This window comes from Diplotaxodon limnothrissa, linkage group LG7 (assembly GCF_057381915.1).
Source record: "Diplotaxodon limnothrissa isolate DT_005_m linkage group LG7, D_limnothrissa_male_GT1.1, whole genome shotgun sequence".
NCBI classification, from domain to species: domain Eukaryota; kingdom Metazoa; phylum Chordata; class Actinopteri; order Cichliformes; family Cichlidae; genus Diplotaxodon; species Diplotaxodon limnothrissa.
Window position 1 is genome coordinate 26798148 of NC_140602.1, and position 121896 is coordinate 26920043.

The 121896-nt window shown below is 43.3% G+C and overlaps 4 protein-coding genes across 12 annotated transcripts; all 4 read left to right on the forward strand.

The window, feature by feature from the left end:
- Window positions 1-5032: 5032 nt before the first annotated feature.
- On the forward strand, window positions 5033-8596 carry ska1 (spindle and kinetochore associated complex subunit 1). The gene is made up of 6 exons (XM_085357802.1): window positions 5033-5114; window positions 5211-5326; window positions 5790-5884; window positions 6540-6665; window positions 7635-7804; window positions 8448-8596. The coding sequence occupies exons 1-6, from the start codon at window positions 5033-5035 to the stop codon at window positions 8594-8596; spliced, it is 738 nt and encodes a 245-aa protein (XP_085213928.1).
- Window positions 8597-11664: 3068 nt separating this feature from the next.
- Window positions 11665-72105, forward strand: LOC146628390 (uncharacterized). Of its 6 annotated transcripts, none has more exons than XM_085359491.1 (47): window positions 11665-11895; window positions 27004-27047; window positions 27465-27606; window positions 28157-28254; window positions 29747-29924; window positions 32106-32298; window positions 34112-34331; window positions 35417-35951; window positions 36808-39519; window positions 40753-40802; window positions 50085-50157; window positions 50985-51097; window positions 52152-52338; window positions 52693-52885; window positions 53475-53555; window positions 54278-54337; window positions 55068-55254; window positions 55347-55440; window positions 55552-55677; window positions 56413-56455; window positions 56721-56832; window positions 58790-58922; window positions 60337-60404; window positions 60568-60622; window positions 61466-61631; window positions 61905-62011; window positions 62151-62294; window positions 62377-62486; window positions 62566-62709; window positions 63044-63169; window positions 63261-63378; window positions 63530-63650; window positions 64050-64180; window positions 64269-64345; window positions 64419-64485; window positions 64606-64720; window positions 65776-65858; window positions 65948-66139; window positions 66217-66369; window positions 66503-66573; window positions 67031-67075; window positions 67638-67688; window positions 67768-67977; window positions 68105-68383; window positions 68776-68895; window positions 68993-69200; window positions 69296-72105. In XM_085359491.1, exons 2-47 carry the CDS (start codon window positions 27015-27017, stop codon window positions 69349-69351), a joined length of 8580 nt encoding a protein of 2859 aa, XP_085215617.1. In that variant the 5' UTR covers window positions 11665-11895; window positions 27004-27014; the 3' UTR covers window positions 69352-72105. The 6 variants fall into 6 exon arrangements, with proteins under 6 accessions (XP_085215617.1, XP_085215620.1, XP_085215619.1 ...); XM_085359494.1 differs by having other exon boundaries at window positions 67641-67688; XM_085359493.1 differs by having other exon boundaries at window positions 52696-52885.
- Window positions 72106-74815: 2710 nt separating this feature from the next.
- klhl25 (kelch like family member 25) lies at window positions 74816-90825 on the forward strand. 4 transcript variants are annotated; one of them, XM_085359498.1, is made up of 13 exons: window positions 74816-74993; window positions 77690-77753; window positions 81627-81846; window positions 81948-82053; window positions 83335-83580; window positions 84332-84421; window positions 84585-84748; window positions 85864-86011; window positions 86567-86763; window positions 87377-87482; window positions 88029-88172; window positions 88390-88806; window positions 90809-90825. In XM_085359498.1, exons 3-12 carry the CDS (start codon window positions 81665-81667, stop codon window positions 88774-88776), a joined length of 1770 nt encoding a protein of 589 aa, XP_085215624.1. In that variant the 5' UTR covers window positions 74816-74993; window positions 77690-77753; window positions 81627-81664; the 3' UTR covers window positions 88777-88806; window positions 90809-90825. The 4 variants fall into 4 exon arrangements, with proteins under 4 accessions (XP_085215624.1, XP_085215625.1, XP_085215623.1 ...); XM_085359499.1 differs by lacking the exon at window positions 90809-90825 and adding an exon at window positions 76263-76346 and having other exon boundaries at window positions 88390-89288; XM_085359497.1 differs by lacking the exon at window positions 90809-90825 and having other exon boundaries at window positions 88390-89288.
- A 4502-nt stretch (window positions 90826-95327) lies between these two features.
- On the forward strand, window positions 95328-120612 carry LOC146628392 (sodium- and chloride-dependent GABA transporter 3-like). Its single transcript, XM_085359501.1, has 14 exons — window positions 95328-95463; window positions 96873-97007; window positions 97505-97642; window positions 99689-99800; window positions 99918-100050; window positions 102276-102410; window positions 102601-102704; window positions 104481-104605; window positions 104731-104843; window positions 106716-106853; window positions 106953-107055; window positions 115628-115728; window positions 118603-118773; window positions 120511-120612. Exons 1-14 carry the CDS (start codon window positions 95328-95330, stop codon window positions 120610-120612), a joined length of 1746 nt encoding a protein of 581 aa, XP_085215627.1.
- Window positions 120613-121896: the final 1284 nt, after the last annotated feature.

Sequence of the window (121896 nt, forward strand, 5' to 3'; positions counted from 1 at the left end):
GGATATTGTAGGGCCTGTTGAGAGGAGCAAAGCAGGAAATCGTTACATGCTTGTTGTAACAGATTATGCCACAAAATATCCTGAGGTGTTCCCTTTAAAATCTATAAAGGCCAAGCCCATTGCATTTTGTTTAGTGCAGTTCTTTGCAAGAGTTGGGTTTCCACGAGAAATACTAACTGATCAAGGCACTAACTTCATGTCTACTCTGTTAAAGCAAGTTTATCAGTTGTTGGGCATCCGGAGTCTGAGAACTTCACCATACCACCCTCAAACTGATGGGCTGACAGAACGGTTTAACCAGACATTGAAACAGATGCTCAGGAAGTTTGTCAACGACAGTTGTAACGATTGGGATCAATGGCTGCCATATCTACTCTTTGCTTATAGAGAAGTCCCCCAAGCCTCCACAGGTTTTTCACCTTTTGAGCTGTTGTATGGTTATGAGGTTCGTGGCCCTCTAACTCTGTTAAAGGAGATTTGGGAGGGAGACAAGGTGGAGGGGGGATCCAAGAACATTTTGTCTTATGTCATTCAGATGAGAGAACGGTTGGAGAAAATGGGTGAACTTGCTCAATCACATATGGTGGAGGCCCAGCAGCAGCAGAAGTCTTGGTATGATAAATCTGCTCGTCAGCGTGCGTTTGAGCCAGGACAAAAGGTGCTCGTGCTCCTCCCCAGTGACAACAACAAATTGTTGGCAAAGTGGCAGGGGCCATTTGAAGTCATGAGGAAGCTGGGACCCACCACATATGAGGTGTCCACCCCAGGGCAGTTGCGCTCCAGCAAGGTCTTGCATATAAACCTTCTGAAGGAGTGGGTGGAGCGTATTGAACACAAGGCGGATGCAATGCTCATACGGCGAGTGCCTGAAGAAGATGAAGCAGATGAGCAATATCTACCACCTGCTGGCTCTCTAGATTATGATCTCAGCCATCTCCCAGAGGACAAGCAGCAGCAGGTGAGAGAAATGTGTAAATCAGCAGTCTTTCAAGAGAATCCAGGGAGAACTGACATTGTCGAACATGATATTGTGGTACGAGAAGGTGCCTCTGTGAGACGATTAAGTTACAGGATCCCAGAACGTCTGCTGCCTTCATTGAAGAAGGAAATCGATTTGATGCTATCTCTAGGGATCATTGAAAGATCTAAGAGTGAATGGTGCAACCCTGTGGTCTTGGTACCCAAAAAGGATGAGAGTATGAGGTTCTGCATTGATTTCAGGTACCTGAACTCCATATCCATGTTTGACTCCTACCCGACACCAAGAATTGATGATCTACTTGAACGTCTGGGAAAAGCAAGGTACCTGACCACAATAGATCTGTGTAAGGGTTACTGGCAGGTCCCACTCACTCAACGGTCCAGAGAGTTCACAGCATTCAGAACACCATGGGGGCTTTTCCAATTTACAGTCTTGCCATTTGGACTACATGGAGCTCCAGCAACTTTCCAACGGCTGATGGATCAGGTATTACATGACTGCTCTGACTTTGCTGCTGCTTACTTGGATGATATTGTTATCCACAGCAACACCTGGGAGGAGCATGTGGAACACCTGCAAACTGTTCTGGACCACCTGCACTCAGCTGGGTTGACGGTGAATCCGTCAAAGTGTGTTTTCGCCGCTGCTGAGACAGAATACCTGGGCCATGTCATCGGCAAGGGGGTTATCAGGCCACAAGTCAGCAAAATCGAGGCCATGGAATCATCCCCCCTGCCCCAAACAAGGAAGCAGCTGAGATCCTTTTTGGGCATGGCAGGTTTCTACCGTCGTTTCATCCCTCAGTTCTCCAACAGGGCAGCTCTGCTCACAGACCTGACGGGATCACGTTCCCCCAATTACATCCAGTGGACAGAGGAGGCAGTGGCAGCGTTTCATGACATACAACAGTCACTAAGTAAGCAACCGGTTTTGTACAGTCCCAACTTTGATGAACCATTCATATTACAGACTGATGCTTCAGATCGGGGCCTGGGAGCTGTCCTCCTTCAGGAAACCATGGAAGGCCGCCATCCAGTGGCTTACATCAGCCGGAAACTGTTTCCACGGGAAGTTCGGTATTCCACAGTAGAGAAGGAGACCTTAGCGATCAAGTGGGCCCTGGACTCCTTCCGCTACTATCTACTGGGAAGAGACTTCACCTTGGAAACTGATCACAAAGCACTACAGTGGCTTGAGCAGATGAAGGACACAAATGGGCGAATTACCCGCTGGTACCTGGCCTTACAGCCATTCCGATTCACTGTCCACCACGTACCAGGCAAGGAGAACCTTACTGCTGACTATCTCTCTCGCTGTTCCAGCGAGAGCTCTGAAGAGGGGAGGTGTGTGATGGCATGCCACACATGGTAAGCTCCACACCTCATCACCCGTTGATTCACTTTAGTTTAATTTACAGTCACTACTTTAAAATATTCTATTTATTGTTCAATATCGTTTCTTTACTAAATGTATTCATTTTTCCATCACACCTTCCAATGTTTATATGGCGTGCACACATATTAACCTTGCAAGGTCAAAGTTCTGTTTTGTTATATTAATACATCTTTCTTTGTTTGAGTTACCTGGGGGTTGGTGTCTCCTCCTGTCTGGCAAAAGGTGTGGCAAAGGGCTGGGAGACCTGAAGTACTGCTGACAGCCTAATTGGATTGCACCACATGCTTCATTGCCTGGGGGGTGTTTCATGTTTGTTTAAATGTTTTGTATTAGTTGGTTATATGGCAGCCATCTTGTTTTCCCCCATGTGTGTCATTTGGTTTAGCTAAACCAGTATTTAAGTCCCCCTGTGTGTCATTTCAGCAGGTCAGTTTGTCATATGTTTGTTTGAGGTTTTGTTAATTATTATCTTGAGTTTAGTCTATTGAGTTGACCTCTTTTATTGGTCTGCCTGTTTAAGTTTTGGCTTTGTTAAATATGTTTTCATATTTTTGGGTCAATAAAACCCATTTTTTGAATTAAAACCACCTGTGTCCTTTATGCTTTACTGCTTGGTCCCTGACACCAGCTAAAACATATGCATGTTTGTAACACTGACGTCAGGCAACAATAATTTTAATCCAATATTGGCAAGAAAAAGGTTCCTTTAAATGTAGCAGTGACAGGAAGTGCACTGATTTTAGCGTGGCAGGAACCAGTGAGGGTTTAAACTGTCTCTCACAGTCACTGGTCAGGACAGTTTAAAAAAAATATATATATATATTATTATTATTTCAAGTACATATACAAATACGGCAATCAGTGCTGCACAAATTCAAAGGATTACAATGAATTGCCAGAAAGAACAGCGATTACAGTAACAATGTAACCATATAAAACAGAAATAATGAATTTTTACATCGATATAGATGTGTACAAATGACCAAGATGCAAAATTGAGTGAAATGCTGCCTATTAGAGAAAACAAAACAGACAAACAAAAACAAAGGGGAAGCATATATTCAGTTATTGGATTCAGTGGGAAGATGCTTAAGAATATCATATAGTTTTTGTGGTTTATTTCCTTTAAGTAACTTAAGGATTTTATATATAGTTTCAATTTGTATAAGAAAGTAACAAACCTGGGGATGTTTTGGTAAATCTACATTTGTGTATGAAAAAATTTGCTATACATAAAATAACATGACATAGTCCATCCTTCTTATACTGTAGAAAAGGGCCAAAAGATTGGTCAGGACCAGTTGTCACAGTGACAAAACAGAATTGTACCACTCTGCTGCCATCTTCCAGACTCCGCTGTTTTAGAACAGCGCATGCGCTGGCCGTGACGTCTCGTGACGTGACATTTGAAATGAGCCGGGAAAGTAGCAACTGAGGAAGACTACGATGAAGTGAGAGCAGCTAAATGTGTGAGTGAGCTTAATAATACACTGTGTGTACAGGTGTGGGGACGGGATGGCGCTTATGGCAAAGGTTACGCTTCCACCTTCAGTCTGTTCCTACTTGTTACTAACGTCATGGGTTCATAAGATCCCTGTCATACGCTCGTACCTTAAACAGTGTACATGCTGTATATGCTCTCATATAGAAAGACTTGTTTGACAACCCGAGCGTACCGATCGCGCGCACGGTTAGGTTGCTGGCAGTAGAAGCAAACAGGTTTCCGTACATCAGTTAGCTGTAACTGCACTGCTTGTGGCTGGCTTTTATAGCTCTTGACCCTTACATTTCAGTGGTCTTCTTCTTCCCTGTCGTTGCTCTCGCTCTCGTTCACTCAGAGTAATGATGAATTAATAAGTTGTCCTTGTGTAGCGCTTTGTCTTAACACGTAATTTTATGTATGTTCCACAGACTTCCTGTAAATGTTTCAGAATAAGAGCCTGGTTAAGAAATGACTGTGCATTGACACGGTAACCCCCCTTTAATTTGAAACAGCTACCGGAAGTGCCGAGTTTGTATAAACAAACAAGACTGTAATATGGGTTTTGACAGCATATAAGCAGGAGCCAGACCTTTGGTTTTAGCTGTCCTTTCATTGACGCCTATTAAAGTTTATAAGCTGATCTTTTAATAAGTGTCTGACCTGTTTGTTAATCCGTGTGTGGACGTATTCCGGTAACTACGAACAGCACATGGAGTTCATAATTATGAAACCCGTCAAAATATAACGTACGTTAAGAAAACTCTGACCATTTGTGTATTATTCCACTGGTTTACTCTTCAGATCTCTCATAGTGCATTGTCATATTCATGCTACCTTGGTCCATCAAAATTGTCGAAGTGTTTGAATGGAGCCGTGAGGGTCATCAGTGTAAAAGTGATGTGTGTCTGACATAATGCGCTCGCTTTAGGAGATGGCTGGAGCAGCAGTCTCACATGTCCCATGTCTACAACTTAAATGTTTAAGGTTTTAGAGAGGCAATGTTTTTCGATCCAATTTTCATTGTCGTGCCTGTTGCTTTTTCTTCTCCTTAAGCAGTTTGATATCATCAAAGTTCTACTTTAGTTTTGTGCATGACCTTCACCTGCATGCTTGACAGGTTAGAATTTTAAATTCCAATGTTAATGGTTTTAATTTGACCCTGTTTCAGAAAAATGGGCGACCTTGAGGATATCAGCCACCACATTCATGACAGAATAACTTCTATAAAACACATGCTGGATCTGTCAGTTATTGGTATGACATGTCCACTTGTATGAGACTGATGATAGTGTTTGCATCCATGGGAACCACTGCTAAGTTTTGTGACATAAAATGTTCCTCTGCATACAGAATTGCCTCAAAACAAGACGAAGAAACTTGGACAAGAACTGTTTGCCCTGGAGAGACTTCTGGAGGAGTTTGAAAAAGGCGTTGACCAGCAGAAGGAGCACCTGAAGCATCTCAAGGTAAAGTAGAGGCGTTTGTTTATCTGTTGGAACAAACAAGTCTAACATTCACACCAATAAAGAAGAATAAGCTGTGACCGCCATAACTAATTTTAACTACTGCATAAACCAGTTAGTCACTGATACATGCCATCCAGTCAAGCCCCTGAAGTGATATTAATTTTTAGCATGAATGTCTTGCTTTTCCTTTGCTCAGAGTGGACCTTCAGGGGTGACTACATGCACAAAATAGAAATTCATTTTCTCCTGACAGTTTGATCAGCAAAATGGCTTTTTAATGCTTTCTAAATGAAAACCTAGATAAACAACATTTAGTTTCCTTAAAAAGCACCCTTTGAGGATGCCAGAATTTTGTGAATGCAGGAAAAATGGCAGAGATGAAAACAAATAATGAAATCATCCAGAGTAAAACATTAAGTGAGCGGAGGGTTTTAGGGTTTGACAGTCTCTTTTTCTCACTCAGGAACTTGATGAGGTTTTCCAGAAGCATCTACAGGATGTTCAGCACATTAAGAACAACATCCCTCCACACATGCCCCGGAAGAAGGGCCTGCTCAAGTGAGAATACCGGGATTGCTTACTTATGCTTTTTTTTTAATGGAAAATGGGGGATTTTATTTTGAATAAAGCAGTATTTCTCTAATGATCTATGAATCAAATATATTTGGCAACCCGCTTCAGCATTTTTACCTTTTTTGTTATGTTACCCTTTCAACAGAATGTTGTTTGTGCTCAATTTTTTACTTCTCTTTGTTTGAAAAATTGGCACTAACTATCCAGCCCGGTCCTTCCTGTCGTGGATTTCCATACTGCCTGCTTCTCTGCTCAGACTGCTGTTGTAGCAGTCTTTGATAACACTCAGATGCTGAACCACAACTCCCGGTGTTACCATCCAGCTCATGGGGGGCAGCAAGAAGCAGTTGTTCTTGTTGCTCTCTGGAGATCCATCGTGAGGTGGAGAGTCAGTGAGCAGGTGGAGAGTTCATGTGCTGCTAAGTGGAGCTTACCAGAACTGCAGATGGATTAAGACAGCTGACTTCATTACTCTGCTGTTAATCAAAAAGTGCTTGGTTGTTTTTTTTGTTTTCCCCCCGCTCTTCTCAGCATAAAAACAAACGCATTATGTTTGCTTTCAACTGTTGCTGTACCTTGCTTGTAGAGCCCACCACCTTACAAAATATGCAGTAAATGCTTATGATCTGTTATTTTCCAGAGGAAGCGAACCTGCAATAAATCAGAAAGAAGCTGTAGAGGTTCAGCCAGCAGAAAAAAAGAGCAGCAAGAGTTTTGTCAGAGAGATGGAGTTTGTCACTATGCCAGAGTTTGAGAGCATCCCTCAGTAAGTATAATCAATCACTGTAATTCAAAATGACCTTATGTATGAAACCTTTGTGAAACCCACTTAAACAATCTAGGGAGGCTATCTCATTTTGACCTTGAGCCTTCCAGGCCATTCTTGGCACAGATGTTTCTGTATACAATGCCAGCTACTTGATTATGGGGTACCATGTATGCCTTGCCTGCTAGGATCTGGCAACGTGTGTGTGTGTGTGTGTGTGTGTGTGCGTGCTAGCTTGTTAATATCATATAATATGCTGGACACCTGTCTGTTCATTATGAGGAGTTTTCATGTCTTCATATCAGTGGCATCCATTTCCTCTTTATTACAGCTGGGTGTCTGATATCTGCTAAAGAATATTTGATGGCTTGGATCTTTTCCTACTGTTCAGCTGGCTTCTCAGCACCTGTTTTACTTTCTGGAAGTATTTGACTATTTTGCTTTCTGTAGCTCCGCCCCTTTGCTTTGGATCACCTTCCGTTTCGTTGCAGTCATTCAGGTATACTTATCCAGTCCAAAGGACATCCCGATATCCTTGCCTTAGATCTTCGTGTGGTGGAGCAGTGAGTCGATATCTCGCTTATTCCTGGCCTGCAGGACTAAGCGTCTAAGCTCTGGCTGGATCTGCCCTTGTGCTTTTGTGCTTGTGCTACCCGCCAGAGCTCATTGAGAGACTTCTTGTACCTCTTATTCATGCAGGACCTGTGTGTCATGACACCCTTCTGCATTTCTGTTAGTGACTGACATCCTTCCTGAGTTCTCTGATTTTATGACTTCCAGCCGTCATCATAGGGCAGTCTGGCTACAGTCAGCTCAGCAGATGTCATTGGTGGCTGGGCCTCATCTAGTTCAGTTACACTGCTCTATTCTACCATGGTTGGCTCATTATGCCCATACCGCTCACTATTGCTCCCATAATAGCTGAAGACATAACATGAAACGGTGTTTTTCTGATGTGTGTTCATACAGGTACATGAAAGGACGTGTGACATATGAGCAGCTCAATGCAGCAGTGGAGAGCATCAATACTGCTGTAGCAGCCAAGTACAAGATTGTCCATCAGTCCTTGAAAACACTCAACAATCACTCACGAAAGCTGCACCAGCGCTTTAAGGACCAAGAGACCAAAGATACAAAAGGTATCCTGCAAGCCAAAATTGTGTGCTACTTGTGTACGTCTCAGGAAGACAGAATGGGCGTGTAGGTTTTCAGTCATAGAGGTCATGTTAGTCCAAAGAGCTTTCTTTCTTACCAAGCTCCTTAGTTTGCAACAGAAGTCTTTCTTGCTTTAAGATCACATTTTAGAATCATTGTGAAGGTTTTTCTGATCACTTTGAAAGCATCTCTGGGTTTTTCCCCTCAAGACAGTGAAAATGTTAGACTTCAATATTTGATATGTTGTCTTTTTAGTGTTTTCAGCTAAGCATAGGCTTTTAATGATCCACAGACCTTTCTTCTGCCATTTATTTTATTTGTGTGTATGTTTTTAAGTATTCATGAGTCATATAAAGCGATATAAAAATCATTTTGGACTAAACAGAGCAAACAAAACTGTCCTGAAAATTAAAAAACGAAGGATACCGGTGTTATACTTGCTTGTTTTTCTTTTGCTTTCAGCTTTGTGGGCGAATCATTAAATGCAAACCCACATCTCAGATATTTGAGATCACTTTTTTCAACTGGCTCTTTATAAGTACATTATCACATCCATATTGGTCAGTTTCTGAGAAAGGATTGTTTGTAAAACACAAAGTTTCACAGTTGTGCTTAAATGTTTTGCAGGTCAGTATTTTGTGGTGGAGGATGACATTCGTGAATTTACCCAGATGAAGGTGGACAAACGCTTTCAGGGGATTCTGAACATGCTGCGACACTGCCAGCGCCTGCGGGAGCTCCGAGGGGGAGGGCTCACCCGCTACATGCTGCTATGAAAAAGACTCTTTCAGTTAGTTTTTCCTTTTCTCTAGTACACTGCCATATTTGTAAATGGCTTACATAGGTAAATGTCATTTGTTGTGATAGGTAGACATACCAAACATTTAACACGCTTCTGGTATATATATATGTTTGCGTACTTAAACTTCTATATGTTGTATTGTCATATAGTGTAATAATAGATACTAGTAATAATAAATGGCACATTTTCTCTTCTGTATCATTATGTTGTAATAATGTAATAATATCTTTACATGTCTGAAAGCTTGGTTATGATTAAATTGCTTTTTGTGGTTTTTTTGAGACTTCATTCAGAGATTTATAGCCCTTTTCCACTAGCACCTCTGCTCAGCTCCGTTTCAGTCGTTTTCCATTACAATTAAGTACCACCTATTGTGCGTGAGGTCATTACAGCAACATTCCTGAAACTCCTGCAATATCATTTGTAAGCAACACAAACATCACAAGAATGGAAGATGTTGTAGCAATAGTCGCTCTCAAGACGCTATCAGAGCCAAAGACCACAAACCTGCCACAAGGTTAGACAAAGGGTAATACTGTCTGCTCTGGGACTACCCCAGGGTTACCTGGTAGTGGTTTATGAAATAAAAATTCTGTTCCACACTGAAAACTTTATATTCCAGAGGCCGCTGGATTAAAATGGAGGCTCTCTTTGTTGGTGCCATGGTGAATCCTGGTATCAGAGCTCCAATGGTCATTCATTATCTTACTTTAATGCGTGACTGGTAGAATAACTCGCATGCTTAACTCTGGAAGAACACACTCCGGGTTGATTAAAGTAAAGGTGATCAATCTCTTGATACTCAGAACAGAAGTTATGGTCAGGCTCAGTTTGTGCAACAGCTTCTCAGGCATTCACGTCATCAATGGGACGCTAACACACAGGCTGAAAGTAATAAGTAATTTTATATATGTATATGACTCAATGCCCCACACATGAATCCTGGAATACCTAGAACTATACAAGATCAGCAGGATGCTGAGAGCCTTCATCAGGAACTCAATGGGGATGTGGCAAACAACACTAGAGGCCAATTTCAAGCCTGTAGCACAAGTCACTATCGAGTGTGGGGTCTACAAAGGAGATGCGCTGTCCCCACTGCTTTTCTGCATAAGCCTGAACCCCCCTCAGTCCAATCCACACCACGAGGATCTACAGGAACGACATCTGAATGTCATTCGGACTGGAGAAGTGTAGTTGGACGGTAACAAAGAGAGGGAAGGTAGTCAGAACTGAGGGGATTGTAATACCGGACAGCTGCAAGTACCTGGAAATCCTAGGCAAATGGGAACCTTAAAGAGGCCGCTAGAAAAGCTGCAAATAGCTGCAGAGAGTGAGGCAAGTGCTGTGGAATCAGCTGAATGGGAAAAACAAGATCAGGGCTATCAACACCTACGCCCTGCCCGTGATCAGGTGCCCTGCCTGGATAATAAGCTGGCCAAAGGAGAAGACAGAAGCCACTGACATCAAGACGAGGAAGCTCATCACCATGCATGAAGGATTTCACCCCAAGTTCAGCATCCTGAGACTGTATGCTAAGCGGAAGGAAGGGGGCCTGGGACTGGTGAGTCCAGGATGAGGCAATGAACATCCACAAATACATCAGGAAAATGGCCACAACTGACTGTGTGCTTAGTGAATACCACAGGTGGTAGAACCCCGAGAAAGAAGAGGAGCAAGAGGGGGAGCCATCATAGAAGGACAGGCCCCTGCACAGTATGTACAAACGCAAGATACAGTACAAGATCCATAGAGGGTGGGTTCTACCACACCAGACAATACCCCAGGTGCAGGCTGTGCAAAGCTGGCCTTGAGATAATCCACACAAAACAGCAGGGTACAAGATACTAGCAGGCAGGTCATACATGGAATGCCGTAACCAAGTGGCCGGCATAGTGTACAGAAACATTTGTGTGAGTATGGCCTGGAAGTCCCGGCCATAGTCAATGTTTTTTTGTTTTTTTGGGTTTTTTTGCCTGTCCCGTTTGGCTTTTTTGCCATCAGAATTGTTGTCTAAAGGCAAAGAAAGATGCCCAACGGATTTACTTTACCAAATGGACCATCCCAGCCTTGCCGTAATGGTCTATTTGATTCACCTTTGCTTTTATTGTTTATTTTATTTTATTTTCACTTGCTACACACGGGACAGACTTGACTGGGGAAAAGAAAGGGGAGAAAGAAAGAGGGAAAGAATAACAGCGGAAAAGAGGGATGGGGATAAAGGGCAAAAAACAAAAACCAACAAAATAAGCAGACAAAAAATACATATATCAATCACCTGAATCACCTGTTGAGAGAGAAAAAAGAGAAAACAAGCAGAAGAAAAAGAGAGCAGTATAATAAACAACATCACAATGATCTATGGGAATATAACAGTAAATACTAAATATTAAACATTATTGAGCAGCACGTAAGATCGACAGCGCACAGTGTGCTTTGAGGTAGGAGCCAAAAAGGATGTAGTTTGTGTGTGTGAGCACTCGTGTGTACACCTGTGAGCGTGAGCGCGCTTGTATTTAAAAGGTTCCTTCATGTAATGATCTGCTAGAGGGTGTGGGGGGGCCACAGCCCCGTCCTCCAGGGCATGAAGCAGGTATGGAGGAGATCAAGGCTCCAGACATCCAGAGGCCCTCAGAACACAAGAGACCAAGGAAGACCAACAGAGGGGCAGGCGCGCCACTGTCCCAGAAAGAGCTGACGGCCATAGAGCAAATAATATCACATTGACGGCCATAGAGCAAATAATATCACATTGACGGCCATAGTCAATGCGATATTATTTGCTCTGCTGCTTATTTTCCATCCTTAAGTACAGCGTGTGTTGTGTGTGTGTTCACGTTACTGTGCTGGGTAAAGGCACACTGTGCGGTCAGTGTGCTCTGGTGTACTCTTGTTCGTGTACCACGAGGGGTCAGTCTGAGGAGCTCATCGCCACAAGTCCCTGCATGTGTGCCCCTGTGGGCAGTCTGCTTATTCTCAGTGTACAAGCCCACTGAACTGAGCTGGAACAACTTGTCACAGCTCATTGCTGATCCACGAATCTGCGCAGGGTCCCGGAGTACAGCAGGAAGAGGCTCCCCTTCAAAGTAAAGCAGTTCCGTGCGTCACAGCGCTGTTTGTCTCCGCGGTGATTTCACTCGAAGCTGAAGTTCAGGAAAACGCTACAGCACAGACTCCGTCCTCATGGACCTGGAAACCGCTCAGCACAGTGAGCCGTGTCTGCCTCTGTGAGGGAGCAACAGGCTGATTTCTGCCTCAAACCACCGCAGTGAGGTAAGCAGAGCCGCACAGCCGAGCAGCTGTCCGCAAACAAAGCGCTTGTCCTGGTGTGTGTGTGTGTGTGCGCGCTGTTTGGTTCTCGGTCAGCCTTCAGTTCAGCTTTCAGCTTCTCCAAAACTGGAGAAGCTGAAAGCAAATATCATAAAGCGTCTTAGTAAGGTATGAAAAAGCCCTCTGAAAATACAGAATACTTACTATAAAAACACAAATAATACGACAAAGTAAAACAGTACGGTAGAGCTCAGTAAACCCATTAGAGAATAATTAGGAAAATGTAAAAGGCTTAAAAATAAGGTGCAGTAAAAATATATGAGGAGTGAGGAGGGAACAGGAGTCTGCTGGGCAGATGTCACACGGGGTATGAAAGAGTTCATGCAGGTTTTGAAGAGCTGATTACTGACACACACAGCTATGCTCTGGGTGTATGAGGCCTGATGGGAGGGAGCTTTGCAATCTGGCCATTCTCTTTCCAGCTGTTAGCTTTTCTCTCTCAGTACAGTTGAGCTGCTTGCTCAGCACAGGCATGCTTCCATTCATGCCAGCCTTTCCTGCTCCAACCCCGGAGGTTGAAAGATCATCACCACCATCGCTCATACTCACTTTATTAAGCAGTTGTTCCTGCACTGCAGACAGTGCATTTCTGTGTATTCATTTGGCAGAAAATTAAAAAAATTTAATTACCACTTCTAACAGTGGTAGAAAACACCCTCTTCCTTTGAGGACTAACCCGAGAAGCATGCTGATGTACTGAAGGTGGGGCACTGCGTCAGTGCTCCAGGTAGAGGGTCGCCACAGCGCATCATCTGCCTGCATCTCACCCTGCTCCATGTAACATCCTCCATTTGTTAGCGCAACCTCTGCAAGTTCTCCTTCACTGCATCCATCAATCCACTCTGAGCTCTTGCTCGTTTCCTCCTGCCTGGCAGCTCTAGATTGAGCATCCTTTGTTCAAACCAGCTCAGCGTCGCTTTTCTTGTTGCAGTGTGTCTCTCACAAATCATGACACTCATTACCACTCACTCCACCCTGCCTTGACTCTCTTCTTCACCTCTCTTGTACACTTTGCTTTAGAAGGTGGATCTCAATGATTGTAGGGTCTGTCTTACAATATAAAGCATACCTCCACCTCTCCGGGCTCTCCTCCACCTGCTCTCTGTTCTCACTACAAATAGCTATGTCGTCTGCAAACATCACAGATCCACAGAGCCTCCTGCGTGAGCTCGTCTGTCACCTTATGTGTCACTTCTGACTTCTGAGATGACCAAAAGTTTACAAAGTGAATTTAATGTGTTATTTGTTTGGACCCAAAATGTGTGATTGAGCCTGTGATTTCATTAGAGAGCTGCTTTCACATAGAGTTGTGTAGGCTCAAAAGTCATGCTTTAGTTACAGGTTGTTCCCTGCTGACCAGCTTTAAGGCACTTTCATGTTGGCTTCACTTCTCAGATCAAGAAGCTGTCCATCTTTTATACCGTTTGAGCTTGTGTTTATGTAATTCACATTCGGCTCACGCTGCCTTTTGACTTTTCCTTCAACTCATCACCTTTTCCATCAAGACAAATTAAACATGATTAGGAAAAGGCAGATGAGGGAATCTGTTGATGAGCCAATAAGGGTTAAGAGGTTTACCACAGAAGAAGAACCAAGCAGTGACATCTCCTGTTGGACATTCTCTGTTCTTGCTTTAGAGCCTAACGGAGGGACCGTATTGATCATGGTCTTAGCTGCTCTTCCACACACAGTTAGTGAGCAGCTGGATCGTCTGTCTGTTTCAGATCAAGTGTGGAAACCGGGGAATCTGCAAAATGAGCAGGCCTCCTTCATGCTGACAGACAGGCGGAGTGCTGTGTGGATGTTTCAGAAATCTTTGAGAACATGTGGCTGTCAAGCACTCCTATTTCGAGCTTTATCTTACAGGCTCTTTAAAAGGCAGAAGCACACACTGTTGCGTTTCTCCGGTCTGTCTGTGGCTCTGTCACACAGCAGTCAGCCGTGCTATGTGGGGTTAACCAGTGCTGCATGCTTTACTGTTGAGTCATGCTCTCTCACTCTGCTAGCATGTCTTCTGAACGCTGTGTTTGTTGTTCTGAGTCGTACTTGTTCTGGGTGTTGTGATGCACAGCAGTGCAGTGTGTGCTTTCTTAAATAAATGATTGTGTGAGACATAATGCAGATGAACGCTGCTTGCTTTACTTTCTCGTTAGTGTGACCTTGAAGCTGACAGGAACTAGAGAACAGAGTACAGACTAATGTTCCAGCTGCAGTCCAAGACAGTGGAGTTTGAGTCCATCCAACCACAGGAGGACAGACCATGCGGAGAGGCAGCTAGGTGATACTGAGGTCAGCCGGTAAGAAAACATGAGATGGAAACAGCTGACTCCCTGATATGTTGGCTGTTCTTCATTTCTAACTTTTTATCTTGTTTCTCTCGGGCTCCTTAGCTGGTTAGCAGCAGCTAAAATTTCTTAAAAGCCAAGTTGATGGCCAGTGACGGTGTTCTCTCAGATGGATTAAAAAGTAGAAATTAAAATGCTTGTATGAGATGTCAGAAGGTGCCGGCGTACATGACTGTGTGCAGACAGTCCACACAGGCCCAGCTGTTACTGCAGTCTAACACAGCGTCGCCCATTTCTGTGCTTTTCTGATCCCACTGACTGATTCAGTTTGTTTCCAAAGAGAGTGTAACCCAGGTTTCATTTCTCTGTACACAGTCTACAGATGCCCCCTGAATGCAGCACAGGCTGGTGGTGACAGAAAACAAGTTCAGGATTGGGAATGAATTCGTGCCAGTGACCACAGGAAATGCACAGACACAAAAGTTATTAAAATGCTGTGACGTCACAGCGAGCAGACAGTTTCCTCTCAGGCGTCTTTAAAGTGAACTCGACACTGTCGGAGCACGGCTGATGTTTTTCAGGAGGTCCTGCGTAGCGCTTGTATGTTGTGCTGTGACTGCAGCAGTAATAGAGACAAACAGTCTGAAAAGAAGCTCCCTCACTCTACATCGTAACTGTTCCCATAGCGAAGCAGGACAGACAGAGGTTGGTGCTTTGAGCTGTAGGCACATACACGAACAGCTCTCATTAAAATCCTCTTTTTGGCTTTTTTGTCTCATGCTTCATTTTGCTGAAAAAGGCAAAGGTATCAGAAGCGTCTGCTCTGTGGTCTTATCAGAGTGCCGATGTCACTGAAAGCACGCTCTCCTGCCTGCCATGTCACCATACTAGTGCTGTTCACAACACTACCAAAGCTAACAAAGTTTCAGGAGAAAAGTCGGTCCATGTGCAGCCTTGTTGTTTCAGTGATGATTCTGCGGGCTGATCTGTGCTCCTAATGAAGCCACTGTGTCACCCCTGTGGAATTTGGCACATGTATAAATATCTTTGCAACAGTAATTGCCTGCAAGTGACAGCAGCCAGAGCTCAGCTGTGTGATTGCATCTGAGGTCAGGATAGTTTGACTTGAATTGCCCAGACACGTATACTTGCCAGTTTGTGCTAACATGAAAATAAAAAGTGAAGCAGAGACGTAATGGATGGTGTGTAAGCCTTCACAAAATCCAAACCCATGACTTATAAAGATTCATAACAACTGTACAAGGATGATTTTTTAAATCACTTGTATTTTCACATATTGTGAGATTTGCATAAACCTCAGCGTGTAAAGTTTGAGCTGTGAACATCTTACTGCTGCCATTCTTCCCCAGCAGCAAGAGCGCCTCCCAGAAGTCCACTTCCACAAAAGTAGGTCACAATAGTCCCAGAGATGCACCCAGCAGTCACTTTGTTAGTCACTGCCAGTTACCACAAACACTCGAGCACAGTCCTCTGTCAGTGATCAGGGTTAGGGAATTACTTTTTCACACATGGCCAGGATAGCTTTTAAATTGATGAATAATCATTTAATAAATGCATTTGGTGTTTACTCAGGTTATAGTTGACTAATATGGAAATTGGTTTGATGATTTGAAACATGGAAGTGTGACAAATATGCAAATAACTAAGAAATCGGGAAGGGGCCGATAGTTTTTCACAGCGCTGTCTGCAGTAGTAAAACTCTGCTGCCATTGGCTGCGTCTCTCTGTCGTTCTGTCATTGTTCCTGAGGGCGGAAGCAGCAGCAGTCCCAGGTTGATTTAAAGCTCCAGACACTGAAACAGTCAGTTAGAGCCCAAAACCACAGTCTGCACACATGTTCACAGCACGGTCTGTGTGCGATTCTTTCTATATATTCTCGGCACCTGTGACACTGACATTAGTAATTCCTGGAGTTATAGGGGCTTAAAATCTGCATGATTAAGTGGGCGTGGCCTCTTTGACAGGTGGATGGTGTCAAAGAGTTGGAGTCCCAGAGCCGGACCTCTCATCCATGTTTGTGCTCTTTGCTGACAGACAGTCATAAAGTCTGTGCTTTTTATTTTATGTCCTCATCTGCTAAACACGCTGTAACGTCCTTCTCTTTAAACTGAATTATTTGTCCAGTTCTCTGCCTAATGTGATGTTGTACGTCATTCTAAAATATTCTGGCATATACACACGGTTAAAAATAGCTGCTGAGTAGTTCCAATTTATAATTAGCAAAGAACAAGAGTAGTTAAGCTTAGACCTCTCCAGTGTCTTTTAACTGAGTATATATTATTAGTATTTAAAAGGAGCATCCATCCATGCCAAGATACTGAACCCTGATTTGCCCCTAATGCATCCACTACAGTGTGAGTGCGTGTGTGAATGTTAAACAAAAGTTCTTGTATGGATGTGTGTGACTGAGGGGATGAGGCTTCTAGTAAAGTGCTCAGAGTAGAAAAGCACTATGTCAGTTCATATATTAACCAGTTCTCCTGTGTCTGTCTGGACTTGTGTTCACAAGTATGAATGAATGATGAACAAAATATAAAGATTGCATAATATTCCCCTCTTCACCATCTATCAAATTTCCTATGCAGCAACCCACCCTGAGGTTGAGAGACGGGGTGGACTATACCTTAGACAGGTCAACAGCCCTGAGATGAGCTGTGGACATACTCACATATTGGCCTGTGGCCAGTAAAGAATCACCAGTTTGTCTTTGGAATGTGTGACGAGGCACCCGGAGGAAACCCCAGCAGGCACAGAACATGTCCACGCGGCTGCTTTGAAGCAGGCATGGTAAGCTTCATATATAGTATGCTGTTGAAAGCACAGTGACTCGTAGGACATGCACAATTGCAGTGAGTATAGCCTTGACATTTCCTATATTGTTGCCGTACGTGGTAAAATGATTAAATAAGGTTGGTTGTTGAGAGATCCACAGACAGACACTTTGACAAGTGATGAAACTGATATTTCTCCTTGTTGTAACATCACACTCAGAAACAATATCTTGACGTGTCCTGGCAGGCTGGCCACTAAATGAGTGTAACGATGGACTGGAACACTTGTAGACATGTGTTGCTGACATCAACTTTAACCTGTAATAAACAAGTACTGTTGCATTTTCAAAGTTTTGGTACCAAAAGCTTTGTAAGTTGTTCTGGTGACAGTTCACTTCATAATTAATCCTTCTGTCAGCAGTCACATCATCAGTAAACTCCAGTGACCCGCTTCCACTGGCAGGCATACATGATGACAACAGGGAAACATAAGGTTTCCTGCACCACGTTTGACAGATGATGACAGATAATGAGCTGGTCAATGCTTTTCTCTTACATCATTCTGGTACAAGTTAATCTGGCTGTCATCTGTCCACTGATTTTTTTTTCCTAGCACTGAGGTGGAAAAGTCTACTCTGGCCTTCCTGTTCGTGAGTCTAACCAGTGGCTTGTACCTTGTTGTAAACCGTCTCTTGTACACTTATTCACTCAGGAGTTCTCTTGTTAGATGTTGTAAGGGCTTTTCTTCCCCAGGAAATAATTCTGCAGTCGTGAACTTTAGTTGTTTTTGTTGACTTCCAGGCCTGTTGGTTTTCCTGAGCCACCCGGAGCGTTGCTTCTTTTTAAGAATGTAACAGATTGTTGGTCACTCGTAAGTTGTTTTTGGTCTTTCTGCACTGACATCAACCCTTTATGGACCTCGTGTTGTGAGTTCCAGTGAACAGATCTATTAGCTGCTTAATTTGTCATTGAATGATTCATTTTTAATAACTTTATGCATTTTTGTGGTTAGAAAAGTGGTGACACTCTTCTCTCAGATATTTCATTACTTAAACAAAATTACTTTTCCAGAGTTAGCTGTAACTGAGGAAGTGACATCTGTGCTGGGTTGTGACAGCGGTCACACTACAAGTGTACAACTGAAATATGCTAGGCCCACCTCTTCATGTGGGCCAAGGCTTAGTTTACTAAACTGTTTACTAAAATGTGCACCAGTGAGTCACTGGGGCGTGTGAGTAAGAGGATTCACCACCATTGCAGCTTAGTAGCTAGACCGGCTCATCTAACAGTGTACTGGAAACATTCCGATGGAGTTTTGGTCAATGTTGAAATGATTCCATCACACTGTTGCTCCAGATTTGTAACAGTTTCACCACATCCCAAAGGTGCTCTGTTGGATTGAGATCTGGTAAATGTGGAGGCTGTTTGAGCGCAGCAAATATCTCTTTGAGGTGATCTGAGCTTTGAGATGTAGCACATTATTCTGCTGGAACTATACATTGGGATGCACGTGATCAGCAGCAATACTCAGGTAGGCTGTGGGATTGAAACACATCTCAGTTGGTACTAAAGGGCCAAAGTCTGCCACCACCACAACACAACACAACCACAACACAACCACAACCACAACCACCCCACACTACCTGCAGCAGCTGCCTGAAATGAATAGACCTAGCGACTCATGTCTTCAGTCTGGCCTCACTGATTGCTCCAAACACACCAGGTTACTGAGAGATGTGTGATAAATCAAAACAGCACAAAAGTGCAGTGTGTCTCGCAGTTGTGATATCAGCAAATACAGTTTAATAATGAATTAATAGATTTTCATTAATCTTCTACACCAAATTCTCAAAGTGTTCTGTTCGTTTTCATTCTCTGCTGTTACCTCTGGTCCTTAGAATCTGGGCCTTGGTATTTTATTCAAGGTGAAAGCCTGTAAAATGTGGGTTAAAAGCTGGCTGAGCTTTGCCAGAAGCAGCAGCTGATTGGCTGTGGCTGAGCTGGTGTGTTGTGATAAGAGCCCAGCCTTTTGCAGCTCCACTGTGCAGTCAGAGGAAGTCTGTGACGGAGTGAAGCACAGCACCCCTCACTTCTTCCTTCCACTCTCTCTCTGCTACTCTGTCATTCCTGCCATACCAGACATAGCTTACCACCAGCTGAGGTAGGCTCTCACCATAAATTTTTGGAAAGAACAGCCGGAGTCAGCATTCAGTCTTAAAACACATAATTACAACAAGTTGTGGAAACATGTCCTTCTCTCTGTTTCTGTCGCAAGAGCCAAGTGTGTGTGTGTGTGCGTGCGTGTGCGCGTGCATGCTTTTTCAGTCTTTATATGTGTTTGACATACAATGGCAGTGTGTGTATGTTTTCTGCAGTTTACATAATGTACGTTGGAATGCTTAAAACTAGCAGTGAAACTAGCAGTAATAATTCCAGTAATTAAGAGGAATTTTGGCCCACCCATCTTTGCAGAATTGTTGTTATTCAGCCACCTTGGAGGGTTTTCGACCATGAACCGCCTTTTTAAGGTCATGCCATCCATCCATCCATCCATCCATTTTCTGCCCCTTAGCCTGGGCTGGGTCGCAGAGGCAGCAGGCTAAGCAGAGAAGCACAGACCTCCCCTGCCACCTCGTACAGCTTGTCCAAGGGGAACACCGAGGCATTCCCAGGCCAGGTGAGAGATATAATTTCTCCAGTGTGTCCCGGGTTTGCACCGGGGCCTCCTCCCGGTGGGACATGCCCGGAACACCTCACTCAGGAGGTGCCCAGGAGGCATCCTTATCAGATGCCCAAACCACCTCAACTGGCTCCTTTTGATGTGGAGGAGTAGCAGCTCTACTCTGAGCCCCTCCTGGAGGGCCCACCCAATCTCTAAGGGAGAAGCCAGCTACCCTTTGGAGAAAGCTAATTTCCGCCGCTTGTATCTGCGATCTTGTTCTTTTGACCACTACCCAAAGCTCGTGACCATAGGTGAGGGTAGGGACATAGATCAGCCGGTAAATCGACAGTTTTGCTTTTACGCTCAGCTCTTGCTTTAGCACGATGGTCAAATTGCGAACAGAATTGGTGACAAAGGGCTGCCCTGGTGGAGTCCAACACAAACAGGGAATGAGTCCGACTTATTGCCAGTTATGCAGACCAAGCTCTTGCAGTGGTTGTTTAAGGATCGAGTTCTCCAAGTCCACAAAACACATGTATACTGGTTGGGCAAACTCCCATGCACCCTCAAGTATCCTTGAGAGAGTAAAGAGCTGTTCAAGTGTTCTGCGACCGGGCGGAAAACCGCATTGTTCCTTCTGTATCCGAGTTTGACTAACGGAGCCCCAGCCTGCTGCCTCTCACCAAGGGCAACTCCAAACTGAACCAGAGTCCAGCTCTTCTCCGGGAGACTGGTTTCAGAGCCCAAACTGTGCACTGAGGTGAGCCTGACTATATCTACCCGGTACCTCTAAACCTAATGCACTAGCTGAGGCTCATTCCTACCCAGAGAGGTGACATGCCATGTTCCAGTCGCTAGTCTTGGTAGAAAAGAGGATCGTTACGTCAGGTTTTGCTCCGTCAAGTTTGTATGTCTTAGTCCTGGTCTTAGTGTTAGTTACTTCCTGTTTTATTTTAAAAGTGTGACAAAGGACCCGACGCACACAACTTTACAAGGTACGTGTATGTTTATTTACATTGGATTTTTGCTCAGTCTTCTCGTACAGCTTTCCAGCTGCCATACTTCCGTTCAATCCAACACCATACACACCTCTCCCATCAGCTCTCGGTATCCAACCTATATAGGGGAGGCATGATAAGATAATGGAAATCAGCTGTTCTGGTCAGCCTCCCTGACACCACACCCTGAACCCACTGCTTCATCTCTCCCCTGCAGCTGAACCACAAACCACACTTCACCACAGATAGTTGCTTGTGTCAAGTGTGTTGTGTTGAGATTTTCATCTCCTTATCTCATTAGTTAGATTTAGTTTAGCTCTGTGTTGTTCCTCTGGTGTCTCCACTCCTTCCTAATGTCCTCTTGTGTATTTAAACCCTCAGTTTGCATTGGAGTCCTATTTCTGCCTTGAACATAGCAGTCCATGACACTTCTAAGAAAGGATGCAATCAAGATAACTCTAGAGACGAGTTATCTGTTTTACCCTTATCCTTTTTTAGCTTCCTTTCTGTCCCTGCATTCTCACTCATACTTTCACACATTTAATGCTTCCAGGGGGTTTGGGATTTTCAGTAAAATAATTTTATTTCTTTGCTGGAGTTTTAGGGTTAACCCTGGGTTTTTTGTACTACAAAGGTGGTTGACTTCTTACTGGAGTAAATCACAATGGTGACTTAAGCTGCTCCGAAGCTTCATTCACTTCTCCGAAGTTGTGCATTTTACTGGTATATTTTTATAACCTTTTGATATTTTTTGTCGCCATTTGATAACATTGCTGTAGTAGGTAGTAGTTAACCCTGGGTTAGCTTAGCGATTTGATAACCAGCTTTGTATGACCGTTTAGCCTGATCGCCAGTGTTAAGATAAGTGAAAGATACTGTCACGGAGGAGCAGGGAGGACTCGGCGCAGACTGAAATCTTAGAAAAACAGGTTTATTTACACACTCCAGGTGCACTATATACAGGTGAAGGAGAAGGAGGCCAGGGTTCCCAGGGGTGCAGAGCGGGGTCGGGAAAAGCGTCCAGAGTCTCCAAACCAAACACGAGAAATCTGCATACAGAGAACAAGAGTTAGCACGGAACTTTCACGGACAGAGCTCAAAACTGGCTGAGGCTAAAGTAGTACTGACGAGCGTTACTCAATAGTCCAGCGGCGAGGTGCTCTCAGTCACTGCCTTAAGTAGCGGGAGCAAACAAGGTGAGGAGCCACAGGTGATTGCCTACAGGTGGTGGAGGCCGGGAGCTCACAATGAGCTCCGCCCAGGCAGCGAGCAGAGAGAGAGGAGAGAGAGAAAAGACAAAACATAACATGTAGCCACACAGGGCCAGCCGAGCAGGCACGGGGACCATGACAGATACCCTGGATATGTTGAACGAGCTTCGTACTGTAGGGCACTGCTCATCTACTAATTAGAAGGTTGGTGGTTCAATCCCTGCCTGCTCCAGTGTGCATGCCAAATAACCTTGGGCAAGATACTAACCTCAACTTGTGCTCCATTGGAGTTTGAGTATTAGAATGAAAGTACTTAAGCATAGGGGGAAAAGTGCTTGTTTGAATGGCTTTAAGTGTGTTTAAGAGGCTTGTTGTATAAAGAGCTTTGAATGCTCATCTAGAGTAGAAAACCACTATTTAAGAACCAGTTCGTTTACCATTTTACCTCTTGTATTCTAAGATCTGCTTTCTCTTCCAGCTGATTTAGCTTCCTCATGCTGAATCTTCCTTCATTTTGTCTATAGGCTATAAATCTAAACTGTTTTCCACTATTATATGATGGAGCAGTCAATACAGCGAGGACGACCAGGTCCTCGGTTACTTTCTCCTTTTGAAAGTCATTTAAAGTTGTTCTGCTGAGCTCCCTGGGTTTACTCGGCCCTGTAATGAACTCTACACCAGGTGTGAACACAGAGAAACAATCAATTTCCTAATTTTCTTTTTTCAAAATTATAACAATTTCTTCGGATCTCTCACCCTTGAAGACAATGTGGTCTTCTGATGAAAATCCCAGTGTTGTTGGTCTTAGCACTTTTCAGGGATAATCAGTTTATGTCCATCTCAGACCCCAGATGCCAATCAGTCATAGGATCCCGTAGGTGACACCAAGGTCGTCGTGGAAATATGAAATGAATTGAGGTGCACACAGCACAGAAACTGTTTTTTTTTTATTTTCTCTTGCAAAGGCGTCGAACAGCAGCACAGGGCAGCAGTCTGTATGCAGTCTGTAAGCCTAGAATATTTATAGAGTATAGTTAATCTGTCTGCCATGGTCACAGAACACTGTAACAACAGATAACTCGCTCATCAGCATGTGCTATAACTGAACGATTAGATGGGGACACAATTTGACCGTATGGAGCCTGCCATTTGTTAAGGTTGGGACTTATTAAGGCTTTTAACACTGAAGCAGAAGAATCCTAAAAAAATCCATGACAAATTACAACCATTTATATAAAACTGCAGCTGTGAGTTATTTTAGTAATCAAGTACACTGACAAGTATCCCATATCAGTGACATTCACATCCAAAAACTGACTGCTGTCTACAGTGGAGTAGACAGCAGTCAGTTTTTGGATGTGAATGTCACTGATATGGGATACTTGTCAGTGTAATGTCTACTCCACTGTAACCTATGTTGTCCGCGATCAAGACGAAAACCACATTGTAAAAGAAGAGAAGCACTAAAGTGCTGACTGTCATCATTTGTCCCACAGTGAGCAGTAAGATGCAGCGCTTTAGTGACAGACTTCGGCCTGCAGCGTCACTGAAAATGACTTCTTTGTATTTGAAGAGCAGGATACTGCTTCCTTTCACTCAGACACTGAAGTTATTGAATATTTGAGGATCCCGAACTTTTTCAGGATAGACTCTTTCCATGAAACACAGCAATACCCTCGAGTGTGCCTGTGGAGAGCTTCTTCAATCTGGGGAGTCTTGTGCTAACTCAAAGAAGTCAAAGGAGGAACATATTGGATTTAAAACTTCTCCCCATGAGGTTTAGTCCACTGGTAAGCTATTATTTGGCAAAGGAGCAGCTTTTCCCCTATTTTCAGTATTCCATTTTAACATGCTTTTTCCTTTTATTCATTTTTTTCTTGCACATATCTAACAAGCCTGTAAATTTCTTCATCTGTTGTTTGACTGATTTTGCTGTGACCTGTCCATAGTTGGATCCAATATACTAATAGGTGTAAAAAGGAAATCGAATGAACAACACTTAACTCTTAATTCTAAACCTGCACAGTGTATTTAACCTTCTACAGCCCACTGTTGCCCTCTGACCCTCACCCAACACAATCTCAAACCGAAAAAGTGTTAGACCTCCATATTTACCAAGAGATATGAACGCAGACATTATGACTTTTCTATTAAAGTTAATGTCCACACTTATTAATAGACACAGACAAAATAATAGTTACTAAAGCCCGAGCCACCAAAAGGGAAAAAGTTCTCTGTGTCATTCTACCCGACCAAAGAGACTTTATGAAATCCAGAAATGTGCAGATTTTTAAATGTGGTCAGCTTTACTAGAAACCAGAGAACACACAGATTACCTGATTTGTCTACCCTTTTTTTCTTTAAATGATATATTATAGTCTCTCTTGGGTTGCTTTTGCAGTTTGTTTTGGATCGTTATCATCTGTGGTGATAACTGTGAACCTCTTTCTGCTCAGTGTTGCAGCATTAGTCTAAATGTGAGCAGAGTGCTGCCCTGTACACTTCACAATTCATCCTGCTGCTTCTATCAGGAGTCGCATCATCAACAAACACCAGTGACCCGCTTCCACTGGCAGCCGTACATGCCCATACCATAATGCTCCCTCCACCATGCTGACAGATCATGTGGATGCTTTAGATCATAATCTTCTTTCTTCATACATTTCCTCTCCATCATTCTGCGAGTTTCAGTGAACAGATGGCAAATGCAAGTTCAACACTTAGAACTGACTCCAGATCTTTTATGGGTCATGAATCAGTTTGTCATCAACTGCTCAGTTACTTTTGAGCCTCTGGAAGTGGGAGACTGTAAAAATGGCCATAATTCCTAAAGAGTTGATTCGGTTCTTTGTTAAACCCTTTGAATTAAAGCTGATAGTCTGTACTTGGACAGCTGCAGAGCAGAATCAGTGAACAGATTGATGTCTAATGAGCCCCTGCTGTGGGATGGGGGGTGTGAGCAGGCACACACAGATTTATACACACATTCACACGATGCATACATCTATCCATGGGAGGGTGAGGATTATCTTTGCAGGCAGAAAGACAAGAAGATCCGGTTTAGCCACTTAGAAGTCTCTACTGAGCGAGCCTCTTTACCCACTAACCTAATTGACACACAAATTGTCATGCTAAAGAAATACTCGCTGCTTTTATATAGAAAGCACAGACAGCTGTCATTTATTTCTTGAGTAACAGTTTAAAAGTGACTTTAAAGATGTTCATGTTCAGCAAAGGAGAACTCTGCCACTAAGGTACCAAAGTCTAGTGGCATGAGTGGAAAGCATGAATCAGCCTCAGGGCAGAACTCTTCAGCTCAGGAATGTGAGAGCTCATTAATCGCTGCAAGCAAGACTGAATATTGAATGTAAAAATGCAGCAGAGCTGCGAGTGTGCGTTGCTGATGTCCTCCTTTATGTTACAGCTTCACTGCAACTCTCAGACGTTGGACAAAGACAGAGTTAAACAGAGCTTGGCGTTTGTGGCCAGCCAATGAGAAAAAGACTCCTTGCTAAACAGACAAAATGTCAGATTTCTGTCTTGGCTACAGAGCAGTCAGCAGGATTCTTTACAGCTTGGTTAAGTACCTGACGTAATGATAAAACCTCCCACCAGTTCATGAATGAGAGGCTCTAAAAAGCTCTGTTATACAAAGACTGTGTGTCTGTGAGTTTGTGTGTCTGAGAGAAATAGTCTTGTCCTTTGGGTGTGTAAGGATTCCCCTGTTTCGTTCTGACTTCCTGCTTCCTGTCTGTGAAAGGGCTGACCAAATCAGTGCATGTACGAGAGCTGAATGCAGCTTTGTGTCTCTGTCACTTGTCAGTAATAAGTGTGGTTTGAACAGTAAGTGAGTCATGCAGACTGCTACATTGTCAAGTTAAAGCTGCAACAAGTTCTTGCCATGTGCTGAGCGACACTCTGTCCACCTGCACTGCTGCACAGTGACAGACTGTGCCAGACTATGGTGCTGCCGTCACAGTGCCACTCCTGTAGTCTGACATTCAAACTGCTGCTCATTCTAGCAATTCAGCTACTGCTAATAGTGAAGCGTATGAAGCACTCTAAAATCTCATATTAAAAACCAAAGACAAAACATTCACAGCTAAGAAGTGTTTTTCTTTTCAAACAGATAAGATAATACGCTGAAGTAGAAAAATATTTTTTCCGCACACACAGAAAGAACATATCGCACATGCTCCACTTCCTAGGAATCCACTGCTTATTTAATGTTTGCGTCTGGAAAAACAAACATAACCCTCTTATCAGGTTAGGCTGAGCAAACATCTCACTATTACAGAACATACAGCATGGTTTACTTGAAGGAAAGGACGTGGAAGTGTGTCAGTGTGTGTTAAACTTTGTTTAGATTAGACTAAAATGTAAACCATCACCAGTTTGTCTGTTTGTAACTGGAAGTCTCACAGAATCTTAGTTCGGTCATTCCCAACCACCCATTTTGACTTCCAGGCCTTACTCGGCACGGATGTTTCTGTATACACTACCGGCCTTGGTTATGGCATTCCATGTATGCCCTGCCCTCCTGGCATCTTGCACCCTGCTGTTACGTGCTGGATTGTCTCAATGTCTGCGGTTTTGCCTTCTGGTAGTACAGTCTGATTACCTTCCCTCCCTTTGCTACCGATACATTTCCCCAGTCTGAATGACATTCCAATGTTATGATCCTCATGGTGTGGATCAGTGAGTAGATGTCTTGTTCACTGGCATGCAGCATATAGCAACTTTCCTCTGTGTTGCCTTGATCTTGGCCTCTGAATATAAAAAAACTAAATGCAAGTACCTTTATGTGCTGTGTTGGTTCAGAGTTTCAGTTGGCGCATCCCTGAAAAAACTGCAGCAGTGTGTAAGAGGGTGGCAAGATGTTACAGTCTTTGCACACAGCTTCATCAAGCATGTATGTAATGTGTGGACGATGATGAAAATACAGTTTGTCAGCGAACACATCCTAGCATGTCATTTTCATGAGAAGATAACTGTTTTTCACTTCAGCTGTTTCAGACCTTTCATGTTGCAGATCTGGTATACTTCCTGGTGTATTTCCTCTGGCACTGTGAATGTTACATCTCTGCTTTGCCTCTTCTTCTAGTGTCTGACACCATGAAACTGAATCCACGGGAAGCTCTGCTTTATGTAAGTATCTGTTGTTTTTATAAGGCATCATAATGAGCTGTAAAGGAGCTAGAATGTCTTATTAAACTTGCCTGGTGTGGCAAATGCACTTTAAACACCAGCTAGCCAGCCGATTAGCAAATATGCTAACACACTTCACTACCAAACAGTCAGCAGATGGCACAGACCCAGATCTGTCACATGCCATCATTTCTGTTTCGAGTGAGGTTCCTTTTGTGAAGCACAGGGGCCATACCATTTGAAAACATCATCTAGCTTCAGCCATACAGGCGTTTTCCAAACTTATAGGTCTGTTTTTCCATCTATCATCTGTGATAGAGTAGCTGATGTGAGGTAGTGTTTGCTGACTCTCAGCAATCTGTGAGCATTGCTGCAGTCAATCGCCGATGCCATGTTTGTGACACTGTTTTCTGTCAGGGAGACTGTGTGCTGACAGTGCAGCTTGATGAGGACGAAGAGAAGGAAGCAGACTTTTACCTGATTTTCTCTGGGTCTACACAAAGGCACGTGAGCAGTACACTGCGAGTGAGTCATGTCACACTGCAGGCCATGTGTCCAGGTATAACACACACACATGTACACATGCATGCACATGCACACACTCACACTCGCGCGGCTGGTTGAGTGGATTTTTGAAATACCAGAACAGAGAGTGCAGAAGTTTTGCAGGTGGATGAAAGTATGTGTGTTCACATGAGTGGAGCTGCTACAGAGCCCTCCTGCTTTCACCGTCCACTGAAGCAGTCCTGTGTTGGTTCCACTAATCCAGACTTGAGCTCCGTTAGGTTGGGATCTGGAGCCTGGGACCATCTGTACAGACTCACAGTGCAGACTCCTGTACTCAGTTCTTCATACTTCATGCTTTAGTGAATTTGTTTACTCTTTAATTGTCTTATGGATGAACTGAGGTAGATAACTTGTTGGTGAGTGAGTGATAATTTTGATGGTTTTGTTGATGTGCTGCTGACAACTCCACCCATAGATCACACATTAGCACACATCACGTATCAGGTTCTCTGCATGTAGATCACCTGCCAGAAACTGACTGTGTGTGTGTGTGTGTGTGTGTGTGTGTGTGTGTGTGTGTGTGTGTGTGTGTGTGTGTGTAGGCCATAATGTGTGTGAACAGGTCTTGGTGACACTGTGTTTGGCTCGCCCTGATGGATCAGTGGACACACACTCGCAGCAGACCTTCTCCTTTATACAGGTAACAGCATTAAAGAGCTCCTTTGGTTCAGCCCTGTCATGATGTCATGTGACTGGTGGGATGGATGGAAATGATGTGAGACTATTGCAGCAACTGATCACTTCCAATATGAGCACAAGAGTGTTAAAGTTTGGATTGTACGTGCCTGACAACAGAGAGCGGCAGATGTCTTCATATGTTGAAGAAAGCAGTCAGCACTGTGAGGCGGCAGGCCTGTTTACAATCCTGACGTACACATGAGCCAGTTTTATTTCTAATATGATTATTACTTATTAATGACTGCCACCCACAACTACAAGTATACCTGACTGAAACCTCCATCAAGGGACATTATTAACAACTCAGTTCTCAGACTGTGTGCACTGAGACTGAGACAGAGCAGAGTTTGCATCCATCCAGAAAGTTAACTTTAGCCATAATATAGATATATTACAAAATATATATTAGCAGTAATATAGATATATTACAAAATATATATTAGCAGTAATATAGATATATTACAGAAATGGGTCTGTTATAGGTATGAGGGTACAAAATATGGGTCTATTATGGGTATGTTACAATGTACACGATATGAAGGTACCGTATGTTATGAATATGCTATAACTATAAGTATGTACAGGCTGTAGTGGGTGTACAAGCTTTGTACAGGCTATGAACAGGATATAAATATGAAAACTATACAGAAATATGAACTATGCAAGTTATAAACAGTTGTAAACAGTTGTAGAATTATAATTATCGTATTGTACAGAATGTACAGAGGCTATATAAAGTGCAAGTGGTTGTGAGTGGTGGTTCAGTCCATGTTATTATTGTGTGTATGAGGGTACAGTTGGCCATTTGTTTGTTTTTGTCCATTGTGTGTGCGTAGGTGGTTGTGGGTGTGTGTTCAGTCCATGAGTTTAATGTGGGTCAGATGTCAGGAGGCTATGCTAGTAAACCTGTACCCTATTGGCTGGTGTAAAAACAAACATACTTTGTTTCTCAAGCAAGATAAAACCTAGTACAAATTCAGTTTCAGGGATCTTATGGTTAAGGATTTCTTAAAATATATATATATTATAAAATAATATAGGTACCACAGTTTGGGAGCATGGGGCACCTTTGTGACATGTGTGTGATGAGTGTGTGCTGCAGGTCATGTTTGCAGTTTCCACAATGGAGGGTGATGTTTTTTTGTTCATCCTGTTTAAGAATGATGATTAGGCAGCAGAAAGCTGTGTGACACACATCCCTGTGAGGAAACAGGCAGATGTGAGCAGATGTACTTGAGTTGACAATTGACAGGTTTGACAAAGAGCCTGTAGGAGTGTATCTGAATGATGACTGCAGTGTGTGGTGTGCAGCACACAGAAGCATTCCTACTGAACCGGGAGCAGGTGAGTGAGAAGAGACAGAGGGGTCCTGAAGCTGCTGGTATTTAGAAGGAAACTCAGAAATTGAGAGTTTTGAAGAAGTGCTCAGCAGTGTGCCTCTGTTTGTGTGGTAGAGTCCAGAGGAAGCTGAGAGCCTGGCCCTGAAGCATGTCAGCCAGCCTCACCGCAGGACTGCACCACAAGCACCCTGCAGCACACACACAGATGTGCAGAAGGGAACGGTCACAGTGACGGACACGAACAGACCCGACACACGGATGGATGTCGCTTCATTTTGGAGCAGCTGCCCTGGTGAGTGAGCATGATTTCTGTGCAAACTACTGCAGTGAGAGTCAGCCTCACCTGGAAGAGGTTGAGAACAGACAGGTACAGGCTGCCCCTGCAGGGTCAGTCTTCTTCCAGTTCTCAGATGGTGACGGATTTTTCCAGCTCAGATGGCATTTGCATATTGTGTAATTTTAAAGGTTTGCTATTTAATTTTTTTGTATTCACCAAGGTGCCGAGCCAGAACCCACAACACAGCGTCCCAGCTTCAGAATGTTTAGCAGAATATTATGAAGGTTTATCTGGTTCCACCTGCAGACATGCACTACACACGTTTGATTAGCAGCCACGGCGGTCTGAGGAAGCTGAACCTTGTGATCCTCATACATCTTTTAGCACAGGGGTTTTATCTCAGTATGCACCAACATAGCACTTAACCAAAGAAGACCAGGTGTCCCACCCACAAGCTACTTCCTCTCCATGGGGAGCCCATGTGCTTCCAGATTATAAGGGGTATGTAATCCCTGCAGCATAATCTTTGTCTGCCTGTGCTCTCCTCCCAGCTGGACAGAATGTCTCCCTGTGGTGGTGTGCAGGTGCCATTGTGGTTGGTGGCTCACACCCAGTGCTGTGCAACTTCACAGAAGTCCTGTGGCTGTAATCTGCACCCACAGCTCATTGGTAACCTATGAAGAAGATATGGACATAGAGTAGCCGCAGCCATGGGTTTGTGAAGTTAGCTTTTTAAAAACTTGAGCTGGTATCATCTTAATTTTGTGGCCAGAAGTCTCCATACTGCGATAAGAGGATGGAGATTTTAATGAGCTGCATTCATGGGCTGTATGAATGCATCACAGATAACTGCTAACATCCACCAAAACTGAAGCACAGCCTTTTCATATGGTCTGTTAGCACTTGAACTGCACTTGAAACTATATTATTTAATAGATAATTACATTAAAATAATCCAAATACCAGCAGCACACACACTGTCCAGAGGGACTCAGGGACTGCAGTGAAGGCCTAGTTGGAGGCCACTTGGATAATAAAGCTAAACTTTTAGACTTGTTTCTATAAAAGGTCACAAGAGCAGGCTGAGGAGAATGCAAACAGAGGTTTGAGTCGTGTTCAGTCAGTCTGCGTGTCACTCTGCCAGAAGGAAAAGTCTCTGTTTATAACAGTAAACACAAGCAGAGCTAGCAGGTTTTTCTGTGTTACAGCACCAGCAGTGGTCCTCAAACGTCACACACAGCTCACTAAGGACTCTTCAGAATCACCCAACTCACTTCATGACAGTCGTGCAGAGCGTGCACAATGAATTCCACCTGCGTGCTCCAAGCTTGTTACACATGATGAATGTGCGTGAATTATCTTGGATGCATGAATCAGGTTTTCCTACCGAAATACTTCAACTTTGCCATTAACAGTGAGATTTCTCTAACGTCAGATGGTTCGTTGGATGATTTTGTAGCTTTAATAATGAAAGTTTGAATGAATGGAGACAAAAGCACCGTTGTTCTCCTTGTTTACACTGAACGTCACTGTTGAGCGGAGCGCCGTGTCCTGCTGCGTGACTTCCAGTCAGCACCAAATTGCTGTTATAATCTTCACTACGGTCTAAGTCAGCATTGGTTTAGTGTTTGTACTTTTCTGCCCACTGAAGCTTTAAACATTTCATGAAGCCTTTTAGGTCCACTAAATATGAGGCAAGTCTGTTTCTGCTGCTGTTTGGCAGCCCCCCTGATGCTCTAAGCACTGCTACATGACCCACATACATTTCCTTTTCACTATTTCTGCTTGTTGTTTTCAGACATTTCATCACACACACGTCTCTTAAAGATACAGAGTTAGTGGTAAATGGGCCGGCTCTTATATGGTGCATTTCTATCAGAGCACTCAAAGCGTTTTATACAAAATGCCTCATTCACCCAAGCACATGTTTCTATAAGAGTGCTTTCTAACATTCACAGATGTTCATGGAACAACTTTAGGTTGTTAGTATGTTGCCCAACTTTGGCACGCAGGCTGATATTTGGGATGCAGATTGGAGCAGCCAGGAATCAAACCACCAACCTTCCAATTAGCAGATGACGTGCTCTAACTTCTGAGCTACAGCCACCCTTACTCTATTCTTCTCTGTCCACCAGGAGCTGTTCTGTTTTCAGTTGAATCCAACCATCACATTTTCTCTCGTTTCTTCTTCTCCAGCTGTGTGTGAGCACCAGCAGCCCTCCAGCCTGCTGCAGCTCGCAGCCAGTCATGGTCTGAAGACGGCACCAACATTCCTCCTGCAGCAGCCCGCAGGGAAGGAGGCATTGCGAAGGACGAACACTCAGGGTTCAGCTCCAGCATGTCTTGCAAAGAGCAGAGGGAAGCAGCCACTTCTGGAGCTCTTCACACAGTGAGTACTGCTCATTAACGGGTACTAACTGAGGTTAAAGCTCCGAGTTTATCAAGAAGCTTTTGAACTGAAACACAGTGACAACATTCTGCACTCTTCTGTACACACTCCGGCACACAACAGGGGTCCAGTTGGCTGCCCCTCCCTGAGGGTTCTTCCTGTTAAAAGTGAGTTTTTCCTTCCCACTGCTGCCGAATGCTTGCTCAAATGTGGTTTTTGATTGTTGGGGTTTCTCTGTGGGTCTTTACAATACAGAGTGTGTTGAGGTAACTGCTGCTGTGAATAAAACTGAATAGAAATAGAACTGTGTTCAGTAAATCTGGTTTGCATTCAGTGCCAGAGAAATATGGAGATTATTCTTATTTTTATTAGTATTTTTAAAGGCATGAAAACTTTGGTGGCCACCATTGGGAGCTGAAAGGCACCAGTGTGTGTGTTTTGTCCTGTGTTGTGATCGGTCAGTGTGTTCATCGCTGCTGCCCTCAGTCTTCAGTGTGGCCACTAATCCTATTGTCCTGTTGAGCTCCACTAACAAGCTCCTAATATATTTAAAAGGGATCCAGTGAATATGTGCAGCACCACAGATGCTAGCTAGAGATGATGTTAGTGTTTTTAGCTCATGCTTTGGATGAAGTGTTGGGTCCCTTTTCAAAGCCTCAGCAGCTTTACTGAATGGGTGGTGCAAAGACTGTAGCAGCTGAGGACACAGTTGGGTGCTGTGTGTTTGCTGCTGTGTGCCCAGGCCTCTCACAGCTCTGTCACCGATGAGGACGAGACGGTGCAGCTGGATGTCTGCAGGTGAACTGAAGCGTTGCATTAAATGACTGTTCGGAGGAAACAAACCCCACCTAAAACTGTGCCGTTGCCCCACCTTACTGTTTTTCATTTTCGAAACATCTGTTTTCCAGGCCACAGTTACCACAGTGTATGCACGAGTGCCATTGTGGCTGTGAGGCAGTAAGCCGTGGTGACAATGATGTGTTCATAGCTGTGTTCAAACACACACAGTACCCAGAACTTTTATCCCCCAGCACATTCATCAGAGAGCAGGGCGTCATTTTTGCACAGAACAGCAGAACTAAATACACATATACTAGCCCAGTAGGTGGCAGTATTGCAGATGACTGTACAACAACAATAGCAGCATATAAAACAGACAGACACCTGCAGCAGGCATCAGAGAGCAGGTGATTGTGATTTCCTGTTGATGGGGTCAGAAAGTCAGTGCTAGGAAAGAGACGAGCAGTAGATGCAAGACCCCGCTCTCCCAAACACAAAACATACATACATACATACATGACATCAACATGTTTGGGCCCCTGTTAGAGAGTTAGAGATCAGATCCTGTCCCAGCAGCAACGTTCCAAGTTCCTGGAAAATGTTTGTGTGTTTGAATCAGAGGGAGGGAGCTGGCAGAGTTCACAGAAACATGAGGCATTCATTTTGTCCCTGAGAAGAGCACAACACATCGAAGTGTGTGTGTCTGTGTGTGTGTGTGTATCAGTAGCTTTGAGCTCTGTGATGTGATCTGGCTGCATGGTTAGGGCTCCTCCTCTTTAGGGAGGGCATGGATGAGTTGTGTGTCTCAGAGACAGGAGGTGAAGTGTGTCTTTATTTGAGCTCTTGCACAGTTTCCTGATTCAGCTCCTCCCTCGTTGTGACTTTACTTTCTGTTCTAATCATTCCTGTGAACAGGTAGGAGCCCTGGGGTTGTATTTCTCTGTGTTTCCTGTTATCCTGGTATCTGGATCTGTGCACGTGCGCTACAGAGGAAACCAAGAAAACTCATTTTTTGTTGTTGTTGTCATTGCAGCTATGCAACGCTCCCAGATGTTCAAGCGGAAGCTGAGGAGACACTGCAGGTTTACCCCAAAGGTCAAGTGTTTCAGTACCATGCCAGTGTAGGTACCTACACCCTAACCTTCCTCCTCCAGAGGGAGGGGGACACAGGGACAGACAGCAGGGGGCGCTGCTGTTTACCAGAGGAAGTGATGGAGCTGAGGAGGCTGATGGAGGGTCACAAATCCACCGTGGTGAGTAGATAACATCAACAGTCACAGTGTGCAGAAAGACTTTTGCAGCTCTTTCCTGTTCCTGGCTGCTGATGGAATTTGGCTTGTTTCTTTGCTACTTTGTAGCTGCATGAGGCTTTCATTCATTATTGTATTTAGATTCTAATTGTCATAGCTGTGTGTGTGTGTGTGTGTGTGTGTGTGTGTGTGTGTGTGTGTGTGTGTGTGTGTGTGTGAACTTTTTATAGGGTAACTTGGTGAGTAGCGATGCTATTAAGCAGTGTCTGTAATATGACAATGGGATAATGAGGTCAAAGGGAAACTCCCAGGGCTCAACGTGCTCACACATGCATCTGCATCATTTCCAGGATACAACGTGAGCTTGCATAAATATGGGCTTTGCTGCTAATACAGAGCCAGCTGTCCTAGACAGGTGACCAGCAGAGGAGCGTTAAACTGTTTATACTGCACAGGTGTGGCATATGTGGCATGCGTCATGATTTCCATGAAGTGATAACATCCACCCAGTGGAAAACCTTACAGGAAAGCTTGAAGTAACAGAGCACTTTGTCCCAGCCAGCAGGTGTCACAGTCAGACCAGAAGAGTGAGACGCTGGACTGTGACCTGCTGTTTCCTGCAGGTCTGTGAGCCAGAGGAGTGAAGGCCAAATGAAATTAAAATTCCCATAAGTGTCTCCTTTCTTCTTCAGGTTTTAAACCTACTTTATGCAGCTCACCTGACAGTTCATGGCTGGCCTGAACATGTGAGTGGATAGCCAAGATAGCTTGTTTGCAGTGTAGGGATCAGTTCCACATACAGTGGGTTGCTGTGGTAGGCATGCGAAGCCTTCGTTTCCTTAATGAGTGAGTGAGCTGTATGACTATCAGCAGTTGTAGGCACTGATGGCTGTGACAGATCATCTCTTTTGTACGTCACTCTTTTGTTAGTTTTGAGATTAGCTTCGATCACCCGTTCGGGTAACAGCCATCCATCTGCTAATGTTGTCTTTCACGCATACTGAACAAACGATGTGCTAAACTGCTTCGTGGGTCATTTCTGCATGTTTCCATATACGATTCATTTGTATTTCTTTTCCTTTTTTCAGAGTTCAGGCTTCCACTCGCTGGAGGAGAGAACACAAGGGGACGACTCGGCTGCTGTCAGTCAAACATCCTGTACCAGTGGAGGTCTTTGTCAAAGAGAGGAAAAAGGGTGGGAACACCAGGGCACAGCAGCTGCCCGCACTGGGAGGAACAAGAAAAACAAAAAGAGAACCGCCAAAGTCACAAGACCTGCAGCAGAGTCTTCAGGAAACCAGAGCCGAGAAAGTGCACGGAGGCCTCGCACAGCAACAGGAAGTGGAACTCTCTCACCAAGACAACGAGCAGTGGCGACCGTGACTAATGTCGGAGGAACACAAGAAACTCCATCACCCATAAGGCCAGTATTGGGACCAGGTGTTGAAAGGAAGTGTGCTGGCAGGAAGGTGGTTGCCTTGCCTACGGCCAGTGTCGTAGATAAACAGGAAGACCAGAAACAGGAAGTGGAGCTGCTGATGCGTAAGCTGGTGTCAAAGACAGGAAGAGACACACAAAGTGTCAGCGCAGAAATCACAGTGGAATCAGCTGCAGATGGGACAGGTACGTCCTGTAACTGAATACACAACTTTATTGTGCTGTGCGTCGTCTGAGGTGTGTGCAAAAACGAAACGCTCTTTAACAACAAGTGCAGGCTGTGTAGAGACGAGAAGAAAAGGAACGATGAGCTTGTGAGTTTCTGGCTGTTCAGTTACTTAAAGACTCAAAGAGTAACAAACGAGACATCTGTGCATCTGTGCAAACTGCTGTTTGATGAAAACGTGCATACAAACACATTATCTGAGCTTTTTCATGTTTATGAGGTTTTTTCTGAGGTGTGTGTGTTTGGTCCTGTTTCCTCTGCAAACAGCTTGCTCAGATAGAGACACGATGAGCAGTAAGATCCGAACTCCACAGAGCTGAAGGAGCCCGGTGGTTGTTTGTTAGCTCACATTAAAGATGAGTTCTTTAAGGCGGCGTTGTTGTGTAGGGATTGTGTCATCATCACTAAAGACAAAACCTGCTGCAGTCTCAGATACATGAAGGAAGGAAAATGAGGCTCAGCAGGTCAGTCAGAAATCCATCCCAGCTCATCATCAGTCTGCTCGCCTCTGTCTGAAGTTGCGGTTTATCACAGCGTTGCAGGTAGTCTGTGTCAGGCCTGTTCTCACTGCTGTAGATGCAGTGTGTCTGTTTTAGGCGGGGTTCAACAAACTATTAACCGCTCCATCTGACATCACAGACCTGAGCTGGCAGGTCAGGGACTGTTTCATGTGTTCGGCATGCAGCTGTGGTGTGTAATGTCTGGCCTGGGTGTGTGATCCAGATCAGAGTAATCCATTTGATGAGTAAGAGTTAAGAGTTAAGCTGTGATAGACCTGTTTGTTCTGCAGTCCCTAATCTGCTCGTCTCCTTTCAGTGGCCATGGGTCAGGAGCAGTCCCAGGACAGTCAGACAGAGCAAGAGGAGCCAAGCCCAGTCGGCACTATGGAGAAAAGTCCTTCATCTGACCCGGGAGCCAGCCCCGAGTCCACACATGCTGAAAGGAAAGGCAGGAGAGTGCTATGGCGGGATGGAGGCTGGACCGGAAGCATAATGGGACCAGAAGCAGCCGGAAAAACCATCTGGTATGAGGAAGAAAACTTCGGACAAGTTTCCAGTGAAGATTCCGGGAGAACAGAAGTGAACTCGCAGTCAGTCTGGTACGACAGTGGCACCACGGGTGAGAGAATCCCCGGACAACTGGAGCAAGGAGTGACACAGAAGAGAAACTGCGATGCGAGCTCACCTCAAGCTTTAGGTCTTAGTTCTCCACAGCTGTTAGAGCAGGCTCTGTCTGCAGCTCCTAGTCAGTCACATGCTGCTGGAAACCTGCCAGCGCTGTCACATGGGCCACACGCACAAAGACGGGAAGTGCAGCGAGAGGAGGAAGTTAGGTCAGACTGGGAGAAGGCAGGAGTGGAAGGAGACAGAGAAGAGGCCAGTAACAGAGAGACAAGTTTCAGCAGAAGGATTTGTGAAACAGCAGGCGCTGAAGAGGGAGGAGAAAAACTAGCAACGAGCAAAAAACGCAGGAGAAAGAAGAGGGGGAAGAGAGGAGGTGGAGAAGCCAAACTTAGCTCCTGCTCTAGTACAGAATCTCAGGGTCACACAGAGATTCAGTCAGAAAGCCAAGAAGCAACAGACCCCGGCATCCAGTCACAGACGCAGACTGGGAGGACAGACGATTGCTGCCTCCCTGATTCTGAGCCGGCCCGGAAGCAGGAAGCCGATGACGATGCCATGCACCTACCCGGCCACACGGAGATCCAGGCCCGCAGCGCTCATGGAGCTGGCGGTGATGTTACAAGCTCAGACTCTGGTTTCATGGCTGAAGAGCTCAGTCACACTGAGCATCTGACAGCACACTCCACTCCAGTTACAGCTTCACACACAGAAAGAAGAAAGGACTCATCGGAGGATGAGACCGTGAGCTCAGAATTCGGTGAAGCAGACGTCAGTACGGTGGACATAAAGATAAATACAAGTGTGCAGCTGGAGGCAACACAAGGACGTGACCCTGGAGAGCTGGAATCACAGATGCCTGCCATTCCTGTCCAGCCAGCACCGGATAATGCTGATCTTGAGGCTCTGCCACCAAACGATGATCTGACCGTTACTTGTACAGCCACAGAGTCTGGGATCCAGATCGAGTTAGCAAACTCCAAGTATCCAAAGGAATTTGTTAAACAGTCGGAGGATACAGAGCTCAGGGAGGAAAAGCCAGGACACTGTGTGGATCCCACAGGAACACCAGCAGGACATGTTGAATCTGTGCGTCCCACAGAAGCTGCTTTTGTACCAGCTGACGATAGAGCGGATGTTGCTCCCCTTCACATTCAGGAAGGAAGCACTGAGATCACTGCAAGGGAATATTTAAAGCATTGTTTGGCCCCTGAGATGCTGAGAGGTCAGCAGCACACGGAGAAAATGAGACATGACATGTGGGTGGGCGTAGAGGGAGGAGTTGAGGAAAGAAGCCAGAGTGGCGACGAGGACAGTGCCACAGAGGCGTGCTCCATGGAGCGAGGGCGAGCGGTGAAGCAGAACTATGATGAAGATGTGGTTGCTGCTGCAGTAGCTGTTGTAGCAGTAGCAATAGCATCAGCAGTGGTTAGCATAGAAGTTAGCCAACATTTATTAGACAATATGTCAGAGAGTCAAGTGTGTGCTGGCAAAGAAGCAGGAACCAGTCCATCATTAGCTAAGGGGAGCGGTGCAGTCGGCCTCAGCACGACTCAGTGCTCACAGCTGGCTCCACAGCTGATCGCCAGAGCTGACACAGAAAACCAGCCTGCAGCACACTCTCACTCTCACCTCACTAACCACATCACATCTATAGGACAAGTGTGTGCTCACACAGCAGAGGAAGCACCTTCTGCAGAGATATCTTGTATAACTAACAGAGACGATCAGGCTAACAGTGACCTACCTTCATGTGCTGAAGCTCTTCAGTTACCAAAACAGCCCAAAGAGGAAATTCAAAAAGAAAGTCTGCACAGCAAAGTCTTTACATACTCACCACCTAAAGAAGAAGATAACAAACCTTTGCCAGAGGTGATGACAGCTAAGGCAGACGGAGAGAGCCAGTCCCACTGTCAGAATCCACTGACCTGTCCTGAAGAGGGAGATGGACAGCAGCACTTTCAAACAAGAGAGATCCCCGATCAAGACGGCGGTCACTCTGTGGAGTGCAGAGATGCTGAGTGGCAGGATAGATCAGAAGATAGTGAGTGCTGTGCAGACCTGTCAGCCTCACACTCTCACACTCCAGGAAAGGAGAGCCAGCCACAGCTGGTTATAATGCCACATCAGAGTGGTTCAGCACTTCCTGTTATCCCCAGTAACCCAGCTTCCCTAGCTAGTCCCACTCCACAGGAAACTACTGCTCCTGTGGAATCAGCTGAACTTCTGTCATCAGCAAATGGCAATAGTCTTACTGCAAGCCATCCTGAAGCTGACGGTGGCACAAACCAAAGAGAAGCTCACGACTGTGTCTGTGTGAACCTTGAGGATGGTGTATTTGAAGGTCTGGATACGGTGGAGAAAGGAGAAGTGGAGAAGCTCACAGTGGAGGATGCATCCCACACAGGTAACTCCATCTACACACCCCCCCCCCCCCCCCCCCCCCCACACACACACACACACACCCACACATCTTTGTTCATGTCTCTTATTGTCACTTTGATCTCTTTTATTTCCTGTCCTTGTCACCTTCCTGTCACCATCATTCATCCTCCTCTCCCCCACAAACCTCTTCCTTTCCTTCAACAGAATCATCATAGCAAAAATATCTCATTCCACATTCATTAGACTGACATAAATGTTCTTTAAAATTCTTTTTAACCTTTGAAGAGTGTGTCTATGGTCTAGTTACTCTTTGAAAAGATAAGTTAGTGTTGGAAAGAGCTGTCACATGAGCAGTCATAGTGTTGAATACTTGATTGAGACGGTGAAAGTCTTCCATAGTTCTCTCCTGGTCTGATGAAGGAGTGACTGGAACGCATCAGTTATGACATTCCTCCATTCTTAATGAGACTGAGTGGAAGCAGGCCAAAAAAGGTGTGTGTGTGTGTGTGTGTGTTGTGATGGTGGCGGTGTTGGTAAGCATTAGCTTTTCTTGGTTTCGGAGGCACTGTTTATATTTTGCATTGTATCCAGGAAACGTGATGATGTAATCAACATCATAACGTCATAACAGTTAAATGTAAAACTAGAGGTAGGTGGAAATATGGTTGTGGTATGAGTTCTGTTCCTGTGTGTGTGTGTGTGTGTGTGTGTGTGTGTGTGTGTGTGTGTGTGTCCAATCCAGATTCTGATCCACTGAGCAAAGGCCTCGAAGGACAGCGGGACATTAAACGAGTATTATACTATTCGACGCTAAGTTAATACAAGCACTCACACTTTAAAAACATACCCGTGCTGAGGCCCAGCTAGCATTAGCACCAGAGCTAGCTGAAAGAGGCCCAGGCTCATAATTCTGCCCTGCTAAGACAGAAAAAAACCTAGCCTTTACGTGTGCCTACCACTGCAGTTTTGTTCCTTACATACAAAACACACACCTTGATCACTTTTCAGTGAAGTGTTTGCACTTCCTGGAACAATGACATCACTTACTTGTTTTCAGAGGCTTTGGAGTTAATGTGTGTGCAATGACTGGCCTGTTTGATCCTACCACCTCATGTTGTTGTTCTCATCACTGATTCACCACCCTCTAAATATAGCTGTGCTCTGTGTATTGTGGATGATATTGTAGCTGGCTGATGCGTTTTTCAAAGCCAGTGAGTGTCCACGCTAACCTGATGGTGTTTTCTGTCGTGTGCAGGAGCAGCAGAGCAGGAGCAGAGAGGCTGGGACAGCGCACACACTCTGCAGGTGAGCTGCTGTTCAGTGGAGTGACTGTTTCATAGTGTCACAGGCAAGTCTGTCCTATTGTCTCACCTGCATACACTGAACCTGTCAACGTTTTGCGAAGCAGCTGGCTAGATGTGGTGTGATCATTGCAGGCTCTTGCAGGAGTGAAGTACTGAGACTTTCTGGAGAGTAAGCTAAGGCTCCACCCCCTTAAAACCCTGTTATTTGACAGAGCGGACAAGGGAGCACGGAGACCGAGCAGCTAAGACAAATACACCAGCTCAGTGCCACACTCAGGTCCCACAAGCCCACCTCCTCTCTCCTTCCTGCAGTGCATATGAACATTAGTTTTGCTCTCTGTGGTTTTGGGGTTAGATCAGAGCGGGCCAGGCCGCGGTCTCCTTTGACACCATATAAATCCTTCTCTAATGACTCCTGATGACGCACTGTTTGGTATCATAGAGCTGCAGGTTACAGTGGGAGGCATGGGAACCTTGAGACCTTGCCCTGGGGTGTAATGTCAGAGTCAGGGAGGGACGGAAGAGGGAGGTACAGTACACAGAGCGGTATAGGAGACCCTGCTTTATTCGCTTTCATGTAAAACTTTGCTACCTTGTTGAGAAGATGAGCAGGTCGAGTTTGGAGTCTTAGAGAAACTGCTGGATTTCCATGTGTTTGATTCAGATGTTTGGCACTTTTATTTATTTTCCATAAAAGTGATCATAGGACTTTGAAATGACTTATTGAATCATGTTTGTGCAACTTTCTAAAGGATCCTGGGTTCCACTGTGTCCACATTTGAGTTAGTTTTTGTTTGGGATCAGGTAGCAGGTTTGCTAACCTCTGTTAACAGATCTGTTAATGCAGTTAGGCCAGAGCTGATACAGTCTCACATCTTACACGTACGGCTCGGTGACAAATTAAAGGAAAATCCTGACCCTCTCAACCCTGTAGTGAAGTGACCATCTTTATCACCTTTATTCCACGAGGAAGCTTTTCTGTGCCGATGGGAGTGCTCTCTGCATCCAGAGGACATGAACTTCATCACTGTCTCGGGTTGATCTTGAAGCAATTCCTGCAACAAGTCTTTCTGTCTTCCTCGTATCGTCCCCAGCTGTCGCAGCTTATGGCCGCCCCCTCCCTGAGTCTGGTTTTCCTGGAGGTTTCTTCTGATAAAAGGGAGTTTTTCCTTCCCACTATCACCAAAGCACTTGCTCATAGTGGGTTGTCTGATTGTTGGGGTTTCTCTGTATTATTGTAGGGTCTATACCTAACAGTATAAAGCACCTGGAGGTGGCTGCTGTTGTGATTTGGCGTTATATAAATAAAACTGAATTCAATTGAAAATTGAACCCTGTGTTCTCTTTGTGTGCTCTCTGATGCAGTCTGTAGGAACTCACTCATTTTCGGGTATTCTTTGTTGCCCCCGTGTGGTTTCAGTAGGTATAAAAAGTTCCAGATGTGACCGTCTCTCACTCTGTCAGAGCTGGGTGGCGTTCGGCTGTTACCGTGGTTACCGCTGTGTTTGTGTGCTGCTGATTGGTCACAGGTGGTGCTGATTTCTTGCACTTACTGACTACAAGTTAGCTCTGTGTTGTTGAGAGAGTTCTTTAATTTATTAAAAATGACTTTCATCATGTTATCAGCAACACATGCACACACACATGCATATGCACACACATGCACACACACGTGTTGTTTTTCAACCAACTTATTCATTATACTGCACATTTTTTTTCCCAAGGTGTACCCAAAGCATTGTGGGAACTGTAGTGTGAAAAAGCAAATACTGAAAATATGAGGCATGCCAGAAATAAATTTGATTTCTTTATTTTTGTAACTTCAGCACGGGAACTGTGTGCTGGTGCAGTGTTGACCGAGCACTCTAATGTCAAGCCTGTTTGTGTGCTCTGTGTGTACATATGTGGGTCTGTGTCACGGGTCTGCATGTGGGTTAACTGTGATTGAAAATGTCCAGTACGTGTGAACGGTTGTGTGTCTCTTTGTGTTAGCCTTGCAACATATTGGGGGCCTGTCCCTGGTGTACTCCTCCTCTCATCCGTTTACAGTGGCATTGACTGCAGGTGTCTGTTTTCCATGTTTACGTCACCCTGATGTGGCAGTGATTGTGCATGTGGGTGCAGCAGCACATATGACATTATCACTCAGCACAGTCAGTCAGCACAGGGCATAGTCACTATTTATCCACTTCTGCTGCTCTTATTTGGCTCCTTTGATGGAGGGAGTGGACAGAGAGAGAGGGAAGAAGGCAGTGAGGGAAAAAGGAAGCGGGTGGATAGGAGGGATGGAGAGGGGGCTGGTGTTATAAACAGATGTGTGCAGGAAGTCTCCTCGTCAGAGCTCGCAGGCTGTAGAGGATTACTCTGAGTAGGAGCACACTGATCTGCGTTAGCTGTTCTTTCACTGTTTGTTTAAGTGGATTTGGTTTGGATTCCCTCTTCTCATGTCGCTAATTGGATATACTAACTGTTTTCTTCTTTTGTGAAGTTTTCTCGTTTCACCTCAAGTAAATCAGCTGCCTGTAACTGCACAAAGTTCCAGTTGGACCTTTTTCCTTCGTACTCCTCCCTCGGCTGTTTCCATCATTGCTGCTGTGACAGATTTGCAGTCGGGACAGACAGTGGAGAGCGGGGCGATAGCTGAGCTTTTGCCTGCAGTATGTTTCGCTGTCAGCATGTGTGTGAGACCTGGATTGTTAGAAGCTGAGGGTGAAACTGGCAGCATGTATGAGAGGCACAGGCGAAGGTACAGCTTCTGTGCCAAAGGAGAGCCCACTGTGGATGTGCTGTTGATTAAGGTAGGGAAAAAAGCTGGTGATTTGATGGCTGAGAGTCCTGCAGTCACTCATGGCCTTCATATATGTACTTTAGATACAGTGCTGTGCAGAAGTCTTGAGCCACGCCTCATTTCTTTATATTTTGTTAGGAAATCTGTGCGGTGATTTATAAACATGAACAAACGTCCATGTAAATATATGCATGTTCCGGGGTCCGGGGGAGGCCAGTCCATAACTGATGGTGTTCCACTTTGTGTTTTTCTTTCCAGGAATGCTTTTACTATATTTGCAGTGTGTTTGGGTTCATTGTTGTATTTACATAAAATGAAGCTGCTGCCAGTCAGATTCTTTACAAATGTTTTTACACGGTGGATCAAAATCTGTTGGTACTTTTCTGCATTCATAATTCCATCGATTTTGACAAGATGTCGAACACCACTGGCTGAAAAGCAGCCCAAACCATGACAGAGCCTCCACCATGTTTTACTGCAGACACTCAGTGTTGGACCCTCTGTCCTGCCCTCCTCTGTAGATACACTCAGGGAAATAATTCTGTAATCTCCTGCTGAATTTGTAAGTTTGCTCACTCCCCTTTTTTTTTTTACTTCCCTTTTATGGCAGATTCATTTTAATGGAGAGAACAGAATATGAACAAACAATCCAGAAAAAACATTACATAAAAGTTATAATCTGATTTGCATGTCACTGAATGAAATATTGAAGTATTTGATCCCCTACAGCAAGCAAGAATTGTGGCTCCCACAGATGTGGCACACACATGACAATCAGTGAGTTGCAGATACTGCTGATCTAAACTCTCAGTGTGTATGAAGTAGGGCTGGGCCATATTATACCGTTCACGGTAATACCGGGATAATGTTAGGCAACGATAGGAAAATGAAATATCGCGATAGAATATGAGTAATCCGCGTATGCGCAGTGCCTTTGTTTTCATACGCACATGGCCGATTGTTGAGTGAAACAGATGAACCAGAATTGGTTTGTAAAAATGGTGCAACTTCAGTGATGTGGAACTGGTTTGGTGTTTGTCCGTCAGATACACGACAAAGCACATTTTTTTTGCAGAACATGCAAGCGGCCGTCGTTATTGTCGTATTTGTCAGACTAAGATGCTCTTAAATCTGGGAGTAATCTGGTTCCTAAACTCCGTATGTTTCAGGTGAAACAACACTGCAGCATCACTGAGAGTTTAAAAACTGTCTAAATTCTTTCATCTTTAATAAAACGATCAGCATTGCTGCTTTACCAGGTGTAACTATGAAGTTTAACTTCCAGGCATCCATGAAAACAAAATTTATTACATTTAACGGAGTTAGAAGTTAGCAGGAAGCTAGCGGGAGTTAGCTCGCTAGTTTTGCTAGTTACCTAAGCATGATATTGCATGTTCTGACTGAGAGATTTCTGAAAAAATTCAAACGTACAGCTCTGCTTTCACTTCCAACATAAATGAAGACAGGAAACTAAACAGCAGTGACGTTTGTAGGGTTACTGAAGTTGGGCTAGCTGGTATATAATGATGTGCTACGTGACCGCTAGCGACACAGCTACGTTAGCATAACATAAACAGTGAAGCTGGAGGACAAACACTAACACTTTTCCACTTATAAAAGTTAACGTTAAGGTTCCTGATAGTTAGAGACAAATGCAATCGCATGGCAGGATGCTGTAAACGGACCAAACTTCAGTCAGGAGAGCAACTGAGATAATCCATCCACAATACGAGGTTAGTCATTAATATACTGCAACAACATGGGAATAGAGCAGCTGCCAGAGAATTCAACATTAATGAATCAATGGTACAGAAGTGGAGGAAGCAAGAAGAATGAGTTTAATAAAGTTTGATTTATCTGACTGCTTTGTTTCGATTAATGTGCCTTATAATCCTGTGCACCTTATGGTCCGAAAAATGCGTACTGCACACTGCAGTTTAATGTTGCAAAGCACCTCTTTTTAACTTCAGTGGATATTATACATGGTTATGCTCAGGATATGTCAGCCCATTTCTACTGGAAATGCCTTTTGGTTAAACTTTCAGCAAGGAATTTGCATTTGCACTGTTACATTTTTATAAAGCTTTAATGTACATAAAAACCAGCTTCTTGTTTAAGTGAAAATAAATGATAGGTTGTCTTTTTGCGCTAGTAATGTTGTGGAGTTGTATTTTGTCTCGCATCAATTATATCGTCAGTTATATCGTTATCGCAAATTTTCAAATATATATCGTGATAAATATTTTTGGCCATATCGCCCTGCTCTAGTATGAAGGACACCTGTCCACAGAATCACTTTCTCTCATCCTAACTCACACTAAAAAAAATCTAATTTGGGTTGATCAGACCTCTTGCCACAGATTTTCAGTTCAGTTCTTGTGTCATGTAGGGTACCTCAGCCTTTTCCTCCTGTTTCCCTTCATTAAAAATGGCTTCTTGATAGCCGCCCCAAGGGCTGGGGCATATCATACCGTTCACGGTAATACTGGTATAATGTCGGGCAACGATAAGAAAATGAAATATCGCGATAGAATATGGGTAAAACCCGCATGCGCAGTGCTTTTGTTTTTTATACGCACATGCCGGAAAAAGCACGGCGGCGACGGAGAATGAGAAGGGCGAAAGGGGATCGTTAAATGAACCAGCATTGGTTTGTAAAAATGCTGCAACTTCAGTGGTGTGGAACTGGTTTAGCTTTCGTCCGTCAGATACACAACAAAGCACTATTTTTGGTAGAGCATGCTAGCTGGCCATCGTTATTACCGTGTTTTTTGGAAAATACGGCACACTTAAAATCAATCCTTTGATTTTTCTGAAAATCGACAGTGCCCCTTATAATCCCGTGCGCCTTATGTATGAATTCTGGTTGTGTTTACTGACCTCGAAACGATTTCATGTCGTACACGACGCTCGAAAATCTGTCAAATGTTTTAGTACGACTTTGCTAAGCTACGAAGCCGCACCGCTTGATGGATTGTCGGAGCATTACGGCTATCGTTGGCAGGAGCCTGGCGGAGTGATACGTACTGTGTTTCAACATAATATTACCGTATTGTGTGTGTTTAACCTCTTTTTAAGTTTTGTGGATATTATACATGGTTATGCTGAGGATATGTCAGCCAGTTTCCGCTGGAAATGCCTTTTGGTTAAACTGTCAGCAAGGAATTTGCATTTGCACTGTTAAATTTTTATATAACTTTAATGCAAAAAACGGCTGCTTGTTTAAGTGAAAACACATTGATTTTATTTTTTTTTTGCACGAATAAAGTTGTGGAGTTGTAAAGTATTTTGTCTAGTGTCGATTATATCGTCAGTTATATCGTTATCGCAAATTTTCAAATGTATATCGTGATAAATATTTTTGGTCATATCACCCTGCTCTAGCCATCCCTCCACTGAGAACATTTCTGATCATCAGAAATGTTCTGTGCAAATGACTTAAAGTCATGTCTTTAAGAAACGGGATTTTTCCTGTTTCTTAAAGACATGACTTTCAGATACTGTTCGTCTGCTGTTGAAAGTCTTAGACCTGCCAGTTATTTTGAGGGAGAGGGATGTTGTTGATGCAGGATTCTAGCTGCTCAGCTGTCCTGGCTTCTTCTTCTTTGTCTCTTCTTTCTTATCATGATGCTCCAGATGTTCTCAGTTGGTGAGGGTCACAAAAATAACGCCATAGCAGGCCAGGTCGGCCATGCTTTAACAGATGCCATACATGGGTTAGCATTGTTATGCAAAATATGGAGAGTCGTCTAAAAAAGGTGTCATTTGGATGGACTATCTGTTGGTTTAGAACATGTCTATACCTTTCAGCATTGATGGAGCCTTTCCAGATGTGCCTAATTCCTTTGGTCTTCAGTCAGGAGGATGTGGTGCCCATGTTTTCCAAAAACAATCTGGAAGGGTCTGACCTCAGAACAGTTTCCTACTTTGCTTCAGTCCATTTTAAATGAGCTGTGGTCCAGAGAAGAAGGCAGAGTGTGTGCATCATGTTCACTGGCATCTTCTTTGCAAACACACACATATACGAAAATTTGTGTACATATCACTATGATCAGTGTTTTGGTGATAGTGTGAAATTGCCACACCCACAGCCTTTATGCTGTCACAGAGAGTAACACAAAGCATGGTTTGCATTACAGTTTCTCTGTTTTTACTCCTATGCACACAATTTTCAGAGCAATAGAACTCCAACTTCTACTTTGGTGATGCAGAAATGAAATCCTGCTGCCGGGGGCTGGTTTGGCTTGCTTCTTACGTATCAGCTCTTCCCAGCAGAGATGAGAGAGCAGAGCAGGCTTTGTGACAGCCCCCAGCATTAGATGACAGCACTGCTGTTAACACACAGCATCTCAGCTGTGTCAGCTGTCCTGAGAGATGATCTGTGCAACTATGAGAGAAAGCGCTCCGTGCTCCTGATACAGATCTGTGTTGTGGTAAAGTGTCAAAAACTGTGATGCTGATCATGCTGATTAAGAAACAGTCTATTACTGACAGAATGTAACAGACTGTAACAGCTAATAGTCTATCAATGTCAGTAGTGTATCAATGCTGCGATTGTCCTTTATTAACTTTTAACTAACAGCATCTGCTGCAACTGGTTGGGAGCGAGGGGAGAAAAGACAAGAAAGACAAGAAAAAGGAATGTTCTTTCTCAGACTCACTGAAAGCATTAGATGATTCAAATCAGCTGGACAGATCGCCAATCGACATACACAAACATATGTTTTATTTGGCACAGGTAAATTATTCAAGCTCATTAAACTGGGATAGAACAGTTCACATGCTTCATACATTTCATTAAATGTACTTATCTCTGGTGATTTAAAGTGAGTGTTCACTTTAAATCAAGTGTGCACCCTCCAAACAACTGTCCAGCATATGCTGCATGGGTGCAGAGTGACAAATGCTGCCTGTTGTCTCCTACATGTTGGAGAGCTGCTCTTTTGTGTGGATCTTTTTCTGCAGCATGTTGACAATAGACAGTGCAGGAAACATGGAGCTAAGACAACAGATCCATTGAGACAGTCGTCAGCGAGACAAAGGAGTCATTGGCTTTACTGATTAACCATCACACAACTAAATATGAGATCACTGCGATGGCCCAGCCTACAGCAGTGACAAAAGTAGTAGGAGTTACACAATTCATTGCTTCACTCACATTAATATCCAGCCCTTAGACTTCAGTCAGCCTTTGTCTAAACACGCACATTTATCTTAAAGATGATATCAGAGAAGAGAGGTCTTTGTGGTCTTTTGTTCAGTCCGCCATCGTGCAGTTTTACAGTGATTATTTCTGTACCCTAAACACAAAACATACAATTGTGACTTGTACATTCCATCAGAAGCCACGAGTATAAAGAAAGTCTGTCAAGTTCTTCCACACCAAACTCTCTCATGTCTTTACGGGCTTTGCTTTGTGCACTGTTATGCACTCATTTTGGAACAGGAAGGGACCATCCCCAAACTGTTCCCACAAAGTTGGGAGCATGAAATTTCCAAAATGTCTTAGTATGCTGAAGCATTAAGTGTTCCTTTCACTCGAACTAAGAACTAACAGCCCCACAACATAATCGCTCTCCACCAAACTTCACAGTTGGCACAGACAGACAAGTACCGTTGTCCTGACAACCGCCAAACCCACACTCCTCCATCAGACTGCCAGATGGAGACGTGTGATTCATCACTCCAAAGAACACTTCTTTGCATTGTGCTATTTGATGTAAGGCTTGGATGCAGCTGATTGGCCGTGGAAACCCATTCCATGAAGCTCTTACTGTTTATGAGCTAATCTGAAGGACACATGAAGTTTGCAGGTCTGTAGTGATTGACTCTGCAGAGAGCTGCGGACTGTGCACTGTGTACCTCAGCATCCGCTGACCCTGATCTGTAGTCTTGCGTGGCCGACCACTTCACGACTGAGTTGATGTTCCAGTCAGTCCCACTTTGTCATAAGTTCACTGACAGTGTGGAATGTGGAATATTTAGTAGCAAGGAAATTGCTACTAAACTGGTCAGCTGGATGGCCCAAAACATTAAAAATCTAAAGACATATGCAGGCTGGAAAAGTGTTGTCCCGGAGGGATGTTGAGCAGTTCAGAGCAGCTGATGTTTGAACAATTGCAGAATTGCACCCTGGTAAAGGAGCCTTCCTACATCGGTCTTATGTTACACTGGACTGCTGTGTGTGTGGAACAATCATTCTCTATGTGTTGGATCAACATGTAACACACAGATGCAGCACACACAGTACGTGGGTGAACGGCTGTTGTCATCAGTCACGCGTGGATCCCGTGTTTGTGTGTGACAGTGTCATATTGTGTCACCTGAGAACGCTCAGAGAAAAATTCTGCAAAGAACTGAGGATGACGCTTAGTTCTTCATCCTTGTTTCGGAGCACAATGCTGTGTGCTCAGCACAGAGAACTTTACAGGAAAACTCATGTACTGCAAACAGCAGCCTCATTCTGCTTTCTCTCCCTCTGTGTTTCTTTGTTAGATCCAGAGAGAAAGCCATGTGCTCTGTCCTGTACAGCCCAGTCTTGAACACAACGCAATAACACCATGTACAGGTAAGGCTTACAGACTGTCAATCCACTTATTTTGAAAGGAAGTAACCAGATCTTAACACCAGTTTACCTGCTACCAGTACAGCTGAGCAGAACCCTCAAGAACTCGTATTTAATGTGCTGTAAAATGTGATGGAGATGTGTGGAAACACTTATAATAGTTCCACTGTAATAAGCACGGCTCAAGCTATTTCTGTTTAATTCCATAGTAACATTTGAATCAATCAAACATAAGGAAGAGTGATGATCGCCTGCAAACACTTGAATCAGGGCTGCAAAATGCAAAACCATGTAATAACACGTGATTAGCATTTTGTAGGCTTGAAGGTGGTTTTAAATGCGTTTTGAGTCGAAACACTGATTTCACTGCATCTCTGATGAGGTTCTGTAACGAAAACTTTGCATTAAAATGGATTATTTTATTATTTAATGATAATTTGAGTAGAGTTATCAGTAGCAAAAACCAAAGATTGTTATTAATACATTAATTAGATTATTTAAATAGAATATTTGTATGAATGTAAACACTCACTGAGCCACATGGTACAATTCAGAACATAAACTTTCATTTATTATTGCAGTAAATTTAAAGCTTGAGCACTTAATGTTCGCTTATTTATTTAACCTTTAAACTTTATCAGATAAAGTGTGCTTTCACACACCAACCACAGAGAAACAGGCAGGCTGTTTCTCTGTGGTTGGTGTGATATGAGATAAACTTCCTTTCTACCAGCGCTATAGCATGCCACAGTCTCTAATGTGACAACTCATGTTGTCTTTCGCTCACTCAGCAGGAAGTGATTGACCGTCCTCCTCCTTCTTCTTCACAGATATTCACACAGACCGAGGAACATGTGTGTCACTGTGTTTGGTGCAGGGAGAGTCGGCGGTGGAAGATGGCCTGAACGTCACTCCTGAGCTGGATGATGGTCTAATTCACAAGGTACACACACACACACACACACACACACACACACACACACACATAGACTTTGTGAAATACCACATTAACTGTTGAGGAATTACAGACATTTCTATGCATAGTCCAAAGTTTCAGAGGCTCAAACCTAATTAATCAAACATGATTTTAATTAAAAGAATGAATGAATTTGTAGTGACTGCTTGAAGTTTAGCACCCAAGAACATCACCAAATGCTGTGTTTCCTCCTTTAACATCCTCTGCCAGGACTGTAGAGCAGCTGCTGTTTGTGGGTCTTTATCTTTCACTTCTATCTTCTGTAACTTAAAAGCATGTTAAGTTGAAATCAGGGTACTGACTTGGCCATTGACGAATACGTCGCTTCTTTGCTTTGAGAGGCTCTTGGGTTTTTTGGGAGCTTTTGAGTGCAGACAATTGAGCTTTGAAGTGCAGTGTTTATCCTGCTGGAAGCAGCCATCAGAAGACGGTACACTGAGGTCATACTGGGATGGACACGATCAGCTGCGATAGCTCGACTTATAGATCCCACACCCATACACCACCAGCCTCAGCCTGAGCCACTGACACTGGGCAGGAGTTTACATCAAAGTCTGACCCCGCCACCTGAAGGAAATCCAAACTTATCAGACCACACAACGTGTTTGACATTTGTATGAAATAATGTTGCCGCGTGTTCATAATCAATGCTCTCCTTACTCCCATAACCACACACGCACGCACACATACAAAATATCAGCAGTTTTGGTGCAGCAGAACTTCTCTGCTGTCACAGAGAAATATTTGGAGCTGGTCAGAGTGTGAGCAGTGACTCATTTTTTCTGGAAGAGGCCTTTTCCACCAGCTTTTCTCATAATCCTCCACAGACCACATTCAGCTCTTTCCCTGAGAACGTTTTCTTACAGGGCCCTTTCAAATCACTCCAATGCCCAGCTTCTAAAATATCCTATTATCCTATATTAAAAATCTACTACAGTGTGTGTGTGTGTCTCAGTGCCCTAGCTTTGTGTTTGTTTACATCTTTGTAAAATCCACCTCACATTTCTCCCCTTCTCTCCAGCCTGAGGCTCCTCAGACTGGTGTTGGGCACATGGACAGCCAGGCCTGTGGCGCCCACTCCTCCACTAGTAATGCACTGATGCAAGAAGCTGTCAGTCCCAGCAAAGCAGCTTTGTCAGTGGACACATCTGGCGCTGTGTCCCCTCAGAGCTCCACACTGTCCTGGATGTCAGAAACGGAGGACAGAGGTAAAGCACACAGTGATACCTGAAACTGTTATTTCCTTGAAGAAGTTAATAATTACAAGCTCTTTGGCATGTTCTACTTCCTGTCTGTCTGCCTGTGAGCTGATAGTAAATCTGTCTGTTGCTATGCACAGTAGATCAGGACAGATTTCACTGAGGTCACAGACACAATGAGCTTCTGGTGAAATCCAGCGAAACATCCCATATTCTCAGCATTTACTTCAGAGTTAGAACATTAGTCATTAGTATTTGTAGTAACTGTTTGAACGATGTGCTGGGTGTGTTGCATGTGTCCTGTTACGTGTTCATTCTTAACCGGTGAGTGGTTGTAATATTTTTTTCTGACATACATCTGAGGAGGAGGAGGAGAAAGAGGAGGAGAGGTAGAGGGAGGAGGCGATGAAGAAGAGAAAAAAGACCAGCTTCCAGAAACTCCAGTGTCATCAGCCGTCTTGCGCACATCCAGTCGCTCCTTGTCTCCGTTGCGTCGCCATAGCTGGGAGCCGGGCAGGACCAACACAGCCACACACATGGAGCTCTCACAGAGCAGGTACTGGAACCTCGGGCTGTTCTGACACCGAGCCACTAAAGGACCATCTTCTAAGTAAAAAATATGACCCTCTGTATAGTTGTGCTGTCTAAGGAGGTCTTTCCATAGATGTGAATGCTAAGATGCAGCTTTGTATCAAAGCTGCATGTTAGCATTGTGGAGGCCTTCTTGGTTGGACTAGAACAACATCTGTGGCTTTGGCATCAGTCAGTTGTGCTGTCTAATGCTCGGGTAGCCTTGAAATTGTGCTTTGTTGTGCAGCTTAAGCCTTGTATCGGGTCAGAATCTGTCTCATTTGGCTTTTAAAACTTTATTGATGGGTCTCCTTGTTCACACACTTGGTGTCAACACGAGAACAGATGCTCCGCTCCCAACTTTATTGAAAAATCCTGCTGACGTCAAATGCCAGATTGGCTGATATTTTTCAAAACACAATTGCATTCAGAGTTAGTTACATGAACTGCGTTTGCAAACAGTAAGTGCAAACACAGCAGCCGAGCATCTGCTCCATGTCGAGCAGCAGGAGAAATTAAAGCCAGCTTCCACATCTTTGTTCACGAGTGTATCTTCCTCCTGTTGTCATCAACAGTCCGCCTGCCCCTTCCTTCAGCTCACTGAAGACCGTTTCAGGAGAGGTGAAACAAGCCAAGACCCCTCTCCACAGAAGAAGGTAACCCCGTCTTCCATGACCTGCTTTATTCACGCCTGCCTCTGTTTCCTTGCAGGGCCACATACTTTTTCTTTTTGTGCGTCTAGGCTGATATTTCTGTGAGTCGTGTTTCACACATTCAGAAACAGCTGAGAAATGACTGATTTACTGATGAAAAGGACAGCACGTATTCAAATGTGAGGCAATGTCAAGAACCTTAAACTGAGTTGTTAGAGTGTGAGTGCAACACCGCTATTCCTCACAGCAGCCGAATCAGGCTTGCATTCCTGCCTTCTTACTAGAGTGCAGCCTCAGCCTGCTCACACGGCATACACAGACACTCCCTGGCCCAAGCATGGCATCCAGTGGAAAAGTCATCAGCGCAGTGAGAGCAGCAGGTCAGCAAAGTGTGCTGAGACTGAGGTGGAGATGGAAAGATTCCCTTAAACTCTGGCTGTAGTGCTGAGATGTATGATTATTACCTCTGTACAGTATTTTCTGCATTGAGTTGTGCAGTTCAGGCTGTGTTGCTGTGATGTGAGTCCAAGTGTTATGAATTAAAGCAATGTGCCAGTTTTCAGACAAACTTAAATTAACAGCTTAGACACATCTTTCTCACCACAACACCATTATCATTAATTCTTGTTTTAATACACCCCTGCCATCAAACATCTTCTCTTTCTTTTCTTTGTTTTTCTTTGCATGTTTCTCACAATTCGTCCCCCATCTGTCCATTTCTCCAGTATGAGCTGGTGTCCATCCAACCTGGTTTTTCCTGATCAGGAGCAAATAGACAGCAGAAGGTAAATGGCAGAAGTCAACAGTAATACACAGATATTGTTTCGTTTCAACAGCTCTTCGATAGAAGAGCGACTTAAAACCTCTGACTATGATGTAAGACGAGCACAGAGAAAGATGACACAACAACATACCAATGCGCCTTATGAAATGAGGTCTGGTTAGACGTGTGGTTCAGCCTAGCAGGCTGCTGTGTGCTTTGTGGCTGCACCCTGCTTCTCTCTCTCTCTGCTCCAGGTGCCAGCCTCCTTTCTCTTGTGGAGCCGGTGCACAGCTTTTCCACCCAGACACTTTATTCTTATTCCACTCTCTGCCCAAGTCTTTTGGTGAAATATAACAATTTGGGGGTTCGTCCAGGATGTAAAAACAGTCAAACCCATCCATGGTTTACCCCACCTCTCGCCCTATGACAGCTGGTCACCAACGACACTGGTGTATAAATCAGGATTGTGCATGCATGGATGGATGGATAGAACCTGGACATGAATACGAACCGGAACTAAATTAAAAGAAAGTTGGCAGAAAGTCCTGAAAGGCTATAAAAGTATAAAAGTTGTAAAATAATAACTACTCAGCATAGCACACTTACTATGAGGAGACAGACACAGAGCAGAGCACTGGTTTTATACTACAGTATTGAGTGATAAGTGGAGGAGCCGTGCACATCACCAGCAGAAAACAGTGTGCCACCTGAGTCAGGAAACATGGTCCTACTTCATTTCTCCTTTCATCCAGCCACAGTCTAGAAAGTCTAGAAGTGGGCACAGAAGTGGTGCAGGACCAGACACAGTGTGCCAGCATCAGTGATCAGGAGGTGGTGGCTGCAGGCAGGAGTTCACAGGTGGAGAGCCTGGACAGGGGGTCTCTGGCCTCCCTAACCGAGGAGGAGCAGGAAGGAGACAGCAGCAGCATTGATAGCCAGGTGTGTCCTCTTACTTTTTTTTTTTTTGCTTTGTTATTCGATGAGAGGACGGATTTATATACTTGTCATTTTCATTTCTTGTGTGTTGTTAGACATCATTGATTGTCAGCTGTCCTGCCATCTTTCATCATCCAACTCTCACCAAATCCATCTCCATGGTCACCGTCACTCAGCGGGACGTACAGGGTGAGTCTCTCAGTCCTCTGTCTCTGCCTCTCGTTTGTTCTGAGAAGTAAAGATTCTCGACGTTCTCCGCTAAGATTCTTTCATCCTGCTGCACCCATGAATACCTTTTAGCGAGTGGGTTTCCTCCATCAAAGCGACGAATCAGCTTCTCTGTCAGTATCTCTCCGCTCCTCCCAAAAACTAGACGCTTCTTTTCCATTGGCTCTTCCTCCAGTGATGAGGAGGAGGAGGGAGGGAGTAAGTATGAAGATTGTCCCTGTAGTGTTCCCTCTGTCAGTCTGGTGTCCTGTAACACTGACCATCAAAGCAGTTCAAATGTGTCGACCCATTGCTGGACCCCACGTGTTTGTCTTCAGAAGCCTAAACTAATAAACTAGTCTGTGTAAGTGTGACGAGTGTCTCCCTTTCAGTGTGCCGTGTTCAATGTGACCTAAACCTCTGACCAGCTAGTGCATTAACATTACTTTCAGGTGGTTCTTTTACTAAAACAGTGTTATTGTCGTAATATTACCCATGACAAAGTATGAAGGGAATGATTGATTGTTTGAGCAGCCGTGCTGAAGGCTGCTGCAGGTGAGACACTTACACAGAGCACATAGGATGCAGTCTGTAAACACGAAGCCGCCCACAGAAAAGGTAAGGCAGGCTATCAAGGAACTGCTGACATCTGAAAAACAGTATGTAGCTGTGCACGTTTATTTTTCTTACGGTACTCCTGCCAGTGATACAGAGCACGGCACTAGTACTGACTCAGCACATCTGCCAATGTCTTTGGTTAACTTTGTGTTTAGTCATTTTATTAGGGTTAGAAGTGCAATGGAGTTCATCAGTCATCACTTTTGTTGTCGTGTCAACCAATTACTAAAAGCAGGCTTTGCTTGGTAACTGTGACGTTGAAGACATTGCTGTGCAGTTCAGACTACAGCTGTGTTGTCCTGATCAAATGATGATTGTCGTCTTTGCCTCATGCAGGTGTGAACTCATTCTGCAGTCACTCTGGGTCACTGGCATCCAGGTAGGAAGAGAAGCTAATAAATCTTTTTTTCTCTGCTTCACTTTTAAAGCACATCATACTGAAGAGATGCAGCACAGGCTGCATGTAACTGAGTGCATGGCACGCTGATCCTGTTGGGTTTTTCATTTGAGTTTGTTATTCTGTTTCTTCAGGCCCATGATTGTAATGTTAATGGGTTTCAGTTATTTGAGAGAACAGGAAAACGTTTGCTGATATAAATAGAAATGAGCATTGTGCCTTTGAAAGTTCCCTTTGTGTTGTTCAGTATTTCAGAGGATGAGCCAGGTCCCCTGCAGAGCGAAACTGAGGGAAAGGGAGGGCCTAAAATTGGTCGGAGATTCAGCTACCTCCGCAACAAGATGAGCAAGAAAGTCAAGGTGAGAAATGTTTACACACAGGATGTGATGCAGCCACTTCTTCTTTTCTAACACTCTGACGTATGTTTGGAGATGACTGTAGAGCGTAACGCTGATGTGTCCATGTGTGTGCCCTGGCTGATAAAAACCAGGGTATTTCAGTTATATTCTTTATTTTTGCAAATGTATTGAAATGATGAATTTTTCCATACTTTGTCAGGTGCATGAAGTATTCAGCACAGGTGAACATTTGACTGTGTTCACTGTGTTTTTGGGTAATGAAGCATTTAAAACACAGCATGCCAAACTTTGGTGGCTGTAGCTCAGGATGTTAAGCAGGTTTTCTGCTAATCGCGCGGTTGGTGGTTCGAGCCCTGGCTCCTCCAGTCTGCAGGATGAAGTGTCCTTGGGCAGGATACTGACCCCATGTTGTTCTCTGGTCCAAATGTGATTAATCGTTGGAATTGTGAATGGGTGATATATAAAGTAGTTATAAAAGCAGCAGTCCATTGTAACTGCTCGCAGTTGGAGCTGTCAGACTGTTTGTTTGCAGGCAGTTCAGCATAGCGCTGCAGACTGTCTGCATGTTGTATCTGTCAAAGGGGGAAGTGTCAAAATTCTGTGGGTTGCTGCAGAGAACACAGATGTCATGAAAGACAACTAGTTTGTAATGAAGTGAAACCAACTGTCTGTTCTTCATGCAGGCTTTTTGATAGTTTCTTTTTTTTAAGTCACAAAGAGCTCCATTGTGGCTCTCTTTCTTCTTTAAGTGAACTTTTCCGCCATGATTCCACCTGTACAGAGTCTTCACTGTCACTCTGCATGCTGGACTGCACACAGCCATGTGTGTGTAAGTTGTGTACTCTGTGACTAGGGATGCATACAAACTGACCCAAATATACCTGCAATATTTAAAGTTTTGTTTGTGAGTGGACTGGAATTTTTCTCATGGTTAGCAAAAATACACCAGATACTAATATAGTGCTTTGGACACCCGGACTATATGATGACTATATGATCTGATAATCAGATGATCTGTGGCTTGTAAGCCTGGCTGGGTCATACAAGCACAGTCAGGCTGACCCCACTGCAGCTACTTGTGGGCTACTGTGGTGAAGTCAGTGTGACGATAGTTTGTGGTTCACTGCAGAGCTGTGCAGTTACAGGTCTGCACATCAAAGCCGTGCGTGGGATGTTGTGTAAAATGGAAATAAAAATGCAGTGCAATGACTTACAAATCTCTTAAAGTCATGTTTTATTCACAATAGAAGACAGAAACCATATCAAGTGTTTAAACTGAGATATTTTTATTATTCCATGAAAAAATCGAATAGTAAAATGTTTTTGATGTGCTGTGTTTGCCTTTTATCACAGGATGATACAGGTTATATGCCAAATATCAGTGTGGACACAGTGGCATTTGTTGGCATTTGTTAGAGGTAATTAGTCTGAGTTCAGACGAGTTTAATGTGACTCATTGTGCATTTCTCGTACGCAGCAGACCCCCTACCCAAAAAACCAAAGAGGGAACTGAATTTAAATAAAGTTGAAGTGAAACCAAATATTCAAATAAATGAATAACTGCACTAAAACTGAGACGTAACAATACAAAACCCTGCTGAAACTGTTAAAGGAAATCTGAAGCCAAAAACAGGAATGAAGTGTGACATCATACATCTCAGAAAAAGATTTATTTTTATCTAATGCCATCACATACGTTATGGTAAAATAGTGGCTTCATCAAGACGGACAGAACTCTGCAAAACAACCAGACAGACAGCAAAAGAGGAACTGTGTGTGTGTGTGTGTGTGTGTGTGTGTGTGTGTGTGTGTGTGTGTGTGTGTGTGTGTGTGTGTGTGTGTGTGTGTGTGTGTGTGTGTGTGTGTTGGCATGCAGAAATGAACAGTGCACTATCTCAATTCAAAGGAATGAGAAATGTCAGGTTTTGAAGTGTGTTGGTGTCTTTGCTGTTTTCAGGACAAGGAGAGGAGGGGGGAGGGTAAGCAAGAGAGCAAAGCACGAGAAAAGGCCCCCCTGTGCCCCCCCGGCTCCACGCTGTGTCAGCACAGCGGCAGACTCCTGTGCAATAAGGAAACGTTCTCCTGCAACAGTAAGGCCCTCGTAGCGCTGTCTTTCTGACACGTGCCAGCTCTCTTACTCTCCTGCTGCATTTCTGCTCTTTCCTTCCTGCTTTTTATTTCACCTCCAGTCTGGGATCACCACTTCCTCTTCTCCGTACTTCGTTATCTCCATGCGTTTTCACACCTTTGATAACACCATCATACTGCTCTGTGTAATAATGCTGTAGTTGTTTACATAGAAGTGGTTAGTCGTGATTAGTAGTGGTTAATAGTCTGGGCAGTCATCAGACAGCAACAGGGTTCTGTGTGGCTTGTGCTTGGTCCTCCTCTGCCTGTATGGTTTTTCACCCACAGTCCACACAGCTGCTGGGCTTGCTGTGGTAGGATCCACTCTGTACTTGTTTGGCCTTTAATAACAGGAACAGAACCAGCAGACCTCTTTTGTACCCCAGCCTTTACAGACAGAGCTGACTGGACAGTATTTGTGGAGTTGCAGACTTGAAGCCTCAAACTGAAGGAAAATACTCAGGGTAAGATGATGGAAGGTGTTGCAGGTACAAAGAAGCTGGAAAACTGAGCAAAAGAAAAGGTTAAAGCTGAGTGGGACAGTCCGGAGGAGGCAGCCAAACCTGGGGACAGAACCTGCCAGTTTTTCTGGCGGATGATTTTATGCTTGTTTCTTTATGGGTTTAGTTTTTCAATCATCAGCCATAAAAGGCTGATGGAGTACTGTTGTAAGTGTGTGGACGGCATGGATGCACAAGTGTGTGAATGTGATGACTTCAAAACGAGGCGAGGTATGAGTTTGACATTGATAGCATAGGTGTATCTGCCTGGAGGCTGAGGGGTAGCACTGACCAGCGCTGGTATTTCTTCTTCCTGTGAGCTGGACTGAAGCCATGGCAGCAGTCACTGCCTTCTGGTTTCTTTGCCTTTGCACGCAGAAGAGAAGAGTGTCAAAGGATGTTGTAGTGTTAAAGAGACGGAAATATCAAGGCTATAGCTGAATAGTCCAAAACTTCCTGTTCCACTTCACGGTGACCTTGATGGAGAAGGTCATGAGGTCAAGGAAGAGTGTTAAGGAGAATTTCCGAGGACCAATGAAGAGAAGCACGGTGCTTAGAGGCTCCAGCTGCACTCAGACTTCCTAAGAGAGTGATGCTGATGATGAGGCTCCTCCTTAGTGAACCCACCACAGTACATCCAGCTATGAAGTGAAATATAGCATGTGTGTCAGAAACGCTGCTGCAGAGATGAGCCACTGTAGCTCCTGACATTATGGCAGCTGTAAGAATAAAGCATTGCATAAATGTATGTGACCTGCCCTCTAAAGTGCTGTGAGGTCAGTAAGACATTAAAGTATGTGAGATGAATGTGGCACCCTGTGTGTGTGTGTGGTTGGGGGTGAATACACTAACATAGCTGTTTCTGTGCTGCCTGCAGACTGTGGGGTCCTCGTCAGTGACAGATCCACGGAGAGCCCGTCTGTCTGTGCAAAGAACAGAATAAAGGTAGGTATGGTACACAGACTCATGATGAATGTGTTACCATCAGGAATAACTGTAGATGAACAGCTAAACCACATGTTCTAATTTAGAGGTGAGGTATAAATCCATCATAAATGTATTTTACAAGTCTTCTTTAAGTTTAATCTGTCATGTTTGTCTCTATCAGCAAGCGGCGGTGCCAGAAGGCGTTCCTGGGTCGTCTGTTAACACGAGGAGTAAAAGTAAGAACACATGGAGAACTTTACAGAGGAGACACAGGGGAGCGAATCAACTAAAGCTAAAGACACTTTCAAAGAATCCTTTATATCAATCCGTCTAAAAATTCCCAGTTTCCCTCAGATTTGACTGGTGATTTTATCTGTATATGTCCTAGTGACCATTAAAATAAAGCTGTGGGTCTCAAGTCATTCATTTAGATACAGGTGCTTTAAAATAACTGCACAGCTGTGTTACTAAGAAAGCTGCTGAGTTTGAATCTATTCCACCACTCCCATGATCAGCAGAAGCCCATTAGCAAAAGAAGAGAGGTTTCCACGTTCTGTCGGTGCCGCACAAACGCACACTGTCCGCACTGCAAAGTGCAACACAACGTTAATGTACACATGTACTTGAAGACAAATTCCTGTCTTCACTCAGTGCTGTTCCTCTGTCAGGATAGAAAAAAGGTCCAGCTGTCACTCCAAAGCCAGCGTACAGTGATGGCACAAACACAGAACAAGCTTATGATTGAGTGCAGCATGTTTGACTTTTTACTCAGTTTGTAAAAGAGCAAGTCAAATAAGGACACTGGGAGGTAGCAATGCAGCATTTCTGAAGGAGCTTTAGTTCTCATCCAACTAAAGCTCTAAAGCATGCTTGCAACTCAGACCTGAGCAGACGGAGCACACGCAGAGAGAGGGAGCTGCTTTTGATTGGTAGACAGAGTTTCTGATGTCCCAGCAGTTCCACTGATAGACACCTTCTGGCTCATAGTATGAAGAAGAGAACTACAAAAGAACTAGATTGCTGCTTTTTAATGAGCAAATAATCAAATTCATTTTCTGTTTTGATATATTTTTATCTAGCTACATCTTCTACATCATCGCTGTCGTCAAGGTCCTCATCGTCACGTTGGTCAACAGTAACAATGCCCAACGACCACCTTCCTATGCTGTCTCCGAGAAGAAACCGCAGAACCTTCAGCCCTCACAGCAACCTGGCTAAGAGCATCTCCATTAGCAACATACCATCGTAAGACGTTACGACTAATTAACTTTGTTTCTGAAAATTCCCAGTTAGCTCTAAACGTCACGTGTACACACCAGCACAAGTGACTGTCTCAGCACTGAGCACACATGCCGTCGCTCGATGTGCTCTTCACAGACGTGAAGACGGGTTTTTCTGTTCTTGTCACTAGAACTAGTGGCAGCTCCAAAGGCGTCATATTGTTCTTGCGACTATGTGATGTATGTAGAAAGCAAAGCCATTAAAATCCTGCTCATCCTCATAGTTTTGTTCCTTCAGGTTAGACGATGCTGCACTCAAGCGCCTCAAAGTGCTGTCCCAGTCCACCGACTCTCTCCATCAGGGGAGCAAAGTCAACGCTTCAACTGAGTCTCTCACTGATGAAGGTAGAACACAACACAACACACACACACACACACACACACACACACACACACACACACACACACACAGTTTAGATTCAAAGAATGATGGTTTGAGCTGCTGTGTGTGTGTGTGTGTGTGTGTGTGTGTGTGTGTGTGTAGGTACTGAGATCACTGAGACCCAGCTGATGGAGTTTGAAAATGACATTAAAGATCTGGCAGCTGATTCTTGGAGTGGCATGGTGGATAAGAAGTTCTTGAAGTCCCTGAAGAAAGATGAAGTGAAGAGACAAGATGTCATTTATGGTAAACTGTGCTGTGACTCAGTGGGGAGTGACAGACTGCTGTCGGGGCCAAACATGGAGATAAGAGTGTTTTCTCTGCACAGAGCTGTACCAGACGGAGGTTCACCATGTGAGGACTCTGAAGATTATGTCGGAAGTGTATCACAAAGGCCTTCAGAAGGAGCTGCAGCTTGATCTTCAAACTCTGAACAAGGTGATCAAAGAGCAATTTCACCCGTCGACACGCTTGGGTACACACAGTATAACGACCTGTCTGTCCAACATTTCCCTAGATTTTCCCTGTTTTGGACGATCTCTTGGAGTTCCACACAGAATTCCTCTCATTGCTCCTGGAGAGAAAAAGAAATGCATCAACCGAGAGACAGAAAAGCAACAACTTCCTCATCTGCAGCATTGGAGACATCTTAGTTAAACAGGTGAGACGAGGACACGAGGAGGGTGTATGCGTGCGTGTCAGTGGTAAATAAAGTTGAAATAAATCCATTTCTGGTGGCCCTTACACTCCTCGTGTGTGGAGTGTGTGCTGTTGTCTTTTAGTTAAGTTCAACTCTAAGATATCTGTTTGGAAATCAGGGGTGTCGTTTGGTAGTGTCAGTGGTTGCAGTAAAGATCATGGCAGTCTTTCCATTAAGTTGCAGTTCTTTTGAGTTAATGGAAGAACTACAATATTCACAGCATGTTATGGAAAGCGCTGAATTTGCTTCCACCTTAAATGTGTTTACTTTCTTTTTTGTGACTTCTTAAATTCAGTTTTCAGGCTGCAGCTCTGTCCGCATGACAAAAGTTTATGGCAAGTTTTGCAGTCGCCACAACGAAGCCGTCAGTCTGTACAAAGAACTGCACGCCAAAGATAAACGCTTCCAGGCTTTCGTCAAGGTCAGAGCTGCTCTCTGTACACGCAGCACATCAGAGGACCTCACCTGCACTGTCTGGGATCTATGCATGACCTCAGTATCTTTGTGTGCAGAGAACAATGAGCAGCAGTGTTGTGCGGCGGCTCAGCATCCCAGAGTGTATTTTGTTGGTGACTCAGAGGATCACCAAATATCCTGTTCTGATCCAGAGGATCCTTCAGCACACCAAAGGTAAGAATGAAGACCCGTGGCAGCATCCACCGAGTCAAGCGCATCTTTCATTGTTCTTCAAACGTCACCTAAAAACTGTGCGGTGACACTGTGTCCAACATCTTTCCTCAGAACATAATTCATCCTAAACTCTTTATGAATCTCTGAACAGAGTCAGATAAGGAGCACGGCTTGGTTTCTGACGCGCTGCGCCTTGTGAAGGAGCTGATTACGGCTGTGGATAATAAAGTCAACCAGCAGGAGAAGAAACAGCGCCTGAAGGAGGTGTACAGGTACTCAGTAGTGTCAGTGATGGAGTTTGCCTACTCCTGGATCAGCTGATCACGTGGGTCATCAGAGCAGTTCATTCCTCCAGACGGTCGCCTCCCTGCCCACTCTTAGCTCAGAGCGCTCCACAAACGCTCCCAAACCAACGCCTGAAGTATACGTTACACAATGTCAACTGATGAACGCTGAATGATGAATAAGCTTAAAGGCTGGCTGATACCTGGGCTGTACCTTCCACATATATACCACTTTTCTAGTCGTGCTGACTGCTCAGAGCAGTGCTGATGTTCAGCCTGTGTTTTACTCTCTGCATGTAGTTTTAGATTTTTTCTGTAAGCTTAGCTTGCAGAAACAGCAGTGCTCTTAAATGTGCCTGAGTGTAAACCTTTAATGTCTCACTGCAGTCGCACTGACAGTAAGTCCATCATGAGGATGAAGAGTGGTCAGATGTTCGCTAAAGAGGACCTGATCAGAGGGAGGAAGCTGCTGCACGATGGAGCGCTGCAGCTGAAAAACTCTGCAGGAAGACTCAAAGGTTCATCACATTTGCATCTTTGGACCAAACCTGACGTGAATTTATTCCGACTGGAGCTCGCTGTAATATTTGTTTCTGTGTGTTGCAGAAGTCCACGCCATGCTCCTGACAGATGTGCTGGTCTTTCTTCAGGAAAAAGACCAGAAATATGTATTTGCCTCATTGGTAAGTTTGGCACTCGGCACATACATAAGATTGTACCCAAGGATTCGGTTTGATTTGGAGCCTTTGTTCCCAGGACCAGCGCTCCACGGTCATCTCCTTACACAAACTCATTGTAAGAGAAGTGGCAAATGAGGAGCGAGGTCAGTCTCCTTCCTTCTCTCACATCTTTTGCGGATTTCAGTCACTGTGTGATTCAGTCTGGCTTTTAGTCAGCACGAACCACAATGGTTTCATCAAGGATTGCCTCGTGTCTCCTGCAGGTCTGTTTCTGATCACAGCTGGCACAGAAAAGCCAGAAATGGTGGAGGTGTTGGCCAGCAGCAAGGAGGAGCGCAACACATGGATGGCCATTATACAGGACGCTATGCAGTGCATGTGAGAATACACACACACACACACACACACACACACACACACACACACACACACACACACACACACACACACACAAAGATCACTGGCAGATGCACTTCAAGTCCTTTCTGCAGAAGTTTGTTCCTAACATGAAGGGTCAAAGGAAATAATATGTTTTACACAAGTGTAGTGGGTGCTCAGCACACAGCAGCGGTTAGCACGGTCTCCTCGCAGCAGTAAAGTTTTCATTTGAATCCTGGCTGAAGCCTTTTAGTCTGCATGTTCCCCCTGTGCCTACGTGACTTCCTCCCACAGTCCGAGCATGCGCCTCAGCTGCACTGGTGATTTTTAGAGGCCGTGGGTGTGAGGTGGATAAACACAAAGTAAAGTGCTGTATGGCTGTATGCTTTGATGTGGCTTGTAGGAGTGAGTAAGACTGCAAGTATGGCAGTCCGTTTACAGATGCTCCATTTCCAAAGTGTGGAGCTCAATTTGTGGATTATCTATTCAAAAAAGCAAAACTTTATTTCTTCCCTGCTGGAAGAAGTAGTGCTGCACAGTGTGAGGTCCCGTGGATAACACTGCCATCAAACTCTGTACATGATGTAGCATGGTGCATTAGACAAAGCTAAGCACAAGCACAGCTAAGTAATGCGAAAAAGGTCATTTAGGAAAAAAGAACAACATTTGACCAGTAAAGAAATCAAATACACGTTAAAACTGTTTGTGAAGCAGGAACAAAAAAAGATTAATTAGAATAATGATTAAATTAAAGTGCGATCGCCAAATTAAAAGCAGTTTAAGATGAAATGACTGACAATAATAACTGAAACCACAAATTAAAACCTAACAAAGAAGTAGAAATAAAATCTTCAGTATGGCAGACCTCTGTGCAGAGCTTGTAGGGCCTTTAAAATAAGCTTTTCATTTTTTATCTAGCAAATGAGTTCGAGCTGCTCTGTTTCCAGCAGTGCACATTTGAGCGTTGTGAGCAATGTGGTACATTTATCTGAGCTGAAAGCAGAAGCTGGAGAGTATTCGAACATCACGCCAGGCCTTCATTTGTGTTCTGACAGGGAGAAAGATAAGGATGAGGGACTCCCAAGTGAGACGGAAGAAGACCGGAGACACCAGGAGAACAGAGCAAAGGAGATCCGCGGTGAGCAGCCGATGTTCCAGTTAACGTGCTGTAGTGGGCGGGGAGTCCCGTGTCATGTTGAGTGTGTTTGCATTTGTCCCTGATTCCAGAGCTTCTGCAGAGGAAGGATGAGCAGATTATCAGTCTATTGGAGGAGAAGATACACATCTTTAGAGAGCTGGGTAACTGCAGTCTGTCTCCAGAGGATGCTAACACATCGGTCGTGGAGCGGATGTTGTTCAGAGCCACACCTGATAACGTCACCAAAGGAGAGCCGGTCATAAATGATGCTGTGAGAGAAGGTGAGCAGGCCTCTGAGGTTACTTCTCGTCATGTGCATCTCAGAGATGACGTGTTCAAACCTGTTCCTCTCTGTCAGTGGAGGCCCTGCATGCTTTGGTCAGCGGAGGTTTTGGTGCAGCGGCCTGCGGTCCAGGCGGCCTGACAGGGGGCGCCGTGGGACCAGTCTGCCTGCCCAGACGAGCGGAGACGTTTGGAGGCTTCGACAGTCATCAGATGAACAGCAGCAAGAGTAAGACACGAGCAGGTCATCAAAGATGTCAGGGCAGGTGTTCACGCTCCTGTGAGACCGACTCTGCCGTCATCACAGCAGCTGTCTTTATCATGACCAGCCTTTAAAAGCCTTCACCTCCTCTTACTGTCAGATGGAGAAAAGGAAGAGGGCGAGGAGTCAGTGGACCTCCGCAGGACTGAGTCCGACAGCGTGCTGAAGAAGGTAGGGATGTGTGTGTTTCACATAGGGTTATTCATCTCATTTAAGACGACTCATTTCTTTAATACGTTCCTGCAGGTTTTACTGTGATGAAAACGAAATGTGCCTAACTGATCAAATGGGAAGAGGCATGGCTGCTATAAACAGAGTGGGAAATCCATATGTAATAAAGAACAAGATCAGCGCAGGTATTAGTGTTATGAAGTTGAGTCGATAGTGTAGTTGATAGTGTCAGTCAGAGCAGACATCGAAGGCTGCTTCTCTGACGTCACAGTCATTTTTAAAAAATGGAAATATGTGCGATAAATGTTTTTGCACAGCACTTTACTTTTCCCCTGTGAGTCATCAGAGGTTCAGAACTTTACCATCCTCTGACTTCTGCTCGCTGCAGTCCACATCCTGATGTTACCTGACCAGCACTTTGCAATGTGCTAACATGAACTGTGTGTGTGTGCCTCAGGGAGCCACTGCCAGCCTGCAGACCCTGCTAAAGAGAAACAATGAAGTAAGTGGGCTCCTCATTCAAACACAAACAGACACACTAGTACTACTCCATCACTTTAGCTACATCACACGGGACTTTTGATAAGGACAGGACAAAGAATATATTTTACAAGAAAAGCTTCAAAACTGCTTTGAAGGTGATGCTGAAAATATGGACGTGGCTGTTTCATAAGAATACAGTTTCTGCTTCCTTTCTGTGATGAGCTGCCGTCACTGAGAATTTTCCAGTCTAAGCTTGTCTTCACTGACTGCTGCAGCTGTCTGCAAAGCCACTTCTTCTCTTCCTGTTGTTTAATGGTGTGCTGCAAGCAATTGTAGGTCCAGTGCTGCCACCTGCTGGTGGTGTTTACACATTTTATCTTCTTAGACACCAGCAGAAGGACAGAAGTTGTTGCATAAGCTGTTATTTTTTTCTTGACAACTGTGACCATCCCTAGCTCTTTCTACATGTCAGGAGGAAAATAAAGATGAACCCAGTCATGTGATGTACTGGAGGTCTTATTTGTATAAACAGCAGTTTGAGCTGTTTTTACTGACTCTGGTGTGATGGTGTGTTTCTCCAGCAGCTCCAGCGCAGTGTGACACGTCTCCATGAGCTGCTCATTTCCCTGCAGGTACACATACACGTTTACAGCAGAGGTCACGTTCAGGCTAAGTTTTCACTTTACATTGACCGTCTGTCCCTGCCTGCAGGCTGTGGTCATCCAGCAGGACTCATTTATTGAGGACCAGAGGCAAGCCCTGAGCAGCCAACTCAGCACCACCTCCTCCAGACAGTCCATCTCTTCCTCCTCCTCCTGCTCCTCGCTCTCATCCTCAACTAGCTCGCGCCCCTCCTCCCTCATTGAGCAAGAGAAGCACAGGAGTTTGGAGAGGCAGCGGCAGGAGGTGGCCAGCCTGCAGGTTAGCTCTCACTACTGCTGCTTTCACATGTTGAGTCATGGCTGCAGTGAGCTCATCGTTCCATTGTTTGGCAGGATTCATGTTTTCATCCAGCTTCTTGTGACATCACACTTGTGGTTTGTTTTAGAAACAGCAGGCTGCACATCAGGAAGAAAAGAGGAAACGAGAGAGAGAGTGGGAGCTGAAAGAGAGAGCTCTGGCAGATCGGGAGGAGAGGCTGGGGGAGGAAGAGGAGCAGACGAGGCGGAAATGTCGGGAGCTGACAGAAGAGATGCAGATGTTACAGAGGAGCAAAGAAGAGTACCAGAGAGACGTGGAGTGGCTGAGGGAGGCGCAGAGGAGGCTGGAGAGAGACGAGGAGGCTCTGAGGAGAGACAATCAGAAGGTGGACGCAAATAGAGAGCAGGTCAGAGGTCATGTATGATGAAGGCGCTGCTAGTCTGATGCACTCGAGCAGCCTGCCTGTGACGACACTCGAGTGCTCGAGTGCCGTCACAGGCAGGCTGCTGTGTAGCTGTAGTCTCTGTGCACGTTCACCTAATCATCACAAATTAATCAGTAAACTACATGTCATGCACGCTGTAGTATTTTATGCACTGGATGTAGTGAATTCTGTTTTTCCATGTCTGCTTCCTCTTGCCATGCCAAGTTTTGGAGGTGGAGAGTGGAAATTTGGCATAATGACTCTCAGAGCCATGACAGAAGCTTCAAAAAGAAAACCAGTTGGTGGAAATGAACCGATAGATATCCTTCACCGTCTCACTCGCATCTTTATGCATGATCTAATCATTTTTGCAGTTGGAGGAGCTTCAGAGGTACCAGCGCACTCCCTCCACAAACTCAGACGACTCCTTAAGGTTCCACAGCACCGGGTCCCTGGATCTGGATTTAAAAGAAATAGCAGAACAAGCCAAAGAGGTAAGAACAAGGTCCTGCTTTAAAACCGCGTTTGTGTTAGAGTTTAGGAAGCTGCTGCATGAGCCCTTGAATGACTAATATTGTGGGTGAACATCAGGTGGAGCTCTCATCCTCCGCCCCAACCAAAGAACCTTTCCTCCGCATTGGATCCAAGAGGATGAGCAAAAACTTCAACCCCTTCTCCTCTAAGGCTCAGGGAGCAGAGAAGGAGTCCCAGCTCCCCTCCAGACTACTTCAACTGACCAAATCCAAAGAGAAGAAGGAGAAAAAGAAGAAAGGAAAAGGAGGGAAGGACGCGCAGACAGGTACAGTCAGACCGACTCAAAGTGAAGACGGTCATGGGTGGAGCGGTGTTCTGTGTACTGGTATCCTCCTACATAACTCTTGTGTTTGTCTTTAGAAAACAAAGGTGCAGTGATGTTGGATTCTCCAAACGACAGTGACTTCTTCATCTGAAGAGTGAACTCCTAACACCCAGTCGCACAGCTGACAGTGTGTGTCTGTCTCTGTCTGCTTGGCCCCAGACATTGCCCCAGCCTTCCCGTCACACAGACTGTACCATCAAAGGTCAAAGGTCGGGCAGGGTAACACACTGACTTAGCTGAAGTCTTTCCCAAGGTAACAGACTGCTCTGGAGACTATCCTGCCCACGCTCCAATAATGCCAAACTGGATGGATTCAGAAGAGTTTGTCCAGCAGCAGGTCCGAACATCGACAGCACCTGAGCCTGGAAAAGCTTAACTTGACCAATCACAAGCAAGATTTCTTTTAAGTGTTGCTGAAGCTAACTTTTGTTGCTTGTTGTGCACTCCTTACTTGTAGAACACACACACACACACACACACACACACACACACACACACAGCAGGTTAAACCATCATTCATTGTGAATGAAACAGACCCCTTAAATTAAAAAATCTGTGTTTATTTGATCTTGAGCTGAAGTGCCTTCCATGTGTCTGGTACATCACTGGCAGCAGGTATACGTGTAGCAGCAGTTAATCTGATTTGTAACAAAGTACTGATGAAATGTACATTATACAGAGCTGACCCTGCACTGTTTACATGTCAGTGTAGCAAGCTTCCTGCTCATTTCATTGGTCCTTCATTTCTGCCCAAGCTATCATTTCAGACCCGGCAGCAACATATCTAAAGCATGCACTGACCCGGGCTCTCCCATCACAGTCACCAAACTCTTATACGCTGATTTAAATTCAACTTAAGATTTTAATAACGAAACTGGACATTTTATTAGACAGATGGTTCACAAACCCAGCCAAGAGTGAAATCAAAGAAGGACAACTGTTATATTAGAACACTACATACCTCTGCATGTGGACAAGGGTCCACTCTAACCCCCATTTCTATTGCCTTTATTCACCCTCACAAAGCCCTGCCGGTGTGCATAACACACCCATCATACACTGGACACCCACAGGCTCGTGTGCTCCATCCACCTGTGTGGGGAATGACAGTCGAGGTCGAGACATTGCTTTACTTACTGCTGCACTCACTTGTTATGTTTACTCTACATGAAGCTTAATATTCCTATTCTTTTTAATAGAAGCACCTGACTCTTACTAAACAGCCCAATGCTGAAAAGTGGAACAAACACGTGAGAAGAAGACTTCTGTGATACACACCACTGGTTTGAATCTGCTTGTGTGCATTCCCCTGTGTTGACAGCTGCTTCTCGTCATGACAAAAATGGCGTGTCCTTGCTGAACTGCTCCTCTTTGAACAACAGATAACAGAGCCATTACGAGGAAGCCAGTCAAACATGCCAAAGAGAAGAGTCCATTAAATATTCATCACTTGTGCTTCTGTTTTTCTGCAGCGTTATGTTTCCAGATAACTGGATTCTCCCAGTGCATCACACAGGGAGGCTCGCTCAGGGCGTGTACATGATTATATGTAGCCTTCAGTGTCATATTTCCGAGGGCGGGGTTAATGCAGCAAAAGTGCTTTAGCTCTGCTCTAACCAGGTAGTACTCTAACCAAACAGCAGAGGTGAGAACAAAAGTTAACAAATAAAACCAACACTGAAAGACTGACACTCCTGCATTACACTTTCAAGCTCGTGGCGCTCCGTGACGCTGCTGTAGTGTCTGCTCACAGATAACAGAGGACAGAGATGGCAGCACGGGATGCTCGACAGTGACAGCACAGTGGTTTAACAGAGACGTGAGGAACTAGTCAGCAGTAAGATCAGGTATATAAACAGTACATGCTAAATTGTGTAGTATTTTTACACCAGCAGCAGTCTGACCTTTGTTTACACGGTCTCTTTGAATAGAGGCTGACGAGATTTTGATGAGAGGCTAAAGAAGCATTTCTGCTAATATCCATTTCTTTTTAGTGCAGTAATTCAAAAACTGCAGAAATAGAGGTTTAAAAAATAGTTTTGCACTTGGATGGAAGTATGTGTGGGTGTAGTATATGAGCAGCAGGTAAATGACTGAGAAGAAACCATTAAGGATGATACATAACAAGCCCATTAATACATTAGTCATGTTTTTGTGTTGAGTGGCACAAATCATGTTAACCCTGTAAAGCCTGAACCAATCATTACTAGAAAATTACATTTATAAAACAAATGTAGTTCATTAAAACTACTGACAATTTTTCTTAAAGAACTTAAATATTATTTTGCATATATGTGGTTGTTTTTATTTAGGGTTTTTTTTACTATTTATTGTTGATTTGTTGAGCAAGTTATTTGTTTTTCGGCGGGGAGAAAGTCTCAAAGACTCATCTATCAAATATGAAACAGTTGGCATTATAGGGTTAAAGACACGTTTCACACTCACAACCAAACAGATGATCACTGATGGATTTTAGTGGAGCAGACACTCCAGCACCACCCACCCACCCACCACACAGCAGTACAGTGTTATCAGTGTACACTGATCCCTCAACAAACAAGCTCAGTCACTGACACTGCCTCTGTGTTGTTCCCGTGCACTAAAAATATTTCTAAAGCCATTAAAAATTAAAGTTTCACCATCTTTCTCGCTGTGTGTGGGATCGTCTTGAAAGGTTTTTGGAATAAAAACACGAGGTACAAAGTTTCTGTTTTATTTCCAAAGAAAAAAGATGGAGGCAGAGCAACACATTTTGTAAATATGTACAAATTTCAAGTGAGAGAAAAGCTTTATTTGTCTACTTTCTTCCTGATCTGGAAATATAATGTTCAATCCTAATAAATTACTATGCTATTGTCACTGTGTGGTTTTATGTACACGGATAGTATGTTAGCTGAGAGGAGACAGAGGAGTGAGAGCGATGTTGAGAAGCTCCTGGTATGCTGCATTGGTCAAAGTCCCTCCTCTCACAGGAGCATGTGGACCTGTGTTTCCACCGAGCTGTGTGACTGTAAATGAACTGGGATCATCTGTGCACCATTTCACTGAAAGTCACCAGAAGATCACTTTGAGTGAAAATGGATTTTTATTTTGTTAGTTAACATTAGAACAGGAGCAGTTTTACCACCATGTGCAAAGTGAAGTATTCAGTCATTGCCCCCTGACCAAGTTTCACAGCGAAACATTTTACTTGTGATGATGTTAAATCGTGTTAGCCTCTGTGTGTCCAGGGGCCCAGATGGGTCACCAGTGCAGGGCTGCCGTAGATGTTTATTCATTGAAAGTATTCGGTCTGATTGAGGTGCCCTTCCTATTCTGTGCTATACAAGGTACAGACGGGCTGAAAATCCTGCATTTGTTTTCTAGAATTTGTCCCATGATCCCTCTTTGTCTATCAAACCCTTAGGCAACCTCCTTAGAAATAACTCCGTATTTAAGGGCTCTAATCTTGAAAGCACAGTGCACAATATCTGTCTTTATACAGGCAGTTAACTACAGCACATCTGCATATTTGTATTAATTCAGACACTCTTTAGCAGCCACAAATGGGAGTTCACGTGCAGGTCCACCGGTCACAGTGATGGAGGTGAAAAGATGGAACAGAAAGGTAACATCAACAATTCAAGAAAAATGCAACAGACTCAAAAGTTTGAGTGCATTGTTGTTTTTAACAACCTCGGAGCTGCACGAGGTCTGTTTCTGAGGCAGTCACGGGCTGAGGTGGTGTTGAGTGATGGAGAGTGGAGAGGTAGTGGCATTTTCAAGAGAGTGCATGTTGTGACAGCAAGGCTGGATGAAAGATCGCTTGGACTGCTGTAAGTACCTGTGAGGTAATGTGAGTGAGTTAATGAGCTGGACCTTAAGGAACGCATTTGAATGATCAAGCAGCAGTGGTGCCAGCACTCATGCTGATCTGGTAGGGTTTTACCTACAACTTAAAGATCTATGATATGGAGATTTGGTGCTGTTGTAAAATGGTGTTTTGTAATGGAGACCAGGGGCTACACAACATTATTCCATGCATGTATTTGTTCTTGAATGAAGATACATGAAAACCACATGTATATTACTTGAGATATTTTATGAAAAACCGCTGTATGTTGCATTCTGTAAGATGTGAAACTAGTGGTTAAACCCACAAACTCTTTATTGTTTGTGATCTTTTTGCAAGCAGAGAGTCAGCTGCTGCAGCCGTTAATGTGTCATCTTCACTTTCCAGAGCCACAATGCCCATCTGTTTTCTAAATTGGAGCATGGGGTAGTCAGTGTAAGGCCATGTCTTTCACAATGTTTGGTTGCAAATCTTTAAACTGTCTATGTCAAAGTGAAACTGAGCGTTGCATAATTAACAGAAACATTTGCTTTTCAAAGACCAAGCGTTGAACCAGGGAGAGAAGAAGGAAACATGAGGTTTAAAAAAACCAAAACACAGCTGACCTGAGGCCTTATCCAGACAGCTTCAGGGTTACCCTGGGCTTCTATACTATGAAGGTGATTCACTTCTTCCGGGGCTACATCGCCATGGTAACGTTGCTGCTGTGAAGGTAACTTGCTCCGGAGCAGGTTAAGATCCAGATTAGAGATAAACAGGTATGAAATCTACTGACCAATCAGGTCTCCAGAAAGTAGCATCATGATCCCTGGAAGATCCCTCCGACCTCTGTGTGTGAACTCTACGGGGGATCTAAAGTTGTTGTTTTTTTAATCGTCTAATGTCTCTGGATTTCCCTGATGACCATCTATAATAAATAATTCGATTTTTGAGCGCAAAATTGTTTGTGACCCTAAAACATGACACCTACACAAATTTTCTGACCTGACATCTAATTTATACAAAGTTAAAATTCCGCTTTTATATTTAATCTTTACTCTCAAACCATAAACAGCAGCGACTCTGCAGCTGAGAGAGTAACACACATCACACCGTGAGCAGCAGGTGATGTTTCCGTTTAAAGTGGGCTCAGAGCACCATGTTTTCGCTGATGCTTGTATTCAGTCTGATGGATTCTCAGCCGAGGGACTATGTTTTCTGTGTGCAACTTGTTACTGACACCACTGGCACACTGCGTCTCCTCTAATGGGCTGTGAGACATGAGGCTCTAATGTTAAAATGAATCCAGTTTAAAGTTTCCCGGCTCTAATGGGAAGCCCTGGCAGTGCACGCAGTTATGAAACTGTTAACTGGAATGACAATATTTACTCTCTGCGCTAAATCACCAGATTAGTCATGTCTGTTTCTACTGTGTGGCTGTGATTTAAAGCCAGGGGATTGTTTTAAAATCAGAGTAGTGTCGACAAGCAGTTGTTGTGCTACCGTGTTTAAAGCCGCCTCTCTTTGTGTATGATTGCTCCTCGGGGGATTTCATTGGGGCTAGCTGTGTGGTTCGTACAACGACGTCGACGATGATTGGCCTAAGTAGCTGCCAGTCACGATAGACGCCGCTTCTAAAATCTCGCCGTGTGCAATGTTATTGGCTGAGAGTTTATCTCGAGGCTGGGGATTGGTGTTAGTAACGCCAGCAACGAGTCAGTCCAAAGTCATTGGTTGTTGGTTCCGCTGCAGTGTGAAGGCTTTCTTCCACAGCCAGTGAGACAGGCATCGGGCCAAGCTACCGAAGAAGAAGGAGAACAGGGAGAGGTAGTTGAGCTGCTGTGAAGGGAGTGTGATGTTTGTTCGTGAGCGGAGACATGAAACTTTACACTGCGTGGATTTAACCTGCAGCTGACGTGAACGTGAGTAGCAGAGCTTCCCTCTGGCACTGCTGTGGGAGCCAGACCGTGGAGTGAGTGGAGCTTTGTCAGTTATTGTTCTCACATTAGCGTCAGTGCTTCAGCGGCAGAGCTGTGTACGGTCAGCTTGCGAATTCGTACGGACTCGAAGTGTCTGTGTCATGTGAACGACAAGCTTTAAGACAAGTGTAGGCTGCTCGCAAAGGTTCTCAACAGCACCCAAGTTGGTGCATAGCAAAGCTAAATGGAAGCCATTTGGTCCAGTGCCATTCCAGCGGAACGCGATTTTTCACATTTGAAATTCCGGACAGGTCTATGGAAGTGCATGTTCGGCTGCCCCACAGGCAGGAACCGGCCTAAGCACATCCACAGCCTGGAGCTGGTGGCCCACTGGGGGCATGTTCACTGACGGCTAACTAACTCCGTGGCCTCAGATCCTGCTGGACTAAAGTGAAAGTTTTCGTCTTCTGTCAGGGAGCTCTTTGTTTCTCGGAAGCTACAGCAGCTCTGCCACACTCTCTCAGGACCACGTTTGTCTTTTGTAACTATTCTCCGATTATGCAACACTGTTGCTCAATTATTTAACTTGTGATAAATGATTGAAGCAGGCTGAGCTGCACACATCTTTAATGTTAGCAGGTCCATGTCAGGCACCAGGGTCAGCAAACAGAGTCAGCATGAAAGATGTGAGTGCGCATGTGAAGACTTGGTTTATGTTTCATGTATTTGATCGGTATAATTTGTGATATGTGATCTGTTTTTATTGATTAGCCTGTGAGAGTTAAGCGGCTGTATCAGACAACACTTTGAACTCTGAAACGTTGTATTTGTCTCTCTGACCTTAGAGACAGTTTGAGACAGAGGCGAGGGAGAGTAGATCTATTAGACAGAGGATGATGAAGATGGAGCTGCCAGGCAAGAGGAAGACCTCAGAGGTGGTTCGTGGATTTAGTGGAGGAGGATGTGCAGAGGGTTGTTGTGACAGAGGATAGTAGGTAGGGAGGGGAAAGATGGAGGAGCTGAAAGGAGAGAAGGAATGGTTCCTCACCTCACAATTGATTTTCTAGAAAATTATTTGGATATTTAAAAAACGTAAAGTTCAATAAATTTGACCTAAAGAGTTTCTTTTTCTCAGAGTTTGTAGCTTGTGTCTTACAGCTGACCAGCTCTCTCCCTTTTATCCTTTGTCTCTAAATCATCTGAGACGTAATTACTTCCTTTTTGTTCTAAGAAAAACTTTTGGAAACCTTTGGCTTCTAATTTCTTCTTCAGTTTCTTGCACATAAAAGTTCTGGGTGGGCCATGCTGATGTGGATGTCAGTCAGTATTTACTCACTAAGCACATCGAAGTTTTTGGTAAGTTGTTTAATAGGTTGTGCTTATGTCAAAGCCATTTAACACACAGAGTTACTAACAAAGCCAAGCTTGGCTGCAGTACAGAAGGAAACCTTTGATTGTCTTAACTCATAGCAGGCATGGATGTGTGCTTTTTACTTAGCTGTCCAGGTGGGTAAATGGGAATTTTAATAACCTAGAAATAACATGGACCCGGCCCCCAGGAGAGGGCTACTTGTTAGTGAATCACTTGCTCAATCAGACAGACACACAGAGTGGCTCAGGGCAACAGATTCAGCTATGTTAGTTATGGGTAAACAAGCTCAGGCCTACTGACTGCTGCTCTCTTTAAAGCACTCCATCTATTCAGCCTCTGTGTTGATATTCCACTGGTGAACGATACATGTGTGCGTGCTGTAACACTGTGTGTGTGTGTAACAGCGTGTGTGTGTGTGTGTGTGTGTGTGTGTGTGTGTGTGTGTGTGTGTGTGTGTGTGGTGAGCTGTTTGAATGTGGAGTTGGTATGAGCCTTCTGTTGGGCACACATGCTGTTGCCTGGATTCAATACTGCCTTTATGTGTCCAAGAAACTCAGCTAATCTGGACACACCGACCCACATTCAGCACACTGCGCCTGTGCACAAAAACCCTTTCACCCATCCACGCTGGAGCCCCTGCAAAAACCTTCTGCACTTATAAAAACTGCACTTCACACTGTAAGGATCCATCTGCCCAAACATACTCTCACCACTGCTTCATGTACCAGCAGTAACACGTAAATACCAGCATGCATCTGTTTTTAATGAGCGTGCAGTAGCGGGACCTCCACCTATTGTCTGAAATGCATTAACAGTTGGCTGCAGCTGCTCTACAGCTAGTGCATCGTTCTTTTTCTGGTACACCACTTAAGAAGATGAGAACCAATCACACTGTACGTATATTTTGCTCTCCCTCATCTCTCAAAGATGGACATAGAGCGAGCGCCCTGCCTCCTCTGGTGAAGGTCAAGTAAAGATGGGGTGAAAAGTTGAACAGAAAAGAACAACCACAGCAGCCCCCCATGGTTCAGTCATTTACAGAAGATTATGGTCCAAGAATTGCTTGTTCTGTTTAATAAACTCTGAGTTTCCATAACTGAGTCCTCTAAGTGTTAATGTAATATTAACATATAGCTGCTTTGTTAAGAAAACTCCTTCCCTCCGATTGCAATATATATGTATCACCAAATGTACTATCAAAAAGGATTTATAGTTGATAATGTTGCACAAGTACTGTGGCTCATTGTGTATATGTTTGAAACTGGTGATTAAGGTAAGAGTGGCGTCGACAAACAATCAGTTAACCCCTCCCTCCCTTCCTCGACAGGTGGTTGACTCGGGCTGAGCAGGCCGCCAAGCTTGCATTACTCTGGCAGATCCCTAGGCAGTTGGTGAGTGCACATTCATTTTTGTTTTAATACATTCTTCCTTCTAACCATTATCTCAGGCTGCAAAGTTGATAAAATTGTAATTTCAATCATGATTTTTATGTTCAAATAATTAATGAATGTGATCGAGGGGTGTTGGCTATGCACGCTCTGCCAGCAGAACACAGCTTTATGTGTCAGTCACAGCGCTTTCCTGCACTGCGGAGCCTGAGGTTACCTGAGTGCACCTGACTGCAGTGAGGTGCTCTATATCACAGACTGTCAAACAAAAGTCTCATGTCTGCCACAGCAGAAGACCACGAGCTCTGCACAGCAGAGCGTCACAAAATGCAGTATGATGAAAGCCAAACAATGCAGTGGTTGCTAAGGTGACTCACCAAACATGAGCTCGGATAAAGATTTACATCCATCATGCAGGTGCAGATGGCATGGAGTGAAAGAAGCCTTCTAAGAGATGCACTGAATTTGGGTGAATAAAGAGGACCAGTTAATTTTTATGCAAGGATTTGTAAGTTAACAGGAAGGCAGCAGTGTCCTTTTACCTCACTAAGATCAAAAACAATCCTGATCCAATAACTAATCTCAGTACTGATCAACATAATCATTATTATCACCACCGCTGAAGCCTCAGCTCTAACTACGGTATTTTACTGCTTTGAATTAAACAACGCCAAAGAAAATATCTACCTGTTAATCCTGTTGTTGATAGTACAATGCAGTATTAGGGCCGTATTAAGAAAAAAAATAGTGTTTATTCTTAGAATAAAGACAAAATGTTGAGATTAAAGTTGTTTTGAGTCAAACATCTGCCACAGAAAACACCCTGTGTAGATAAGTTAGTGAGACAGCTTGAATAGATATCTTCTTGTGTCTTAGTCTACAACATACACCTTCCCTACTGCATGAAGCTATAAGCATGAGCAACTTGAACTTGATCTGAACTTATTTCTGTTTTAGCACATAAACACAGCGTGGTGATGCGTATAAGGACGAGAAGGTGCAGAAAGCTGCATCTGGTCAGAAGGTGGAAAAAAAAAAACCACACAAACGTGGAGGAGTTGGTCGGATTTGTCCAAAATGAAATGGCTGCATTGGACAGATGCAACGATACAGATGCTTACAGCCTCGAGCACGTTTGAAACGACTGTAATCTCCATATTTCAACTTTGTTCTCAAATATTACTTTAGGTTTAATCTTGAAAGTAACAATAATATATATTTTTTCTTATTATGGCCCTAATATTCCTTCGTATAACAGGGATTCTTTAAAAACTTTATCAGTGGAATAATCAGAAACCACAAAAAAATACAGCTAAGTGTGCCATATAGGGTAACAAAGATGAATTGCCTTTACTGTATGTTGACTGATGACAGCTAAATGTATAATCATCTCTCAAAGCCCCGCTCTGAGTCAGAAAAAAATCTTGTAACCTCAAATCCTAAAACCAAGTCAGAATCTGCCATCATCCCCTTGGAAGGTGTGTCAGAAACGGCCCTAATTACTGCGGCCCTCCCAAAGGGAGAGATGACAACACAGAAGCTCACGTGTGTGTGAGAGAGCTGTGCTGCGCTGCTGTGTTGTCCACAACATGCTTTGTTTGAATGTGCTAGCATTTCCATCCTTTGTTCATTCACAGCACACACTGGTCAAGTCTGCATGCACACACCCTGTCACTGAAGGGGTATGACTTTACTCTAAAACTCTGTGTCAGCAAATGTAGACACACACGCACACACACAAGCAGCAATGGGGATGCTGACCCAGCATTCCTTCCAGTCTGGGCTGTCTACCTATTTTCCTGTGACTGGCTAACACAGCACCACTGTAATAAGACCATCTTTAGCGCTTGGTTGTTTATCAGTCTGCAGTGAAATTGAGAGGAAATATTGTGTTCTATTTATTGAGTCTTACTTCATTAGGTGTTTAGAGTAACCCAGGGTGTCATGTCCATTGCTCTACTGTGAGACACTAATGTGGGCTACAACAGTGTGACCTGAAGGAGGGAGAGAATATAAGTGTACATGGCACCAGGACACTATAGGTTGCAGGTCCAGTTTTGTAATCGGGTGAAGAGAGGAGCTGAGCTGTCAGTGAGTTGGAGCAGGTGGTTGAGGAGGATACTGGACAGGCATAATGTATAATGAGGAAGTGCTGGAAATATCTGACAGAGGATCTTCTATTCCCACCTCCAACAGAACAGAATCCCTCAAAAGCAGCTCTGGCAAATCATCAGGTGACTGATGAAGTGGATAACTCGCCCGTTATGTATTAGTTGGTAGTAGTTTAACAGCTCCTTGTTAGCCGGGTCTCCAGGGTGGAGGAGGTTTGTCCTGAGATTAATTAAGGCCCTGGATGTTGAAATACTGATGTGATGTGGTGCAGTGCCTCTGGATTGGCTGACGGGGATGGCTAACACCATCCCTAAGGAGGAGTGACCTCCACAATCTAAAATGTGTTGCCCAAAGGCGAAAAAGACAATGCAGTTTGTGCTTTCACTGTTCACTTTGACCATTGTCACGTCACATTCGTGCCTCACTCTAGGACAGCGGTCCCCAACCCCCGGGCAATGGACTGGTACCGGTCCGTGAGGCGTTTGGTACCGGGCCGCAAGAGTTGAGGCTCGGGTGGGAAATTTATGGTTTCTATCGGTTTTTATTGTTACCTTTCTTTCCCTGGGTCTTTTCCCGTGTGTTATGAATAAATCTTCTTCTTCTACTGGTTTTATTTTGTTGTATTTATCTGCAACACCTTAAAGGCCCGTCCCTGAAAATATTGTGGGGCCTAAACCAGTTGGTGTGTGTGTGTGTGTGTGTGTGTGTGTGTGTGTTCTTTATTCTATTAATGCATTTTGTACATGGCCCATATAAGAAATAAATAAAAATGAAAAAAAATCAAGCCAGTCTAGGAGCACTCTGTTTGTCTGTCAAAGAACACACCTCAACATGTTTTGTTACTTTCCAGATATCTCAGAGTGCTGCTCATCTGCAGCTGTCACTTGTGTATAAGTGCATTTTATTAAACATGTTTTAATAGTTCCCCATACTGGTCCCATGAGCCTATCCTTTCAAACTTAAGAGACAGTTTGGAACATTTCCTCAACGCTCTGGGATCCTGGAGTGCACTCAGAGGAACTCATTCAGGGCACAGATACACTGTGTTGCCAAAGGTATTTGTTTGTCTGCCTTCACACGCATATGAACTTGAGTCACATCCCATTCTTAATCCACAGGGTTTAACATGATGGCGGCCCACCCTCTGCAGCTATAACAGCTCCCACTCTTCTGGGAAGCCTCACAGCTTTGCACTGTGTTTATGGGAATATTTGACTATTCTACCAGAAACACCTTTGTGAGCTACTGATGAGGACGAGAAGGTCTGGCTCACAGTCTCCACCCTAATTCATCCCAAAGCTGTTCTGTTGTTGAGGTCAGGGCTCTGTGCAGGCCAGTCAAGTTCTTCCACATCAAACTCATGTCTTTATGGACCTTGCTTTGTTATAACACCACTAACAGCTGACTGTGGAGTATTTAGTAGCAAGGAAATTTCATGACTGGACTTGTTGCACAGGTGGCATCCTATCACGGTACCACGCTGGAATTCCCTGAGCGTGAGCCATTCTTTCACAAATGTTTGTAGAAATAGTCTGTGGCCCTGAAAGCGATTGAAAGTTGGATGGGTGAGTGAATACTTTGGCAGTACAGTGTACCATTATGTGAACAGTGTTGTAAGAAATGTGATGTTATGGTTAGATCTTTAGTTCTTGTGTATTGTGCACAGAACTGTGACCACTTGCATACACGCATCTATACTGCTAATCCCAGCTGTGTCTACAGTGTGACAGTATTTTCCTTTGTCTCCCCCTGTTTTTATTGCAGTATAGGAGAGAGTGCTGTAGGTACCAAGCAAAGCTGCCATGTCGGTGACTGTTCACGAGAATCGGAAATCCCGCACTAGCACAGGTTCCATGAACATCTCATTGTTCCACAAGCCTTCACATCCCGACAGTGTCCTGACTCATTTGAACACCATGAGAAAACAATGCATGTTTACTGATGTCACTCTGTGGGCCGGCGATCGCTCTTTCCCATGCCACAGGTAAACTCACGCTGGCAGTGTCTTTTTCGATGACCCCTTTTGTTTGTTTGTTTTCTAACTTGTGACTTTCACTCTGGCTCATCTGCTTTCGTGTTCTGCAGGGCTGTCCTGGCAGCATGTAGTCGTTACTTTGAAGCCATGTTTAGCGGAGGGCTGCGAGAAAGCCTGGACACTGACGTCAATTTCAGAGACAGTATACACCCCGAGGTACTACTCTGAATTTCTCTTTGAACAGTCAGGTTAGCATGTTCTGGTGGCTCCTTGTTTTCAGTTCTTTTCATTAAAAAAACAAACATATCTATATATATATAATCTTATATAGCTCTACCTCAGCACTCAAAGCACTTGCCTCATTCACACAAACACTATTTTTCTCTGCTTTTCCTGCACAAGTGCTTTCTATCTAACATTCACCCACATTCATACTGTGATGGATGCATCTGAGAGCAACTTGGGGTTAGTACCATGCCCAAGGATATTTAGCACACAGACTGGAGGAGCCAGGGATCGAGCCACCAACTTCCCACTTAGTAGATAACTTGCCCTACCTCCTGAGCTGCATCCAATAAAATGAACCTGAAGTCTGATGCTATTTAATTTTGTATGCCTTAAAGTTTAATCTTCAGAGGACAGGAAATATAAGTGTAAAGAAATATACATGTAAAGAGTTGAGGACAGAGAGGGTTGAACCACTTCATAGCAGGTCCTTTTTCTCTCACATTAAAGAAATCAGAAGGACAGCAGGCTTTCATCTGCACAATATGGTCAGAATCATGAGGGATCTCATAACCTCCTCTGCCACCTCACTGTGGACTGGCTCATTCCTTACTACTGGGCTGCTCTGAAAGCTTTTAGTGGCGCGGGGATGAGAAGGAGGGATCGTCTGTCTCCCATATTAGCTGGTCTTCACTGGCTCCTCAAGTCCAGAATTCACATTAAATTTCTTTCTCTTGCAAACAAATTTTGCAAGAGGAAGTGATCGGGGTTCATCATGTGTCACAGACCTTATAGTATCCTGATATCCCAGCAGAGCTTTGCTCTCAGACTGCAGGTTTACTTGTTTTTAGTTTCTAAAAGTGGAATGGGAGGCATGTCCTTCAGCTGTCAGGTATCTGCTGTCATACTGTTTAGGTAATGGCTTCAGATTGTCCTTGTAATTTGATTTGGCTCAGGTGACACTGAAAAATTATTGTTACTCCAATTTATTAGGATTTAGTTTAGGAAGATTTCTAACTAGGATCAAAGTGTCTTTTCCAATGGAGACCTGGCTGAGGTTGCAGGCTCGCATTAAATGCTGCATGTATAGCACACATATGCAAACAGCCACAATACAAACTGCCTGCTTCCTCTTTTCTTCCATTCTTTGATCTCTTAAAATTCACCAGTACACGTGCCCACGTTTAGTGTGTTTTGGTCTTAGGCAGTGTATCACGCTGTTATATGTCCTGTAATGTGCATGGCTAATTTTCCAATGGCCTACTTGGCTAGGTCCTGGAGCTTCTGTTGGACTTTGCCTACTCTTCCCGAGTGATCATAAATGAGGAGAACGCAGAGTCGTTGTTGGAGGCTGGCGACATGCTGCAGTTCCACGATATTCGGGATGCAGCAGCAGAGTTCTTAGAAAAAAACCTGCACGCGTCCAACTGCTTGGGAATGATGCTGTTATCAGATGCTCATCAGTGTAAAAGACTGTACGAGCTGTCGTGGAGGATGTGTCTGGTGCACTATGAGACGGTAAAGATGACTATTCTTGTTTTCTCTAAGTTTATTAAAAAATACTGAGTGAACAAATGAACATATGTTTCAGATTTGTGGGGGGATTGATCCTGTGGAATATTTTAATAATCTGAGATTGACACAATCAGGTAGTAGGAACTCAAGCGCAGAGCGGTTAAACGTCTCCAAAAGCAGTTTATTTACAGCACTAGTGCACGATGTATACAGTGAAGGGAAATCCAAACTCCAGGGAATCACGGGGAAGCTCTCTCACACTCGCTCACGTCTTCTTGCCCAAACTCACACATTCACACGGCAGGGAGGAAAGTCTCTGTAGCAGAAGAAAGGGAAGTCACTCACAAAGCACAGGTTCACAGGAGCTGGGAGAATCACTAACGTACAATCATCCAGCGACGAGAGGATCTGTGTTCCAGCCTCAAATATTGCTCCTAGGTGATGACAGCTGATTGTTGTCAGGTGTGTGGGCCAAGGGCGGAGCCCACAGTGAGCTCCGCCCAGGCAGAGAGGGAGAGAGAAAACCAAACAACACATGAAGCCTCGTGGGGCCGGCCGGGCAGGCACGGAGACCACGACAGAGATGGAGGATTTGTGGTTTTCATGCACTATAAACCAGAATGATCAAAATGGAAACGAAGGCTTAAAAGGTTTTACTTTATTCAAAAAAGGAAACTTTCCTTTTTTGAATAAAGTGTGTGTTTGTGTGAGAGAGTGTGTATGTTGCATATAACATAAGTATTTGTGCTTTCAGGTGAGAGAGTCTGAGGATTTCTACAGTCTGTCCAAAGACCAGCTGCTGGAGCTGATTCTGAGTGACGAGCTGGAGATAGAAGATGAACAGGTGAGTGTCGTCACTCGCGGGGACTCTCCTGTGTCTGTGGCGTGTTTTTTCAGAGCGTACTGATTTGTGTTTGGAAGTGATTTTTCAACCAAACCACAGAATGCTCCTCGTACAGTGTTGGAAGCCATAAATTGATGTTGGCTGGTAATTCGACTCATGGCAGGTTGTGTTTAACTCTGTGATGCGGTGGGTTCGATACGACTTGGAGGGTCGGCGTCTTCATTTGCCAGAGCTGCTGACAGGCATAAGGTTGGCTCTGCTGCCCTCGGAGTGTCTGCTGGAGGCTGTAGCCTGTGAGGAGCTGATTATGGCTGACAAGAGGAGCAGGTAGGCTCATAAGACCAAGACCATGTAAACTTTGTGTCTTCTCTTTGTTTCATCTCACATTTAAGCTTTCGCATTCAATACTAGCTTTTCATATTCGGTGGGTCTGATTGAGTGAAAAGTGTTACAGGCCAAGAAGTTTCTTAGGCTTAAAAGGTAATAAAGATGTAAAAGAGGAGCCGACCACAAAAAATGAATGGAAGAGAGAAGACGATGGTTAATAACAATTAATGCAATAGTGGCATATACACACAAGTGAGTAGAGGAAAGGAGTGAAAGGAGGTAGAGTACATCATGGGGAGTCCCTCAGCAGTGTAGCTAAAGCATCTTCCCAGGGTCCGTTGATCCTGCCCTAATCGTTGGCTCTATCAGAAACAGAGTTTGAAGCCCAATCTTAAAACCGGGTTCGTGCACAGTTTTAAAATGATATTACTTTTCCATCACTTGAATACAAATTTTCTGAAATGTCTTCAAGTCCAAGCCAAAATCTTTTTTGAAAGGTATTACACAGCTGAGCCCGAGCAGCCTCGCTGTGACTGTGACTCGATCATCACAGATCTGTGACACCCTGTGAGCTGGTGCCATGGACCAGCTGAACCCAGCTTCAATCAAAAATGGTGTTTCTCAAAAGTGACAGCAAATACTCTACCTTAGAATGAACCAAGAATGTCACCGATTCCTGCTTTTATTTAGCTATTCATTCAAACTGTATTTGATGGGGCGATACAGTTTAATATAGTTCTGATGCAGAGCATGAAACGGATGTCCTGCAGGGTGATTCCAGGTATCACAACCTGTCTGCATACAGGCTTCTACATCGATCAAGCAAAAACAAAACATTTCAGTATCACTTACATGAAACCACAGAGCAGATCATGTCGGACTCCATGACAAGACTTGCTTGGATATAGATTCCCATGTATCTGTGTATCAGTTCAGTTTCCTTTTGTGTTATCTTTTTTTGTTATTGTTACTATTTATATTTTTCAAATATTATTAACATATTCTTGAGAAATTATAGGAGTGTGAATTTAAACAGAAATCCGCTAGCAGCTGTGGTTTTGACAGACTCTCCACGCTTTCAGTAAGGATCAGCTGATGTGCTGACTGTCCTGCAGGTCCATAGTAGAAGAGGCAATGCAGTGTAAGAAGAAAATCCTTCAGAATGATGGAGTAGTGACGAGTCCTTGTGCCCGACCACGCAAGGCAGGACATACGCTACTTATACTCGGAGGCCAAACCTTCATGTGTGACAAGATATATCAGGTAAAAGGACCTTTCTGCTTGTGTGGTGTGATTTCATGTAATGCACTGTCAGTGTCACTTCTCTCAGGCTGATGTGAGTTGAACTGCTATGTTATTAACATGACATTTAACGGCTCTTTCATTTTAAGCTTACACCTATAGATCTACTAATTCCTCCAGTATTTAATTGTTCTCCTGTGTAAAACATCTCTCCTGTCTCTGCTGTGATCTTCTCCATCTCAACCCCGACACAGTCGGGTTTTCACAACCAAAACTCTCCTTGCTGATTGAGTTTAATCTCAGCACAATGACTAATACTAATTTAATATATCAGTGGGGAAATGACATAAAAATTCCATTGATTGGTGAGTTATGAGGATTAACCTCATAATACATCGACATAACCCCGTCTTCGTGTCCTTTGTGAACATGGAAACAAATTCAGAGTGAATTTTAACTCCGCTTTATTTAATTCACCAGTTCATCTTTATGTATTTCTCATCCTCTGTCTCATTTTATGTTGACTGCAACAACTGGGCCACTTCTGATGTTCACATATTTATGTCAAATCTATAGGTTGATCATAAAGCCAAGGAGATCATACCAAAGGCAGACCTTCCCAGCCCTAGAAAGGAGTTCAGTGCCTGCGCCATTGGTTGTAAGGTTTATGTGACAGGAGGTCGAGGATCAGAGAATGGAGTGTCTAAAGACGTCTGGATCTATGACACTGTCCATGAAGAGTGGTCTAAAGGAGCACCCATGCTAATAGCCAGGTATGCTGTTTGTTGCTTTATAGGAAATGCTGGATCAGCGCAAACGGCAATGTAGTAGTACTGTCCAATTTCTAGGGTAGTTTTGCAGTTAAATTTGCAGTGTAAATGGACATTTATTGGTCTAAATGTGTTGCCCAAAGCAAAGTGAGATTCTAGAGTTCTATATATTGTACTTGGCAATTGTTTAACAATAAGAAATTATCACAAAACAGACGTTGCTCTTGCCACTGAACCAGAAATCGCTTAGAAGGCAATTTTTCCTGCTGCAACGTTTATCTTTGTGAATCTGTGCTTCAGACTACGTTTCATTCGCTTCACCCTATTATGTTTGAAAGGATTAAGAAGTGTTAGCATGATTGTAAACATGGCAGATATGTCATGAACTGTGGCAAATGCCAAGGCTTTCTAAGGAGCTCCAGGACAAAATGAGTTTTGGATGCAACTGAGATTAGTTCAAGTGCCACTGGTAGAAGTATAGTTTGTGTGGATAGACGTTGTGTATAGAAAAGTGTTTAAACTTACTTTAGCCATATAGTGGATTGCATTACAAAGTGCACCATCGCAAACCCATCACTGACAGAAGTTCACACAACATGCTGCTTCCCTTCCACAGGTTTGGCCATGGTTCAGCTGAGCTGGAGAACAGTCTGTATGTTGTTGGAGGGCATACAGCCATAGCTGGTGTCTTCCCTGCTTCACCATCTGTCTCTCTGAAACAGGTCTGAAAAGCAATGACTTCTACCTAAAGCTGAAATAAACAATTATTTATTTGTAACTGACAAGTGCAGAATTTTTTTTTGACAATTTACGTATATTTATCTACAGTTTATTTGTTCTGTAAATTTCATAGCCAGCCACAAAAGCGTATATGCATTGACTTTGAACTGGCAGGAAGTTACAGAAAGTGGTACTTTGCACAAAAGTGCATTCTCTGTTAAAGTCTTACAGAATAGTTAAATTATTATAATAATAAATGACAGAGAGAAAATTGCACCTCGACAGGTGTTTAAAATAAAGCTTTATAGGCAATGTAAACATGTTTTATTGGGCAGGGTGGAGCGCAGGGTTAGGTGTATAGCAGGTCGTCCGTAACACTCCTGCCAAGTTTAAAGACTGTCTGTCAAGAAGAGTGAAGAACAGCTTTACCATGTGCAGAGATTTCGCTGATGCTTGACCAGCAGCTCAGTTTGCATTTTACTGTTTTGTGATCAAACTTTACAGGGACATGAAACTAAAGTGTTAAGTGTATCAAACGTCTTCACCAGGTGGAGCGGTATGACCCTCTCAATAACAAATGGACCATGATGGCTCCACTAAGAGATGGCGTCAGTAACGCTGCTGTGGTCTCTGCCAAACTCAAACTCTTTGTTTTTGGGGGGACCACCATACACAGAGACAAAGCCTCCAAGGTTGGTGCTCTTTGTTACTTACCTGCCTCTCTGAAGCATCTCTACCAATACTGTATGAATTTTATTGATTATACTTTTCTTTGAAAGACCAGTTATTGTTCTTTGTTTCAGTAATTGTGTAATAAAGATGTAAAAGAACAATACTACATTTAGTGTGAGTGTTGTGCTGTCGGCGATAGCACTGTAGCTGTATAATTCCCTGCTTGCTATTTTGTAGGTCCAGTGTTACGACCCCGTAGGAAACCGCTGGAACATCGCGGCCGAGTGCCCTCAGCCCTGGCGCTACACGGCAGCTGCTGTCTTGGGAAGCCAGATCTTTATCATGGGCGGCGACACAGAATTCACAGCTGCCTCTGCTTATCGCTTTGACTGTGAAGCCAGTCAGTGGACTCGAGTGGGCGACATGACGTCCAAACGGATGAGCTGCCATGCCGTGGCCTCGGGAAATAAGCTTTATGTGGTTGGAGGTTATTTTGGGACGCAGCGGTGTAAAACTCTGGACTGTTACGATCCCACGTCAGATAGTTGGAACTCCATCACCACTGTACCTTATTCACTGATCCCCACTGCCTTTGTCAGCACATGGAAACACCTGCCTGCCTAACTGTGAGGTACCAGGAGACACTCATCCCAGGTATGTTGAGGAATGTCTCAGTATGCCACACAAGTCACTGATTGTTACAGCAATCCACATTTGTTAACGTCAAAGTTACACTTCATAACTTCTTCACTGTGTGTGGTTTTTATCACAACTCGGGCTTTTCAGTCATAAACATACTATTCACCGCTAGATGTTACTTAGTCCTCCCACAGCTAGCCTGAATTGCCTTCAGGCTAGCTGAAAGTCCCTCTTCCCAGGTTTTGCTTCTGCAGCTGCCAAAGCCACAGGCCAGTCCTCCAACACCCATCTGCTACCTCAGGAGACCCTTGAGGTCAACCAAGCCTGGGAAGCCCATACCAGCCTCATTTATTCCCTCACTGGCACTGGCCACTAGTGGGCCCAAATCCTTGGGCAAGAGCTCAGTGTGTGAGCGTTAGATAGAAAACAATGATAACGACTGTAGTGCATCAATGTATGTTCCCCCAACCTTGAATCAGTCTGGAAGAAACTTTATGACGCGCAAATACTTACAGGTTACATATATTTAAAAAGAACAAAAACAAAGAAAAACTGCAGTGTTGTGTGTACATTATGTGTACGTTTTTGTAAATACATTTTTCAGTTATTGGGGATCACAGGAATGTGATGATGTCATGTGTGAATAAGTGCTGATCAAAGTGACAGTAACTGACTATTTTGTCATACAATGAATACGTGTTTTGTTATTCATCTCTTTGCTGTTTATGAGCAGCTGTTTTGCTTTCTCACTAAATACAGTTATGTAATGAAGATAAAAAGATTTATGATAAATGAACACGTATGTGTGAATTTTCATACATGAGCAAAGCGAAGAAGCGCCACAGGCCAGAGTATAATGGTGGCAGTACTAATATTGCTAAAAAATCAACTAAGTAAACAGGAAATGTAATGTTACCAAAACATTACAAACATTTGCAGATTAAAATCGTGTCCATTTTTTTTAATAGAGTTATGTGGGAGAAATGATTTCCTGTATCTGTCCTTATAGCAGCCGCACTGATTCAGCGTGTTAGAGGTGATGTGTGTCCTGTTTGTGGTCCATAACAGCCAACACAGAGCCAGCCTTCCTCATCATTTATTATCCTGATCACTTGTTGGTTTCACCAGCTCTGATGCTGCTGCCCCTGCACACCACAGCAGAGGACACTGTGCTCACCACAACCCACTGACAGGAAATCGCCAACACTATGCTGCACGTGTAGAAGGATGTTAGGAAACGGAGGCGGCTCATCCCTTTCTTGTATCCAGCCTCTGTGTTAGTTTTCCACTTGAGCCTCTCGGGACGTACACGGGGAGTGGATAGCGGTCCTCGATCACCATCTCCCTGGCCTTATTCAGGTTTAGAGGCACATGATTTTTCCCAGACCATTAAAGCACTACTGATCTGCCCTCCATCTCCCACCCATCACTTATACAGTTGGCTGTATAGGCCTCTGAGTGATGTTTCAGTTCACACTGCAGTTTGGTCACAGTCCTGCTCCAGCCTCACTGCTGTTGTCTTCTCTGCCTGCAGGTGTCGACGCTGCCCCTCACATCAGTTTACAGTCGCACTGTTTCACTCAGGGTTGTAGAGAGTTAATCTAAGCGCAGTTTATTTAGATTGTTATTAAATAAATTATTGTTTGCATTGCTGGTCATAATAAGAGTGATGACAGCAGTTATATATCTAAGATGATGCTGTGTAATCGTTGAACAGCTGTGAATGACAATGACACCAGCCAGCAGGCTCCACACAACATTATGGTGGTGGTGTTAATGATGGTGAAGTTCCAATAATAATAATAATAATAATAATAATAATAATAATAGCATCAGCAATGTCTGTGTATATATGGAACCACATTAAAAGCAGCAGAACACAGTAGTGGCAAATATCATCACACAGATGAATATTTTTCTCTAATCATAAACTGATGGGCAACTTTTTAACGTTTTCTTGAATATGAAGTTAATAGTTTTGTTGCCTTCATGTTTTATTTCTGTTCTTTTCTTCCAGGAGGAGAAACTCTGAGACCAAGCTTTCTGAAGACGAAGCAGCGTGTCACACACTCTGAAACATTGTGAGTGGTGTGGTTAAAAACCCCCACAGTGCACCACTCAGGTCTGAACAGACAATTACAGTGCTTCCTGATGACATACAAACACAGAGACTGTGTGTGTGCGTGTGTTTCTTTAGTGTCTTATGAGTCAAACCATTCCAGTAAGAAATCAAACTAAGAGCTGCCATGTTTACTTAAGTCATTTTCCTCAGAAGTCCAGCAAAATGAAATGAAAGCAAAGAATATGTTCACTGCAGTATTGAATAGTCAATGATGTGATGGAGGTTTCTGGCTTTTGCAGTGCTAGGTTTTATTTGTTCATTTTTTTTTTTTTTTTTTTTTTCTTCGTAAGAGATTTTCCAGTTCATACAGAAACAGGTGCAGCGCAGGCCGAGTTTAGCCTGAATTATCCGGTGGTAAAGAATCATTTGCTAAAATGAAGTTGAATTACTCATGCTACTTTCTAAAAGTCCTCGTTGATGTCACAGCATTAGCAGCTCTCCACACACGATCTATTTATTCACCTCTGCAGCAGTGCAGCTCGTCACCAGAGGATGTGGACATGACTGCACAGCAAGCAGCCTGTGTGGCAGACTGTACAGAGCTGTGACGTCAAAGCGATTTACTCAGCACCAAGAAAATAAGCATCAAAGATCTACTTTTTGGGCTTGGATTCAGCTCTGATGGACACCTGGTTGATTAACATTTCAGAGTGCATTTGCAGTCCTCTGTATTTCCCGTGACATGATTACATTATGAATGAATGTGTGCAGCTGAGCAAGTTTTCCGTGGTTTGAAATCTGAGAAGCACAGCGGCCTTGTTGAGTATGTCCTGCAGACACGCTCAGTGCCATTCAAACACTGCTCTGTATTTTCTCTGTAGCACCTAAAGACTTTTAATCTTCAACAGTGAGTTCGTGTGCGTGAGTGTGTGAATGAGTGATCAGTGTACAGTGTTTCCCCGTGCTCAAACTAACACAACAAATGAATGAACACGGTTTGTGGCGCACACAGTTGCACCGCCGTTGCTATGTTGTACTGGCTCTGTCAGTGTACAGTGTTTACTAATGTCGGGAGCGTCTTTGCACTCGTCCTCTCTACAACTGTTCATGAAGACCTTGGATGGACCCTTCTGAGCTGCATTTGCTTGTTTTCCCAAGTTGGAATTAAACTGTATCTCAGAAGAAAGACTGAAGCATGCACCAGTGAATCTGGGAAATCTGAGGATGAACATGTTTCTTAAAGTGAGGTTTTCCAGATGATTTTGAAAAAGTTTTTTAAGTGTGGTGCTGTCATGTTTTTACTGGTGATAATAAACACTGACTTACTTTTTAAACTGCACTGAGCTTTTGAACGTGCAGACGAGGATGACTGGTTTGTCTCTGTCACTTTTAACACGTCGGGTGTCAGAAAAGGTGAATCTTTCCATCCCAGTATACACTGCATCCTTGACTAATGTGCACAGTAAAACACTTACTAGTGAACTCAGTTACAGGTAGACTGATTGTGTTTTCTGCAGGTACAGAGCAGGGACCCTGATTCTGGTTGATTAAAAACCTCTCACCTGCACAGAGTACCGCAAAGACGGCCATGAAGTCACAGGACAGCCCGTGCTTGCACTCCGACTAAATGACTAAATAAACCACAACAATGTTTTCAAATTCACATTTAGTTAGTTTTACAGTTAAAGGCACACGAGCCAAGGATCAAATGACTTCTGAGTGCGTGTGACGTGCACACTCGTGCCAATACTAGATTTATCCTTGAAGTCAAAGAGTCACTCTTCCAGTGTCCTCAACAAAAATGAAAAAGTTAATTTGGGTCAGCACAGTCATTTTTCTGCCCTCCTCCCAAATGTACTTCCTATCGATGGAGTGAGAAAAGTGCCTCCCATGGTCATCTAATTGCCTGTTTTCATCACTCAGTCATCTTCTATGTGATCTAGAAGAAGTGCACCAATAATTATTACAAGGATATTTGCTTTCGGTACGCTCAGTTCAGCTGAGGTGTTTAAAAAGGTTTGTGTCTTTGCAGCAAAGTGAAAATGCTGAATGACCTCCTCCAAATGTGATTCCATCATTTTTGCCAGGACTGGTATTGCTGCTTAAAGAAAAACACACAGTGTTGGTTTAATCAAACCAGCTGCTAACGCCTGTTAGCCACTGGAAAGTGTCTGGATCTGTATCTCTCTCATTAAATTAGTTAATTTTAATTAGGAACTAATTTCAAATGTAGCAGCAGACTCGTCACACCAGACAACATTTTTCCATGGACTGAGCTTCAGAGCAGACAGCAGAACTACAGCTAAACTATAAGGAGGTAAACTGCCTATTCACTGTCAGATACTGTGAGAGGAGTACTACATGCATCACTGAAATATGGCTGCACTCATACTTTCAGATAGTACTTGGCTTATAACTTTTTGGCAGATAGAGACGTCTGGGTCTGAGTGCTCCAGAGAAAGGTGGAATTTCACTCTTTGTGATTGAAAAGCGGCTCAATCCTGAGCCCGGATGTTGATTGTCAGGATGCATCCAGAACTCTTTGGGTATTATTACCACTGAACCATCAACGTTGTGGGAAACGTCTTGTCTGGCTCTTGTACAGATGAGCCCTTCAACTTTTGCCTCACGTGTGATGAAGTTGCTGGAGAAACTAGCTGAAGGTTAAATAGAAACCTCTCTCAGCCCTCTGCAGTTCATATATCCCCTAAATTTAGGAGTGGATGAAGCAGTTATTTACCTGTTGAAGAGAGCTTACTCCTGTCTGCATAGTAACAGCTGATTATGTGAATCTGAAATCGATCGATCAACACAGACAAGTTGTGTTTGTGAAGTTTTAACTTGCCTTTGTGACAGGGTCAAGCAACAATACAGAGCCTAACTGCAGTGTGCACGGCTTTTGATAAGGAAGAATAAGAAGCACAGAATCATTTATAGAAATGTTATCTGCCCACTGTGGTCACAGAGCACAATGAGAACGTTCTGTCCAAAAGATCGCTTCTGCAGTCGACTATCTCGTGTGTTCAAATTATTTAAAGACAATACGTGATATTTTTGTAGGATCCTATTCAGCCAAGTCAGCTTGACACAGAGAGGGGCAGAATCCTTTCCATCACATCACTGAGAATAACCTTTTTGATTTCTTCAGTGCATTTAACACAGTCCAGTCACTGCTGGATAGTGTACAGCATACAGGTCATTTACAGGAAATGTCAGTGACTACCTGACAGACACACTGGATTATGTGAGATTGGGCAGTGCTCCGTCTGATTTGGTGGTGTGTTGTTCCCCAGCATGCAGCACAACGTGCCACTATTGTCGTCTTCTCAAGACTGGGTCTGTCGTCTTCTCAAGACTGGGTCTGTGCAGCCCCTAATCTGCTTTCTATAATACTACTATGGAGAAGTACCTGATATAACTGTAATTCAAAAATGCAGACTGCCTTTTTTTCACAATTTTATTTCACTGTTTTTAAAAACTTGTTTTAAGTTTTCTTTCTGTAAATGGGAACTATTTCATTGCATATTGTGCTATTACAGATAAATATTTCACATGTGCGTTTTATTGTCAATTAACAATCAAGAACACTCTATACAAGGCAAATGTTTTGTTAAAATTTACAATTAAGAGATGGTTTCATGAGTGAAAGTACAGTTTACAGCAGGGTACAAACACCGGTTACGCTCAAGAACAGGAAGGCCAGATTACTTTGCCAGAAACATCTAAAAGGGGCCTGCACAGTTTTGGAAAACATTTTTTGGGGACAGATGAAACCAGAATGAACTTGTATCAGAATGATGGAAGAGAAACAGGTAATGATCTGAAGCATGCCACATCATCTGTCAACATGTTATGTCAGCACTAAAAACAAAAAAACGAAAAAGACCAGTTAGACTCTCAAAGTAAAGTTTGTGTTACTTGATGAAGCATGTGTCCTTGGACCAAATCTATGACTGAGGTATTTTTTGGACCTCCACAGTGGCATCAGCAGTTGCACTGTGGGTTCTTGTAACCCAGCTGACTCTTTTCAATGTGGAGAAGTAGCTGCTCTACTCTGAGTCCCTCGCAAACGACTGAACTTCTCACCCTATCTCTGAGAGGCCATCCACCCTTTGGAGAAATCTCAAAAATACCAAAATGTTTTTAAGGCTCAAGTTGTGATTGGCCTGCTGACTTAAAATCCTCTCCTTGCACTGGCAGTGGTGTATCTGAGTTGTTTTAATGTTTTTAAAACCTCCGGCAAAATCAAAAAGCCCCATAGTCCCATGTTGTGTTACTGTGTAACTAACACACATTTTTAATCAGTAACTTTCACTGTCGCTTTTTAAGCTGTGGATTAAAAGACAGGAAAACTATAAACTATCACATATTTGATTGGCTGCTGCAAACTTCATTGGTTAAACAGACAGTACTGCCTCTACAGATAAATAAGGGTGTGTGCAGACAGTACTTGTCAGAGAACTGAGAAGCAAACATGGACATGCAGAGCAATGTGGAAAAGAGGGAACACTGGAGTAAGAAAAGAGAATATATCCTGGCATCTGCTGGCAATGTGGTGGGCCTGGGCAATGTGTGGAGATTCCCTTACCTTTGCTACAAGAATGGTGGAGGTGAGTATGTACAGATGAGCATAACCCTCTGTTTGCCTGCGTGTGCTTTTCTTATATCTACAATGAATAAATGAGCAGGAAAGAAGAGAAAATCTTCATATTGTGGTAACAAATAAAATGTGTATTATTTGAAATTAACTCCAGATCAATGTGTTATATCAGCCATTCCCAAAGTCAACAGTGCTCCAGCCCACTTAAAAAAACAATCACACCAATCTTAGATCTTCACTCCAATTACAACAAACAAGAGAAAATGATTTATTTTTTTGGTCAAAAAACATGAACAACACAGGCTGTTGGTTATAATTTGCTAATGCTACCCAGTCATGTGGAAAGTGTCAGGGCCGATGTGTGAGCTACCTGCCACTGGGGAACAAACTTCAATATAATATATAAACTTACAAGACCTTATGGCAGAAAGCCATAGTATTTAAAATGACATGAAAAAGGTATGGGCAATTAAAAGAAACACTGTAAACAACAAAATAGATATGGTAACACAAACACAATAAAACTGAAAAATATAGAATTGTATCGATTAAGGATACAAAATCTAGATATAAAGGGCAAACCGATTTAAACAGGCAGAGAAAACACAAAAGGATTTGAACTGAACGACAATGACTATAGAAGTCATTTTTGATAGCACTGTGGTCTGAGAATAGAAATGAAAAGCAGTTTTCCACATTCAGTATTAACTTGAGCCATGCGCCTGTTCATCTTAGCCGCTATGATGCCTGGCAGGAGCTTCCATGTGGTACTGAGGCAGGTTATTGGCTGGTAGTTAGCTGGGACAGGTCCTTTCTGGAGGTCCTTGGGGACCCGGACTGTTCGGCCTTCAGTTATCCATTCTGGGTCTGCTCATGGGTTAGCAGCTGGTTCATTTGTGCTGCCATACACTCATGGAGTGCAGTCAGCTTTTTTAGCCAGTAGATATGAATCATGTCGGGGCCTGATGCTGTCCAACTCTTCATACTGGAGACCTGTTCTTGGATGTCTGCCACTGTGATGCTTACTGGACCCTGTTCAGAGAGGTTGCTGTGGTCTTCTCTTAGATCTACTAGCCACTGAGCATTGTTGTCATGGGTTGTGTCCTTCTCCCAGATGCTCATACAGCATTGCTCCATTTCCAGCCACGGTGGGGCTGTTCTCATATTGTTCCCTCACCACTGAGAGTACACCTTGGATGGTTCAGTGGAGTACAGCCTACAGTTTATTCTCCTTCTGTCTCTCGGCTGTATGGCAGTTTCTAAGGCCTCAGAAATGGACAGCTTGTTGAATTTCGTGGGCACTCTGTTCTTCATTGCACCGTTTTGCAGCTCCAGTAGTTTGCTAACTGCCTTCAGCACTGCCTTGATTTTTGTTATCTGTCTTTTTTCATCGTCTCTGATGTGTTCGTGTGTGTGTAGGTGCCTTCTTGTTGCCTTACCTTTTCTTTGCTGTACTGTGTGGCATGCCACTCTTCCTCCTGGAAACTGTGATTGGTCAGTACACACAGGAGGGCACTATCACCTGCTGGACCAAGCTCTGCCCGCTGGCACAGGGTAATGAGATCATTTCTGTTTAAATATTTACTTACAAATCCAGAGGATCTTAAAATGTTCTGTATGTGATGGGAATTCAGATTAAAAATATTAAAAGCAAAAAAAAGCTTAGGGTTAATTTAGGCAAAATAGAGTTTGTTTGTTTGTTTTGTTTTTTTGAGCCAGACCAGCCATGTGTTAATAAAACTGATGAATGCTGTAACACATTTACTTATTAAAGAATGAGGCTTAGTCCCAGTTTTCTCTGCAGGCTGTGGTAATAAGCAAAAAATATTTGTGACAGTGGTTTTGAACAATAATTTATATACTATATGCTTCATCTAGATTTTTTAACCTGCTTTCACTGGCTTACGACTTGCAGATGTAGCTGCCATATTTACTTCTTATTTTGCTTAACATTGACATGTTGTTGTTGTTTTTAGCTATATCAGTGCTCCGTCATATTACTGCTTAAACTGATTTATTTATTTAGTTTTTTGGATGCGTTCTCTCTTCAGGAGCTGGTTATTCTATCATCATGATCCAGCTATATTCCAGGGTCTACAGCATTGTTTTGGCCTGGGCCCTTCTCTATCTTGTTTACTGTTTCCGAGACCCTCTGCCCTGGGCTACCTGCAACAATTCCTGGAACACAGGTCAGATGATTTTTCCAGGCACCTTTTTTTCTGACATGCCCTCCCAAACTCTACAGCTAGGAAAACAGCTAGCCTATTTATATGCTCAAGCTATACCTTTCACCACAGAACAAGTCTCAATGCTTCAATGCTGTTTGAATGTGTTAGCAAACTGAGCTGTTAGATTGGACTTTAATCGGGTCAGCATAATGCATCCTCTCAGAATGGTGCAGGCAGCTTTAGAGGGCTGATTTAAGGCTAAACATTGATCAGGCATAATACTCTGACAGGTAAAGTGAATAACACTGATTATCTCTTCATCGTGGCATATGGTGGGATATGTTAAAGAGCAGAATTTTTTCCTCAAAGTAAACACGTTAGAAGCAGAAAAAAAAATCTGCCTGGAAAGGAACAGTAGTGAATCAGTGACAGGATCACGGGTGGCCAAGGCTCACTGATGCATGAGAGGAGTGAAAGCTGGCAGGTCAAACTGCACCCAAAAAGTTAATTCTAGTTCTCACAGAAAGGTGTCAGAAAACACAGAGCATCACAGTTTGTTGTGTATGAGGCTGCATAGCTGCAGACCAGTCTGGGCGCCCATACTGACCCCTGTCCACCACTTAAAGCACCAACAATGGGCACAAGTCTGCATTAGAACTGGACCACAGAGCAATGGTAGAAGGTTGCATGGTCTGATGAATTACAATTTCTTTTACATCAAGTGGATGGCCAGGTGCATCTGCCTCGCTTACCTCGGGAATCTTTGACAACATTTGACCTTGATACGAACCACCTACCCAAGCAGTGTTGCAGACCCCATACAGCCTTTGATGGAAACAGTACTCCCTGATGGCTGTGGTCTCATTCAGCGGGATAAGGCGCCCTGTCACAAAGCAAAAAATGGCTCAGGAACAGTCTGAGGAGCACAACAAAGAGTTTGAAGTGTTAAATTGCTAAAATCCCTCCAAAATACCCAAATCATCTTGCTACTTAGAGGACTTAAAGGATCTGTTGCTAACCTCTTGGTGCACATACCACAACACACCATCAGGGGGACTCCAGGTCAGAGCTGCTTGACAATAAAAGAGCAACCAAAACAGTATCAGGCAGGTGGCCATAATGTTATGACTGAGTGATGTATGTATAGCTGCTTAAGCAGTGCATTGTTAAATGGTTGGTATTTCTACAATTTAGCCTCTGTACACCACCACTGTGGATTTTAAATCAAAGTGTCAAGACACGATTAAAGTGCAGACTTTCAGCTTTAATTCACAGGTTTTAACGGAAGAATCACATTAATTGTTTCTGGCACTGATTCCAGGAGTTGAACTGGCGTTTGGTAGCTGTTCACTGGCACTCTCAAAACGAGAAAAGGGATGCTGACACAAGTCAATGAGGCCAGCATTAGGCTGAGCAACCAAAACAAACCTAACCTTCAGTAGTGACCCACTCGTATACATTCTTAAAAAGTAGGAATGCACCGGCACACCATGCTGTAAACCTGGAGGGTTTACAACAAGGCGTAAACCTTTACACCTTGTAAACACTTTGATTACTGTCAAGGACAGCAGGGTCAAAATAGACATCACCAGATATCCTCTGTTCAGATTCAACTAAATGTTGCACTAATTCACTGATTATAGGGGTTTTTTGGGTGGCTGCTGCTGTGGAGAAAGAGCAGGTTGTCAGAAGGCCGATGGTTCGATGCCTAGCTCTTACAGAACTTTTGTCAAAGTATCTCTTGGGAAGAGTTTAAAATCTGCCCTCCAATCTTGTTTGATTTAACAGCAGCCATGTACAAAGGCAAAAGACTTTGTCGCTGTCCAAATACTTATGGATTGAAGTGGATACTTCACATTACATTTCAATCACTTGTAACTGATTCCTTAAGTTTGATGTGAATATAAATACATATTTGCGCTGTGTTGCAGCCAGTGTCTTGAAACAAACAAATATATGGTTTTTGTTGTTTTGTCCAGATTCAAAAACACCCATCACTCTTTTATTCACCAATGTTACATTCAAACAGAGGAACTAACCATTACATCTCTGAACTGATGTCCACAGATAGATGTGTGGACATCACCTCTGCAAACCAGACTGCAGTACACAGTGGCAACGCGACAATAGACTGGAAACTGGGAAATCTCACAAAATCTTCAGTCTCAGAGTTCTGGGAGTGAGTCAGCTATTTTTACTTTTTTTCACATTACATTGCAGCTCATTTAACCAGAACTACACTATGTTCTTGTTAAATATTTATGCATAGCTAACCATCTCTGTTTACTCTCCACAGGAGACAAGTGTTGTCCATATCCGCAGGAATAGAGGAGCCTGGTGCAGTAAAATGGGAGGTGCTGCTTTGCCTCCTGGCCTGCTGGGTGGCCTGCTACTTCAGCATCTGGAAAGGCGTCCGCTCAGCAGGAAAGGTCTGTAAAGATGAAAAACCTATACTATGAAAATTTTCTGCAGAATGGGCAAAGTTTGTCAGAGGAAGAAAACAGAGAAGAGCCATTTGAGATACATACATACGATTTTCACTGGGAGTTGTCCAGATGTCCTCCTGTCTTTTTGTCAATGCCACTGTATCCAAACCAACATCGTAACAGGTTTCAAACCATCTTGTTCTTATAAATTGGCCATTGGTACTCCTCCGCTCCCAAGGAGTGGAAGATTTTCACTTTCATGGCCTCTCACTCTCTAGGATTGTGGTAAATGTTTTCTATATAGCGTTTTCTACTCTATTTGAGCACTCAGAGTGCTTTATACAACATCCCTTTTTCACATACAAGCATTTTTAAAGAAGTGCTTTCTATTTAATATTCACACTGATAAACTTATCGGAGAGCAACTTGGGGTTCAGTATCTAGGATATTGGTATATCTGTAGCAAGGATACTTGTATATAGACCAGAGTATCTGGGAATCAGACCATCCATTTTCCAATTAGTAGATGACCTGCTCCACCTCCTGACACGCCCGTTGTGTTTCGTGTCAAACAATGCACTGTGAACATGATCCAGACACCCTGTTATCTTCTCTCTGTTAAAGTTGATTTAAAATGGACTGAAGAGAAGTGGAAAACTGTTCTGTGGTCAGACGAATTCTAAACGGAAATTCTTTTTGGAAAACATGGACGCTGCATTGTTCTGAGCAGCAAGACAATACTAAACTGTGTGTGGCATCTACTACACCAGCATGACTTTGTAGCAGAAGAGCCTGGGTGTTGAACTCGCCTGCCGGCAGTCCAGACCTTTCACCAACTAAAAACATTTCCTCACAAAAGAAAAACAAACATTACAAAGTGGACTCAAGAATGCTGAGCAGCTAGACTCCTGTATAAGACAAGAACGGGACGACATTCCTCTCCCAAAATCCAGAATCTAGTCCCTCAGCAGGTGCTTCATCTTTTTGTTCACCCGTAGTGTAGTGTCTTGTCAATGGTGGTATTATTGACATGACTATGGATGTAACAATAAATAAATCAATCTTTCAGATCATCAAACAAGTCTTATTATTAGACAAAGATAACCAGAGTAAATAGAAAATGCAGTGTATAAATGATTATTTCATTTATTAAAGGGGAAAAAGCTCTCAAACCTACCTGGCCCTGTGTGGAAAAGTTATTGTGCCCCGCTCGTTCTGATTATTCCCACGCCCGATGAATCACCTGTTTGATAAAATGACATAGACTATAAAAAATCTCCAAAACCAACGCATCATGCCACAATCTAAGAAACACCTGAGCTCACAGACACTGACATCTATAAGTCTGGAAAAAGTTTACAAAGCCATTGCTAAGGCCTTAGTTACCATGGTGAAACCAATTAACCGAATACTGAGAAAACTTGGAACAGTGGTGAATCTTCCCAGGAGCTGCCTTCCATCCAAAATTACCTCAAGAGCACAATGAAGGCTCATTTGGGAGGTCAAAAAAGAACCCACAAAAACATCTGAAAAACTGCAGGCTTCACTTGTCTCAGTTAAGGTCAGAGTTCATGATTCAACAGTAAGAAAGAGACTGGGGGAAATGGATCCATGGGAGAAATCCAAGAAGAAACCACCGCTGACCAAAAAGAACACAAAGGCTCATTTGCCAAAAAATAACTTGGTGACTGACTTTTGGGAAAATATTCTGTGGACTCATGAGACAGAAGCTGAACTTTTTTGAAAGGTTTGACTCTGTTACATGTGACATAAAACTAACACAGCATTTCATTAAAAGAACATCGTACCAACAGTTAAACATGGCGGTGGTAGTGTGATGGTCTGGGGCTGCTTGCTGCTTCAGGACCTGGATGACTTGCTGTAATCGATAAACATCCTAAGTGATTTCTGTCTAACATTCACACTCTTTGCTCCTGTTTATACATATTGGGAGATTGTGGTCATTGCTCTTGAACTTTGAAGCAGACTGAGATAGTGTATTGCTATTGTTGAGAGTATCATACAAAAAAAGGAAACAAACAGGGAGTTAGGAGACTGGAAACTGTGTGCAGACTCCAGGTCTCTACAGTTAATATATGGAAACAGAAAAAACAAAAAACAAATGACTCAACAAATGAATAAAAATAATGTTGATACAAGCGGGAAAATGAAATACTACAGGATATTTCCTCATTCTGCCAAACAAAATGATTTCTGTTTGCTTTCAGGTGGTGTATTTCACAGCTGTTTTCCCTTATGTGATGTTGGCCATCCTGCTGGTCAGGGGATTGACACTGCCAGGTGCCTGGGAGGGCGTGGTCTACTACCTGTATCCAGATCCTTCTCGTCTGGCAGAGCTTCAGGTGGGGAAACCTTTGAACTTGTTCGAGATACGGCATTTGTGAAAGGACTTTTATTGTTTTATTGTATAATGCTTTAATCCTGGAAAGTTAAACCTTTTACTTGCGATCGGTTGTGCTGCAAAGTAATAACATCTCTGTGACTGCATGATATAGTACTGATGACTTTACGTGTTTTCTAATCTTTAATCAGGTCTGGATGGATGCTTGTGCTCAGGTCCTCTTCTCGTATGGTGTTTCATCAGGGAGCTTGATCACACTGGGCAGCTACAACAGAAAACACAACAACTGTTACAAGTAGGGATGGGTATCGTTTAGGTTTTATCCGATACCGGTGCCAAATCGGTACTTTTGAAACGGTGCCGGTGCTCAAACGGTGCTCAAACCGGTGCTTAAAGAATGGAGAACACAAAATTGGTCCAAAAACCTCTCATGTTCAGCTGTTTTTTGTAAAAAGATAACAATGTTAGCCTTTTCTGCAGCTATGGGGCATATATGGTATCACTCTTGGCTGGAAGCAGTGCTTAAACAATGGAAAAAACACAAACTTTGTCCAAAAACCTCTCATGTTTAACTGTTTTCCACTTTTTCTTTGGTCATTTTAGCCTTTTTAGCCAGGGTGAAGGGAGTATCTGCCATCAAACAAGAAGACAGCCGCATGTAACTATGATGGTGTTTGCTAGTTCACCTTACATGCATTAATGTAATAACGTGGTTAGCCTACTCAACGTAAATTAGCTACTCACGCAGAGAAGAACGGCTGCTGCCACCATCATCCGTCATCATTTCTGCTACACTGGCAGGGCTAGGGGCCAGGACTCTCCTCTTCGTGTTTTTGGGGGATGTTGCATAACAGGCAACCCACCCGCAGTAGATGTGCTCGGTGTGAGGTCTCGCAGCAAGCTATCAAATACGGCGCATTTCTCGGCTTTTAAAAAAACGCTATGCGTCTCCAGGTGTTTCATCGGATTTGAGGTGTTGCCTCCTTTGACAGTATCACAGTATCAGCTTAAAGCACTTGTTGCTGCTGAGTTTGCATATTTTGCTGTGAAGTACAGCCAGACTTTTGACCGCTTCGCCTTGGGCATTTTTAATCTGTAGCTCTGCTCTAACAGAACGTACGTACCTGGCCCCGCCTACTATCCTCGGAAACGTAAAATGATTGGCTAGAATCTAAAGTGTATCACAGCTCAGGAAAAAAAAGCACCGAAATAAAGCACCGAAATGTGCGCTGCTTTTCGGTCTGGTTACTACCGTTTATGTCAGAACCGGTGCCATGATGGCACCGGACACCGGTACCCATCCCTAGTTACAAGTAAATAATGTGTACCACAAGCTGCCGACGGGCCCATTCCACAAGCGTTCTTCGAATGACTGTAACTCAGTTAATGTTTAAGCTAGAGACAAAATTCTAATGGTTTTGGAAAGAAGAAAAGACGAGCCCAGCAGTGATGTTTGTTGGAACATGGTAGCACTGCTCCAGAGTCCAGTGACCATAAACGGAGCCAGTGGTTCACTACATGAGCACCGCACTTAATGTTACCTTCGGCAAATGCTTTGCTGCACAGAATCTGGGTTTCAATACAGTTCATGTTGTACATAGAAAGACAAATGAGATGTAGGTGTATATCATGCTACCGTCCAGGTCAAGTCTTCTTCAGAGAAGACTGTGCATATTTCAGCAATGCAATAATAAACTGCATAATGCTGCTATTCCAACACAATGGCTTGATAGTAGAACTGGCCTGCCTGCAGTCCACACTTTTGACCAGCTGAAAACATTTAGAGCATCTCTAAATAAAAACAGGACAAAGCAGAGCCAGGATTGCTGAACAGAAAGGATGCTGTATCAGACAAGAATGGGACAACATTCCTCTCCAGCAGCTGCTTCTCAACTCACAGACGCTTATGGATTGCTACACTGTAGGAAGCGTCAACCTGTCCCTTTTTTTGAGGGACAGTGAAGTGACCACTGTCATCAAATACTCTTACACTGTGTGTGTGTGTGTGTGTGTGTGTGTGTGTGTGTGTGTGTGTGTGTGTGTGTGTGTGTGTGTGTGTGTGCGTGCTCAGGGACAGTCTGTGGTTGTGTGCGCTGAATAGTACCACCAGCTTTGTTGCCGGGTTCACGGTTTTCTCAGCTCTGGGCTTCATGGCCTATAAACAGGGAATTCCTATTAACATGGTGGTGGAATCAGGTAGGAGAAGCTTTTGTATTTAGAAATTTTGTATTTTATCTTAACTGTCACAAATTTGTTGCAAACGATATGATACAAGTCAAACAGAGGCGACAGATATGTGAATGACTCTCATGTGCTCCCAGGCCCTGGGCTGGCATTCATTGCATTTCCTCAGGCTGCAGCCATGATGCCAGTTCCTCAGCTGTGGGCAGCATGCTTCTTCTTAATGCTCATTTTGTTGGGGATTGATACAGTGGTAAGGTAAAACTCTCACATGCTATTCCCCCAAAATCTTTTTGTTTAACTTACCAAGACTTGTCACCGCTGCTCATACTTTGCTACTCAGGATTTTCTTGTTTGAATAATGACACCACTTAAAGAGCACTTCATAACATCACACTGACTTATGAAACTCCTAAAAATCCTGTTTGATTTTTTTTCCTCACCCTCTTATTCTACCTACATATTTAGTTGTCATAGTAAACTAAATGGATACTTTAAAAAAGGGCCCTTTTCTGGCTTGATTAGATAAGTACAGTGAAGACTTGACAGGAAAGGAGGCAGAAAGAGGAAGACATGTGGCAAAGGGTCTAAAAAAGGTTTTATGTATCAGGACACAAAAAAATTGTTCAAGTCAATTCAATTCAATTTTATTTATAAAGCGCCAAATCACAACAACAGTCGCCTCAAGGCGCTTTATATTGTAAGGTAGGCCCTACAATAATACATACAGAGAAAAACCCAACAATCGAATGATCCCCTATGAGCAAGCACTTTGGCGACAGTGGGAAGGAAAAACTCCCTTTTAACAGGAAGAAACCTCCGGCAGAACCAGGCAATATTATCTGGTCCTTACCAGGATCTAAAATTATCATGAGCAAGATTTTTAGAGATTATACCATGTAATTATCAGTTCAACAAAAACAAAACGGAGCACCTTGCCCCTAACCAGTGGTTGGACTTTAAGACACTTTTGCATAAATGAATGTAAACCTCAATGAGCTGACCTCACTGCTGTAAAAAGACTGGGCCAGAATTCGTCCACAACGATCTGAGACTAATAAAGTCATACGTAAAAAAAAAAATTACTTCAATTGCCAAAGATGTTCCAAAAGCTAACTTGTTATGGGGTCCACTTAGTTTTTGTTAAATAAATTATTACACTGTGTTTCATGCTGTGTCGTTCTTCTGAGGTTGTATTTATGTTATTTCGATTCCCGTCAAGCACCGGATAACTTTTCCTATGTTCTGATACCTAAAACCTTAGAAATGAAACACTTTGGTCTCTCTCTTATTATTTTGTCCAGAACTGATAATGCAACAATATACAAACTGAACTGTGGTTTACTGTCAGAGCTTGTGACAGTGGATGCACATGTATTTAATTTTTCTTGTTCCAATGCAGTTCAGACAGTATCCATACAAATCCGAAATCCTTCTGTAGTAACAGGGTTGAGAGGAATGACAGCTGAGTTTAGGAGGTGCCATACAGACACAATATGACTTCTGTAGTTCAGACACCAGTAGTGTTCTGTTGAGATGTTGTTACCATGCATCTGAGCTCAGCAGCTTCCCAGTGCTGTAATTAGCTGAGTGTTTGTTAAACACCATCATTTTTGTGGGCATTTTTAAGCATGTAGGGCTCCTTCACCTGAAACCTTCTGGTATCATTCGTCATTTCTCTTCCACTACTAAAGTAAGACCTCGTGTTTACAAGTGTGAAGAAAAGAAGAGTGATTGAATATCCAGCCAGCATTATGACAGAAGCTTGCTGATGGCGAGCAAAAGGACCTGAACATGGTGCAACATGCTAAGGGACATTTCATTAAATATTAGTAGGGATGTATGTATATGTATACTTTTGACTCAGTGTGCATTAAAGAAAATCCAAAATGAATCTTTGAAGTCATTAAAGATGTATGCTGTACAATCATTCGATCCTGGAAAAACAAAAGCTCAAGAAATGATTAAAAGCCCCAAATTACCATGGCTCTCATGCCCGTGGATCTAAACTGTATTCTCTTTCATTGTTGTCTTGACCCATAAAGAAGAAAAACCATCCTTGACTTTATTCTCCTTCATTGTCATTTATAATGTTTTTTTTTTCAACCCTGTGTGTGTGTGCTAGTTTACAGGCTTGGAGACTATAACATCATCAGTGATTGACATGTTCCCAGGACAGATGCGCAGACCTTGGCGCAGAGAAGTCTTCCTCATAGTCTTCTGCTTAGTCTGCTTCATCATACAGATCTCCCTCACCACTCAGGTACGGCACAGGACAGCTAACATGCAACAGATTTACATAGGAGTCGAAATACACCTTTCAGTGTATATGTACACTATGTCACTGTGGTCTGTTGTCCAGGGAGGAGTCTATCTGTTCCAGCTAACCGACCACTATGCTGCTAATGGAGCGTGTATATTATTCGTGGGTCTGCTCCAATGTGGGGCTGTTGGCTGGGGCTTCGGTAAGTCCTGAATTCCTCGCTATTAGCCTTTGTTATTGTTAGGTATTTTAGTACCATGGTAGCATTTACTGGATATTGTTTTATAGTGACATTATGCAGGAAAACTCTGTTACTCAATAAGGCCCATCTACTAGTTGTTTTTCTCTTTCTCTGTGACCCAAGAATTAAGGTGTAAGACTCACAAGCTGGTACCTCAAGGTCGAAAACACCACAGAGATGAGACCACTTCCTTACTCCCATCCTCCCTTTTTCCTTATCTCCTGGAAAAGGCTCGTTAAAGGCTAGGTGGTTTGTTTCAGAATTCACTAATGAAAGAACTCTGTATTTTATGTCTAGGAGTGTATTTTGCTGGGATGATCATAAATTATAGCTGAACTGATAAACTACACACAGGATACTTCTTTGCTCACAAGGCAGGAAGACGTTTCCTTATTTGGTCTGTACTGGTTTGAACTGAGAACTTGCTGACACACGAACCTTTTTTTTCATCTATATAAACTGCTGTGTATCAAATAAACCTTTGAGTCGATTGGGAAGGCAACCTAAAGCAGTCTCTGTTTTCTTGTTCTCCCAAGCTGCTCCCGAGCTCGTACTAACACGCTGAATGGCATACCTGAGTGTTACTTTAAATAATTAGGAATCTTATAAGGAAAGGACAGAACTCTGCTTATCGCTCACGCCACGGAGGAAACCCGGGACGGCAATTTCCTTCAATTTTGGTGTCAGAAGTGGGATCCGCTGACAGAAGGTAAATATGCGTCTTTCATATTTATATAGAGACCATATTATACCTCTCTCAGTGATCGATCCATAAAAAAAACGGGATATGCTGACGAAGTTTCACTTAGTGATCCAGAGAGATACACTGACTGACTTCCTCAGTCCCCGAATAAAGTAGATTAACCCTTGTGTGGTGTTGGTGGACACAGGAAGTTGCCTGTTGTCTTGAATATTTTAATTTTGTTTAAGTTGCTCACTCAAAAGAGTGACACAGGAAGCTGCCTGTTGTCTTAAATACTTCTCGTTAAGTGAGAAGTTGCTCACCAAAGAGTGACACAGGAAGTTGCCTGTTGTCTTAAATACTTCTCGTTAAGTGAGAAGTTGCTCACCAAAGAGTGACACAGGGAGAAGTTGAACGGGTCTCACAGACCCGATTACCATACAAGGGTTAAAAGCAGTAAATTAAAAGCAGAAAGACACAGGAAGTTGCCTGTTGTTTTACGAGAAGTTGCTCGTTAAGCGAGAAGTTGCTCGCTAAGTGAGAGTTGCTCACACAAACAAAAAATTGCTAGCAATAAATTTAAAGTAACCTCAGCTGTGCCGCAGCGAAATACTAACATAAATCCTCCTAGCGTGTAAACCCCTCTGGAAATCACTGAACATGGGTCAGAATTATTCAAAGACCACAGACAGGTCCGATAAAAAATCTAAAGTACCTGTAAAACCAAAAAAATTAATTAAATTTAAAGTCTCAAATAACGGCTCAGTATAACTCCCATTTCCGGTTACGTGTAACCTACGTCCGCGAATCGGTGAAGACGTCCATGATCACGTATCCAGAACATGCGGGAGTGCTTATGTGACTGACTTTGTTTACAACTTACGGACTGTGAGTACAATGCATTCTAATTTCTTTTCGGAGCCCTATCCCGAACGATTATCGCCAGAAAACAGGTCAGTAAAACTGAAGGCCAGTGCAGATACTACCACGAAAGCTAAAAGTGTTAAGATAATGTTGAATTTTGATGTAGAAGGCTCAGAGGAAAGTGAGAAACTAATGTATGCCAGCACAGCAAGGAAGTTTCAGAGGACGGAAGGATAAAAGTAGAGAGATGTGTTTTTCAGTTTTCCAGCAGCCGCAGACACCCAAAGCAAAAATGAATTTGTGTATTTAATTTAACATAAAGGGTGAAATGTTTGCTGACACTGATAACAGCTTATGTTTTCTCTGCCCTATGTACCGACATGATGGAGAAGGAACATCCTCTGTGTCAGCTGGACCCTCAGCAGAGAATGAACTCAACATCCTTTTTGTCCGGTACTCTATGTCACACACTGTGCCAAAAAAAAAAAAACGTGTACAGACGCCACTAACAGGTAATCCCATGACTGGGAGCCACACTTTTGTTTCTCTCACACTGTTCAACAACATGATAACTGCTCACACAAGTGAAGGTCAAACAGTGATTTTGTTACATAACTCAGACATAGGTTACGAAAAATGTCGTCACATAGATCTAACCTACCCTATCCACTGTACTATTTCTGCAGTTACATTGCCAGCTGAATACCAGAATATGACATTGTGGTCAAGAAGTGAGAATGATATAGGATTTATTGACTGCATACCTTATCACGCACAGCTAAAAAACAAAAAGCGAGTATATGTCAGGCAATGTCCCCTTTCCACGGAAAAAGCCGCAGCTCTAGATGTCATCATAGGAGATTTATTGACTACAGGAGCAATAAAGCCCACACTCCTGTCAATCCTGTGCCAAAGCCTAACAAACCTGGCGTATGGCGTTTCATACAAGACTTAAGGCAAATTAATGCAGTCAACATTCCTCTGCCACCTCTCGTTTCAGATGTTCACAGCATATTGACATGCATTGCATACACATTTTACCGTGGTGGATTTATGCTCCGCTCCTTTTTCTCAGTAAGACACACAGCCGTTATTTGCATTCACACATAGAAATAAGCAGTACACTTGGACTCGTTTGCCCCAAGGCATGATAGACAGCTCTGCTGCTTTCTCAATGGTGCTTCACTCCTCCAGGGCTGCACCCTGATCCACATGTGGATGACCTCCTCCTCTGTGCTGAAAGTGAAAAACTATGTCAAACTGCTACACACATGATTCTCCAGCACATCCAAAAGACTGGCCACAAAGCATCAGCAAAGAAAATGCAGTACTGTCAGATTTATGTTCAATATTTGGGATTCACACTGTCTCACGGAAAACGTTCCATGACTGCAGACAGGGTCAAAGCTGTGACCTCTGTCCCTCGTCCCACTACACAGAAGGAAATGTTGTCCTTCCTGGGCATGGTGAACTATTGCAGACAGTGGATACCAGACTGTTCTTTTCATGACCACATTCTGCGTGACTGTTGTAAAAAAGACAAGCCTCCTCGAATACTGTGATCCACAGAAATGACTGCCTCTTTCAATGCATTACAGGGAGTGCTGACCTCCGCCACTCAAAGGTGCTGCCTGAATTGTTCAGGAATGCCGGCCTGCCTGAGGGCAGTAGCAGCTTGCTCTATCATGATAAGGGACTGCGAGAAGCTCACACTCTCACATGACACTATTCTACACACCAATCACCAGGTCACGACCATTCTAGCAAACATAACTACACAACATATGCAAATCTCACCATAAAAGCGAGCAGCACACCCAATTCGCCAGCACATTTATTGATCCTATGCTGTGTTCTTCTGACCGACAGGATGGCTCGGACAGGCTTGACGATCATGACTGCATGACACGTATACAGGAATCCACAGCACCACGTCCAGATTTAGAGCAAACACCTATCTCAGACTCAGCCACGGTTTATGTGGACGGGTCCTGTTCAAGGCCGAATGACAACTCATTTCTTTGTGGCTATTCAGTGGTGACATTGCCTGACATCATACTAGAGGCTCACTCATTACCATTTCACTCAGCACAAAAAGCAGAGCTCATGGCTTTAATACGCGCCTGTGAGCTAAATTTGGATAAGCATGTGACGATTTACACAGACAGCCGCTATGCATTTGGCGTTGTGCATGACTTTGGCACATTGTGGAGACAGAGAGGATTTAGATCTGCTGATGGAAAATAAATTGCTAATTCTGATCTTGTTCAAAGACTTTTTCAGGCTATACAGCTACCATCGGCCGTTGCAGTTGTAAAAACGAAAGGACACAGTACAGCTGACACAGACGAAGCAACAGGTAATGCCTTAGCAGACGTGACAGCCAAGGCTGCAGCTGCATCACAGCTCCCACCTCCGCAGGAAGTATTATCTGTGCCCCTACAGCTGCCACTTGTTACACTCCCAGACTATTTAGAAACAAATGTTGATTTAAAATTAATACAAGAGCAAGCCTCTGCATGTGATTATACCTATTGGGAGAATAATGACTGTACCTTAGATGACAGAGATGGCTTATACAAAATCTTAAGGGTTTGATTGCCCTCCCATATTCCCTGATGCCAGTCCTTGCCCGACATTTTCACTGTGTGAGTCATGTCGGACAAAGAGGGGTAATAGGGGCAATAAAATTAAGATTTGTAATTGAGAAAACATCACACGCAGTAAAACGCATATTAGCAACCTGTCTAACATGTGCACGAACTAATGTAGGAAAATCAAAAGCGAAACATCAGCATTTACCACAACCAGATTTTCCATTTCATACATTACAAATTGATTTTACACATATGCCAGCGCAAGGAAGCATCAAGTACTTACTGGTAATAGTGGATCAATTTAGTAAATGAGTAGAAGCTTATCCAACCTCAAAAGAAACTGCAGAAGTAGTCTGTCAAAAGTTGAGCAATGAAATAATACCCAGATTCGGAATACCTCACCAGATTAACAGTGATAGAGGATCTTCATTCACATTAGAAGTAATTCAAAAGTGTGCTAAAACTTTAATGACCTGGGTCAAATTACTTACTCAAGTCCTGTGTGAGATTAGAATGACTCAATCTGCAGTAACCAAATTATTTCCATTTGAAATAAGACTATTTCCAACACCATGGTCAGCTTCCAGAGGGGCACCGCTAGTAGAAGGTGATGTATATTGCATTGTCCACTGATGTTCACAACCTGGTAGAAAAACTGAATAATAACTATCAGAAAGTTTGTCTCTCTCAGCCTTTCCCCTCCACAGTTCCACCAGTGGAGACAAGGAGACGCATGTTGGAGAAGCCACTAAAACCAAGGACTCTCTGGGAGGCCGCGCGTGTTCCAGCCCCAGACTGTACTGGCAGTGACGAAGAACCAGCATCCTCACAGACGGACAACCTCAGTGGATTCATGCCAGCAGGGTTAAGACCAGCCCAATCGGACCATCTCAGGCGTCGGATCAAGCAGACGACATCTCCGGCGAGCCAGCGCCCGGAACTAGAGCAAATAAAAACACACGGGTAGATGACATCTCAGGCGAGCCAGCGCCCGGATCCAGTGCACACACACAATCACTGATTAACACACAACGCCTGAAAGAGCCACAACAAGGTACTCAAACATCCAGCAGGAACAGAAAGCCAAAAGTACCACATGATGTCTAACCTGATAAAGCCAGACTCATTCCATCCTGATAATGGAGAAAATGAAATGCCCATTGTCATCATACGACGCTTATTCTATGTCTCTCGAACCTGGGACCAGGCCAGGAGACGACTGAAGAACTGTTTTTCTTATATATTGTCTTATATATTTAGGTTATTTATCATATCTATCGCATTAACCTTAGGATTTCTCTTTGCTATTTTGTATTGTAAACTGGAACCATGTTCACATTTCTGCAAGCCACATTTTCAATGATAACCCATATAGCTACCAGTACAGCCACTTCAATGTATTTGCAATTAGCACAAATTGATCCTGAGGATGTGCCAGATGTTACCAATGATGTTCCTGATGTGTATATTGAACATTAGGTTGTGAACTATTACATTTTATGATTTGCTTTTTATATTATGTTATTACATTTGTGATTTTTCCTTTCTATTTGAGTTATTATTTTTAAAAATAATAAAAGAGGGGAACTGTTAGGTATTTTAGTACCATGGTAGCATTTACTGGATATTGTTTTATAGTGACATTATGCAGGAAAACTCTGTTACTCAATAAGGCCCATCTACTAGTTGTTTTTCTCTTTCTCTGTGACCCAAGAATTAAGGTGTAAGACTCACAAGCTGGTACCTCAAGGTCGAAAACACCACAGAGATGAGACCACTTCCTTACTCCCATCCTCCCTTTTTCCTTATCTCCTGGAAAAGGCTCGTTAAAGGCTAGGTGGTTTGTTTCAGAATTCACTAATGAAAGAACTCTGTATTTTATGTCTAGGAGTGTATTTTGCTGGGATGATCATAAATTATAGCTGAACTGATAAACTACACACAGGATACTTCTTTGCTCACAAGGCAGGAAGACGTTTCCTTATTTGGTCTGTACTGGTTTGAACTGAGAACTTGCTGACACACGAACCTTTTTTTTCATCTATATAAACTGCTGTGTATCAAATAAACCTTTGAGTCGATTGGGAAGGCAACCTAAAGCAGTCTCTGTTTTCTTGTTCTCCCAAGCTGCTCCCGAGCTCGTACTAACACGCTGAATGGCATACCTGAGTGTTACTTTAAATAATTAGGAATCTTATAAGGAAAGGACAGAACTCTGCTTATCGCTCACGCCACGGAGGAAACCCGGGACGGCAATTTCCTTCAGTTATCAGGAGGCAGAAAATACACAAAGGGCTGGATTTAAATTGTAAATAGGTAACCAGAGTTAGCATTAAATTAAACACCTCAGTCTTCACTGAGGTTTTTGGCTTTAAATTATAGTTTAGGAGAATCTTTCTTTTGGGGACAAACATATTCTGATTTTGAGAGTGAGAGTAAAAATTAAATACCACTGTCATGTCAGTGTGGTCAATCTAAAGCTATAGTTCGTTTACAGAACCTAAAGAAGGCTTTGGTACTGAAAACATTTATTAATAATTCTTATTTCAAACCTTTAAAGGCTCATGAACTGCATCAAGGAGCCTGTTATAGTCAAGACCACATATTTTTGAACAGTGATGCAGTTTTTGTGATATTGCGTCTTTGTACTCCACTGTGGTGGATTTTAAATCAAGCAATCAAGATGTGATTGAAGTGCAGATTTTCATCTTTAACTCAAGGGGGTTAACAAAAGCACTGTATTAACTGTTTAAGAAGTATAGCCAGTATTATAAACAGTCTTCCTTTTTCACTGGATCAAAAGAACGTGCGTAACTGACAGACAAGAAAAATGTTTTCACAACATTTAACCAAGGCAACAACACTCATGAGGCATTGTTATGGAAGGGGGTGTATGGCTGCCAGTGGAAGTGGGTCACTGGTGTTTGTTGGTGATGTGGCTCCTGATAGAAGCAGCAGGATGAACTGTTGGAGGCCTGTACTCTGCTCACATTTAGACTAATGCTGCAACACTGAGCAAAGAGAGCAACCCAAAAGTTTCTCAAGGTAAATAAGTGGGATATTCCTCAAGAAAAAGAAAAAACATGCAATTAAAATAATAGCACATAGTAAGAAATTAAAAAACAATTTTTCTTTTTGTTCATTTTTGCCTTTTGTCACCTCATCTAAACCCAAAAACAGCAACTGATGTTGTCCACAATAAAGATCTAATGGAGTATTTCAAGTGAGGAAACACAATTTGGTCTCTTTCTATTTACACAGTGTTCCAGAAAGTTTGCACCTAAAAATCTCATAAGCCCACATTTAACTCACAACAGAATACTGAAAACATGTTTAAACTGAGGAGAGCAGCTGCTGCACTTTTATTAGAGGACTGCTGCTGATAGAGGATTGTAGCGTCTCTACAGTCATGGCCCTTCTTTGTTAGTTTTCATTTCATGATGCTCCAAATGTTTTTATTAAGTCAGAGGTCTGAACTGCATGCAGGCCAATTCAGCACCCAGACTCTTATGCTATCAAGCTTTTACTATTGTACTTGTGATAATGAGACAAATAACATTCCCAGTGAGCAGAAGCAAAGAGCAGCAGACAGTTTTTAAAGGTCTATTGGTTAAACAGTAAATAATGGGAGTTAATGAAAGGGCACAGGAGGAGATCCTCAGCTCCACAGATTTATACTCAGGGAGTCAGAGAGAACACACAATGTCAGCAGGGCAGAGTGAAATAGGTTTAATAGAGGCTGCCTTATTTAAGGGAGCTGTGCAAACATAATCTTCCGGGGTTGTAATAAAACCAGGTGAGAAGTTGACAAGGAACTGAAGGAAACGAGAAAAGTCAAGGTTACTTCCTCAACACATGTAAAAATCTCAAGGAATGAATGAATGATAAGGAATCATTGCATTCTTTTTTTTTTCATTTTACACAGACTTCCAACTTTTTTGGACTTGGGGGTTGTATTTTGGAACCTTTGAACGTAACTGGGCTTTGTATACAAATGGCAGCAAATCCTAAAGAGTCAATTCAAATTAGTTAAATTAAGTTTGCACTTCTTCAATCACATCTTGTTTGACTTACAGTCCACAGTGTTTGCATACAGAGGAAAACACAAAATAAAACAACGTGTTACTGTCCAAAACCTTTGGACCTAACTGTACATAAAGTCCTTTGGTAGGTAATATAATATAATATGATATAATGTAATATGTTATACCAATACATTTCTCTACAATTGCTTTAACATACAGCAAAACTGCATAAGGGAAACTGCAAAAGGATCCTTTTTGATAAATTTACTTTTAGTTTCACTGTCATAATTCCAATACATGCTCTTACTTGTAAAAGTTTTAAAGAATTAAAGTTTAGTTTAAGAATTGTTTTGTACGTCATTCAGGGGCTGAACGGATGTGCGATGTAGTTGAAGATATGACAGGACACAGGCCATCGGTATTCTTCAAGCTGTGCTGGCGTTACTTCACCCCCCTGATCTCTGTGGTGAGTTACACATTGTTAAGATCTGCAGGAGTGACATTTTTTAAGCTACTTATTAAAACATTTATTTGCAGCTGATTCAGGATAGATGTTACAGAAGGCAAAGCCTGTCGTTTTAAGGGTGATCTAGCCATGGTTTATTGCACAGTGCCTGTATACTAGACAACATGGTCCAGGAGTGTGTCTGTTTGCATTGTTCACTGAGCAGTGCTACATCATTAGACAGAGGTTCAGCTGCTTTGAGTTGTAGTTCATTTAAAGGTTTTAGTGGCAACAGCTGTGAAGATGAAGATGGCCCCAACGCTGCCAGTCAGGAAGAATTTGATTTTGTGCCATTGATGAACTTAGGAAACATGTCTAGTTTGTGTCTCAGAGAAGTTAGGACTGATTACAAATCTCATGTACTACCCTCTGTTGTCTCAACAATGCTATAAATAGCTGGAAGCCAAAATTTGCACTCCCACAGTGGACCTCAGCTGTGCAGTTTTATGCAATAACTGTCGGCATGTGATGTGAAAATGAGTAAAGCAAATCAAATAATTTTGGTTTGGTTGGTGTTTCTACAGATTTTATTGTTATCAAAACAATCATGTCTGAGGTTTGTCCAAATGTGGTGTTTCTAACTGGCACATATTGTCCAGTAATGATTTTCTTTTAGTGCTGGAACCTAGATTGTGAAAATTTTAATCCCGGTAACATAGATTGTGTTAAGTGTAGGCTGTGTGCAGGCAGGAGTGGTAGTAGGAGGACCCAATGTGCAGACACTCGGAGGCGGAACATGAACTCGAAACATCAGTACAACCATTATAGCCCAAATTTTAATAATATGTATGCATTAAGTGCATAGTAATTACATAAATTGCAAAAAAAACGCAATAAACTACAAAAAAAATTAAAATCGTTTTGGTTTTTTTTAACATATATTTCTAGTTAAAGAAACTTAAGAGGCTTATCCCTCAAAAAAGTTGCACAAACTAGTTTCCTACCACAGGAAATTTATTTTAAGTGTCTTCATAGTTTTATTTTTGAAATACACCAATTTTCATATACTACAGGAAAAACGAAAATAAATATTATAGTGCAAATTTGCAAAAAAGCAGCATGTGCATCAAAATAAATTATTTCCAGCAGTGCAATTTGAGTCCTAAGCATCCCAGAAACGACACAGAAAGTCATAAAGTCAAACATAACTTTTAAAACAAGTATAGGCTCATGAGGCCCTGATGGTAAAAAACTACATTTACGCAAAATGACGTCACTTCCGGTTTCGGGCAGGTCATGGCGGACATGCGATAGTTCACGCTGATGGACGTAGGAAGTGTTATGAACAGCTGATGGATCGGCAAAGCCTGTTTCTGGAATATTATGTTTTTGCTGCTGCAAGTGCTTTTTATGCAGTTTTTGCAAAGCTATATGTGGAAGGAAACGGTGACCTAGGACAAGCTGATGGCATAAGATGTAAGTACAACTCCTCCGGTTTCATATGCAAAAAAAATTATTGCGCTACCTTACGTGGTTGCAGTGCTACAGGGATTTAAAAATAGTTAAGTAAAACAGAGCGTGCCCGCTCCGACCAGCTCTAAAGGGTTAAATACACAGAGGGAGCAATCAGGGAATAGGTAACAGGATGGAAACACAGCTGGGGCAAATCAGGCCTAATGAGACAAAGAAAGCAAAACCAGACGCATTTACATAAGACACGGACTTTCAAAGTAAAACAGGAAACATAACACAGACTGAGCTTACAGACACAGACTCACAGGCAGGCACTACAACAGAGGGAACAGAGACGTGGGACCAGGGCAGACACAGACACTGACTGGACACGGGGATGTAGCAACTGAGGATTACACAGAGACATAAACCATAAGACAGAACTCTAACAAAGACCAGAAATGATAAATAATATAATAAACTCAAAACACTGGGTCAACGACCCAGGCATCCTAACAGATTGCCTTTGGATCAGTTCAGTGTATAACACATTGCAGGGTAATAGACAAAATATAATATTATATTTGTAATTTAAGTAGAATTTGTATAAAGAACACGTGAGACTTTTTGTGGATTTGCTGCACGAGCAACACAAGAGCTGCTGTTCACCAGCAGCTGTAAACCTGGAGATAAGACAAAGAATGATGGAACTGATAAGCCAGCTTGTAACATTCAAAAAAAGGACCATTTGTGTCTTGAATGTTTCATTTTGATGATTTGGGCTCATAGCTAATAAAAATCAGGAACTCACTATTTCATTATATTAGAACATTACATTTTGACTTTGAGTAAATTGGTGTTCAAACAGCATGTATAGCATGTTTCTCTCTGTCCAGCACACAGAGCAGGGTAAACCCCAGAAGATCAGTGCTAAAAATGCTGGCTGTTCACAGTTTGCTGTATTCATGGAAATTTGACTGGAAAGGGAAAGTATATTAGGAAAAGGTGTACAAAACACAGGAAGGATCGCAGCCGAGAGGGCTGGTGACAGAGCATCAAGAGCCACCACACAGAGATTTTCAGGAGAGGAACTACAATTGTCACATTCTTAATATCAAGCTACTCGTGAGGCAGAGATGATGTCAGAAGATGGTGACTGACTGTTGCTCAGAGGCCCAAAGTCATCTTGTCCTCAGGCTTAACATTTAAGATGGAGAACCATATGACTGCATGCATACAACTAGTATAGTAGCATGTTAAAAACGAAAGAACATTTAATTAAAAGATAAAGAAGTAAAGGAAAAATCATGATTAAAAACAGTGTCATTTCTGAATGAAAAGTTGCACATGTTGGTTGCTAAGGAAACAATTCTTCTATACTATCTGTTCATATGCTTGATGATATTAGTGCTGCCTGTTTATTCTTCTATTACTTCCTTAAAGGTTTGCTTCGTCGGCTTCTTTCTGGACTACCAGCCCCTGACATCCAACGAAGGCTACATGTACCCAAACTGGGCCTACCATCTGGGCTGGGTCATGGCCCTCTCCTCTGTGGTTGTAGCACCCATCTGGGCTGTTAGCAAGATCTGCCTCAGCAAGGACCCCCTCAGAAAGGTAACAGCACTGATACAATTCTGACTTTTCTTTCCGGCGATATATTTATGAAACTTTCAACATAAACTAATAAAAGAAAAACCTTCTGATAACATCTCTGTCCAAAGTCACATTTGAGGAAAAAGGCATAATCACTAGCAAATCATTTCATTTAATGGGTGCAGGTATTCATTGTGACTTGCTCAAAGGAAGAAGGGGCCCAGTGTGATTTATCACTTTGAAGTGATGCCACAGCCTACGACAATTAACAACTGACAGTGGATTACTTTAATGTTCAAGAAGTCATAAAAATTGGTGTCTTCTAAAGCAAGTTCTAGTTCTGATCCCTCTGTACTCATTAATCTGTTGTATAATGTCAAATACGTTTTATGATTAAAAAATAAACAATTAAATTAAATTTTATTTATATAGCGCCAAACCACAACAACAGTCGCCTCAAGGCGCTTTATATTGTAAGGTAGATCCAACAGTAACACACACAGAGAAAAACCCAACAATCATGCGAGCCCCAATGAGCATTCACTTTGGCGACAGTGGGAAGGAAAAACTCCCCCTTTAACAGGAAGAAACCTCCGGCAGAACCAGGCTCAGGGAGGGGCGGGGCCATCTGCTGCGACTGGTTTGGGTGAGAGAAGGAAAACAGGATAAAGACATGCTGTGGAAGAGAGCCAGAGGTTAATAACAAGTATGATTTAGTGCACAAATATGCTTTAAAACAATACTTATGTTGCCACCATGGTGTGCCTCAGTTTAACACTGAAAACTGAACCTGTCCATCACAGCCCCTGTGATGCAAACTGCTAATTTAAAGCTTATAGCTGGGGTTAGGGTCGGGTTGTAGATCATCTACTACATGTAAGGTTGCTGGTTCAATCCCTGGCTCCTCTGGTCTGCATGCTAAATATTCTTGGGCAAGATACTAAGTCCAAGTTGCTCCCCAATGCATCCATTAGAGTGTGAATGTGTGTGAATGTTAGATAGAAAGCCCATGTGTAGAAAAAGCATAGAAAAAAGTGCTTGTGTGAATTGGTGAATGAGACAAGTGCTTGTTGGCCCTGTTGTGCTCAGGTAGAGTAGAAAAGTTTAAGAACCAATTGCCATTTACAGCCTTTTCTTATTTATGGAACTTTACAAATACAAAACTGGATGCAAAATCTGACATCTAACACAGGATTTGTGCACAACAAAGTACCAGCTTGAGACAAATACTGCCTGGGCTTTCATGCTGTAGCCATTTTGCACACTTTCACTGAGCAGTGCCTTCTCAGGTGGCTTTGGCTCAGAAGATAGAGCATGTTGTTTCAGGCCAGACCATTCTCACTCCCTAGGCGGGAGAACGTGTTGTTCAGGCAACTGTTGTTGTTGCGCATATAAATAACATTGAATTGAAAAATTGAATTGAAAGATCAGTGCTTCGGTCCTTGTCAATAAGACAGTGTGACTTAAAATCTAAAGATTGGCTTGAGTCCCCAGTAAGAGTATGAAAGCATTTGCTTTGACATTTCCATAATTGCACCCAGTTAATAATGGATGGTTCCCATTTCTGTATCTCCCTCCCCTCCAGGGTCACAGTCTGCTTCCATGTTCATGCCATCACTGACAGTTTTCATCAGTGAGCTTCACCTGCTTCATTGTTTTCATGCTTGTCCTGCCAGAAATCAACATCGTTTTCTATATTTTACATCTCTTTGACCATCTTTCTCTTTGTCTGGTTGTCATTTTTATTTTCCCCAACAGCTTGTGATCGATATCTGGAGCCCTGTTGATGCCCCCACGGTGAGACCAGAAGATATCCAAAATGAATTAGAGATTAAAGCAGTGTCACTTACTGAGATCTGAGTAGAGAGAGTATTTCTGATGGACAACATATTAATCTATGTATTCATATTCTTTACTTAATAAATATTACTAGAAAATAAAGCTTTGACATTTGAGTGCTCAGATAAATCTGCGTCTTGGTCATTTACCCTTGTAATAGCACTTGCAGCGCCTTCTTTAATAATGAGGGGAAAGTCTGATGACTGTCTTTTTGGCACTTATTACTAGGGATGGGTATCGTTTAGGTTTTATCCGATACCAGTACCAAACCGGTACTTTTGAAACAGTGCCGGTGCTTAAACGGTGCTCAAACTGGTGCTTAAAGAATGGAGAACACAAAATTGGTCCAAAAACCTCTCATGTTCAGCTGTTTTTTTGTAAAAAGATAACAATGTTAGCCTTTTCTGCAGCTATAGGGGATTTATGGCATCACTCTTGGCTGGAAGCAGTGCTTAATCGATGGAAAAAACACAAACTTTGTCCAAAAACCTCTCATGTTTAACTGTTTTCCACTTTTTCTTTGGTCATTTTAGCCTTTTTGGCCAGGGTGAAGGGAGCATCTGCCATCAAACAAGAAGACAGCCGCATGTAGCTATGATGATGTTTGCTAGTTCACCTTACATGCATTAATGTAATAACGTGGTTAGCCTACTCAACGTAAATTACACACGAACAACATTAAGCTACTCACGCAGAGAAGAACGGCTGCTGCTGCCATCATCATCCGTCATCATTTCAGCTACACTGGCAGGGCTAGGGGCCAGGACTCTACTCTTCATGTTTTTGGGGGATGTTGCATAACAGGCAACCCACCCGCAGTAGATGTGCTCGGTGTGAGGTCTCGCAGCAAGCTATCAAATACGGCGCATTTCTCGGCTTTTAAAAAAACGTTATGCGTCGCCAGGTGTTTCATCGGATTTGAGGAGTTACCTCCTTTGACAGTATCATAGTATCAGCTTAAAGCACTTGTTGCAGGCTGCTGTTTGCATCTTTTGCTGTGAAGTACAGCCAGACTTGTGACCGCTTCGCCTTGGACATTTTTAATCTGTAGCTCTGCTCTAAAAGAACGTACGTACCTGGACCTGCCTACTATGCTTTCAAAGGTAAAATGATTGGCTAGAATCTAAAGTGTATCACATCTCAGGAAAAAATAAAGCACTGAAATGTGCGTTGCTTTTCGGTCTTGCTTTTCCGTTTATGTCAGAACCGGTGCCATACCGGTACCCATCCCTACTTATTACACATTAGAACACTGGAAGTGGATTTACCTTAACATCAATTAATTTACATTCCTGAATCTTTGTC

Coding starts and splice junctions, on each gene's coding strand:
- ska1 (XM_085357802.1), top strand. CDS start 5,033: ATGGGCGACCTTGAGGATATCAGCCACCACATTCATGACAGAATAACT. Junction 5,327..5,789: donor AGCACCTGAAGCATCTCAAG/GTAAAGTAGAGG, acceptor TTTCTCACTCAG/GAACTTGATGAGGTTTTCCA. Junction 7,805..8,447: donor AGAGACCAAAGATACAAAAG/GTATCCTGCAAG, acceptor AATGTTTTGCAG/GTCAGTATTTTGTGGTGGAG.
- LOC146628390 (XM_085359491.1), top strand. CDS start 27,015: ATGAAACTGAATCCACGGGAAGCTCTGCTTTAT. Junction 53,556..54,277: donor ACCCCTCTCCACAGAAGAAG/GTAACCCCGTCT, acceptor CCATTTCTCCAG/TATGAGCTGGTGTCCATCCA. Junction 69,201..69,295: donor AGGGAAGGACGCGCAGACAG/GTACAGTCAGAC, acceptor GTTTGTCTTTAG/AAAACAAAGGTGCAGTGATG.
- klhl25 (XM_085359498.1), top strand. CDS start 81,665: ATGTCGGTGACTGTTCACGAGAATCGGAAATCCCGCACTAGCACAGGT. Junction 83,581..84,331: donor GTCTGGTGCACTATGAGACG/GTAAAGATGACT, acceptor TTGTGCTTTCAG/GTGAGAGAGTCTGAGGATTT. Junction 87,483..88,028: donor CATCTGTCTCTCTGAAACAG/GTCTGAAAAGCA, acceptor CGTCTTCACCAG/GTGGAGCGGTATGACCCTCT.
- LOC146628392 (XM_085359501.1), top strand. CDS start 95,328: ATGGACATGCAGAGCAATGTGGAAAAGAGGGAACACTGGAGTAAGAAA. Junction 97,643..99,688: donor CAACAATTCCTGGAACACAG/GTCAGATGATTT, acceptor TGATGTCCACAG/ATAGATGTGTGGACATCACC. Junction 118,774..120,510: donor GCAAGGACCCCCTCAGAAAG/GTAACAGCACTG, acceptor TTTCCCCAACAG/CTTGTGATCGATATCTGGAG.